This window comes from Eulemur rufifrons, unplaced genomic scaffold (genome assembly GCF_041146395.1).
Source record: "Eulemur rufifrons isolate Redbay unplaced genomic scaffold, OSU_ERuf_1 scaffold_84, whole genome shotgun sequence".
Taxonomy (NCBI): Eukaryota; Metazoa; Chordata; class Mammalia; order Primates; family Lemuridae; genus Eulemur; species Eulemur rufifrons.
This window is the reverse complement of record NW_027182866.1, coordinates 259674-387842: the sequence shown is the minus strand read 5'-3', so window position 1 is coordinate 387842 and position 128169 is coordinate 259674. Positions and strand designations below refer to the sequence as shown.

General features: G+C 65.7%; 12 protein-coding genes across 31 annotated transcripts; 8 read left to right on the top strand and 4 right to left on the bottom strand.

Moving 5' to 3' along the window:
• Positions 1 to 12871: 12871 nt before the first annotated feature.
• Positions 12872 to 17645, top strand: MXRA8 (matrix remodeling associated 8). 4 transcript variants are annotated; one of them, XM_069464708.1, is made up of 10 exons: positions 12903 to 12968; positions 14495 to 14518; positions 14642 to 14959; positions 15051 to 15152; positions 15229 to 15699; positions 15916 to 16071; positions 16252 to 16291; positions 16370 to 16446; positions 16547 to 16627; positions 16852 to 17645. In XM_069464708.1, the coding sequence occupies exons 1-10, from the start codon at positions 12920 to 12922 to the stop codon at positions 16875 to 16877; spliced, it is 1344 nt and encodes a 447-aa protein (XP_069320809.1). In that variant the 5' UTR covers positions 12903 to 12919; the 3' UTR covers positions 16878 to 17645. The 4 variants fall into 4 exon arrangements, with proteins under 4 accessions (XP_069320810.1, XP_069320809.1, XP_069320807.1 ...); XM_069464706.1 differs by having other exon boundaries at positions 16547 to 17645; XM_069464707.1 differs by having other exon boundaries at positions 16529 to 17645.
• A 2664-nt stretch (positions 17646 to 20309) lies between these two features.
• DVL1 (dishevelled segment polarity protein 1) lies at positions 20310 to 33632 on the top strand. 2 transcript variants are annotated; one of them, XM_069464694.1, is made up of 15 exons: positions 20310 to 20569; positions 26135 to 26204; positions 26401 to 26522; positions 26636 to 26739; positions 26952 to 27090; positions 28770 to 28863; positions 28933 to 29002; positions 29082 to 29221; positions 29302 to 29378; positions 29465 to 29532; positions 29668 to 29745; positions 30430 to 30561; positions 30668 to 30835; positions 30905 to 31111; positions 32379 to 33632. In XM_069464694.1, exons 1-15 carry the CDS (start codon positions 20400 to 20402, stop codon positions 32750 to 32752), a joined length of 2013 nt encoding a protein of 670 aa, XP_069320795.1. In that variant the 5' UTR covers positions 20310 to 20399; the 3' UTR covers positions 32753 to 33632. The 2 variants fall into 2 exon arrangements, with proteins under 2 accessions (XP_069320795.1, XP_069320793.1); XM_069464692.1 differs by having other exon boundaries at positions 29668 to 29820.
• Positions 33633 to 34217: 585 nt separating this feature from the next.
• Positions 34218 to 37457, bottom strand: TAS1R3 (taste 1 receptor member 3). Its single transcript, XM_069464687.1, has 6 exons — positions 37267 to 37457; positions 36885 to 37185; positions 36023 to 36805; positions 35739 to 35942; positions 35503 to 35623; positions 34218 to 35390 (listed from the first exon to the last, which is right to left on the bottom strand). The coding sequence occupies exons 1-6, from the start codon at positions 37455 to 37457 to the stop codon at positions 34426 to 34428; spliced, it is 2565 nt and encodes an 854-aa protein (XP_069320788.1). The 3' UTR covers positions 34218 to 34425.
• A 1588-nt stretch (positions 37458 to 39045) lies between these two features.
• CPTP (ceramide-1-phosphate transfer protein) lies at positions 39046 to 42293 on the bottom strand. Of its 3 annotated transcripts, none has more exons than XM_069464741.1 (4): positions 42226 to 42293; positions 41780 to 42006; positions 40596 to 40730; positions 39046 to 40408 (listed from the first exon to the last, which is right to left on the bottom strand). In XM_069464741.1, the coding sequence occupies exons 3-4, from the start codon at positions 40715 to 40717 to the stop codon at positions 39886 to 39888; spliced, it is 645 nt and encodes a 214-aa protein (XP_069320842.1). In that variant the 5' UTR covers positions 40718 to 40730; positions 41780 to 42006; positions 42226 to 42293; the 3' UTR covers positions 39046 to 39885. The 3 variants fall into 3 exon arrangements, with proteins under 3 accessions (XP_069320842.1, XP_069320840.1, XP_069320839.1); XM_069464739.1 differs by having other exon boundaries at positions 41780 to 42003; positions 42226 to 42268; XM_069464738.1 differs by lacking the exon at positions 42226 to 42293 and having other exon boundaries at positions 41780 to 42190.
• A 408-nt stretch (positions 42294 to 42701) lies between these two features.
• INTS11 (integrator complex subunit 11) lies at positions 42702 to 54328 on the top strand. 2 transcript variants are annotated; one of them, XM_069464695.1, is made up of 17 exons: positions 42702 to 42867; positions 45441 to 45538; positions 46053 to 46126; positions 46917 to 47145; positions 49859 to 49957; positions 50038 to 50072; positions 50419 to 50557; positions 50990 to 51054; positions 51565 to 51754; positions 51918 to 52001; positions 52543 to 52632; positions 52712 to 52874; positions 52993 to 53100; positions 53195 to 53256; positions 53321 to 53463; positions 53532 to 53661; positions 53782 to 54328. In XM_069464695.1, the coding sequence occupies exons 1-17, from the start codon at positions 42840 to 42842 to the stop codon at positions 53845 to 53847; spliced, it is 1803 nt and encodes a 600-aa protein (XP_069320796.1). In that variant the 5' UTR covers positions 42702 to 42839; the 3' UTR covers positions 53848 to 54328. The 2 variants fall into 2 exon arrangements, with proteins under 2 accessions (XP_069320796.1, XP_069320797.1); XM_069464696.1 differs by lacking the exons at positions 46053 to 46126; positions 46917 to 47145 and having other exon boundaries at positions 53782 to 54327.
• PUSL1 (pseudouridine synthase like 1) lies at positions 54319 to 57033 on the bottom strand. 4 transcript variants are annotated; one of them, XM_069464731.1, is made up of 8 exons: positions 56911 to 57033; positions 56630 to 56687; positions 56284 to 56471; positions 55952 to 56101; positions 55694 to 55864; positions 54883 to 54937; positions 54748 to 54813; positions 54329 to 54383 (listed from the first exon to the last, which is right to left on the bottom strand). In XM_069464731.1, the coding sequence occupies exons 1-8, from the start codon at positions 56985 to 56987 to the stop codon at positions 54336 to 54338; spliced, it is 813 nt and encodes a 270-aa protein (XP_069320832.1). In that variant the 5' UTR covers positions 56988 to 57033; the 3' UTR covers positions 54329 to 54335. The 4 variants fall into 4 exon arrangements, with proteins under 4 accessions (XP_069320830.1, XP_069320832.1, XP_069320831.1 ...); XM_069464729.1 differs by having other exon boundaries at positions 54319 to 54383; positions 54643 to 54937; XM_069464730.1 differs by lacking the exon at positions 54329 to 54383 and having other exon boundaries at positions 54390 to 54813.
• Positions 55821 to 71785, top strand: ACAP3 (ArfGAP with coiled-coil, ankyrin repeat and PH domains 3). Of its 8 annotated transcripts, none has more exons than XM_069464685.1 (24): positions 57468 to 57644; positions 61115 to 61172; positions 61812 to 61931; positions 62123 to 62176; positions 63605 to 63663; positions 64532 to 64715; positions 65001 to 65045; positions 65606 to 65701; positions 65779 to 65853; positions 66149 to 66160; positions 66706 to 66815; positions 66918 to 66969; positions 67196 to 67296; positions 67375 to 67486; positions 67758 to 67966; positions 68044 to 68113; positions 68212 to 68306; positions 68376 to 68578; positions 68731 to 68835; positions 69471 to 69569; positions 69654 to 69880; positions 70079 to 70188; positions 70293 to 70403; positions 70491 to 71785. In XM_069464685.1, the coding sequence occupies exons 1-24, from the start codon at positions 57598 to 57600 to the stop codon at positions 70636 to 70638; spliced, it is 2502 nt and encodes an 833-aa protein (XP_069320786.1). In that variant the 5' UTR covers positions 57468 to 57597; the 3' UTR covers positions 70639 to 71785. The 8 variants fall into 8 exon arrangements, with proteins under 8 accessions (XP_069320782.1, XP_069320784.1, XP_069320781.1 ...); XM_069464684.1 differs by having other exon boundaries at positions 68728 to 68835; XM_069464681.1 differs by lacking the exons at positions 57468 to 57644; positions 66149 to 66160 and adding exons at positions 55821 to 55878; positions 55963 to 56034 and having other exon boundaries at positions 64532 to 65045; positions 68728 to 68835.
• A 4313-nt stretch (positions 71786 to 76098) lies between these two features.
• On the top strand, positions 76099 to 90809 carry UBE2J2 (ubiquitin conjugating enzyme E2 J2). 2 transcript variants are annotated; one of them, XM_069464734.1, is made up of 7 exons: positions 76099 to 76221; positions 80291 to 80421; positions 82753 to 82793; positions 87242 to 87344; positions 87437 to 87575; positions 88465 to 88545; positions 89096 to 90809. In XM_069464734.1, the coding sequence occupies exons 2-7, from the start codon at positions 80291 to 80293 to the stop codon at positions 89378 to 89380; spliced, it is 780 nt and encodes a 259-aa protein (XP_069320835.1). In that variant the 5' UTR covers positions 76099 to 76221; the 3' UTR covers positions 89381 to 90809. The 2 variants fall into 2 exon arrangements, with proteins under 2 accessions (XP_069320835.1, XP_069320837.1); XM_069464736.1 differs by lacking the exon at positions 88465 to 88545.
• A 2141-nt stretch (positions 90810 to 92950) lies between these two features.
• C1QTNF12 (C1q and TNF related 12) lies at positions 92951 to 97736 on the top strand. Its single transcript, XM_069464662.1, has 8 exons — positions 92951 to 93422; positions 95705 to 95821; positions 95935 to 96046; positions 96137 to 96288; positions 96771 to 96879; positions 97126 to 97216; positions 97346 to 97424; positions 97613 to 97736. The coding sequence occupies exons 1-8, from the start codon at positions 93264 to 93266 to the stop codon at positions 97709 to 97711; spliced, it is 918 nt and encodes a 305-aa protein (XP_069320763.1). The 5' UTR covers positions 92951 to 93263; the 3' UTR covers positions 97712 to 97736.
• Positions 97737 to 106372: 8636 nt separating this feature from the next.
• Positions 106373 to 107879, bottom strand: B3GALT6 (beta-1,3-galactosyltransferase 6). The gene has a single exon (XM_069464653.1). It carries the CDS (start codon positions 107877 to 107879, stop codon positions 106926 to 106928), a length of 954 nt encoding a protein of 317 aa, XP_069320754.1. The 3' UTR covers positions 106373 to 106925.
• Positions 107880 to 108194: 315 nt separating this feature from the next.
• SDF4 (stromal cell derived factor 4) lies at positions 108195 to 121673 on the top strand. Its single transcript, XM_069464720.1, has 8 exons — positions 108195 to 108332; positions 108927 to 109037; positions 110114 to 110466; positions 114988 to 115124; positions 115427 to 115540; positions 119172 to 119330; positions 119464 to 119639; positions 120923 to 121673. Exons 2-8 carry the CDS (start codon positions 108963 to 108965, stop codon positions 121097 to 121099), a joined length of 1191 nt encoding a protein of 396 aa, XP_069320821.1. The 5' UTR covers positions 108195 to 108332; positions 108927 to 108962; the 3' UTR covers positions 121100 to 121673.
• A 2142-nt stretch (positions 121674 to 123815) lies between these two features.
• Positions 123816 to 126191, top strand: TNFRSF4 (TNF receptor superfamily member 4). Of its 2 annotated transcripts, none has more exons than XM_069464733.1 (7): positions 123816 to 123963; positions 124162 to 124284; positions 124664 to 124765; positions 125073 to 125139; positions 125589 to 125785; positions 125903 to 126031; positions 126121 to 126191. In XM_069464733.1, the coding sequence occupies exons 1-7, from the start codon at positions 123816 to 123818 to the stop codon at positions 126189 to 126191; spliced, it is 837 nt and encodes a 278-aa protein (XP_069320834.1). The 2 variants fall into 2 exon arrangements, with proteins under 2 accessions (XP_069320834.1, XP_069320833.1); XM_069464732.1 differs by having other exon boundaries at positions 125903 to 126044; positions 126080 to 126191.
• Positions 126192 to 128169: the final 1978 nt, after the last annotated feature.

Below are 128169 nucleotides of genomic sequence, written 5' to 3'. Positions count from 1 at the left end.
CTGCCCCTCACCCCAGCTTGTCCTAGCTGTGGTTGGGGCTTGGGTTCCAGCCAGGGGAGGCCCCAGCCAGGGACAGAGCTGGTGGCGCTGGGTTTGGACGCGTGCTCTGGACCCTGCCTCGGGCCCAGTGGTGAGTTTCGATGGTGTGTGTCAGCGAGCTCATCCCCCCCCCACCTCCTCTCTTGGCAGCTGCACCCCTGCGGTGCCATTGTCTCCTGGGGGGGGGTTCTGCTGAGACTGGGCCTGGGGCCTGGGCCTGACCAGCCCGGTGCTGTGGCTTCAGGGCTCACTCCTAGCTCAGGAGCCCCAGATCCTGCTCCGGGCGCTCCAGCCAGGGCCCTGCTCGCCTCAGACGCACGCGTGTGCCGAGTAACCCAGAGCCTCGCATGCGCTGTGCTCCCACTGCCCGAGGGGCACGGGGAGACCCTTAGTGTGGGGCGAGCCTGGGAGAAAGGAGCCGGCTCCCTGGGCTGGACCGGGGCTCCCGTGCTTCCCAGGAAGGACGCTGCCAGCTCTAGAGCCCCAGGCACCTGTCCACCTTGTTTGGGACCTGCCTTCCACTGGCAGGACGGCGGGGCCCCCAGTGTGGGGCTGGGGGGTACAGACCCAGAGAGCTATTGTAGGGCCCAGAGCGGGGAGAGCCCCCACCACAGGCCCAGCCCTGCAGGCTCCCCCTGGCAGGCGCCACTGGGCCATTTGTGGATGAGGAAACTGAGTCCCGAGGTGTGGGCCACCCCCGTGGGGTCACAGCCGCCAAGCGGCTGGGACCAGAGCCGGCTGCTGAGGCTTTGCTGTCGGGGAGGCCCACGTCGCTGCCACGGCCCCGCGCTGACCCTGGGTGCGCCAGAGGGCGTCCACGGCCTCGCAGCTCAGCAAGACTCTCCTTTCTTGTACGACTGTTTTCCCATTTAGTTTTTTCTTTTGCACAGTTTTCTACCTCACTATCCCCAATTCTGCCCAAACTTGTTGACCAAGCCCGAAAGTCTCGGTCCTGTCCTCCTGCTGCAGCATTTCCGCTCCCCTCTAGGCCGCCCCCCGTCCCCGCAGCCCGGCCCGCACGGCCCTGGCCGGCCCTCGGTTGCCGAAGGGTCTTCCCAGGGGACGCCGTGTTCTTCTCTTGCATGGCTTGCTCCCCGCTTTCCCGGAGAGTGTCCTGCAGTAGCTGACACCCATGGGGTGGATTCCCTCTACCGTAGGGTTAGGGTTACAGGAACCATTTCGTTCCAGCAGGTCTGTAAGTGTCCCTGCTCTATGGCAGGGCCTCGAGTGCAGACAGGAGGTGCTGAGAAGCCGTGACTCAGAATCTGGCGCCCGGCTGCCACGTTTAAGTTGGTGGCTTTCAAACTTTTTTGACCAAGACTCAAAATAAGAAATGCATTTTTACATGACTCCCTGATGCACGCAACTGAAACAAAATTGTACAAGACAATGCCTCTCCTAATGCAGGAATGTTCTATCGTAGTCTATTTCATTTTTAAATGTTAGCCAGGTGCGGTGGCTCACGGCTATAATCCCAGCATTCTGGGAGGCTCAGGTGGGAGGATCACTTCAGGGCAGGAGTTCGAGACCAGCCTGAGCAAGAGCGGGACCCCCATCTCTACTAAAAATAGAAAAATTAGCCAGGCATGGTGGCACCTCCTGTAGTCCCAGCTACTCAGGTGGCTGAGGCAGGAGGATCGCTTGAGCCCAGGAGTTTGAGGTTGCTGTGAGCTATGATCATGCCACTGCACTCTAGCCAGGGTGACACAGTGAGACTCTGTCTAAATAAAATACATACATACATAAACGCTATTCATGACTCATACCTGTAATCCTAGCACTTTGGGAGGCCGAGGCAGGAGGATACCCTGAGCCCAGGAGTTTGAGGCTGCAGTGAGCTGTGATGATGCCACTGCACTCCAGCCCAGGCAACAGAGTAAGACCCTGTGTCAAAAAAAAAAAAGTTGCTGTTCATGATCCACTGAATTGAAATCATACTCACTCATGGGGTATAATGTGATGCTGTTTGAAAAACACTGCTCAGAAGTTAATACTCACATTGCTACATGTAGTTTCGTAGGTGTCATGCACTGGTTTCCCGCCGTGCTCTGGTCCCCACCTCACACCTGCGCCCTTATTGCTCCCGTCCTCGCAACACAGCAGCACCGTCAGTTGCGACATAGAAACCGTCTGTGGTTACGTGACTGTAGCCTGTAAGTGCCATGACAGACGGAGCCATGTGATGGGCTGTGATTGCTTTTCCTTCCCTGTGTGAGTTTCTGTTTTCCCTGCAGTCAGTAATCGTCTTGTTTTTCTTTTTTCACATGCTTAATTTTCTACAGCTTCATCACAATTTCGTCACCGAGTTCTCTGCTCAACTCCCGGACGCATCCGAGGTTCCGGGATTTCATCTCATTGCTGGAGTGTCCCCAGAACTTCCGACTTGCTCCGGCTGGGCCGGGCCACTGCGTCTGGGCACAGCTGTCCCCTGGGATCTGGCCTCGTGCCTGCAGGGAGTTCACTCAGCCCCTCTCTCCTGCCTCCCGCATCCCTGGTCTTCCAGGGGTGCGCACACCCCCCACTGCTTCTGGGGCAGAGCACGAGAGGCAGTTTCTGAGACCTCACGGCCCTGAACCATCCCCCGTGGGCTGCTGCTGGCTTGCGTTTGCTGGGGACAGGGCCGGAAACTGTCCCCGCAGCTCTCGCAGACAGTGCTCTCGTGGGCCAGCACCCAGGGTTGATGTTGACAAAATCAAACCCATTTTGAGTCCTGAGTCTTTGTAAATGACAATTTTTTTCCTCTACTGGGGCTTCTTTTTCAGTGACTGTTTTGAAAATCCACACTCATACTGTGGACACCAAACAGAGCGGATCTGTTTTCACCCTACAGTGGCCCTATTCAGCCTGGAGACTCGCAACTTCTGTTCTGGGGCATTTTCTTGGGTTATTTTGTTGTGATTGCCTCCCTTCTATTTCTTCTTCCTTTCTGAAACTCTTGTTAAGGGATTTTTTTTTTTGAGACAGAGTCTTGCTCTGTCACCCTGGGTAGAGTGCAGTGGCGTCAGCCTAGCTCACAGCAACCTCAAACTCCTGGGCTCAAGCATCCTCCTGCCTCAGCCTCCCGAGTAGCTGGGACTACAGGTTTGTGCCACCACACCTGGCTAATTTTTCTGTTTTTAGTAGAGACAGGTCTCGCTTTTGCTCAGCCTGATCTTGAACTCCGGACCTCAAGCGATCCTCCTGCCTCGGCCTCCCAGAGTGCTGGGATTATAGGCGTGAGCCACCACTCCCGGCCTATAAAGATAATTTTCTGGCCGGGCGTGGTGGCTCACGCCTGTAATCCTAGCACTCTGGGAGGCCGAGGCAGGAGGATCGCTTGAGGTCCGGAGTTCAAGATCAGGCTGAGCAAGAGCGAGACCCCATCTCTACTAAAAATAGAAAGAAATTATATGGACAACTAAAAATATATATAGAAAAAATGAGCCGGGCATGGTGGCACATGCCTGTAGTCCCAGCTACTCAGGAGGCTGAGGCAGAAGGATTGCTTGAGCCCAGGAGTTTGAGGTTGCTGTGAGCTAGGCTGACGCCATGGTACTCACTCTAGCCCGGGCAACAGAGCAAGACTCTGTCTCAAAAAAAAAAAAAAAAAAAAGAAAAATAATTTTCTATTTTCTATCTCACTGGTATCTTGAACATTTTCTCCAATCCATTTAGTGATCTTTTTCATTTCTGATATTTCATTTTTAATTTCTGACACTTTTTTTGAAATTTAAAAAAATAGCATCCTGCTTTTGTTCAATGCATGTAGCGTCATCTCTGCACCGAGGACATTAACGATACACGTTTGCTCTAATCCGCCCCCCGACCACCCTCTAGTTTCTGCTGCTTCCAAGTTGCGTTTTGGTTTGTTGACTCTGGCCTCAGTTTCCATGTTTGTGGGTTTCCTCTGGTGGTACTTGGTTGTCTGCTTATATTTAAGAGTGTGGTCTTCAAACCAGCAGCAAGCAATGTCCGAGACACCCAGAAGTGGTCTCGAAATACCCTTTCCCACTTTTAGTGGGACCCAGGACTCTTTGGAGACACAGCGGATTCCAGGAAGGCTGCTAACTTAAACAAGTGAAAAGACAAGACTCCTAGTTAAACTTGAATCTCAGATAAACAACAAGTGACTGTTCCGTGTAAGTTTGTCTCGTGCAGCTCCCACCTGGCAGCCCTGCTCCGGTCTGTGGGGGACGCGTGCGGGAAGGGCCCGGAGCGTCTCAGGACCAGAGGCGAAAGCGCTGTCAAGGGCCACTGTGGGCGCTTCAGGACTCAGGAGCCAACCTCAAGTGCTCGCACTGGCAAAGGGGGCATTAGGAGCCTCGGGCAGGAGAGTAACCACACTGGGTCGAAACGCAAAGTGCGCTGGAATCCACTGGGCAGCTTCGGGGGTTCTGGGGATCCAAGTCCCGAGACCCGCAGCTTTGGGAGAGTCTTTTTTTTTTTTTTGGAGACACAGTCTGACTCTGCTGCCCAGGCTAGAGTACCGTGGCGTCAGCCTGGCTCACAGCAACCTCAAGCTCAAGCAATCCTCCTGCCTCAGCCTCCCGAGTAGCTGGGACTATGGGCATGTGCCACCACCACACCCGGCTAATTTTTTTCTATATATATTTTTAGTTATCCACATAGTTTCTTTCTATTTTTTTTTTTTTTAGTAGAGACGGGGTCTTGCTTTTGCTCAGGCTGGTCTCGAACTCCTGAGCTCAAATGATCCACCCGCCTTGGCCCCCCAGAGTGCTAGGATTATGGGCGTGAGCCACCATGTCCGGCCTTTTTTTTTTTTTTTTTTCTTGAGACAAGAGTCTCATTCTGTCACCCTGGGTAGAGTGTGGTGGCATCTTCATAGCTCACTGCAGCCTCAATCCTGGGCTCAAGTGATCCTCCTACCTCAGCCTCCTGAATAGCTGGGACTACAGGCGCCACCACGCCCCGCTGATTTTTCTAATTTTTGTAGAGGCAGGGTCTTGATCTTGCTTAGGCTGGTCTCGAACTCCTGGCCTCAAGCGATCCTCCCGCATTAGCCTCCCAGAGTGCTGGGATTACAGGTGTGAGCCACCGTGCCTGGCCAACATATATGTTTAATTATGTTGAAATAACTGATGTCTCATAGAAGACCCGCTAAATGGATTACTGCATTGCATTTGCCGTTTAGGCTGCCCGTGCTGGGTACAGGCCGCGTCTCTCGCCGACCGGTGTGTTATCTGCAAAGCTGGCGGCTGCGGTGCCCGCGTTCCCTGCACACACACCAATTAAGACGTTCCGCCTGCCGAGGCCGGTTACCCGCGGAGTAACACGACGATGCTGCCTGAGCAGCCCTGCGTTGACGAAAGCGCGCCACGTTCGCACACCGATGGCACACGGCGACTGCCAACATGCTGGTTTTGTGCCCGTGTCTAAACCTGCCTGCCAGTCAGTGACGTCCTACCGACGACAGACACTGCGACACCTGCCAGCCCGGGGGGTCCCTCAGCGTCCTCCCCGCTCCTCACATGTTCTTCTCCCACAGCGACCGCTGAGCAAATGCTTGGAAGTTATGTCACGCCTGAAAGGTTCTGCTCTCTTCCCTTCAGATGTGGGTGGCTGTGACAGTTAGCTGAGCTGTCGCTTGTCAGCAGTGGCTGACACTCACCCAGGGCCCCTGCTACAAGCTGCAGGTCAGAGACAGACTCTCTGGAGGAAGCAGAGAGAGGCCCGTTAGCAAGGGCTGCGTCAGGCGTTCTCGACTGTTCCTCCCACAGGGAGCAGCCCCCTGGACAAGCCAGGGTGACCGCACCCCAACAGCTGCCCGACTGTCCCAAGAGAGCCATCAGGGCCCTGGGGCACCGTCGTGCCAGAAGCAGATGGCCTGTGATGCCTTCAGCAAAGTGGCCCAGGACCGTATGAGCTGTTCTGGCTGAGAACTGGTCAGCATGTTACAAAAAACAAACGGTTTTCCTTTATTTTATTTTATTTTTTAATTTTTAGTAGAGACGGGGTCTCGCTCTTGCTCAGGCTGGTCTCGAACTCCTGACCTTGAGCGATCCACCCACCTCGGCCTCCCAGAGTGCTAGGATGACAGGCATGAGCCACCATGCCCGGCCTGGTTTTCCTTTAGCCCTCACCTTAGCGCGATTCCTTGCGTGGGCTGGAAGGAAGCACTCTCTGGACAGTATCTCCTTCCTACTGGCCCTCAGGATGCAGAAGAAAATGTCATATGAAAATCTTAACACGGGGCCAGGTGCAGTGGCTCATGCCTATAATTTCAGCATTCTGGGAGGCTGAGGCAGGAGGATCGCTTGAGCCCCGGAATTTGAGGCTGCTGTGAGCTATCATGACACCACTGCATTCTAGGTGGGGGGACAGAGTGAGACCCTGTCTCAAAAAAAAAAAAAAAATCTTAATGTAGAGGCAAAGCCAGTGAACCCTCAGGAAAATCCAGATTCCGTGGGAAGTGACGAGAGGCACTCCCCGGACGTGGGCACGAAACCACTCGGGACCGTGGGGTCAGAGGTGAACTGTTACACCCAGGGCTTTACGGGTCCCTGTGCATTTGTTTGATCTGTGGCCGACTGGACCACCGGGAAGACGGAAGCCGCAGGGGCAGTGTGTGGTCCGGTTCCGGCCTCCACCCCCAGAGGGCAGATACGTCCGCGGGTTTGCCCGGGCTGGAGCTGTCTACAGGCGCCTGGCAGGCGCTGGTCGACCTGTCGAGCAGTCCAGTCGACCTGTCCAGCAGGGCTGCAGCGGCCAGCGGCAGGGGCCAGGCGTGCACAGGAGGCAGACACCCTCCAGGCTACAGGGGGCCGAGGGGCACGTGGAGGCAGCTGGGCTGCAGGTTTCCGTGTTGGGAGCTGTAGGGGTCACTGCAGCCAGACCAAGGCTTCAAGGTGGCCAAGCCTTGTCTGTTTTTTTTGTTTGTTTGTTTGGGTTTTTTTTTTTTTTTTTTTTTTTTGAGACAGAGTCTCGCTTTGTTGCCCGGGCTAGAGTGAGTGCCGTGGCGTCAGCCTAGCTCACAGCAACCTCAGACTCCTGGGCTTAAGCGATCCTCCTGTCTCAGCCTCCCGAGTAGCTGGGACTACATGCACGCGCCACCATGCCCGGCTAATTTTTTCTATATATATTTTAGTTGGCCAGATAATTTCTTTCTATTTTTAGTAGAGACGGGGTCTCACTCTTGCTCAGGCTGGTCTCGAACTCCTGACCTTGAGCGATCCACCCGCCTCGGCCTCCCAGAGTGCTAGGATTACAGGCGTGAGCCACCGCGCCCGGCTGTTTGGGTTTTTTTTGAGACAGGTCTTGCTCTCTGTCACCCCAGCTAGCATGCAGTGGTGTCATCATAGCTCACTGCAGCCTCAAACTCCTGGGTCCAAGCGATCCTCCTGCCTCAGCCTCCCAAGGGCTAGGATCACAGACGTGAGCCACCGCGCCCGGCCCTGAGCCTTGCTGTGTCATGGCTCGTGGCTGGGCTGAGCCCCCTGAAGTCTTTGCTGCTACTTTCTGACCCACACCACCGCCACAAACAGAAGCCCCACCTCCTGCGCCCGCGGCAGAGGTACTTCAGGGGTCTGGCCGACCACCAGCATGTGACGAAGGGTGACTGGAGCCGAAAGGCAGTAACTCCGTGACAGGGGACTGGGCCGAGAGAAACCAGGATCAATACAGCCGTGTCTGTGTTTCTCCCGGAATGTGGTTGTGTAAATCAAATGTGCAGCCGTGACCATAGTGGAGATGTCACACGAGAAGCCGCCGTGAAGGGCCCAGGGCGTGCACCGCAGGGGAAGCAGCATCCTGGGGGTGGCAGCTGCTCTGCCTCGTGTCCGGCCCACGGCCCCTCCCAGCTGGCCGGGAGCGTGGCAGGCGCCACCGCACGTGAGCTTGGCGGTGCGTCAGGGGTTCTGGGCTCCTGGTTTCAAAACCGACGCGTGGACAAGGACAACAGGACACACGTCTGTCCTGGCAGACAGGGGCAGACACACAGGGCAGCCCTCGAGCCTGAGCTCAGGTCAGGCAGAGTCTGTGTTGTCGGTTGACCCTGCAGCCCCCTCAGGACGGCACAGCCACACGGGGAGAGCACCACGTTCGTGACACCACGGCAGGGCCCACTGACCACGGACTGGCCACAGCTGGTAACGTCTCTGGTCTTGATTCCTTAACATTTTCTCAGGACAAAAGGGTTGGCTGGTCCGTGAAAGAACGTTTCTGTATTTTGGAATCACAATGTCCCAAACGTCGGTGACCTCTCAGTCCCTGTCTTGATGGCCATCTCACGTGTGGTTCCTCACTGGCCGGGTGACAGCCCTCAGGGTGACAGGCCCGGGGCACACCCAGGTCCTCGGGGCACGTCCAGGTCCCTCGGGTGACGAATGGCAACATACCATCGGGACCATCAGAAGGACCAACACGCGTTCGAGGACCGCGCCCAGGGCCTGGTCGGAGTGAGGACGGGAGGGCGGGTGCCGCGGTCTGTGGGGCACCCCCGAGTCTGGCCTCAGCCTCGGGTGCGATGGGCCAACACGGCCTGATGAAACCCGAGCAGACCCCGGGGCCCCGCAGTGCCGGCAGCCGACCCTGAGCCCCAGCCCCAGCCGCTTTTCCTTGTGGAACTTGCGATTTCGCCTTTTCAAATCTCTGACCTGCTTTTGCTCTGGGAGACAGTGGTCAGTTTTCTCCTGCTGCGTAACAAATCTCCACGCGTTGGGCAGCGCGTCACCATCTCGGCTTGCTGGGTCTCGGCTCAGGGGCTGCCAGGCGGAAATCGCGCGTCCGGGCTGTGCTCGCCGAGCCTGCGGTCTCTGCGCAGCTCCTTGCAGCTGTGTGGCTGCGGCCAGTGTCTCCTTGGCTGTCCCAGGGCTGCCTTCAGGTTCTTGCCCCGTGGCCCACCCGGGAGGCCGTGTCACGGCTGGGCAGGGCTCTTGGTGGCCGCCCCCGGAGGCCAGGGGGAGCGGCTCACTGCAGCGGGCTGTGGCCGAGGCTCTGCAGCTGGGGGGGGACCTAATCGCGGGTGGGAGGGAACTGCAGGGGTCTTGGGCCCCATCCTAGAATTCTGCTACCACATGGGCTTTATACGGGCCGCTTTCCTGGAATGTGCGTGTAAATCTCACGCATGTAAACCAGCCATCTCAGCATCTTCCGGCATCAGCAGACCAGGGCCCCAGGCCCCCTCCCCAGCCCTGAGCTCTTGCTCCGTCTGCCCAGGAGGCGGCTCCCTGGGTCCCTGGCGGGAGCCCCTTCCGAGTAAGCCCCCGGCCCGCGTGATCCTCCGGCTGTACTTATGGCTGTCTGTGAGCGCCAGGCCTGTGCTCTGTCTCCGAGGGAGGGACTGCAGGGCTGGCCTGGCACCGAAGTCCCACTGCCGGGACCTGCCTGCATACAGCAGGTGCTCAGTAACTGCGTGCTGAATGATGAACCAAGGAGCATCTTCATGGATGAGTAACTGTGTGTGTGTCCCTGTGTGTGTGTCTGTGCCGTGTGTGTGTGTGTGTGTGTGTGTCCGTGCCGTGTGGGCGTGTGGCTGGGGCTGGCCGTATCTCTGAGTGTCTGTGGTTTTTCTTCCTTATGAGCCGGGCTGCCTGGAATGTCCAAGTCACCGGGAGCCGGAGCCAACATCCGACCCTCAGGCTCCGAGCCCAGCAGGCTGGCTCAGCTCCACCCCACCCATCCCCCTCCCGCCCCACTGCCCTCCTCCCCCCTCGGCCACACCCCAGGGAGGAGGCCAGGAGGGTCCCGGGCCCTGGTCTGGTTGGGGTCTTGGCCAGAGCATGGTGATGTCAGTGGCTTTGTTTTGTCCTGCTCTGTCCTCTTTCTGGAGGGACAAAAATGCCAGCAGGGCTGGGACACAAGGTCACATGGTCACGGCACAGTGAGCAGGCCTCGGGCTCGTGGGGACTCCACAGTCCCAGCCCAGGCAGGGCAGCAGGGGCTCAGGCCTGGCCACGGGAGGGGCAGGTGGCCTGGTCGGCAGCCCAGCTCTTGTCCTGTGGCTGTTACCCGCTGGGGACCGGGCGGCAGGCGCTTTGCTGCTCATCTGGACCCGACCAGCCTCAGGCCCACAGAGCAGGTCGAGCGGGGAGGGAGGGTGTGGCCTGCACGGCCTCTGTGCGTCCTCAGCCCGGCCCGAGAGAGTCAGCTGCCCGCCAAGTGGCCCTCGCAGAGGTCAGGTCCACTCAGACTCGAGCACCGGGCCCTGTGGCCTGCCCCAGGGCTGGCTGGGTTTGCCGCCTGAGGGTCCCCCTGGACTCCCGCAAGCGTGGCCTGAGGCCAGGGAACCAGCCCAAGGGGAGGGCCCTGCAGGGGCTTCAGGTGCCTCGGTCTCCTTCCGGCTCAGGAAAGGAGCGGCCCACTGCCCCGCCCTGCACCAGGAGCGGGCTCTGTCCCTGACTGCCCCCAGCACTGCCTGGACACCCTCCCTCCTCAGGAAGAGCAGAGCGAGGACAGAGGGAGGCAGAGGTGGAGACAGACAGACATGGCTGGCGGGAGGGCGGCCGCCAGCGCTAATAGAAACCAGTTGGAAAAACAGGAGGCGAGGCCAGCAGAGGCCAGGCCTTGAGGCCGGCCAGGTGGGGCTTGTTTTTCCAGAATGAAAGGCCCAGGGAGGAGCTGGGGGGGTGAAGTTTGAGCCCTGATTCCAGCTTGGAAAGGGGCTGCCCCGGGCCTGGGCCCTGCCGAGGACATGGGTCCGCAGGGTGGGGCCGTGTCCTTCCCAGAGAGGCCTCCTCCCCTGTCTGGAGACCCCGAGTCTGTGCTGGGCTGGCCCCCAGGAGGACTTGGGGACAGGGCAGGGCTCAGGGTGAGACCCCCGCCCACCAGGGACTGGGCCTGTGAGCACGGCTCCGGCCAAATGGGCGGTCCAAACTATGCTCCGACGTTTTTTTGTGGTTGTTTGAATTTTTTTTTTTGAGGTTTGCTTAACTAGAAGGAGTGGGTTTGGTACACAGTGCGTGCTCTGTTATTTTACATTGTTTATGTGACTTTGTAAGTTTTCCCAGAGCTTCAAATTTGTGCCTCCTTTGGGGGGGGGAGGGGCCCACTCACTGTTTCCTCCTGGGTGAGGGTCTCCCAGGAGCACTGTGACCTGGGTCTGGGTAGGTGGGTTCTGGGCAGGTGGGGGCCTGGGTAGGTGAGGTCTGGACAGGTGGGGCCTGAGTAGGTGGGGTCTGGGTAGGTGGGGGCCTGGGCAGGTGGGGCCTGGACAGGTGGGGTCTGGGTAGGGGGAGCCTGGACAGGTGGGGTCTGGGCAGGTGGGGGCCTGGGCAGGAGGGGGCCTGGGTAGGTGAGGTCTGGACAGGTGGGGCCTGGGTAGGTGGGGGTCTGGGCAGGTGGGGGCCTGGGTAGGTGAGGTCTGGACAGGTGGGGCCTGGGTAGGTGGGGGTCTGGGCAGGGGGAGCCTGGGCAGGTGGGGGCCTGGGCAGGAGGCGGCCTAGGCAGGTGGGGTCTGGGTAGGTGGGGTCTAGGTAGGTGGGGGCCTGGGCAGGAGGGGGCCTGGGCAGGTGGGGGCCTGGGTAGGTGAGGTCTGGGAAGGTGGGGTCTGGGTAGGAGGGGGCCTGGGCAGGAGGGGTCTGGGCAGGTGGGGGTCTGGGCAGGTGGGGGCCTGGGCAGGTGGGGCCTGGACAGGTGGGGTCTGGGTAGGGGGAGCCTGGACAGGTGGGGTCTGGGCAGGTGGGGGCCTGGGTAGGTGAGGTCTGGACAGGTGGGGCCTGGGTAGGTGGGGGTCTGGGCAGGGGGAGCCTGAGCAGGTGGGGGCCTGGGCAGGAGGGGGCCTGGGCAGGTGGGGTCTGGGTAGGTGGGGGTCTGGGCAGGGGGAGCCTGGGCAGGTGGGGGCCTGGGCAGGAGGGGGCCTGGGCAGGTGGGGTCTGGGTAGGTGGGGTCTAGGTAGGTGGGGGCCTGGGCAGGAGGGGGCCTGGGCAGGTGGGGGCCTGGGCAGGAGGGGGCCTGGGCAGGTGGGGGCCTGGGTAGGTGAGGTCTGGGAAGGTGGGGTCTGGGTAGGAGGGGGCCTGGGCAGGAGGGGTCTGGGCAGGTGGGGGCCTGGGCAGGTGGGGGCCTGGGCAGGAGGGGTCTGGGCAGGTGGGGGCCTGGGCAGGTGGGGGCCTGGGCAGGAGGGGTCTGGGCAGGTGGGGGCCTGGGCAGGCAGGAGTCTGGATAGGCGGGGGTCTGGGCAGGTGCGAGCCTGGGTAGGCGAGGTCTGGGCAGGTGTGGGTCTCCCAGGAGCACTGTGACGGGGTCTAGTTTCAGGGATACCCTGTAGGCAGCCCCCGGGTGGCTGGGACAGGAGCGGGGAGGTCTGCTCACCCCAGGCTCCCTGAGTCAGGGTCCCCCATCCCCCTGGCCGACTCCTTTGGTGACTGAGCAGCAGTGCCCACCACAGATGCCCCCCCAGAGGAAGGCACGCCAGGTGGTCCCCAGCCGAGGGTCAGAGCCGGCAGAGCCTCCCGGCCTGCAGAGGTGGGACGGGTGCCGTGGGGAAGGCGGCTGCTTTTCTGCTGGCCTGGAGCAGGCAGAGGGGACAGGACCCTGCCCTCGGGGCGGCCAGGCTGCTCACGTGGGAAATGCCAGATGTGGGGGCCAGGAAGTCCCTCTCCCTAGAACCCCAGCCCCGAAGCACCCAGGAAGGGTCTCAGATGTCACAGACACGCCCACAGGCCATCAGGGGTCTGCACCCTCAGGCCCTCTTGCCTCTCCCCAGGACCTGCCTCGAGGGGCTGGGCCTCTCCTCCCACCCTTCTGGGGCAGTGCCGCCCTCCCGCCAGGACAGCCAAAGCTGGGGAGGCCCAGGGCCCTGTGGAGCCAGAGGGGGCGGGCCACAGCGTGTCGACAGTCCAGGGCTCCGTGATGTCATAGCGGGTGCTCAGGAGGGGGAGGGGGTCCGGCTGTTTTTCTGGAGAGTTAGAGCCGAGTGAGACAAAGCCGCCGCGGCTGGGCCGGGGCCATGGAGCTGCCGTCCCGCGTCCTGCTGTGGAAACTTGTGCTTCTGCAGAGTGAGTGCCCGGGCGCAGGACGGCCGGGGGTCTGGGCGAATTTGTGTCTGGTCCAGCTCGGGCCAGGTGCTGTGGGACAGCCCCAGCAGGGAGGGAGAAGGGGGTGGGGGACTTGGAGGGAGCTGCTCGCCCTGGAGGGTGTGAAGTCCTCAGACCTCAGCCAGACTTCCCCTCCCAGGGTGCCCGAGCCCAGAGGCCAAGAAGGGTCTGGGTGGGGGGCTGAAGCAGTGGGGCACCTCCTGGGGTCCCCACCCCCACTGGGGCTCGAGGGAAGCCCCTCAGTTCTGTGCATCTCCCAGTCACAGGGAGGGGAGTGGGCTTGGGGCTTGAGGGGGCCTTAGAACTCTGGAGCTTGCAGGGTCTGTTACAGCCCCCTCCCAGGCCCCCGGAGCCTGCCCGGCTGGCCTGCTGACCCGGCACATTCCTCCGGGAAGCTCCCAGGCACTCAGCCACATCTCTGGAGCAGCCTTTCCATGTAGGACCTTTAAGACAGCAGCGCCCTGCAATGGCTAGGAGAGCGCACAGCGGCAATAAGGACTTTAGGACAGGCCCTGGGGGACAGGCCCTGGGGGTGCACGGCACACCTGGAGGAGCCGTGGAGAGAGAGGGGGACCCGTGGGCCAACCCCCGCATTGGCCCAGGGTGTTACCCAAACAGGCTTCCTGAGGGAGCTCCAATTGGTGGGTCTAAAGCATCAGGCTCAGTGGAGCCCCACTGTGACCAAGGGGCCACTGCAGCAGGTCTGTCCAGCCCATGTGGCTGCAGCCAGCTGTCCCCGAGGGAGGTGTCCCCAGGGCGTGGCTGCAGAAGGCAGGTGTCTGGAGCGGCCCCAGTTGTGGAGCTGGGTGTGGGGCCTGTAGAACTGGAAACTGTCCGGGTGACAGCCCTGTTTCCACGTGAGAAAGTCCAACTTATGGTCAAAACAGACGCCGAGGCAACCTAGAATTATAAGAATTCAGCAGCAACAAGGGCCGCTGGGGTGGGCAGGGGTCACTCCCCACGTCCAGCCTTGCTGTGCTTCAGGCCCCTGCCTGGGGAGGCTCCGGGGGCCCCGCCCTGAGCCCTGGGTGTGGGGCGAGGCTCCCAGTGCTCGGAGCACAGGGGCACGTGCTGCCTCTGGGTGTGTGGAGCCCCCAGAGCCAGCCCGGGGTGCCACTGTCGGTGCTCTGGGTGGACTACTGCAGTGATGGCCACCATTCCTGAGCATTGGCCCTGGGGACACCTACACACTTCTGTATGGGGTCCAGTCCTGGCCCACCTCTCACCCCTGCTTCCCCACTCCCAGAGGGCAGGTGCGGTGCCCACAGCCCAGGCAGGGTGGCAGTGAGGGCTGAGCGGGCCTGTTTGACAGGCCCCCCACCTTGTGTCCTCTGCGGCAGCCTCACTCCCTACCTGCTGGTGGGCCTCACAGCAGCCACATGGTCGAGGACCACGGGAGGGACCCAGGGAGCCAAGTGGGGGTTCCCAGCAGAGGGGTGAAAGGGGTGCAGAGGCTGAGGCTGCCCTTCTCCTTCCCCCTCTTCCAGGCTCTGCTGTTCTTCTGTACGCAGGTGAGTGACCACCCTGCCCCCGGGCTCCCTCCCACACCAGTGCCCTCCCATCTTGCCAGGTCCACCCTGGGCCTGTCCCCTTGGGTCCCACCCCTTCCCCTCTGACTCCCCCTGTCCCACCAGGGCCCTCGGGGCCCCCGAGCGCGGGCAGCTCCGTGGTGTCCGAGTCCAAGGTGAGCTGGGCAGCAGGCTCCGTGGCGGTGCTGCGCTGCCAGAGCCCGCGCATGGTGTGGACCCAAGACCGGCTGCACGACCGCCAGCGCGTGGTCCACTGGGACCTCAGCGGCGGCCCGGGCGGCCCCGCGCGCCGCCTGGTGGACATGTACTCGGCGGGCGAGCAGCGCATGGGCGAGCAGCGCGTGTACGAGCCGCGCGACCGCGGCCGCCTCCTGCTGTCGCCCTCCGCCTTCCACGACGGCAACTTCTCGCTGCTCATCCGCGGTACGGGGGCTCGGGCCGGGGCCGGGGACTGGGGCTCCGGGGGCGCGGGCGGGACCGCGACGCTCACGCGCGGTTTGCTCCCGGCGCGCAGCGGTGGAGGAGACAGACGAGGGGCTGTACACGTGCAACCTGCACCACCACTACTGCCACCTCTACGAGAGCCTGGCCCTCCGCCTCGAGGTCACCGATAGCCGTGAGTGTGCGCCCCCGCGGCCCGCCCCCGCCGCCCTACCCGGCCCGCGGGCCGCTGACCGGCGCCCCCTCCGCAGCCCGGGCCGCCGGCGCGTACTGGGACGGCGAGAAGGAGGTGCTGCGGGTGCAGCGCGGCGCGCCCGCGCTGCTGACCTGCGTGAACCGCGCGCACGTGTGGACCGACCGGCACCTGGAGGAGGCGCAGCAGGTGGTGCACTGGGACCGGCAGCCGCCGGGGGTGCCGCACGACCGCGCGGACCGCCTGCTCGACCTGTACGCGTCGGGCGAGCGCCGCGCCTATGGGCCACCCTTCCTGCGTGACCGCGTGGCGGTGGAGACGGACGCCTTTGCGCGCGGCGACTTCTCGCTCCGAATCGACCCGCTGGAGCCCGCCGATGAGGGCACCTACTCCTGCCACCTGCACCACCACTACTGCGGCCTGCACGAGCGCCGCGTCTTCCACCTGCGAGTCACCGAGCCCGCCGCGCAGCCGCCTCCCAGGGACTCGCCGGGCAATGGCTCCAGCCACGGCGGCGCCCCGCGCCCAGGTGCAGGAGGCCGCCCCGGGACCTGGGGATGCGCCTTTCCTGGGAGGCGTGTTCAGCGGGAGCCAGCCTGGCCCTCACCTGCGGGACTGGCGCCCGGGAGGGGGCTGCTCCGACCCGCTCGTCCCTTGTCCCAGGCCCACGCGGCGCAGCAGCGGCGGCCTGGGTCGGGGCGCCCCGCGGAGGGTCCCTGACTGCGCCCTCGCTTCGTCCCCGCAGACCCCACGCTGGCGCGCGGCCGCAGCGTCATCAACGTCATCGTGCCCGAGGGCCACGCCCACTTCTTCCAGCACCTGGGCTACGTGCTGGCGGTCCTGCTGCTGTTCATCCTGCTGCTGACCACCGCGCTGCTGGCCGCGCGCCGGCGCCGCCGAGGTGCGTGAGGGCCGGGCTCCGCGGACAGGGCAGGGGCCCGCTTGGAACCAGGAAGCACTCCCAGGCCAGACTCCAGCCCTGACCCTGCGCAGAGAGCAGCGGGGGTGCAAGATGGGGTCCTGGGGCTGGGAGAGCTGGGGAGGGGGCAACACTGCCCTCAATCTGAATCTCCTTGCCCAGGTTACGAATACTCGGACAAGAAGCCAGGGAAGCCACAGGGGTGAGTGGCCCTCCCCACCCTCCTGGGAACCAGTCGGCGCCCGCCCACTGCGGTAACCACCCACCACCCCCTCTCCAGGAAGGACCTGAACATGGTGGAGTTTGCTGTGGCCACAGGGGACCAGGCTCCTTACAGGAGTGAGGACATCCAGCTCGGTGAGGGGCTGGGACATCGAGGCACAGACTGGCTCCCAGGCCTGGTCTGGGGAGGTACATCTCTGGTGGGGGAGACCTGACCCTGCTCTCCCTGCACCAGATTTCAAAAACAACATCCTGAAGGAGAGGGCTGGGCTGGCACACAGCCCCCCGCCCGCCAAGAACATCGACTTAGACAAAGGTGAGTGGCTGGGGGCACGTTCCCAGCCCACCCCAGAGCCCTGCCATATCCCATTCTGCCCACTCCCGGGACCCCCAGAGGCAGGCACCAGCCCGCCCCATGGGCAGGAGCCCCCCACACACCGTGGCTCCCAAGCTGCTGGAAGTCCTGTGGAGCATCTGCCCTGAGCTTCCCACTGGGGAGAAGTCAGAGGACAGATGCCAGCCTGTCCCCTTGGCTTCCAGAGTTCAGGAAGGAGTACTGCAAATAAAGTGACCCCGGGCTTCTGGCTGGGCCAGCAGCTCTGTCAACTCCTGTCTGTCCACCTCGGGGGACATTTCCTGACCCTCATGCAGCTCACCTGGCCCCCTTCCAGCGGCTGGTCCCGCTTTTCTGGAACTTGGCCAGGCGCGGAGGCCACCTCCACATCCCTCTCCCAGGGACTCTGTGGCAGTGCAGCCACTGCCCCGCCCAGATCACTAGTGGCTCTGCCGCACAGCCTCCGTGACGGCCCCAGGGGCTGGGGCAGGAAGACACTCTTGAAGGGGGCTCTGTCAGAACAGGCAGCCCATGGGGAGCTGGGGTCAGCCTCAGGGCTGGCACTCCCACTGCCACTCCTCCGGGGAGCTGCCTGCTGCCACTGAGTTCCCAAGCCCTCCCCACTGCACTGTGCGTTACTCAGAGCCCCCAGGCCATGCTCTGCTCTGCACGGGGACCTGAGGATCAGTGAACTCCAGGACCCAGGCTAAGGCTCCTCTGTGTTGCTTTGGGCCCCCGGGGGCTGCCCCATGGCCCTCTCTGCTCTCCACTCCTGCTCCAGCTGTGCTCTCCACGAGCTGTCCTGACAGTCACTGGGCTCCATGTGACTTTTGACCCTGACACCCTTCCCTTGGCTCCTCCCTGGGCTGGAGTTGGGGGCTGGGGCCTCATTTGGCTTCTGTATCCGCTGAGGACCCGGGAAGGGGTGAAGACAGTTCCGGGGTAGCCTGTGCTGCCACTCCTGACACCCCACATTTGCTCCTGCTGGTGGAATTGCTACCTTCACAATAAAGGCCACATCGGTTTTTAGACTTAGCCCCAGGTGTGCCTCTGAGTCTCCCCCTGCCTCGCAGGGAGGGGGCCAAGTCTGGGCTCTGGGAACCCGCAAACGCTTTCCTCACCTTCCTCACCTTCGTCTGAAGTTCCACTGTCCCCACCCCTTCCCTTGAGTGGGAAGTCTGGGTCTGTGTCCTCTCAGGGCCAGTGTTCTGGGGAGGGAACATTGAGCCAATTCTGTGTTGCGTACTCCTGGTTGTGAAGAAGTTTCACATCCTCTTCTTTTTTAAAATTTTATTTGTTTATTTAGAGATGGGTCTCACTCCATCGCTCACACCGGAGAGCAGTGGTGCCATCACAGCTCACTGCAGCCTTGAACTCCTGGGCTCAAGCAATCCTCCTGCCTCAGCCTCCCAAGTAGTTAGGACTACAGGTGTGAACCACCACACCCAGATGATTTTTCTTATTGTTTTTTTTAAGAGGTGGTGTTTTGCTACGTTGTCCAGACTGGTCTCGAACTCCTGGGCTCAAGCAATCCTCCCACCTTGGCCTTCCAAAGTGCTGGGCAGATCTGAGGGTTTACTTGGACAAGGGGGAGGGGAACATGCCGGTGGCTGAGGACAGAGAGGGGAAGCTGTGTTAGTTCAGGCCTCTAGGATGCAGGCACCAGGTGGGAGGAAGGGAAAACCCGACTGGGCAAAAGCTTCAGATTGGGGTGCAGGCCTGACGCTGGGAAGGCAGAGAAGGAGGGAGGCTCGGGCAGAAAGTGGCCCAGACTGCAGGGCAGCTCCAAGTCAGTCGTGGCCAGGCCACCACGGGGTCCAGCACTGGAATCCTTTCCTGCTCAGTTGTTGGCTGGTCAGGCTGCATGGTCTCGGCACAGAGGAGGGGTTGGATTTGGAGGTGGGGAACAATGGAGGACAGGAAGGCTCTTGGCTGCACAGACCAGTGACTCAGGTCTGCTTAGTGGAACATTTCCTCACCCCTGACCCCATGCTCCAGACCCTCCCGGGATAGGAGGGGCAAGAGAGGGTAGAGGTCACCCGCAAGGACCCCATGGCAGCAAAGGTGGGGCAGGAGGCTGGTCTGGGGAGGCGTGGCTTGCTGAGGGATGCACCGCCCTCCCAGTCCAACGACCTCTGGCCCTTCCTGTAAGGGCTCAAGCTCTGACCACAAACCCACCCCTCCTGGCAGGGCTCCAGCCTAACCTCACCAGGGGATTGGCCTCAGGACTCTGGCTGCCAGCCTCTCTCAGGCTAGGGCTGAGCATCAGGTGGGAGCCTGAGGGCAGCTGTACCAGTTTCTCCTCTGGTTTGTGCCTGGCCTGGGGGATGCAGGTCTGCCTGGTGAGCTCTCAGGGCAGGGGCTGTCATCCTCCTTCCCTGGGCCCCAGCAGAAAGCCCTCTAAGGTCTCCCTGCCTGGCTTTCTCAGGTGACCTCTGGGGAAACCAAGGCCCGAGAGGAGAAAGTGGGTAGACGAACTGTCAGAGGGGCTGCTGAGTGAGTGGTGCAGACTCCTGCTGGCCGTCCCCAACAGAGCTGAGAGGGATGAGGTCAGGACCCTCGGCCGGGGATGACTTCCGTCTCACCTCTGGGTCCTCCACTCAGGGCTGGGGCCGACTCACAGGGGCGTCACCCACCCCATCTCCCCATCCTGCAGCCTCGCCTCCTCACTTTCGCAGCCTGGGACTTGCTCTAGTGGCCCCAGCTCTTCCTCCAGGAGTGGGGGCAGGAGCAGCGAGTGGCCGGCCCTTCGCAGCCTGAAGGCTGCTGCTGGGGTCTCCTTGCCCTGCGGAGGGCCCCAGGCCCGTTGGGTTTACTGCTGGGACAGAACACCTTGAGCCGCTGCCGTGCTTGGACACCTCTGTACACACCTGCATGTACCCGTATTCACGTGGTCCGTGGGACTCAGCAGAGAGGGCACGAGTTGGGCGCTGCCGCGGGGCACAAAGTGACCCAGTGTCCCCGAGTACAAATGTCCCCAACTTCCCACGGTGCCCCCGCGGCCCGCCGATGTGACCCCCAAGCCCGGAGTCCCAGGGAAGCGCGGCGGACGCGAACCCCGCCCAGCGACACCGGTCGGGGGCCGCCAGCCCCAAGGCTCCAGGGCGCGGCGTGGTCCAAGCGACCTTCCTTCCGGAGGGCGCCACGCACAGGGGGCGGGGCTTCCTGGGTCCCTCCACCGACCAGGTCCGTCCATGGCCCGAGGGCCCAGGCCCGCGCGGGACCGCAGTCTCTACGTGGGTGGTGGGAGCCCCGCACGCCCGGCCAGGTGGCTCCGCGCCGGGGCGAGGGAGGGGACGCCGGGAGCCAGCGGAGCGGACGTCACAGGGCCGCCCCGCCCCGCGCGCGTGCGCAGCTCCGCCGGACAGCGACATCGGCCCCCGCGCGCGTGCGCAGCTCCGCCCCCGCGCCTGCACCGCCCCCCGCGCGCCCCCGTGACGTCAGCCCCGCCCCGTCCGCTCTCGGGCGCCCCCCGGCGGGCCGCGCGCTCAGGTCCGGCCGGCGTCCCTTTAACTGCGCGGCCCGAGGGGGCGCGGGCGGCGGCGGGGCGGGCGGCCACGGGCGGCCACGGGCGGCCACGAGCGCCCTCCGTGCTGCGTCCCTCGCGCCCCCCGCGCCGGGGGCGGAGGGCCGGCCGCGGGCCGGGGCGGCAGCCGGGGGCGAGCGGGGCCGGGGCCGGGGCGGCCGGGCGGGCGGGGCGGCCCCGCGTCGAGCCCCGGGCCGGGCCTGAGCGCGCGGGCTGGGCGCCGCCGCCATGGCGGAGACCAAGATCATCTACCACATGGACGAGGAGGAGACTCCGTACCTGGTCAAGCTGCCCGTGGCCCCCGAGCGCGTCACGCTGGCCGACTTCAAGAACGTGCTCAGCAACCGGCCTGTGCACGCCTACAAATTCTTCTTCAAGTCCATGGACCAGGACTTCGGGTCAGTCGGCCTGAGGGCGGCCGCGGGCCGGCACCTGCGTGCGGCGGGCTCGGCGGGGAACCCGCGGGCCGAGCGCCCGCCCGAGCCCGGAGCCCGAGGGGCCGGCGCCGGGGCCTGGCCCAAGGCCACCCCTCGCCGGAGTCCCCCCGGCCCTGTCAGGCTCGGGTCTGCTGCATCCCTTGTGCAGGGTGGGGCTCGGGGGCGGGCCGGAGGTCAGGGGGTGTCGGGGAAGGAAGGGGGGAGTCTCCTAGTTGGCACGGCGGAAAGTGGGATGGGAGGGACAGAGACACCCATAGATCTGTCAGCTGGGGTCTGCAGACCGGCTTCCCTCGGCGCACCCCTCCGGGGTCTCTGTGACAGGGCAGAGGTCAAGGTTCACTGGGGACCATGGAACTTCATTCCGTCCGTCCCTGCCCTGAGGTTCCTGGCTGTTGGGCTTCTGGCCCTACTGAGCTACACAGCACCTGTGTTCTGGGGAGCAGCCCAGGTCATCTGCCGTTTGGGGGCGGCTGGGTCAGCCCCTCCTTGCCAGGCCTCGATGGTGGCCACCCCAGGTGAGGGGACCTGCTACTTATGCTATGCTGGGCCCTCTGGGACAGTGAGGCTGGCAGTCCGCTCGAGGTCTGCCCTGGCACAGCCCGGGGTAACCTGAGCCCCCAGCGCAGCAGTGCTTGGCGGGGTTGCTCAGGGCCTCGTGGGCCCAGCAGGTGAGCCTGGCCACCCTCAGGCCAGCCGGCGCCCTTGTGTGTGGCTGAGTCCCGGGACTTTGACATTGAGGCCATTTCCTGGATTCTGTGGTCGCATGGCTCCTGGGCAGCCCCAGGCCAGGTCAGGTTTGGGCTACTCTGTGGCCCTCGGGGGCTCAAGGGACGGTTGGACAACTAGACTGTCTGGCCCCCCCACCCCACCAGGTAGAGGCGCAGAGGGGAGGGTGCATCCTTGGCAGCCCTGCCATGGCCTTCCCGCTCGCCCAGGCTGCGTCGGGGCGGGAGGGGGTGTTTCCTGTACGAGTCGGGCCCGGCCCTCCCCTTGGTGGGCATCTCACAGCCTCCTTGCTGCTCTGGGCCTGGGCTTCTCTGACTGTGAGTGGGGTTATGTGCAAGGGCACTTTTGTGTTTAGTTTACTGTGCCAACAAAAATCACCCAAGTCGGTGACGCTTTGTCACAAACTCAGGCCCTGGGAAACATGGAGCAGGGAACGTGCCCAGCCCTCCGGTTGCGGCCCTCAGGCCATGTCCTGGGGTGCATCCCAAAGGGACCCTGCCTTCTGCTCCTGACACCCAGTGGGGGCTGTGCAGGAGCAGAGCCAGCCTGGCCCCCAGACCTCGTGCACTCCAGCAGAGGCTGTGCTACCGGGCAGGGCGGCAGGACCCGAGGGTGCCCTGACCTCGAGGTGGGTGGGCACATCTGGGTCCTGAAGTAGGACTGAGTGTTGTGGTGGTGTTTGGTGGGCTCGGGTAGCTGGGTGTGGGGCAGGGGACTAGGGCTGCGTAGACGCAGGACTTCAGGAAGCACAGACTTACAGAGAGCTGGGAGGCAGGGGCCGAGCTGGGCTGTAGGGATTGGGACGCTGTGGGGACTGGGGGTGACACCAGTGCAGGGTGAGCAGGCAGGCAGGGAGCCTCCCTCACTTCCTCCCTGGGCCCCGACTGGTGGCCTCAGGAGCCCGGAGAGGAACCGGCTTCCTTCCTCCCGTGCCCTTGCTCCACCTGTGGAGCGCGAGCGCTGTCCGTTCTGTAGAACGACTTGCTCGGTGGAGCCAGTGCGCTGGGAGAGCAGCGGCTCAGTTGCTCACTTGACTGTGAACTAGAGCTAGCTGGAAGCCCACCCTGGGTGCCAAGTGACTGCAGCCGGGGGCTGGGGGAAGGGAAGGCTGGTCCCAGCTGGGTGGGCGCTGGCCCCCGTGGGATGGGTGGCCTCAGACTGGGGCCTGAGGAGCACCTTGTGAGTCTGGGCCTCCCGCCCCAGCCCCGGGCTGCCCACATCTCTGCTCCTGACCACAGCTGGCCACTTAGCAAGGAAGGGAGCCTGAGGAGTGGCCAGCCCCACTCCCCACGTACGTCTTGCCAGGAGGGTGAAGTCCCTCACCTGTCTCCACTTCCAGCGCAGGTCACAGCTGTTCTGACCCGGGACCCCCAGGGCTGGGAGAGTCCCTAGGCCTGCGGTGGCTGGCCTGGTGGCTGGCCCGGAGTTGCCCGGTGCTGGGTTGGTGGGTGGCAGTGCAGGGTGGGGTCTGGCCCAGCCTCGGGGCCGAGGCAGACGGGAGAGGGTATTTGGCTTGGTCTCTGCTACTGGGGTTGCCCCACCAGTGCCAGGCCTGCTGGACTGGCGCTTTGCTCATCTGCCTGCCTCGCGGTGGCTCCAGCTTCTCCATCTCCAAGGCAGGGTGACCCAGGCCCAGGGGCTGGGGGCTGGGTTGAGGGAAGGTATGGGCCCAGAGCCCTGGTCTCTGGGGGCACCTGGCTGTGGGCACAGGTGTCATGACAGCTCTTTGTGCTCTGAACACTGTGTGTGGGGGCTGCAGGGCAGGGTGAGGCTCAGCCTAGCTCAGGCTGCCTGGGAGAACTCCTCCTCTTCCCTCCCTGGCTGTGCCACCTGGGGTCTGTGGCTGAGCCTGTCTGTGCCTCCCCTGTGTTGGGAGAGTCCAGACAGGTCACCCACGAAGCTCACAGCCAGGGCCCAGCGCAGCCCTTCAAGCCTGGATAGCCTGGGGAGGAGGCACAGAGAGACCCCAGGACCCTGCAGTACCCGCCAGAACGGGCTGGCGGAGGAGCAGCTAGACCTGGGGTCAGGAGCGGGGTTGGGGCCTCTGAGGCTGAGGGCCCTGCAGCACTAAGGCACAGCAGGAGCAAGGACCCCCGACTTAGAGGGGCGCACAGGGCATGGCTCTGCGCCCCCCCATCCCATGCCAGCTCCTGCTGCCGGCCTGCTGCCCCGCCTGCTGTGGGCAGAATGGGGCTGTCGGGCATGCGGGAGGCCGCTGTGGTGTGCTGTGGCCTCTGGGAGCCCAAGGGGCCTCCGTGGGCCCTGCCTCAGGTCAGATTCCTCCCTGGGGCGCGTCTGTGGGGGCGGCAGCCACACGTTCGAGGTCATCCTGCTAGGGATTCTGAGGTGGGGGCAAAATTCCGCAGGGGGTGCCCCTGGGCAGTTTTCCCTGAGGTTGCTCTCCTCCCCGACCCCGTGGCTTCTAGCCACCCCGGAACTTGTCCCTCCTCTGGAGCTCCAGGGGGCTGTGCCGGCCAGTCTGGCCGCACTGGGCTCTCTGACAGGTGCCCAAGCCGGTCCTGGTGCTGTGGCACCTGCTCCGCCGTCTGGCCGGGTGGAGAGAGATCTGGGCCCTCTCTGGGTTCCCTCGGTGCTGTCCTGGCCCTGCCCACCTTCCTCCTGGCCTAGCTGGGTGGGGGCCTGGGGTGCCCCAGTGCCTGACTCTCAGGGCAGGGTAGGACGTGGTCACACCAGTGGGAGGACTTGGGTTCCTCAGTCCGGAGAGGGCCAGGGGCGCATCTGTAGGGGGCTGGGGGGCACAGAGACCTCAGGCAGCCTTGGATCATCCTGAGGCCTGGCTCAGGGACAGGGGGGGCACTCAAGCCACTCTGGATGGTGGGAGAGGGGTGGGGCCTTCTGGGGGAGCAGGCAGGCCCTGCCGTGTGGGTGCTGGGGCGGCTCCCCGGTTTCCCTGCAGTGAGTCAGAGAAGGCTGGGGCTTGGGTGCGGCAGGGAGAGGCCACCAGGCCCACTGGGGCCTCGGTCGCAGTCAGGTTGCTCAGAGACGGGGGCTTGCCGTGGACACCCATCCATTGGCTGCAGCTAGCTGTGCCCTGGGAGCACCCCCCTACCCTGGACAGCTGAGGCCTGGTGTGGGGGTCCCAGCCTTCCCAGGGAAGCTGGCCCAGCTCTGCCGGGTGGGACTTGGGGGGTAGCAGCCATACTGGGGGGTCCGAGAAATGATCCTCTCTGCCCGTTAGGAGGTGTCTACCTCACTATTACAGCCTGGCCCTGGGTGGCAGCCGCAGGACCCCAGAGGGCTGGGCCGGGGTGCCCCCCCTTCCTGGGCCGGCCACTCTGCCCCGTGGCCTGGGGCTGCCTCCTTTGCTCACGGTGGCAGTGTGGGGTGCCAGCTCGTCCAGGGGCTTCCTGCCACCTGCTGCTGCGCAGGACTGGCTGAGTCAAGGTGCCCTGCGGCCATGGGCCCAGGGCAGCAGGCAGGGGTGGCCTGGGCTGGCAGCAGGCCCAGCGGGCCATGAGGCTGCTTCCTGCCAGGTGTGCGTCCAGGCCCGGCCTCCCGGCTCCCGTTTCTTCACTGGGCCCGAGTCCCGGCTGTGGAAAATCCTGCTGTGCTGGGCAGGGCTGGGTGCCAGGGGGCGGGGCACTGGCCCGCCTGGGCCCTGGGAGGCCACAGCCCCTGCCCGCCTTGCCCTCTGCCCGGGCCCAGGGACGGCCCCTGCCCTGCAGCTCCCTTGGAGCCCTGCTGGCTGCTGCCCTCACCCCTTTGAACCCTGACCGTGGGTCACCTGGCCTCCTTGCCTGTTCGCGTTCCCTGACCCTCTACATCCTGCCTGGGTGCCTACCCCCCGCCCGAGTCCACCTACTGGGGGTGGGGTCCGATGTTGGCCAGCGGGGGCAGCGGATGCGGCTTGTTATCCCACAGGGTCCGGCTGCTTTGTGTCCCCGGGTGCCCTTGCAGGTCCTGGGGGGGTCACGGCCCTGAGTCAGTGCTGGTCTAGTGCGTGGGGGTCCGCTTTGTCTCCCTGGCTCGGTGGATGGGCCAGGAGAGTGGTGGGCTGCCCACCTGTGCCCACCCATGGGGTCCGAGCATCTGAGTGTCTGTGTTGAGGGCGGCCGTGAACCAGGCTGGGCAGATGCAGGGAAGAAGCCAGAGGGAGCCCCGTATTGTGGAGTAGGGTGGACATGTGCGTCCTTCGGGCCAGGGACCCTGTGCTGCCGGGGGAGACATGGACAGGGCTGGGAAGGGCAGGTGGGGTGGTGGACAGGAGGCCAGAGGCAGCCGTTGGAGGGCTTGGTGAGTGGGAGCTGGGGTCTGAGTGCAGGGGCAGAGTAGGGAGGGGGCCGACCTGGCAGTGGCCGGGAGGTAGAACCTCATGTGACCTGCATGACCTGGTGAATTTGGGGTGTGGGACAGAGAAGAGCCCACCGGGGTCTTGGGCACCTGCAGGTGGGGATCTGCCACCCCTACGACATCAGACAGGACAGGGGCTGGTGGCCTAGGCAGGGTGGGGGTCAGAGCGGGGAGGACACTGGGGGCTGGGGACTTTCCCAGGGAGCCCCTCACCCATCTGTCTCCCCCATGGAGGCTGGGTCTGGCCCTGGTGGGGAGCAGGCGCTTTTGGCTGACCTTGTGGGCTAGAGGGCCAGGGGTGGGGGGGTCTGGTGTGTGACAGAGGGTGAGGAGGGTCCCCCAAGGGGAGAACGTGCCTGGTGGGGGCATCCACATACTGACGCGTGAGCGTGTGTCAGTCACGCTGTAGTCCAGGCCCCAGGGTGGGGCCCTGTCCTTGCCAAGGCAGGGTCACCCCGGTCGGGGGTCTCAGGCCGCGTCTGCCCTCAGGGTGGTGAAGGAGGAGATCTTCGACGACAACGCCAAGCTGCCCTGCTTCAACGGCCGTGTGGTTTCCTGGGTGAGTCCAGTGGCCTGGCCGAGGCTGCTCCACTGGGGTCTCCGCGTCACCGGGGTTGGGCCTTTTCCTGGGGGGAGGTGGGGGCTGGGTGCTGACAGGCTGGGCACGGTAGGGTTGGGGGCAGGTCGCCTGTGCCCGGGCGCCCACTGGGGCGGCCCGACAGCGGACGGGTGCCCTGAGCGCTCTCCCTCCACAGCTGGTCTTGGCCGAGGGTGCTCACTCGGACGCGGGCTCCCAGGGCACTGACAGCCACGCGGACCTGCCCCCGCCTCTCGAGCGCACGGGTGGCATCGGAGACTCCCGGCCCCCCTCCTTCCAGTAAGGACTCTGGGGGCTGAGCCTGGCTGCTGCTGGGGGAGGGGCTGGCAGAGAGGACCCCCTGCAGGCAGGCAGGTGGCCTGGCCACCCACCCACCGGCTCTCATCCCGCAGCCCCAATGTGGCCAGCAGCCGCGACGGGATGGACAATGAGACTGGCACGGAGTCCATCGTCAGCCACCGGCGGGAGCGAGCCCGGCGCCGGAACCGCGAGGAAGGTACCAGTGTTGTGCCTGCCCAGCCCTGGACCCCAAACCTCCCTGAGACCCCCGTGGTACACCCCAAGTCCCTGCCAACACCCAGTTACCGTCCCCCAACCAGAAGAGGTCCCTGGATAGAGGCCACAGGCATGGCAACCTTATCACGCTGCTGCTCCAGCCCTGCGACCTCCGGGCCCCCCCAGTCAGCTCTCTCCCTACTGTCCCCACAGCCGCCCGGACCAATGGGCACCCGAGGGGGGACCGGCGGCGGGACCTGGGGCTGCCCCCAGACAGCGCGTCCACCCTGCTGAGCAGCGAGCTCGAGTCCAGCAGCTTCGTCGACTCTGATGAGGACGACGATACCAGCAGGTGCAGGGATGTGTCTGCACGAGGCCAGCGTGTGTGTGCATGCAGGTGGCCGTGCTGGCTGCGTGTGTCCATGTCCCCGTCTTTGCTTGTCTGTGGCGGTCTGCGTGTGTGCCTGTCACGCGTGTGGGGCCAGGGGTGCGGGCACCAGAAGAGCGTGGGGTCTGCGTGTGTGCCTGTCACGCGTGCGGGGCCAGGGGTGTGGGCACCAGGAGCGCGTGGGGTCTGCGTGTGTGCCTGTCACGCGTGCGGGGCCAGGGGTGCGGGCACCAGGAGCGCGTGGGGTCTGCGTGTGTGCCTGTCACGCGTGCGGGGCCAGGGGTGCGGGCACCAGGAGCGCGTGGGGTCTGCGTGTGTGCCTGTCACGCGTGCGGGGCCAGGGGTGTGGGCACCAGGAGCGCGTGGGGTCTGCGTGTGTGCCTGTCACGCGTGCGGGGCCAGGGGTGCGGGCACCAGGAGCGCGTGGGGTCTGCGTGTGTGCCTGTCACGCGTGCGGGGCCAGGGGTGCGGGCACCAGGAGCGCGTGGGGTCTGCGTGTGTGCCTGTCACGCGTGCGGGGCCAGGGGTGCGGGCACCAGGAGCGCGTGGGGTCTGCGTGTGTGCCTGTCACGCGTGTGGGGCCAGGGGTGTGGGCACCAGGAGCGCGTGGGGTCTGCGTGTGTGCCTGTCACGCGTGCGGGGCCAGGGGTGCGGGCACCAGGAGCGCGTGGGGTCTGCGTGTGTGCCTGTCACGCGTGCGGGGCCAGGGGTGCGGGCACCAGGAGCGCGTGGGGTCTGCGTGTGTGCCTGTCACGCGTGCGGGGCCAGGGGTGCGGGCACCAGGAGCGCATGGGGTCTGCGTGTGTGCCTGTCACGCGTGTGGGGCCAGGGGTGTGGGCACCAGGAGCGCGTGGGGTCTGCGTGTGTGCCTGTCACACGTGCGGGGCCAGGGGTGTGGGCACCAGGAGCGCGTGGGGTCTGCGTGTGTGCCTGTCACGCGTGTGGGGCCAGGGGTGTGGGCACCAGGAGCGCGTGGGGTCTGCGTGTGTGCCTGTCACGCGTGCGGGGCCAGGGGTGTGGGCACCAGGAGCGCGTGGGGTCTGCGTGTGTGCCTGTCACGCGTGTGGGGCCAGGGGTGCGGGCACCAGAAGAGCGTGGGGTCTGCGTGTGTGCCTGTCACGCGTGCGGGGCCAGGGGTGCGGGCACCAGGAGCGCGTGGGGTCTGTGTGTGTGGGGTCTGTGTGTGTGCCTGTCACGCGTGCGGGGCCAGGGGTGTGGGCACCAGGAGCGCGTGGGGTCTGCGTGTGTGCCTGTCACGCGTGTGGGGCCAGGGGTGCGGGCACCAGGAGCGCGTGGGGTCTGCGTGTGTGCCTGTCACGCGTGCGGGGCCAGGGGTGTGGGCACCAGGAGCGCGTGGGGTCTGCGTGTGTGCCTGTCACGCGTGCGGGGCCAGGGGTGCGGGCACCAGGAACGCGTGGGGTCTGCGTGTGTGCCTGTCACGCGTGCGGGGCCAGGGGTGTGGGCACCAGGAGTGCGTGGGGTCTGCGTGTGTGCCTGTCACGCGTGTGGGGCCAGGGGTGTGGGCACCAGGAGCTGCCTGACCTGGGCCCTACGGTTCCCAGGTTCAGCCTGGTCAGAGTCGGGGGCAGGGTTCACCCCCCCATGTCCCTCTCTCTGACCTCTGACCTCTGACCTGCCGCCAGGCTGAGCAGCTCCACGGAGCAGAGCACCTCTTCCCGGCTCATCCGGAAGCACAAGCGCCGCCGGCGGAAGCAGCGCCTGCGGCAGACGGACAGGGTAGGCAGCCGGCCGGTGGGGGACTGATCCGCTGCAGCCCCCGCCGTGCTCACCCACCTGTCCCCACAGGCCTCCTCCTTCAGCAGCATCACTGACTCTACCATGTCCCTGAACATCGTCACCGTCACGCTCAACATGGGTGAGGCCTTGGCGGGCGGGGGTGGGGGTGGCGGGTGGGCGGGGGCGGGGCCGGTGCCTGCTCACCGCTCCCCCCGCAGAGCGGCACCACTTCCTGGGCATCAGCATCGTGGGCCAGAGCAACGACCGGGGTGATGGTGGCATCTACATCGGCTCCATCATGAAGGGCGGGGCCGTGGCCGCGGACGGCCGCATCGAGCCGGGCGACATGCTGCTGCAGGTGTGCGGGGGCTGCGGGCTGAGGTCGCGCCCGGCCACCGCTGCCGACCCCTGACCACTGTCCCTGTCCCCAACCCCCAGGTGAACGACGTCAACTTTGAGAACATGAGCAACGACGACGCGGTGCGGGTGCTGCGGGAGATCGTGTCCCAGACGGGGTGAGGGCCGGGCGCTGGCGAGGGAGGGCGCCGTGCAGGGCCGTGGGGGCCGCGGGGGCTTTGGCCGTGACACGCCTGTCCCTCAGGCCCATCAGCCTCACGGTGGCCAAGTGCTGGGACCCGACTCCCCGGAGCTACTTCACCATTCCGAGGGGTGAGTGACCCCTGGGGTGGGGGGCGGGGTGGAGGAGCCCGGCCTGGCCTGACGGGCCTCTCTCCTCTCCTGTCCGCTCTGACCCCGTCCGCCCGCCCCCCCTCCGTCACCTGTTGCCACGCGGCGGCTGCCCAGCCGACCCAGTGCGGCCCATCGACCCGGCCGCCTGGCTGTCCCACACGGCGGCGCTGACGGGAGCCCTGCCGCGCTACGGTACGAGCCCTTGCTCCAGCGCCGTGACGCGCACCAGCTCCTCCTCACTAACCAGCTCCGTGCCTGGCGCTCCACGTAAGTGGCAGCTCACGGGAGCCCCCGCAGCTGGCCGAGCCGCGAGGGCCAGGGTCCCCCGCCGTGGGCACTGGTGCCCGTGCGGCTGTTGCGGGGGCCCTGCACACGTGCCGGCTGTCTCCAGCGGCCGGCGCAGACGTGTGTGCGCAGTGTCCGTGTGCCCTTCACGCAGCCTGCTGCACTCGCTCCGTCGGGAGGCGGGGCACCGGGCCGGGGGAGGGGCGGCTCACGCGGCCTCCGCTCCGCTTTCTTGCCGCTAACACGACTAACAGCCCCAAGCTTGCAGGGGAGGGGAGGCCTGTCCTGTCCCGCTGGGCTCTGGTCAGCTGGGTGGGAGTGTCCTCAACCCTGTTTGGGCCCCAGATCCTGACGAGACGCGTCTGCCGGGGAGGGGAATGAAGGTCCAGTCTTCACACCCCCATCCACGGCCCCGCCGCGGGGGTCCACCCTGCAGCGGGTTTGGGCCACCGTCACACAGCCCCCGGCCTGGGCCCCGGCAGCCGGCTCTGTCTGAGGCGGGCGCAGGCCTGGAGTGCGCCGTGGCCTGAGTGTCCTGAGCACCGCGGCTGTCACCCAGCGCCGGGGCTGAGGAGGGGCTGTGCCTTGCAGAGCTGGAGGACACCCCGCTGACGGTGAAGAGTGACATGGGCGCCGTCGTCCGCGTCATGCAGCTGCCGGATTCGGGACTGGAGATCCGCGACCGCATGTGGCTCAAGATCACCATCGCCAATGCCGTCATCGGTGAGCGGCCGTCCGCTGCCCGCGGGGTCGGGGCGGGGAACCGGGTCCCCTCCCCGTCAGGCGGGAGCAGCCGGGGCTCCGCGGGCCTGACCGGCGGTGTGGCCAGGCGCGGACGTGGTGGACTGGCTGTACACGCACGTGGAGGGCTTCCGGGAGCGGCGGGAGGCGCGGAAGTACGCCAGCAGCATGCTGAAGCGCGGCTTCCTGCGGCACACGGTCAACAAGATCACCTTCTCCGAGCAGTGCTACTACGTCTTCGGGGACCTGTGCAGCAGTGAGTGAGGGGCGCGGGGGGCCGGGGAGGGCCCATCCACCCTGCTCTCACCCGCCCTCCCCCCGCCAGATCTCGCGGCCCTGAACCTCAACAGTGGCTCCAGTGGAGCCTCCGACCAGGACACACTGGCCCCGCTGCCCCACCCGGCTGCACCCTGGCCCCTGGGGCAGGGCTACCCCTACCAGTACCCGGGGCCCCCACCCTGCTTCCCACCTGCCTACCAGGACCCCGGCTTTAGCTATGGCAGCGGCAGCACCGGGAGTCAGCAGAGCGAAGGTGAGAGCCCCCCGCGGCCCCTGCCCCCCTCCCCCCCGGCTCCGCCCTGCCCCCGCTGCTGCCGTGTGCTCCCGCTGTGTGCTTGGGCCCTGGGGGGGCTCCTGCGGGAAAGGGCAGGTGCCAGGGAGACCTGGGAGCCAGCGTGCCAGGGGGAAACGGAACCGCGTGACGCGGGGACAGGCTGGACCCCACTTCCCCTGGCGGAGGGGTGGGCGGGGAGGAGGAGTCTCAGGGAACCCGGAGTCTCAGGTGTTGTGTGGGGGAAGGGTGGGGGCTGGTGCTGCAGGTGCAGCAGAGACGAGGGGCGGGAGAGTGCGGTAAAGGGCGTGTGACAAGAGCGGGTGGGGTGGCTGGAGGTGTCAGGCAAGGTGACTGCAGGCCCCAGGTCACGGGAGGATGACCCCCAGCCCCTCCCGTGGTGGCTACAGGCAGCCATGTGCCATAGCTGGGTGTCTGGGGGGTCGGGGACCAGGGGTGTCCGTGAAGAGAGACTTGGAGCAGAGGCCGGAGGCCGAGTGGGGCACAACGAGGCCACGTGCCTGCGGGGTCTGGGGAGAGGCACAGGCCCAGGGGACCCAGAGAAGGATGGGAGAGCGCAGAGGGGCCAGGAGGTGGTGGTGCCCCAGGAGCAGCTGTGTCGGGTTTCTGGACAGGCCCTCGCACCCACTCAAGCCCCCCAGCTGCGGTCAGGCGCAGCCGGCGGCAGGCGCGGTGGCCGGGCAGGGCCTGGTGTGTGACTCGTGCTATCCCTTGCTTTGTGCTGAGCAAGCCTTAGGCTGAAGGACTAGCAGAGTGGACCCTCAGGGCCGGTAAGCCAGGGTCCCGCCCGCGTCCCTCTCAGCATGTCCCTGGTCGGCCCGCAGGCTCCCGCCGCTTCCTGGGAGCCCAGGACGGGCCGAGTGGAGTCGGCCAGGGCCCTGGGGCCGGGTGGACAGTGGGCCTTGGGGCGGGCAGTCCAGGATGGCTGGTGGGAGCTCCGGGCACACGGGGCCCCGCTGGTGCCTCAGTTTCTCAGCTGTAAGACCAGGCCCTCAGTTCAAGCATCGGGGTGAGGTATGGGGGTGCAGAGCTGGCCCCCAGAGTCCCCACCTGCTGCAGCTGCTCCTGCTTCCTGGGAGGTGTGGGCCCTGCCTGTGTCTGCATGGCCACCTGACCCCACCCTGCTCGGGACCACCTGGTCCTGCCCCGGTCGCCTGGCGGTGGCTGGCTGCCTGCAGGTGACCAGGCCTGACCCTGACCACGGCCGCCTCCCCTCCTCCTCCCCCAGGGAGCAAAAGCAGCGGGTCCACCCGGAGCAGCCGGCGCCCGGGCCGTGAGAAGGAGTGCCGGGCAGCTGGAGCCGGGGGCAGCGGCAGCGAATCGGACCACACAGCGCCAAGTGGGGTGGGTGGCAGTGGCTGGCGGGAGCGTCCGGCCAGCCAGCTCAGCCGCGGCAGCAGCCCGCGCAGTCAGGCCTCAGCCACTGCCCCAGGCCTTCCCCCGCTGCACCCCCTGACGAAGGCGTATGCAGTGGTGGGGGGGCCGCCAGGGGGGCCCCCCGTCCGGGAACTGGCCGCTGTGCCCCCAGAGTTGACAGGCAGCCGGCAGTCCTTCCAGAAGGCCATGGGGAACCCTTGTGAGTTCTTTGTGGACATCATGTGACCGACGGTGGGGCTGGAGGCCGAGCTGCGCCGGCGTGCGTGTGGCCGGGCTTAGCGGTCTGGCCGGGACAGGCTGTCGGAGCTGGGCTGAGGGGCCGAGACCACTGCAGTCTACGCCTGGCAGCCCACCTGCTCCTGGGGTCCCCTGGCAGTAGAGCAGGTTGCGTCTGTGCAGACTTGCACGGGGGAGACCCCGTCTCTGTCCCCAGCAGGTCTGATCTGGCCCCTCAGTGTGAGCCTCAGGGCCCCCTGGGCCCCCTGCTGGAGCTGACCCCCCAGGGTGAAGAGGACCCTCGTGGGCTCCACGCCGATGCCCACTCTCCTGCAGAGCTGGGCTCCAGCCCAGTGCCCTCTGCTCACCCAGGCCACGGCCCTGCCCATCTGGCCCAGGCAGGGGGCCGGGCGGGGGGAACTGGGGCCCAGGACCCGCCGGCTGCCTGGAGCAGGGTCTAACTTATTTATTTATTGCCTGGCTGGCGTGCTCTGGGGCAGGCGGCGGCCCCGCCCCGCCCACTGGGAGGTCCGCGTGTCCTGGGCCAAGCGTGAGGGCGGTCGGGCGCAGCAGGGCAGCTGTGCAGTCCACCACTGTGTCTCAGCCAGGGCAGGAGGGGACAGGACCCCCAGGGTCAGGGCACCGCTGTGCACAGCTGCTGCTGGGCTGGGGTCTCGGGGAGATGGGAGGTCAGCCGGCCCACCCTCAGTGCCCTGTCACCGTCTGCCCGCACGCGCCACGCCTTCCTGGCGTCTCCGGCCCCACGCCTGCGCTGTAGATATTGTATCAAAGCCCCAGCGTCTGCGTAGTTAACCTAGCTGCTTCTGTGTAAATGCTGCTTCTGTGTAAATGCTATTTTAAACACTAAAAAGCGTTTAATTTTATGGGACTGGCGTGTGGCCTGTGTCTCCTCTTTGACGGCCGCCTTAGGAGACAGGGCGTGGGGGTCCGTGCAGCCTCCCCACAAGGCCCTGCCCAGAGCTGCCCCCAGGGTCAGCCCAAGCCCTGCCCAGGGCCCGGCTGGGTGCTGTCTCTGCTCCTGCTCGTTCAACGCTCTGTCCCTGGTGCTGGCTGGCAGCGGGGTCCTGGCGGGCAGTTTTCTGTCCTTGGTGCTGGCTCCTGGCTCCAGGGGTCCTGGCGGCTGGCGCTGGCCGTGGTGCTGACCCCCACCTCTGCCTGGCTCTGTCCGCGGTGCTGGTGGCAGGCACGGGACCCCCCTCCTGCCCATGCGTGCTGGGTCAGGGAGAGGAGGACACTGGGTACTGCCCCTCCCCCCGGGTACACGCCTGTGCCCCTCCATTCCTATGATGCCTGGGTGGGGTGCTGGTGGGGGCCCCAGGTGGGCGTGGCCAGGTCAGTGGGGCCCGCTTGGGGGCTCTCCTGCCTCCCTTGCTGACTCCACGGTGCGGGCTCCTTCCGGAACAGTGGGGCTGAGCCCCTGGGCAGGCCTTGGCTGGGCCCAGCAGGTCGGGGCCAGAGCTGGGCTCTCTGGGCCCCAGGTGGTGGGGTCACACAGGCCCCTCCTGTGTGCTGCAGGCCTGGGGGTCACGATGGGGTCAAGGTCAGCAGACAACTTGGGGTCAGAACCTAGAGTAGAGGGTGTTAATGGAGAGCACTGTCTGGGGGGTGCTGGGTTGGGGGATTTCGAGGAGGCCACCGGGGTGAGGCCACTGGGTTGGGACTCACTCGCTCTTGCCCCGAGTTCCTTCCTCAGCCCGGCTGCCGTCCCCGCCTGTGGCATCCCCAGGACCCCCTCCCAGGAAGAACTCAGGGGTGTTGAGCTCAGGCTGCCACAGCAGCAGGTAGCACTTGGGCAGGTGGAAGGCGGCCAGGATGCCCAGGGCACTGAGGAGGAGGGCGCCCATCTGCACGGCCGGCTGGTAGGCCACCTGCACGTTGGCCAGGAGGGGCACGAAGGAGACCCAGGTGATGAGGTAGGCCAGCGTGGCGAAGGTGATGCCGCGGGCGTGGCTGTAGCGGTTGGGTCGGCTCTGCACCAGGAAGGTGCCCAGGAAGCAGAGGGACGCCAGCGTGGCGTTGGTGGCGTGCACCAGGCCGAGGCTGACCCAGGAGTGCACGCGGCAGTGCACCAGCACCTCCGTGGGCAGCACCTGCCAGTCCATCACCACCTCTGGTGGGAAGGCTGCCAGGTACCAGGTGCACAGCACCGCCTCCACCAGGATGGGCAGCAGCACCACCGGCCAGGCCCAGGGCCCCTGCAGGCGGCCCCGCAGCCAGTCTGCCCAGCTCTGTGGCAGCTCCGACTCCACAAAGATCTCGGCGGCCTGCAGGAGCAGTGTGCTCAGGCAGCCGGTGAGCGGGAGGTGTGCCAGTGGCTGCTGGGCCAGGCAGCTGGTGGGGCTCGGCCGGCCGGGGAACAGGAGGCTGCTGAGGCAGACCAGGCCCAGGCAGGCCAGGCCGAAGCAAGCCAGGAGCCCACCCGAGGCCTGCACCAGTGGGCTGTCCTGGTGGTGGACAAAGAGCCCCAGCGCGGCCAGCACCAGGCCCAGCACCAGGCCCAGCAGCAGGAGCAGCAGCAGCACAGCCGGGTCCCCCCACGCCAGGAACCTGGTCGTCCGGGGGAAGCAGCGTGTGCTCCGCTCCGGGGACCACTCATCCCGGTTGCACAAGGTGCAGGTGAGGTCATCTGCGGGAGGAGAGGGGAGAGGGGGTGCTGGGGGCATCCTTGCCCCACCACGGGCTCCGGCCTTGGAGCCGGGACGCGGTGGGAGCCTCCCCTGCACTGGGCAGGCGCTCACCTGTGCTGCGCTGGTAGCTGCCTGTCCTGCAGTCCACGCAGTCGTAGCAGCAGGAGTGGAAGCCCTTCACGCGGCGCACCTGGCCCTCTCGGCACTGCCGCGAGCACTGGGACACTGGCGTCTGGGCAGGGGCCTCGGGGTCCGGCTCTGCCCAGAGCTGGGTGCACCCACCCAAGACCAGACGGCCCCCCACCCCCAGGTGCAGAAGGGACCCGCGTGCCCCTCCCCCCACGCACCTGGTTGTGGGCCGTGTGCCAGGAGATCTTGCTGTGCTGCACCTGCAGGCGCCTGTGGAAGGTGCCCACGGTGAGGAGCTTGGGTGTCTGCTGCTCCCACACCCACAGCTTCAGGTCGAACTCCATGTCCACGTTCCCGTTGACATCGAACTGCAGCGCCAGGCTGCGAGCGCGGAAGCTCATGTTGTACATGTTCTCCAGGAGCTGCGGGGGAGGCAGGGCTGAGCCGCGAGACGGGTGGGCCCTGCATGGCCGTGGGGACAGACCCGCTCCCGCGTCCTCACCTGCCAGGGCTGCACGGGCTCCCGCGCGGGGCAGCCCGAGCTGTTGCACTGCAGGGTGTTGTGCAGGGCTTGGGCCACGCTGTACACAGCCGCGTAGGCGGGGAAGGTGCGCTGGTACATCAGCTCGGCTGACACGTTCTGCAGCGTGATGTGGTCACACTGCGGGCAGCGCGGCCCCACTACGTGCTCCTCCAGGCCTGGCTGCTCCACGCTCAGCGAGGCACAGAAGGCCGGGTCGGCAGCCAGGGCCAGGCGGGTCTTCACGTAGTCGGAGAACTCGGGCAGCAAGAGGCCCCGGTGCATGAAGCCAAGCACAGTGCCCACCTGGGCCATGCCGGCCAGCGCCATGACCCGCTCTGAGGTCAGCCAGGGCTCGCTGGCCACCCACACCTTGGGCGACAGGTTGCAGCGGATGCTGTAGGTGAAGAGGGCGTAGGCCGCGTGGGCCGAGGCGAACAGCACCACCACCTCCACGTTGCTCTGGTTGACCTGGTGCAGCACGTCCTGCACCTTGCCCAGCTGCAGCCCGTCGGCCTGGGACAGCGGCACCAGGCCCTCGTGCGCGATGCAGATGCCCTGCGCGTTGGCCAGCCCCGAGAAGATGCTCAGGCCCTGCCGGCCATACTCGTCGTCGCTGCCCAGTGCGGCCACCCAGTTCCAGCCGAACTCCTGCAGCAGCTCCACCATGGCCGTCAGCTGCACGCGGTCGCTGGGCACCGTGCGGAAGAAGGAGGGGAAGGTCTCCCGGGTGCTGAGCCGGTCCATGCTGGCGCCGTAGCTGACCTGCAGGGGCCGAGGGGCATCTCCTGACGCAGGGGGCTCCTACGGCGGGGCCGGGGGGCGTGCGGGTGAGGGGGCCCACCTGGGGCATGAGGAAGAAGCTGAAGAACTTGCCCGTGACCAGGGCGAGCTCCGAGGAGTAGGGCCCGATGACGGCCAGCACGCGAGGCCGGTAGCGCGTGTAGTCGCAGTAGGCGGCGATGTCGCAGCTGCCCACTTTGGCCAGGAACATCAGGCTGGGCTTCATGGCCACCACGGGCTCCGAGCACGTGTCGAAGAGGTCGTAGCCCAGGTGCAGCCCCGGCAGCAGGGCGGACCCGTTGTTGATCTCCTCCACGGCCATCTTCACGGTCAGCGCCCAGAGCAGGCCGAGGGCCGAGAACCTGCAGCCACAGGGAGCTGTGACGGCCTGAGGACCCCGCCCGCCACCCCGCACCCCCACCCAGCCTGCTCCCGCCACCCACCTGGTGCACACGGGGCTGCTGGGCTGCGTCCTGCCACGGAGGCTGGTCTCCTCGGCTGTGCCCAGGGGGAAGAGCCCGCCCAGCACATAGTCCCCTGACATCTTGAGCTGCCGTGACAGGCACAGCGGGGCCCCCGTCCCAGGGCTCAAGAAGGCAGCGAGGCTGAGGCCCAGGACAGCAAGGCTTGGCATGGTGGGTGGCGGCTCCCAGCAGGGACGGCGAGTGGAGGTACCAGGCGGGAGCCCCAGATATAGTGAGCCCAGAGGGAGGGCGCAGAGGATTTGTTTAGCAAAATACTTGCCATCCTCACTTGCCAAGCCGCCGGGGGCCCTGGCGATGTCCCGGCCTTCCCGAGCCCGGAAGGTCTGTGCATGTCACACTCCACCTGACACCACCACCTGGCTCTCTGGCCGATGGCACCAGCAGGCAGTCTTAGCAGCCACTGGCTGTGGCCTTGTCCCTTGCCTGTGCCCGAGCCCCTCGGATCACCCCTTCCGAGCCGCCCAGCAGACTGGAGAGGAGGGTTGGGGACACCCAGGGCCCTGGGACTTGCTGTGGTACGAGGGGTGCGGAGGTGCCAGTGCTGGGGTGGGGGGGGCTCTCACGGACACACAGACACCTCTCTCCAGCACCGGGAGGTTTCTGGCCTCCAACTCAAGGCCATGCTGTCAGCAGTCGGGGGCCTGCAGGGGTGGCCCCTCCAGTCCTGCGGACCAGCCAGGAGGCCAGTGGCAGCCAGCTGCCCAGCCCCCACCCTGCAGCTAGGTGGGGCCCGTGCCCTCCCACCCTGCCTGGGAACAGTGTTCCTGAGGGTCTCGGCCACTCCTTGGCCTGGAAGCTGTGGGAGCCTATGGCAGGTGCCACGCTGCTGACCCCAGGCTGGGGCACTCCCAACATGGTTGGGTGTGCAGGTGCCTCCCTCGGGGACAGCTCACAGCTGTGCCTGGAGGGGCCCATGCAAAGGAGGGAGGAACTGCTGTAACCAAATGGGCCCGCACAGCTGGCGTGTGCACCAGGCGTGTGCCTGTGGTGCGGGGTGGCCCCGGGCTGGGGCCTGTCTCCCCTTTGCCTGGGTCTTGGGGAGTCCTCGAGGACAACCCAGGCCCCGTGCCGACAGGAGCTGGGGGAGGCTGTTGACTTCTGCTGGCGTTGGGTGGGGGCTCCGGCAGTCCAACCCCATCGGGGCCTGGAAGGCGTCCACCAGGAGGCAGAACCTGGCCTTGGCCCCTTCCCTACTGCCCCGCAAGGCTGGGCCCGTGAGACACGCGCAGGGCACACGCACAGCCCTTGCTCTCTGGCCCGCGTGGACCCCAGGCTGTCCTCCCTGGCCAGTCCCTCAGTCCTTGGCCGTCGCCCTGCCGTGTGTGGACCTGGCAGGCTGAGGCTGGAGTGGGGTGTCGGGGGGACCCCCCCACTTGCATCCTCTCTGTTCAGGCCACTGTGTGGCTCAGAGCAGTGCCCACCCCCACTCCGCCAGCAGCCCTGAGACCCTGCCCAACCCAGCCCCCTGGGGTCTGGTGAGTCTCCGTGTTGTGTCCGTTTTGTCACCTGTGAAATGGGCCATGACGACACGGACCTCACGGTGTGGGGGGCAGCCCTCCACGCAGCACCTCCCCCAACGCTGGCTGACCCTGCCCCTCCAGTGGGTTGGAGCACACCCACCTCAGCTGTGTCCTGGGGGTCAGGCCCCTCCCTGCCCTACTGGGGTACCCCCCAGCGTCCCTGCCCCCGGCAGTCAGGCACCTTGTGTGCCCCAACATCCCCATCCTGGAATGCCGTAAGTGTAATTTATTCATGTTGGAAAACACACCGGAGTACCCCCAACAAGCCTGTGCATCTGCTGCACTGTGGTGGGCTGTACCTGTCACCTAGGCAACGGGGTCCAGCCCCTCCTGTTCCGTACGTGACCCCCTGGGTCTCTGGAGCACGGTGGGGACAGGACAGCAAGGGGTGGGGTGAAGGAACAGAGCGTCCCCCGGGCTCTGGGGGCAGAGTCCCGGCTGCCCCCGGGAGGCAGCCTGTGTCCATGGGAGCGGCCGCCCTGAGGGCTGCGTCCTGAGGGCAGGGTGGGCCTTCCCAGGACTTCTGGGGGCAGCTCAGTTCGGGGCTTCAGCTCCCACTGTCACTGCCCCTGGCCTGCCCAGCACGGTGTGAGGCCAGCCAGGCAGCGAGGGGCAGGGAGAGCTCGAGTCCCAGACCCTGTCCAAGGATTCTCCCCTCCCTGGGGACAGCCACCCACCTGGCCACAGGCACTGTGTCCTGGGCTTGAGCTTGGCACGTGCTGGCTGGCGGGGAGGACGAAGCCACCACACCCCAGGAACCTGCGACTTCACCCCACTTCCTAGAGTCCGCACCAGGCGGGTGGGGCCCCCCATCATGCTCTGCATGCCCTGATCCTGCCGCCTTCTCCACTGCCTGTGCCTCAGCGGGGCTGTGGCGAGGGGCCTCTTCCTGGCCTGGCCACAGCCTGTGACTCCCCACATGCTCAGCTTGCAGGGGCAACGGTGGGTCTCCCGTTTTCAAGGCACCCAGAAGGCGCTGTCCTGGGATTAACGGGCCCTGGCTGCCCCTGCCCAGCTCTGCAGCAGGGGACGCCCACCCGGCCTGGGCCCCCAGCCGCTAGGGCAGGTCCAGCAGGGAGTGCTCAGCATAGAGCTTCTGGGAGACGCTGTAGACGTGCTTGATGAAGGGCAGGGCCTCCCCCAGCATCTCCACAGCCTGCTCAGCGGTCCCCACGTTCATGGCCTCCAGGAAGACCTTGCGTGTGGGCAGAGTGCAGAAGGCCACAGTGACAGCCCGGCGCACAATCCAGGGGTGGTAGGCAGCCAGCGAGGCGTTGTAGGAGTCGGTGCAGAGCGTGGAGGTGCGCGCGTCCTCAGGGCTGGTGCGCAGGCCTTCGAGGAACAGCTGCAGCCAGTGCAGGGCGCGGTGCAGGCGCAGCACGGTCCGGCAGCCTGAGTTGGGGTGGTGGGAGCGGTGCTCCAGGTCCACCAGCTGGTGGCCCACCTCGTAGGCCACCATGGACTGCAGGCTGCTGTAGTGCTCGCCCTGGGGGCCGCTCCTCAGGTGCTCCATGATCTGCAGCTTTGAGACCACGTCCTTGGAGATGAAGGAGAAGATGCTGCCCAGGCTGCTGAGAAACCTGCCCAAGGGAAGCGGGAGCTCGAGTCCCCACCCAGGCCCTGAGCAGCAGGGCCGGGGAGGCCGGGCGGGAACACCTGGGGCGGGTGGGTGTGTGGCGCTCATGGTGCCAGGTGGGATGGGACTCTGGCCGGGACAGCCCCGGTTCAGGCCCCTCCCTCTGCAGAGAAGCGATCCCCGACACACACCTGACCAGCCCCTTCCAGCTGGTGATGTAGTGGTCCAACAGGACCTCCTCCTTCTCGTTGAGACACTGCTTGAAACTGACCAGGACGACCTTCAGGTTGAAACCTGTCTCTGAATCATCCATTTTTTGATACAAACTGCAACACACAGAGCAGGCCTTGTGGGTTGTCTCACTGTCGGGCGGCTCACACTGCAGCTCATTTTTTTGGTGTGGGGGGAACAGTTGGAAAGAAGTAGCCAGGATCCTGTCGAAGCCCACTGAAACCCCCAGGACCTGAGACACACCACCTGCCCTGCCCCTTGACAGGGTCACACACCCAGACCTTGGCACAGCCCCGCCTCGTTGGGGTGACATTCTAGTGGGGACAGAGTGTCGGACAATAACAAAGACAGGAAGTCCTGGGCTAGCAGGTGAGAAGGAGATAAATACCGTGGAAAATGAAGATGGGGATGCTGGCCAGGCAGGCTCCCCACCCCCCCCCCGCCCACGGCTGCACCCCAACCCAGGGCAGAGGTTGTGGGGTTCACTGGGTGGATGGACAGACAGACAGAAGAACACCAATCTTTTCCCTCCTGATGCTGAAATTGTACGTGTCCTGCACAGAAGAGTGGCTGGGCCAAGGTCTTGCCACACGCAGAAGATGGCCACAGGCCCTCCCTGCAACCCTAAGGAATTTTCTGGAAGTGGCCCAGGCCCTGCTCTGGACTCTGCTTTCATTCATACAGTCACTCCACAAACACCCAAGCAGCCCGGCCTGATGTCTGTGGCCGGCACTGTGGCAGCTCTGATGCGTCTCAGGCACACTCAAGCTGCATCTCACCTCGCCTAGGAGGAGCTCTCACCCCGCTGGGCCTGGGGGTTCCCGTGCCCTTGGTGCTGGGAGCTCTGCCCTGGCCTCCTGGGCTGCAGGCCCTCAGCATGAGGCGGGGCGCCCCCCACTTGAGGTGAAAACCCTGGCCAGGAGCAGGACACCTGGGTCCCTGTGTGGGTTCTGCCTCCCGCCCAGTGGGCAGGCTGCTCACTGTCCTGAGTCCTTCCTCTCTGGGGAGAATGGGCTGCACGCCCTGCCCTGCCCACAGCCCAGGCTGACACCCTGGTGGGGCCCAGTGGGTGCTGCAGTCCTGCAGGCCCCACAGGTTGGGCTGCATGCTTGGCACTGGGCTGAGGCCCCAGGGATGAGCTCACCTGTCTTCAGGTGCGGGGGACTGCAGTGCCTGAGCCTCAGGAAGATGGCGCCTGGAGACTTCTGGCAGCCCCTGCCCTCTCTCAGGGCTGTGCTCTGTTCACTGAGCAGACGGCCTTCGAGGCTCCCCGGCTTCCTTCTTGGTCACCAGATATCCTGCAGGCCTTCCTGCTCAGACCCGGAACCAGCAGCCAACAGGGAGCTGCTCGGTGCCTCTCAGAGCTGCCTGCTGGGGACCACAGGAAGGGCAGTGGCTGCAGAGCCCGGGCGGGCAAGCCGCCAGCTGCAGGAAGGTGACGCAGGGGCCCGCAGCCGCGTGCACAGGCAGCCCGCCGTCCCAGGGGCAGGTCAGGGCGGCCGCCGGAGGTCGGCAGGGCAGGGCCGCACCTGGCTCCCCGGACCCAGTGGGCGGGAGCCGGGGCCTGCCGGGGAGCTCTGCCACTCTCACCTGGGAGGGGCTCCGATGGCACCGCCTGGCGGGTCCCTGCCCCGGACGAGGGGCCAGTGTGGGGGCGCTCTGAGCCGCCGCCGGCCGGCGTGGAGTGGGTCCTCGGCCGCCCGCCCGCTCCGGCCCTCTACGAGAACGCCCCTTCCCATGCCCGAGGGCCCATAAGCTGCGTCCCGGGACCCGCGCCCGTGCCTTGGCGACCGCCAAACCCCGCGGGTTCGGTTGGGCCGGCACCGCCTCAGTGCGGGCGGGGCTCCTCTGCGCCGCCGCCGCCCGAGCCCCGGGCCCGCCCCTCGCCCCGCCCCTCGCGCCCCGGGCCCGGCCCTCGCCCCGCCCCTCGCGACCCGGCTCCGCCCCCGCCCCGCGACCCGGCCCCGCGCACCGATTGGTGGACGGTCGCCCAATCAGGAGGCCCGACGAGCCAGGCCGCGTTTCCGGAGAGCGGACCGGAAGCCTGCGCAGTGTGTCACCGCGGCTCAGGCTCTCGCGCAGCTGAGGATCGCGGGGTCGCGGGGGCCCGGTGCTCCGGCGGGTGGTCCTCCGGCTTTCCCTGCGGAGCGCGCGCGAGCACCAGAGCGCGGAGGAGACGCGCTGGGGGCGCCCGCGCCGCGACAATGCCGGAGATCAGAGTCACTCCCCTGGGTGAGTGGGCGGCTCAAGGGCTGCGGGGCTGGGGTCCGGGCGCGCCCTGCCCCTTGCGCGGCCCGGGGCTGGACCTTGCTCGGGGCTGGGGACGCTTCCCAGGCCCCCGGCTGTGGTCGGAGGCCCCGAGCGGGCAGGGAGCTCTCCGCCCGGCTGGGAGCCTCCAGGCGCGCCCTGGTCCCCACGGCGCGGTTCCGCCCCGGCCTCGTTGGAGCCGGGAGCTCCGGCTCCTTTGTGCTTGGGGAGGCCGTGAGGCGCTGAGGCCAGGGCGAGCAGGCCGTCCTGGCTTCGGTCTGCGGCGAGGGACGCGAGCCGTGCGCCTCCTCGCCTCTCCTCTTCCCTGCCAGGCCCTTGTGCAGAGAACCACTGCAGAGTGGTCAGGGTCGAAGGGCTTGGGGGTTGCAATGCTGTGTGATGTCAAGGAGGCGGCTCAGTCTCTGCACCCCAGGGTTCCCAGCGGTGAAATGTGAGTGAGATCCCCGAGGTTCAGGTGATGGTAAGGTGGAGTGCTTGCGGGACGCCTGGTATCACGTGGGTGCTGCCTCTGCACGTTTTTGGCAGTGGTGTGGGAGTCCAGCCGCAGGGCCTCGGTCCCCACTGGGTGCTTTCGGCAGTGTGTTTACCTCCTGCACGTGGACCGCTGCCTTGCCTCTCCCTGCCCATCCACCACCACCATCTGGTGCTTGCGCCTGGGCTACCTGCGATCAGCTCTCAATTGCCCTTGTTTTACCTGACCCCCTTGACGTTAAAAAAGTAGCTTTGCTTTTTGCAAAAAACGTAAACGCACATTTCTAAACATTCTGACAGCATAGAGCAGTGTGAAGGAGGAAAGAATGACTCAAAATCCAGGGTCCCAGGAACAACTGGGCATATCATTTTGGTGGCCAGCCCCCTGGATGTCTCTGGGCTTTCTCTGTGCATGGGCTGCACGTGCTGTCCCGGAGCCTGCTTCCTCCCCTGGGCAGGGTGTCAGGAGCATCTTCTGTGTAGACATGTCTGTCCCCGTGAGCCCACCCAGCTCCTGGCATGGACATGGAGCTGTTAACAGCCACAGTGGACGCCCCTGCCTGCCAGGTGGGACTGCACACCCCACGCTGTCATAGGCACTGGGGTCCCCCATGGCCTTTTGCCGCAGTTGGCACAGCCCTGCCTCCTCACCCCCTGCCACGGTGGCCCTCTACTCTCCTTTGTCCCTGGCTGCTCTCCAGGGGCCTCTGCCGGCTCTTCCTCCTGGTCTGCTCCTTTCCTGTGCGGCCCCTTTTCTGTCTGTCCTGCGCTCTCTCCCTCAATAGTCCTGTCTTTCCTATGGCTTTAGTTACCCCGGATCTGCACCTGAGTGTACCCCCAGGGTCACCTCGGCGACAGCATCATCGAAGCAGAGCTCTGCTTCACCATTTCTCTTTACCAGGCACAGCCTCGGGTGAGGGGCTGAGGTCCCTGGGGTCATTCCCGCCACAGGGCCCGCACACGGCTGTCCTCCCACCTGGCTGCCCCTCACTCCCCTGCTCGGCAGTCGTCTTGTCAGGGAGGACTTTCCTGTCCTGGTTCCAGAGGTTTCCAGGCGCCCTCTCCTCTTCCCTTCCTGACTTTCCTCTGTCACAGTCATCTCCGTTGGCTGCACTTGGTGTGTGTCCTTTTACTTGATGTCTCCCTGCCTTACAACATGGGGAGTTCTGTGGGACAGGGACATCTCCTGCTTCGTTTTCTCCTGAGTTTGTCCCCTCCCCCAGTGCTAGGCTTTGTCCCCACTATCTTTGCTCCGAGGGATTGTTGTGGGTCCTGTGGGAGGCAGGACCACCAGTGCTCAGGAATGGGGCTTGGAATCCGCCCTTAGTGGTGTGTGACTCCAGGTTTCTCTGTGACCTCAAGTCCTCCCCTGGAAAGAGCGGTGGGCCCTTCCTCCCTACGGATGTCTGGAGGGCTTCTGAGCCTGGCGTGGCTTTGGGGCCAGGGGTACAGAGGGAGTGAGACCCTGTCTTTAGGGAGCTCACGTGACAGTGGGGGAGGAACAGGCCCATCAGAGACCCTGAGACCCCAGCCGGTGGCTGGGCTGCGGCCTGGTCACTCTGACGTGTGTGGTGCTAATGTGGGATGCTTCCGGTAGCCGCCAGAGGATTCAGGGTAGAAACCAGGTCATTTGCTGTCATCAGACCCCTGCCCAGGCTTAGGCCATACAGAGCCCCTGTCCCTTTCCTTGTGGGCCCCCAGCTCCCAGAGGAGGTGACAGATGGCCACCTGGGGGGAGCTAGGTGTGCCCCCGTAGCCAAGGTCTCCACGGGAGCAGCTGGGCAGGGCTGCTTGGTTGTCAGGAGTGTGGAAGGGACTAGATTGGGGTCTGAGTTGGGGGATGTGGCAAGATTCACAGTGGTGCAGGGCCTGTGTTGCCCTCGTGCCCAGGGTGGGGTGTCTCGCTTCTCAGCCCACACGGCTGCCACACAGCAGCCTCGGTCCAGCTTCGTCAACGCACCGAGGGCCCTGTGAGAGCCTGGACGGCAGCAGGGCGGGCCCAGGATGGCCTGTAGCAGTGGGGAGGGACCTGGCTGTGCCTCTCACCTGCCCTCCCCCTTGAGCAGGGGCCGGCCAGGACGTGGGCCGAAGCTGCATCCTGGTCTCCATCGCGGGCAAGAACGTCATGCTGGACTGTGGCATGCACATGGGCTTCAGTGACGACGTGAGTCCTGCGGATGGGCGGCCCAGAGGGCAGGGAGGGCCAGCCACCCCACCTGCTCCTTGTAGCCATCTGCAGCTGAACTCTGGCCTTGGAGCTGGACAGACGGGGTGAGTGGGCAGTGGTGGTCTGCCTGGACAGCCGCAGCCCATGTTGGGGGGCATCCCACTCCTGGGTGGCCTCCTGACCATCACTTGACAGGTGGGGCCAGGCTGAGGTGAGCCCTGGCAAGGGGTCCATCTGTACCGGAGTCGGGCCCTGGCACCTACAGGACCCTACAGCCCAGCGCAGCGAGACCCGGGGCTCGGCTTCCGGCTCAGGTCTGCTAGTGAGGTCGGGGGTAATGGAGGCCGTGAGCAGCCAGGGGTCCTGGTGCTGCCTGCCAGGGTCAGGTGCCCAGCCTGGCCTTGAGTCTGGGCCCTGACCCCCTCTCTGGGGCTGCTCCCTGGGCACCCTCCACAGCTGCCTGAGACAGGGGCAGCAGCTGCATTCTGACCCTCCCCCGGCTCCCCCGCAGAGGCGTTTCCCCGACTTTTCCTACATCACCCAGAGTGGCCGGCTGACCGACTTCCTGGACTGCGTGATCATCAGGTGAGCACCGGCAGGCCTTGGCCTCCGTGCCTGTGGAGGCCGCAGGCAGTGGGGTGTCGGCCAGCAGGTCATGTGGTTCTGTCCCTGGGCTGTCTGGGGGGGCTCAGCCCTCGGGGTGGCAGTCAGCCCTGGGGAGCCAGGGTTACTGTGGCGTGCGTGCCATTGGCCGTGTGCCTGAGTGTCGTGGACGAGAGCCTGGCGGGTGCCCAGGAAGATGGGGCTGTGGGGGCCCCTGTGCGGAGATGGTGCGTTTTACCCGCGGAGCCAGGGCTGCTCCTCAGGCCCCTCTCCCTCGGCCTCGACAGCGTTTGGCAGAGGGGCACTGCGCCCTCCCCCCAGTCCCTGGTCCCCACTGGACTTGCAGGCCCTGCAATCTGCCCCTTCCTGGTCACACACGCTGGTCTCTGCCTGTCCCATCTGGCCCTCCAGGCTCCGTCCTCTCCCAGCCTTTGCTGTCTGGGGAGCCGCAGGCCCCGACCACGGCAGAGACAGTGGCTCTCTCCCCCTCACGCTGTTCCCCTTGCTGCTGGGCCTCCTTCATGAACACATCCCGCAATTAACACATTTAGTGACTGGTTTGCTTATTGCGTTGCTACGTGTCGAGACTGTAAATTTCAGGGAGACAGTAGCTTTGTGTTTTGCCCCTTCCTGAGTCTTCAGTGCGCAGGAGGGTGTTGGTGCCACAGTCGGCACCCGCTGAGTGGATAAGTGCGACGACCCTGGAGCCTAGGCTGGCGCGGTGTGGCCGGGGGAAGGGTGGCCCCGGGCTGACCTGTGCCGCATCCCCCAGCCACTTCCACCTGGACCACTGCGGGGCGCTGCCCTACTTCAGCGAGATGGTGGGCTACGACGGGCCCATCTACATGACGCACCCCACCCAGGCCATCTGCCCCATTCTGCTGGAGGACTACCGCAAGATCGCCGTGGACAAGAAGGGCGAGGCCAACTTCTTCACCTCCCAGATGATCAAGGACTGCATGAAGAAGGTGGTGGCCGTCCACCTCCACCAGACGGTCCAGGTCAGGGTCCCCAGGCTCCCCAGCCGGCACCCCCCATCCAGCCTCTGCAGCCCGCGCCGCAGTCTGGAAGGCTGGGGCCCAGCTCAGCCTCCCCCTCTCTCTCCTGTGCCCAGCACTGTGAGGACACCAGGCAGCAGCAGTGGGCAAGGACACAGGTCCCAGCCCGGATCTGGCATTTAGCCCGGGGGGTGTGCATGGTCACGTGGTATGTGTGTGTGCGTGCGTGTGTACGTACATGCGTGTACACCCGGGCCTCTGTGCCCGAGTGGCACTGAGGAGGCCAGGGGGGGACGGCTGGCTCCCCTGGAAGGACGCAGTGCTCTGGGACATTCAGTGCCATCGGAGGGGGAGCAGAGTCCGGCTGGCGAGACAGGCAGGCCCTGAAGGGTGCCCAGTGCCAGGCGTGGTGACTGTTGTGCCTGGGCTGGGGGCAGTGAAGACTATTAAGCAGGCAAGTGACAAATCAGGTTCAGTAAAAGTTTCTCACAGAGATTGTGGACTCCTATTTTCATTGGAGTCCCTGGGTTTTGCATTATCTATTTTGAAACCACGTTATTAGGTACCCATACATTTTGGGTCATTTTATCCTTCTAATTGAACCTTTTATTGGTATGAAGTTTTAGTTTTTTGTGTTTTTGGAGACAGAGTCTTGCTCTGTCGCCTGGGCTGGAGTGCCGTGGCATCCTCATAGCTCACAGCAACCTCCAACTCCTGGGCTCAAGCGATCCTCCTGCCTCAGTCTCCCGAGTAGCTGGGACTACAGGAGCACACCACCACACCCAGCTAATTTTTTCTATTTTTAATTGTTTGGCTAATTTTTTTTCCCCATATTTTTAGTAGAGATGGGGTCTCGCTCTTGCTCAGGCTGATCTCAAACTCCTGGGCTCAAACAATCCTCCTGCCTCGGCCTCCCAGAGTGCTAGGATTATAGGCGTGAGGCACCACACCCAGCCGTGAAGTTTTATATTTAATAATGCTTTTTAGGCCGGGCGCGGTGGCTCACGCCTCTAATCCTAGCACTCTGGGAGGCCGAGGCGGGTGGATCGCTCGGGGTCAGGAGTTCGAGACCAGCCTGAGCAAGAGCGAGACCCCGTCTCTACTAAAAATAGAAAGAAATTATCTGGCCAACTAGAATATATATAGAAAAATTAGCTGGGCATGGTGGCGCATGCCTGTAGTCCCAGCTACTCGGGAGGCTGAGGCAGGAGGATCGCTTGAGCCCAGGAGTTTGAGGTTGCTGTGAGCTAGGCTGAAGCCACGGCACTCACTCTAGCCCGGGCAACAAAGTGAGACTCTGTCTCAAAAAAAAAAAAATAAATAATGCTTTTTATCTTAAAGTCTACTTTTTTTTTTTTTTTTTTTTTTTTTGACAGAGTCTCACTCTGTTGCCCGGGCTAGAGTGAGTGCCGTGGCTTCAGCCTAGCTCACAGCAACCTCAAACTCCTGGGCTCAAGCGATCCTCCTGCCTCAGCCTCCCGAGTAGCTGGGACTACAGGCATGCACCACCATGCCCGGCTAATTTTTTGTATATATATATTTTAGTTGTCCATATAATTTCTTTCTATTTTTAGTAGAGACGGGGTCTCGCTCTTGCTCAGGCTGGTCTCGAACTCCTGACCTTGAGCGATCCACCCGCCTCGGCCTCCCAGAGTGCTAGGATTACAGGCGTGAGCCACCGCGCCCGGCCTTAAAGTCTACTTTTCTGGTAATATAGTTACACCAACTCCCACCCACCTTTTTTCTTAGTGTTTTCCTGGTATTTTTTTTTCTATTTTTTTACCTTTAATGTTCCTTTATCATATTTTAAATGTGGCTCTTTTAAGTAGCACATAGCGTGTGCGAGTTTACTGCAGCATGCTAGCTGTGTTTAGACGGAGGGAACACTGTTTGCTTCCTATTCGCGTTGCCTGTTCTGTTGTTGTTTTTACTCTCCCTTATTGCCTTTTTTGGATTTTTTTTTAAATTTCATTTCTTCCTTTATTAGCTCAGTAATTATATATTCTTTCACAGTGCTTTTAGTGGTAGAGATTATAAAATGCATCCTTGATGACAAAAATCCAAGTTGCTTGGAATTTTTGCTTTTATCCTGGACAATGCAAAAATCTTAGAACACTTTAAATCCGTTTACCGTTCTCCTGGCATACTAGCTCGTTTCCACGTGTTTTAACTCTCTCAGCGTATTTTAATTTTTTTTTTTTTTTTTTTGAGACAGAGTCTCACTCTGTTGCCCGGGCTAGAATGCCGTGACGTCAGCCTAGCTCACAGCAACCTCCAACTCCTGGGCTCAAGCAATCCTCCTGCCTCAGCCTCCCGAGTAGCTGGGACTACAGGCATGTACCACCATGCCTGGCTTATTTTTTCTCTATATATTTTTAGCTGTCCAGATCATTTCTTTCTATTTTTTTTTTTTTTTTAGTAGAGACGGGGTCTCGCTCTTGCTCAAGCTGGTCTTGAACTCCTGAGCTCAAACAATCCACCTGCCTCGGCCTCTCAGGGTGCAGGGATTACAGGCGTGAGCCACCGTGCCCGGCCCACCACAGTTTTTTAAAGTCCATGTCTGGAAACTCCACTTTCAGGAGTCCTTAAATGTTTAGTATGTCGTTTCTCGTCTCTCGTCTGTGTTGGTCTCATCTCACGTCTGGTTTCTTTTGATTGAGAACTGGATGTTCTACGTGAAAACAGGAAAGCTAAGGCGGAGCCCTCTCCTCCACAGGTGGATGACGAGCTGGAAATCAAGGCCTACTACGCAGGTCACGTGCTGGGGGCGGCCATGTTCCAGATCAAAGTGGGCTCAGAGTCGGTGGTGTACACGGTCAGTGGGAGGACTTGGGAGGGGCTGCCCGGGGATGGGGAGGCACCCGGCACCCTCCTCACGGCCACCGTCTTCCCCAGGGTGACTATAACATGACGCCAGACCGACATTTGGGGTAAGCAGGCTGATGTGTTTGTGTCACCCTGTGGGGTCCTGCGGGAGCTTGGTGACCATAGGGTGTGGTGGTGTGGTGTCCCCCACAGTCCTCCTGTGCGGCGTGGAGAGCCCCTTCCTTCTGAGCCCAGACACATGAAGGCACAGGGTCCAGGTTGGGGCCTCTGTTCCTCCTCCTGTCTCCTGAGTGTGCTGCCCGTGGCCTCTGACCGACTGGGTGCAGGGGAGGCGGGCTGCCAGCCGGGCGGCCCAGGAAGGTGGCTGTAAACAGGCTGGGCCTGGCGCGTGGTGCCCAGCCCTGCGGCCGTGGGACAGTCTGCCACGGGCCACGCCCTCCTGTGTTCCAGAGCTGCCTGGATCGATAAGTGCCGCCCCAATCTGCTCATCACGGAGTCCACATATGCCACGACCATCCGAGACTCCAAGCGCTGCCGGGAGCGAGACTTTCTAAAGAAAGTCCACGAGACTGTGGAACGTGGCGGCAAGGTGGCCGCCATAGGCAGGGCTCTGGGATGTGGGCCCACCCTGGGCAGGTCCTGGCAGGCTTGGCTGCCCTTGGCACGTGGTCGGGGTCTCAGGGGAGGGGTGCTGTGTTTTCTGGGCGTGGAGGGAGGAAGGTTTGCTCGGCATTGAGAAGAAAAACTCTGGAAGACCCTGTACTGGGGATCTCGTTTGTCCCTCGTGTCCCAGGTCTTGATGAAGGGCCAGCACAAGCCTCCACTGTGGTCCCTTCTGCCCCAGACTGTGCCTGGGACAGGAGTAGTGGCAGCATGGGAGGGCCGGGGTCCACATGGGGCCCCCATCTCCCAGGGCTGCCTGGCCATGCCCTCTCAGTGGTTGCTCCCTGCTGGCTCAGTGGGGAGCACAGCTGGGGCCCCCACCTGAGCCAGCCACCCTGCCCCCCGCCCCGCCCCGCAGGTGCTGATCCCTGTATTTGCCCTGGGCCGAGCACAGGAACTCTGCATCCTGCTGGAGACCTTCTGGTAGGTGCAGCCAGGGGGCTGCTCTAGGAGCCCTGCCCTGGGGGGCAGCCTGTGCGTAGGATGGTTGGCTGTTCACACACAGCCCAGACAGGGCACCGGCTCAGCCTAGCCAAGGTGGCATCAACAACCACTGGGTGCAGCGGACACCCTGGCCATTGGCATCTCAGCCCCACTCACTGTTGTTTTTGAGGGGGAGCCACCACGTCCCTGTGACCCTGTGCCTGGAGACCCATGATGTCACGTGGGCAGTGCTGTCTTGCTTGCTTTTGTGGGGTCTTTGGTTCCACCCCGAGCCCTCGGTCAGTCCCAGCATTTTAGAGGAGGATGTAGGCAGAGGGCGCTGGCTTCCTGTGGCCAGATGGCTGGGAGACAGCAGGGTGTTCAGGCCTCCGGTGGATTCCAGCGGACTCCAGCCGGCCCACACCGGAGCTGTGTGAGCGAGGGGGTGTGGGGGCAACGGGGCCTGGTCCTCCCGCAGCCGCCGCGTTAACCAGGCCGGCGGGTCCCCAGGGAGCGCATGAACCTGAAGGTCCCCATCTACTTCTCCACGGGGCTGACAGAGAAGGCCAACCACTACTACAAGCTCTTCATCACCTGGACCAACCAGAAGATCCGCAAGACCTTTGTCCAGAGGAACATGTTTGAGTTCAAGCACATCAAGGCCTTTGACCGGGCATTTGCGGACAACCCGGGCCCGATGGTGAGGCCCTGTGGCCAGTGCTGTCCACGTGCACCCTCCTTCCACATCTGGGGGGCACGAGAGGGTGCCTGCTGGGACCAGCGGCAGCTGGGGGGCTCCTGGCTTCAGGGCTCTGGCTGGAAGACGGGGTCTCCTGCCCTGACCCGCCCGTGTCCGCCCGCAGGTCGTGTTTGCCACGCCAGGGATGCTGCACGCAGGCCAGTCCCTGCAGATCTTCCGGAAGTGGGCGGGGAATGAGAAGAACATGGTGAGGGGTCTTGGGTCCCCAGAGAGCCTGAGGTTGGGCAGAGGCGGGGTGGCAAGGTCCAGAGGGACTGTCCTTCCACCTGCCCTGTCCTTGTGCTGCCGATCAGCAGGCTTGGCACGTGGTCAGGGTCTCGGGGGAGGGTGCTGTGTTCTGGGCACGGAGGCAGGTTTGCTCAGCATTGAGAAGACTGGAAGACCCTGCACTGGGGATCTCGTTTGTCCCTCATGTCCCAGATCCTGACGAAGCCCCATGCTGGCCTGGGGACGCTGCTGCAGCGGGGTGTGGGGCAGTGTCTGCCGTCCGACCCAGCAGCTAAGACTCTCCCCGAGACTGTCTGTGTCAGGCGGGAAGGCCCCCGGCCACTGACGGTCAGCTCCCAGCCTGGCCTGCAGTCTTGTGCTGGAAACCCTGAGCCCTCGGGGGTCTCTGCGGGGCTCTGGAGGAGCTTCCACCAGGGGCAGCCTCCAAGGGTTCAGGTGGGGGAGGTCCAGGGGAGCCCCCCCCACTGTGGGACCGCTGCAAGCTCCACCCTGCCCCGCAGGTCATCATGCCCGGCTACTGCGTGCAGGGCACCGTGGGCCACAAGATCCTGAGCGGGCAGCGCAAGCTGGAGATGGAGGGTCGGCAAGTGGTGAGTCTGGGCCCCCACCGGGCCGGCAGGGTGGCCGGCAAGCCCTGGTGGTGACGGTGTCCGTGCCCTGTGCCCGCAGCTGGAGGTGAAGATGCAGGTGGAGTACATGTCATTCAGCGCCCACGCCGACGCCAAGGGCATCATGCAGCTGGTGGGCCAAGCGGAGCCGGAGAGCGTGCTGCTGGTGCACGGCGAGGCCAAGAAGATGGAGTTCCTGAAGCAGAAGATCGAGCAGGAATTCCGTAGGCAGCGCGCCGGGCACGGGGTCGCCTGTGGGGGCACCGGGTGGGGCCCACCCTCGGGGGCAGTGCAGCCAGGGCTGGCCGGCCTGGACTGAGGCGCCTCTTCCCTCGCGCTCAGGAGTCAACTGCTACATGCCGGCCAACGGCGAGACCGTGGTGCTGCCCACGAGCCCCAGCATCCCCGGGGGCATCTCGCTGGGGCTGCTGAAGCGGGAGATGGCGCAGGGTATGTGGCGGGGCAGCGGGCGCGGTGGGCGCGGTGGGTGGGTGGCTGGCAAGCCTGCAGCCGGTCGAAGGCTCCTGTCTCCCCGCCCCCGCAGGGCTGCTCCCTGAGGCCAAGAGGCCCCGGCTCCTGCACGGCACCCTGATCATGAAGGACAGTGTGAGTACACGGGGGCCGGGGAGGGGGCCACGCCTGCTCTCCCTGACCTGCCCCCGCCCTGCAGAACTTCCGGCTCGTGTCTTCGGAGCAAGCCCTTAAGGAGCTGGGCCTGGCCGAGCACCAGCTGCGCTTCACCTGCCGTGTACACCTCCACGACACACGCAAGGAGCAGGAGACAGCCATGCGTGTCTACAGCCACCTGAAGAGGTAGGCATCCCGCCCTGCCCCCCAGCCCCAGCCCCGGCCCGGCAGGGTCTCACTGCACATCCCCACAGCGTCCTGAAGGACCACTGCGTGCAGCACCTGCCAGACGGCTCCGTGACGGTCGAGTCCATCCTCATCCAGGCTGCCGCCCCCTCTGAGGACCCAGCCACCAAGGTGCTGCTGGTCTCCTGGACCTACCAGGTGAGGGCCGGCGGGGGTTGCAGCGTGGCCGTGGCCCCCGCCCCCACGGCACCACTCCCTCCTCACCGGGCCGTGTGCAGTGGGGATGGGACAGCCGTGGCCCTCTTGTCTCCACTGTAGGACGAGGAGCTGGGGAGCTACCTGACGTCGCTGCTCAAGAAGGGCCTCCCCCAGGCCCCCAGCTGAGGCTGGCCAGCCGCCAGGCCTGCTGGCCGCCGCCTTCTGCCCAGCCAGGGGGTCCCGCGTTTGCGCTCCAGGAATGTGTGCCCTGGGGGAGTGGACCCCCATGCCCAAGATGAGGCCACAGCGTCACACTCCTGCCAGAGCAGCTGTTTCTGGCTGAAGAAATAAGCGGGTCTCTGGGATCGCTTCAGCTTTTATTCCTATTCTTGGGCTCCGAGGAGACACTGGGGGAGGGGCTTTCAGGCAGCAATTGCCAATAAAAGCAGAACCAGAGACCACCTGGTTTTCCCTTCCCAGTGCACATACTGTCTCCTGCACCCCACCCCATGCCAGCCCACCCGGGGCCAAGGGCAACGTCCAGGGTGGCAGGGACCCCCGGTGGGTATGTTGTGGCCCCAGCAGCTGTGGATGTGCTGGCTTGACCAGCAGAGGGCTGGTCCTGCTGGGCCTACGGTGCCGTGGCTGGTGTGACCGTGGCTGAGTGTTCAAGTTCACCCGTGGCTTCCACACTGGACCCTATAGGGCCCAGGAGGCAGGACCTGCGGACAGACCCCCGGTCGGCCTGGGCAGAGTTTGGCCCAGAGCCCTCTGCGTGCTGGCATCCTGCTCACTGGGGCCGAGGGGCTGTGGCCCGTGGGGAAGAGACACCTTCACACCACACCCCAGCCCTCCCCATTCCATCTGCCTGTTCAGCAGTGGGGCTGTGACTGCCACCAGGAGCGCCCTCCCCAGCACAGACCCAGCCTAAGGAGGTGGCCAGAGGCGTGTGCAGACCCCTTCGTGGCCCACTCCCCTTACCAAGGTCCCCAGGCCCCCATACAGCACCGACTTCAGGAATAAGCCGTGGGCCGGGGCCACACGCGACTGGTATTTGCCCAGGGGGTCCTGGCTGTCCAGAATCACCTTCACCTGGGCAGGCGTCAACGCCCCCAGCCCCACGGCCACCAGCACCGCCGTCATCCTCCGGACCTGCAAGTCAGAGACTGCTGCGGGGGCCTGAGTACCCGACCCCCAGGAGGGCCCCAGGACAGAGCCTACCTGTCGGTACAGGAAAGACTGACTCTCAAACTCCAGGCTCCAGAAACGCAGCCTGCTGGGAGATGAGCACCTGTCATGTCCTGGCCCTGGGGCAGCCCCTGCCACCCCCAGCCTGCCACGTGGCCTCAGTAGGGCCAGCTCATCACCAGGGCCTCTCACTGACCGCCTGCCCCTTCTGGCAGCTTGCACGCTGCTTGTGCAAGGCAGAGGCAGCAGGAGCCTGTGGGGACCCACAGAAACAGTGGCCCGGCGGGCCCCCCACGGACATGCCCCAAGTCCGAGGTCCTGGCAGTCTGGGCTGCTGAGGGGAGCACTGCTGGCTCACCCGAGACCCCAGCCCTGGGCCTGGTGCCCTCCCCCCCCGAGTCTGAGGTGGCCACGCAGAAATCCCTCCTCCCCTTGGGCAGGCCAGGACTGGGAGGGTTCTCAGGGTCAGCAGAACCCACCTCCTGCCAAGCTGGGCTGGAACCACTGGCCCAGTGAAGCCTTTTAAGCAGCTGCCAAAATCCACCCACCGGTGGACAGCTCTGGGCAGGGCAGGATCCCCTGAGAAAAGCAGCGATCTCTGTTCTCTCTTCCTCAGCCTGGCAGGGGCCCGGCTGGGGGGAGGGCACAGCGGCAGACTCGGGGTCTGGGCTGTGCCACTCAACTGCCCCGCACTCTCCAGCTGACTAGCATCCCCCTAGGAGGCCCTGCGGTGCCTGCTACCCCCAGTCCAGCCCCTGCCCGCCTTTGCTGGAGAAAGGGCGGGGGCTTAATTCAGCACCGATGGCCTAGGGCAGGGCCACAGTGCGCGGCCACCCTTCCTCACCTGCTCTCCTGGGGGAGGACGAAGGTACTGGCTGGCCCTGGGGACACTGAGACTCGGCGCAGGGTTCGCACAGAGGTGGTGGCCGGGCTGCCGGTCGACTGGAAGGCGCTGAAGTCATGTGTCCCGAGGAGGTGCTGGGCGGCCTCCTGCATGGCGTCCACATCCAGGCAGCTTCAGGGAGCCAGGTCAGCGGTCAGGAGGGTGGGGCCGGCCAGGCGTCCCTGCCCACCCCTGCCTCGTTCTCATAACCACGCTCACTCTGCTCGCAGGGCCCAGCACAGGTTCCGCTCAAACACAGGCAGCTGACTGGGCCGGGGGCAGCCGGTTGCCAAGCGGTACAGGTAGGTCCTGGATGTGGCTGCGTAGCGTGCGTGAAAGTCGCTGGGCACTCGGAAGGCCTGCAGTACCCTGTGGTAGTAGGTCAGGCTGGCTGAAGGAATCACCCACCTGGCCAGGTGACACCTTGGTATCTCCCCATCCTCCCAAGTTCTGTCCAGACACAAAATCTTTCCAGACCTCCAGCCTACCCCAGTAGCAGACAGAGTCAGCTGAGAGCAGAGTCCCAAGCGAGCTCAGGTCGCTGGGCTCACCTGATGGCTGGGTGCTTCAGGTGGGTGTTGAGGGCCTCGACCAGGACCTCAGGGGAGAAGGGTGGCTGGCCTGAGCGGCGCTGGACGTCCAAGTGCGCGGTATTGCTCAGCGCATGGACCCCGGCGTCCGTGCGGCTGGAGATGGTGAACTTGACCGGCACGACGGAATTCAGCCGCGCCGCGGCCTCCTGCGGGGACGGGCGCTGGGGCAGGCGGGCAGCACGGGCAGGAGCCGTAGCCCCGAGGGACAGTTCCCGGCGCCCTGGGGGGCGGCTAGGGGCTCCCATCCGCCCCTCTCCGGGCACCCCGGGGACGCCCTCCTCCCGGGCGGGCTGGCGGAGCTCACCTCCAGGTAGTTCTGGACCCCGACGGCGCGCTGGGCGCCCCGGGCAGCCGCGACTCCGCTGCGGGCGGAGGAGCGGAGGTTACGGGCAGAGCCCGCGCAGGCCGGCCCGCCCGCCGCCGAGGCCCAACAGAGACCGGCCCCCGTCCGGGGACGTCCGCGGCGCGACCCTAGATCTAGCGCCCGCCCGCGCCCTCCCCGGGGCCGAAGCCGGCGGGCCGGCCAGGCCTCTCCGGGTCCAGCTCCCGTCCTTCCCGCTCCCGCCCAGCGGGCGAACAACGTACTTGAAGTCCGTGCCCAGGTACTGGAAGTACACGAGGTAGCGCGCCCGCACCGAGCCCGCCGCGGAACCGGGAACCATGGCGGGGCGGGGCGCGCCGCACGTGGGGTCCTGCGCGCGCGGCCGGCCCCGCCCCCCGCGCCTGCGCCCGCGCCCGCCCCGCCCCGGCAGCGCCGCCGCGCGCCCCTCGGCCGCCGGGGGTGGGGCGGGGGCGGGGCCGGGCTTAGGGAGCCGGTGCAAAGTACCGGCCCGGCTCGGGCGCGTGGACCCGCTCGCACCGGCGCGGCTCCCAGGCCCTGCAGGCGCGCTCCCGCTCGCTCGCTCGTGCACTCGCTGGGCCGCCGCCGCCCCTGCTCCCGGAGCGTCCAGCTGCCGCGTTCCGGCCAAACCCTCCCGGACGTGGGTTTTGCAAACGGCCGACCTGCGCAGCGGCCGGTCGGCTGGAGCAGGCGGGGCCCGCGCGTGTCCCGGGGCCCCGCCGACGGCCCCTGAGGGCGACTGTGAGGACCAGCCCCGCCTCCCCGCCCGGGCGGCCCGTGCACGCGCGGAGGGCGTTGGGCGACGCTCCCCGGCGGCGGCGACGGCGGACTTGGGCGACGCTCCCCGGCGGTGACAGCGGGCGGGGCGCGCGGGACGGGCCGGCCGGGCTGCCCTGGGCGCTCCGTGCCAGCGAGCGCCGCGCGCCGCAGCCATGACGGTGGAGTTCGAGGAGTGCGTCAAGGACTCGCCGCGCTTCAGGTGCGCCGGGCGGGGCGGGCGGGCGGCCGCCTTTGTGCCCGCGGGCGGCGGCGGGCGGGCGGGGGTGGAGGGCCGCCGGACAAAGCCGCCCGCTCCGGGGGAACAAAAGACGCCCCTGCGCGGCCGTGTCCGGCCGGGCCGCCCTGGGTACCGCCGCCGCCGCACCGTCCGCCCAGCTTTGTGTCCGCGCCCTCGTTCGCGGCTCCCCCAGGGGCCACCCACTCCCCGGCCCCGCAGTCGGGCTCTGGCCAGGGTTGTCTGGGTCTGTTGGGGAGGTTCTGTTCCTGGTCCCTGCCGTGGTCCATGTGTCCGGAGCAGTGCACGGGGACAGGCAGCTGAAGCCGTTTGGAGCCCTGGGATGGGCTTCGTGGCAGGGGTGGAGGGTGCCCCGGGGGCTTGAGGGGTGGGGGCTGTCAGAGTGGTGCGGAAGGGCAGGTGGGAGGGTAGGGTCTGCATCCACCCTTGCGTTTGTGTGTTTTTCATCATTCCTGGGCATGCAGGCGTGCACATCTGCATGAACCACATGTTCCTGGACCGGTGCACAAGCGTGCATCTGCCTTGCCCGTCTGACGACGTTTTGCAGACAGTAATGGAGGCAAACAAACCTCCTCTGTTCTGTTCTCGCAAGTGTGCCTCTGCGTGAGGCCCCCTTCTGCTGCACATGCTTGTGTGGGGTGCATCTCCTCTGCCCCTCCCTTGGCGGTGCCAGACCCTGCACACAACGTGTGGGTGAGCTGCACCACTGGGCTGGCATGCTAGATGCATGCATGCGTGTGTACGTGACGCCTCTCTGTGTGGATTCATGTGATATGCTTCCCATGTCACTACACAGACACGCTAGCTTGTGCACGTGTGTCCAGCACTGGGAGCACATGTCTGTGCACCTTATCCCCGGATACACACACCTGTGCACAGTGCCACTGCATGCAGGCATGTCGGTGCACGAGCATATATGTCGTGCCTTTGCATGGGTGTGCTTGGTCATGCGTGTGTGTGCATGCTGGGTGTCTGGGGGCCTGCCAGCAAGAGGGCCTTGTGGGGGTGCACCTGTGGGCTTCGGCATCCCTCAAGCCAGCCCCACGCACAGCTGCCTGCAGAGGGTGCCCTTCCCCACCGCGCTGACAGCCAACAGTGAGCACTCTGGCGTCCCAGGATCCTGTGCCCCACCATGGGGTCTGTCCTCCAAGACCAGGCCGGGGCAAGGCGTGGCCGGGGCCTCCTTGCGAGGGGCGGGCGGGCTCGATCCTGGCTGAAGCACCTTCACCGTGGCCCCTCACTCAGAGCCTCATGCTCCTCCTCTGCCCACATGGGGGCATCTGGGCTGACCTCGCTTAGTCGGGTGGGGGTGCTGGAACCCCACCACCTCTGGGCCTTCCCTCCTTCACCGGCCTGCTGGGACCGTGGGGCCGGCAGTAGGTGCTGCAGCTGCCCGGGCTTTGCAGTGCTGCTTCTGGTAGGAAGGGGCTGCCCAGGTGGGGGCACGGGCCTGGGGCCGAGAGCTGAGGACAATTTACGTGGACCCTGGTCTTGGGGCCTTAGAAGCCTGGCTCAGTGGGTTTGGTGTAGGGCTGTGATTTCACTGGGGTTTGAGGGGCTCCCTGAGGCTGTCCTGGGGTTCCCCTGTGAGCACATGCTCAGGTGCCCCTGAGGCTGTAACTTGAGCTCCCTGATGCCCACCTTGCCTGGGCCAGGGTGGGACAGGAGAAGGTGGTCTCTGATGTGGAGCCTGGTGGCCCCAGCCCTGGGAAGGGGGACCCTGCCTGGGCCTTCCCGGGCTGAGGAGGAGCTGCACGTGGGTCGGGGTCCAGGGCAGCCTGCTGGGGGGAGCTGCCCGGCCATCATGCAGCTACCCCGGCCTGGGTGGGGCTCCAGGCGCTGAGTCATGGCTTTGGTGGAGGGGCCGGCTTCACCCTCCCCGCCAGCCTCCACCACCCTCACACTGCTGAGATCCGGCCCAGCGGGGAGGAGGCCTCAGGTCCCCCGGGCTGGGGAGGGAGGTGCTCGGGGGCTCCCAGGACTGGGTGCAGCCCGCAGGGCCTCTGCTGAGCACCCCGGTTGTCCCCAGGAGCATATCTGTCAGCTCCTGGTGCAGCCCCGCACTTGCCGCCCTGCCAGGGACACAGGCGCCCCCAGCCCGGGGGTGGCAGCTCTGGGTGCAGCTGTCTCTGCATCCGGCCCTGCTCAGGGCGGTCGCTGGCCGTGGGCTCTCGGGGCGGGGCTGTCTCCGCAGCACTGTCCTGGGCCGGTCCCTTCACTGCTCTGGAGCCCCCAGGGGAGGGGCGATGCTACAGTAGTGGGGGGGGGGGTCCTCGGTCGGCCACACCTCCGATGGATGTGGGCTGGGCTCTGGTGTCTCTGCAGCTAGATTCCCTCTGTCCCCTCAGTCCCTTAGAGAGGAGCTGGTGTCCTGCCTAGGTGGGAATTAAGGACACGCCAAGCCATGCCTCATGTGACCCCCCCCACCCCGTCCCCTCCCCGGGCCTGGGAAACCCTGGAGCACACCCCTCCCCCTGCTGGTCCACAAGGGGTGAGGGGCTGCTGGACCGGGCGGCCGCCCCGGCTGCACCCCCGCCCAAGGCCTGTTCTGGGGGCAGCCTCCGCCCCTGGCGCCGGCCCAGGCCCTGAAGTCCCGTCCCCGAGAGGCCAGATGGGCCGCGGCTTGCCAGCTGAGCCAATTGTGTGGCGTGAGGGGCTGCTGGGACCCTGGCCCCATTTCCCCATTTCCTGCTCCCGGAGGGGGGTGGTCACGTGCGGATCCATCTGCCTCTTGCCTTCCGGGGGTTCTGGTGGCTTCTCCAGTGATGTCATGCCTTAACTCTTCTCTCCCCAGGCAGCGCCGCGGCCAGGCTGCCCTGGTGGGCGCGGGCTCTGAGCAGGGCCCCTCTCCCTCTGGGGACGGTGCTGTTTGGTGTTTTGAGGTGGGGGAGCTGGGGGCATCTCTGCTCGGCTGCTCTGGAGCCTCCTGGTGCCGCCAGGACAGAGAGCAGCCGGCCCCCAGCCGCCGGCTGCCACCCTGCGGCCCCTGGGTCCGCAGAGGAGCACGGGGCGAGCGCTAAGGGGGTTGAAGCGCAACCAGATGGGATCTGGGGTGGGCTCTGAGCCCAAAGAGGAGGGAGGGAGGCCGGTGAGGCTCGGCCCGGCCCTCGTGGGCAGCACCGCTGTGGGGCTCCGGCTGTGTCCACGGAGCGCGTATGTCAGGACACAGATGGGCCGCTGTCCTCAGGGGCTGCCGCCTCCTGACCTGTCCCCAGGCCTTTCAACCAGCCAGAGCCCAGGTCGGGGGGTCACAGCCACTTCGGCTTCTTCCTGCCCGGGGTGGTGGCGGGTGCTGGCAGCTCCAGAGGCGAGGCCCTGGGCCCCAGTCCTGCCCGCGGGCCTGTGTCCTGGAGCCCTTCCCACGGGGGACCCCCGGGAGGGGCCAGGGGTGGCGAAGCCCCAGGCCGAGCCCCAGCGCCCCGTGCTTGTTGCAGGGCAACCATCGATGAGGTGGAAGCGGATGTGGGGGAAGTCGAGGCCAAGCTGGACAAGGTGAGGGCAGGGCCCGCCCGTCCTGCCCCACGCCCCGCCCGGGCTGGGCCGGCGCCGGCAGGACTCGTCTTCCAGGATTTACTAACGCCTGTGCGTGTGCGTGCGTGTGTTGCCCGTGGGGTGTGCCGCCTGTGTGCGAGCACACGTGGGCACGCACGGGACCCATGTCTGTCCCTTGTTGGCCCCTCTGTCCTACCATGCGTGTTCCAAGCTGCACACGCACATACGCATGGCTGAGCCTGAGTCCGCCCAGCGCGGGACGGGTGGGCCTTGGCGAGTCCCAGCCCTCAGTTTCCCCACCTGCTCGTCCACCCACCGCTGCAGAACCGTGTGACCGGGTGGGCCTCAGAGCACGGGCAGGGGCTGCCACGCTCTGTTCTAACCGACCCTGCCAGAGCCACGCGCTGCAGCGCAGCCTGGGGTCCCCCGCTTGGGGCTCCCTGTCCTGCCCAGCCTCCCACCCTCCCAGACCTTCCGGAAGCACCAGGCAGGCTCCGGCCTGAGGGAGCCTGAGGTGCGGTGTGGCCCCTCCCCAGGCCCAGGTGCCGACGGGGACGGAGGTGGTGAGGGCAGGTGTGAGCGCTGCTGGCTTGGAGAAGCCACTGGCCCCTCACCTCGCCCGCCACGTCCTGTCCACAGCTGGTCAAGCTGTGCAGTGGCATGATCGAGGCTGGCAAGGCCTACGTCAGCACCAACAGGCTCTTCGTGAGTGGCGTCCGCGACCTGTCCCAGCAGTGCCAAGGCGACACTGTCATCTCGGTAAGGGGCCGACTGACCTCTGACCGCCAGGTGTGGGCAGGGGCGGAAGGCAGCCCTCTGAGGGGGCCCGGGCCCAGGGAGCAGGTGGGGCCTGCGCTGGACCTCAGCGGTGGCTGTGTGTCCCGTGGGCTCCGGGGCTCGGCTGGCGTGTCAGCGCCCGTGTGCAGTGTCTCCGCCCTGCCTCTCTCCAGGAATGCCTGCAGAGGTTTGGAGACAGCCTGCAGGAGGTGGTCAACTACCACATGGTGAGCCCGGTCCCTGTCCGGTGTCTCCCCCGAGGCAGCTCCCCCAGTGCCCAAGGGCCCCGTGTTGTCCCCCGAGGCAGCTCCCCCACTGCCCTCGGTCCCCGTGTTGTCCCCCGAGGCAGCTGCCCCACTGCCCTCGGTCCCCGTGTTGTCCCCCGAGGCAGCTCCCCCACTGCCCTCGGTCCCCGTGTTGTCCCCCGAGGCAGCTCCCCCACTGCCCGAGGGCCCCGTGTTGTCCCCCGAGGCAGCTCCCCCACTGCCCTCGGTCCCCGTGTTGTCCCCCGAGGCAGCTCCCCCACTGCCCTCGGTCCCCGTGTTGTCCCCCGAGGCAGCTCCCCCACTGCCCTCGGTCCCCGTGTTGTCCCCCGAGGCAGCTCCCCCACTGCCCACGGGCCCCGTGTTGTCCCCCGAGGCAGCTCCCCCACTGCCCACGGGCCCCGTGTTGTCCCCCGAGGCAGCTCCCCCACTGCCCGCGGGCCCCGCCCAGCCCGGAACAGCGCTTGGCTGGCTCGCCGGAGCTGAGCTGGCGGCCGTGGCCAGCTGGGGGAGGCCACGTTTCTGCTCCTCCAGTCTGCGGGGGCGGTGGACGCCCCACGTCTGTGAGTCAGTGGGGGTTCAGGCAGACGTCACAGGGGTCAGCCGTGTCCCGGGGGTGGGGGCTGTGAGCAGTGAGGCCTTGGGTTGGGGAGGCCCTGGAGGTCCATCCAGGGTCCCCCCAGCTGGGCAGGGCTCTCTGACCAGGCTGACCTCACCACCATTCGGGCTGGGCCTGGGTGACCCCCGGGGCCGCAGCAGTGACGTGGACAAAGAATAGGGCCCAAGGCACATGTGGGTGGTCGGCCACGGCCTGGGAACCAGAGCCCCAGACTAAACAGGGGCCCCACCCCGGGCAGGGGAAGTTCAGAAATAAACCAGCTCAGGCTTGCGCGTCCTGCGTGTCCCCGTGTGTCCCTGGGGAGGCCCAGCCCCCTCCACATGGGGGGTCTGAGTCTGGGCCCCGTGCCGTGGGGAGGACCCGGAGCCCCTCCACCCCCCAGGCCAGGCCCCTGGGAGCTCTCGGCTCTGACGTGCTGCCATGCCTGTCATCCTCCAGCGGCTTCTGGGGCCAGGGGACGAGTGTCACACCGTGCCCTGTGCCTGTCCCTGTTGGGCGCTGTGGGTGGGGCTGGAGGAAGGGCCCATCCGAGAAAGCGCTGCCCTCAGTCTGGCCACGAGCCAGCGGGGGCCGACGGGCAGGTGGTCACCGCTGTCTCTCTGGGTGCTGCTCCCCAGCCCCGCCCCATGTCCGGGTGGTGGGCAGTGCCCCTGCGGCGAGCTGGGCAGGCCAACCGGTGGGGCTCTGCTGGTTGTCCCCGGGAGGATGGGGCCTGGCCTCCGGGGTCATGTGTGGACGGACCCTGGACAACCCAGCTCTCCCTCTGCCCCCAGATCCTGTTCGACCAGGCCCAGAGGTCCGTGCGGCAGCAGCTCCACAACTTTGTCAAAGAGTGAGTGTCTCCGAGGTCCCCAGCCCCTGTGGGCACCAGTGCCAGGGAAGAGCCCAGGCTGCCCCCCACCTGGGGGGAGGGGTCTGGGGCCTGCCAGGCCTTCGGGCGGTGCAGAAGCTGGAGGCTGGGCCGGGCTGGGCCGAGGAAGCAGGGCCCGAGCTCCATGCCGGCACGTGTGGCTGGGGTCTCCCACCCCAGGGGAGAGGTCGGGCTGACGTCAGGGTACATGGCCTGGGCCGGATGGATCCTGAGGGCAAGGTGGAGAGGGCTGGGGGGCGGAGAGGGCCGGGGGGCCTGGGGTGGAGAGGGAGGAGAGGTGGAGAGGGCTGGGGGCCTGGGGCAGAGAGGGACGGGAGTCGGAGGGGGGGGGGCCTGGGGCAGAGAGGGACGGGAGTCGGAGGGGGGGGGGCCTGGGGCAGAGAGGGAGGGAAGGCGGAGAGGGCTGGGGGGAGGCAGAGAGGGCTGGGGGGTCTGGAGCAGAGAGGGAGGGGAGGCGGAGAGGGCTGGGGGCCTGGGGCAGAGAGGGACGGGAGTCGGAGGGGGGGGGGGCCTCGGGCAGAGAGGGAGGGGAGGCGGAGAGGGCTGGGGGGCCTGGGGCAGAGAGGGATGGGAGTCGGAGGGGGGGGGGCCTGGGGCAGAGAGGGAGGGGAGGCGGAGAGGGCTGGGGGGAGGCAGAGAGGGCTGGGGGGCCTGGGGCAGAGAGGGAGGGGAGGCGGAGAGGGCTGGGTGGGGGGCCTGGGACGGGCAAGCCCTGCCCAGGAGCAGAGAAAGAGGGGTTCACGAAGGTTGAAGACCCCTGGGCGTCTGGGGCCCAGTGGGCAGCCCTCCTTGACCTCTGACCTCTGACCCAACACCTGCCGGCCCCCAGGGATGTGCGGAAGTTCAAGGAGACAAAGAAGCAGTTCGACAAGGTGCGGGAGGACATGGAGCTGTCCCTGGTGCGGAACGCGCAGGCCCCGAGGCACCGGCCCCACGAGGTGGAGGAGGCCGCGGGCGCCCTCAGCCTCACCCGGAAGTGCTTCCGCCACCTGGCCCTGGACTACGTGCTCCAGGTGGGCTCCCAGGCAAGGCGGGGGTGGGGAGCCGTAGGGGCCAAGGCCTGGGCTCTCGCAGTGAGGGCCGGGGGTCTCCAGCAGGGTGAAAACTGCAGCCTTGCCCACTGTGGGGCCCGATGTCCGCAGGCGGGGGAGGACTGGGTTCCCCCGGAGGGCGAGGCTGGCGTGGTGCGGGCAGCTGAAGACCCCCGGGCAAGGTCTTGGGCCACAGGCAGTCCAAGTGGAGCCTGGGGGTGCAGCCTCGGGCTGCCTTGGCCACACCCGCTGGCTCCTCTTCTGCAGATCAACGTTCTTCAAGCCAAGAAGAAGTTTGAGATCCTGGACTCTGTGAGTTGGGGGACTGCGGGCCCCTGGGCGTGGAGGGGCTGGGAGCCCGGGCGTTGGGGGGGCTGTGGGCCCCTGGCCGTCGGGGGGCTGGGAGCCTGGGTGTTGGGGGGGCTGTAGGAACCTGGGCGTGGGGGGGCTGGGAGCCCGGGTGTTGGGGGGGCTGTGGGGTCCCTGGGTGTGGGGGGGCTGGGACCCCGGGTGTTGGGGGGGCTGTGGGCCCCTGGCCGTCGGGGGGCTGGGAGCCTGGGTGTTGGGGGGGCTGTAGGAACTGGGTGTGGGGGGGCTGGGAGCCCAGGTGTTGGGGGGGCTGCGGGCCCCTGGGCGTGGTGGGGCTGGGAGCCCGGGTGTTGGGGGGGCTGTGGGGCCCCTGGGTGTGGGGGGGCTGGGAGCCTTGGTGTTGGGGGGGCTGGGAGCCCAGGTGTTGGGGGTGCTGCGGGCCCCTGGGCGTGGTGGGGCTGGGAGCCCAGACATTGGGGCACTGGCAGCCCAGGTGTGGGGGCTACAGGCGCCCCTGTGGGGGTGCCGGGCCGGCCGGGGGCCTCACCTGTCCGCCCCCACAGATGCTGTCCTTCATGCACGCCCAGTACAGCTTCTTCCAGCAGGGCTACAGCCTCCTGCACCAGCTGGACCCCTACATGAAGAAGCTGGCGGCTGAGGTGAGCCTTCGGGAGGGGTGGGGCGGGGCGGGGGTCTCTGTGGGGGTCCTCTGCCCTGCTGACGGCCTGCACCACAGCTGGACCAGCTGGTGGTCGACTCGGCGGTGGAGAAGCGCGAGATGGAACGCAAGCATGCCGCCATCCAGCAGCGGGTGAGTTCCCGCGGCAGCCCTGCCCTCCCTGACCTCGCGCGCCTGGCCTGGGGGCGGCCGAGCTCTGGCACGCGACCCTGCCTCCAGCCCCCCGCCCCTCATACCCGCGCCCCTGGGAGCCTCTCTGGGGCAAGGGAGGTGGGGGGCGGCCCCTCAGCCTCTGTCCGCCAGAGGCCTTGGCCCCCACCCAGGGCAGGGGTGAGTTTCTGGGTAGGAGCGAGCCCGCGGGAGTTGGGGCAGTCCTCACTCACTGGCTCTCTCTCCCCTCACCCCTCCTCTTGCTCCGGCCCCTCAGACGCTGCTGCAGGTGAGCCAGTGCCCACCCGGGGCATGGGGCGTGGGGGGCATGGGGAGGGGCCGGGGCCTCTGCCTCCCCATCCGGCTGGCGCTTCAGCACCAAGGACACCTCCCGCCAGCCTCAGAGCTGGTGCGGAGCCCGGGCGGCCTCCACCACGTCCCCCGCGTCCCCTGCGGGAGGCCAGCAGCTGTCCCTTCCCGCCCCCGCTCAGCACAGAGAGCAGGTGGCCCGGCCTCCCCTCCGCCGCCCTGGCCGGCCAGACGGGGGGACACAGGACCCCCAGTGGCTCCCGGGCCTCCTGAATGGGGCTCTGTCAGGCCGGCCGGGCCGGCGCAGCTGGCGCGTGAATGGGGCCCTCAGACACCGCGGGGCAGCTTCCTTCCTGATCTCGGCCTGCGCGTCCCCAAGCGCTGGGGCTGGGGGGTGCTGGCTGCCGGGCCCCCAGCGCTGAACGTGAGGGGCCGGCCCACAGGGACTCAGGCCAGGGCCCGGCTGGGCGGAGCAGGGGCCTCGCTCAGGGCTGGGCGCTCACGGGGCGGCTCTGTCCTCGCCAGGACTTCTACGATGAGGCCAAGGTGGAGTTTGACGTGGACGCGCCCAGCGGCGTGGTGATGGAGGGCTACCTCTTCAAGAGGGCCAGCAACGCCTTCAAGACGTGGAATCGGTGAGGGGCCTTCCTCAGAGGGCCGAGGCGGTGGGGTCAGCATGGACGTGGGGGCTGGCTCTGCCTGAGTCTCCACCTGTCCCCCACTGCCCACCTGCCCAGGCGCTGGTTCTCCATTCAGAACAGCCAGCTGGTCTACCAGAAGAAGCTCAAGGTGCGCCGTGGGGCTGGGGCGGGGTCCGCCATGGCTGGGCCCCTCCCCAACCCAACTGGGGTGGGCTGGTCAGTGCGTGGGCAAGGGCTGGGGCACTCGTGGAGACCACCGAGGGGTCAGGGGAACAGAGAGTTGCCAACAGCCGTGTCTCTGGGGTCGAGCAGTCACGGGGGGCCGGGGCCGGGGTGGGGGCCGAGGGCACAGGCTGCAGGGGCGCTGCCCGCAGGACGCGCTGACCGTGGTGGTGGACGACCTCCGCCTGTGCTCTGTCAAGCCGTGCGAGGACATCGAGAGGAGGTTCTGCTTCGAGGTCGTGTCTCCAACCAAGTAAGGAGGCCCAGCCCAGGGCGGGGGGCGGGGGGCGGGGGGGCCCTGCCCACCTGGCCTGACATCCCCTCCCCCCAGGAGCTGCATGCTGCAGGCCGACTCGGAGAAGCTGCGGCAGGCCTGGGTGCAGGCCGTGCAGGCCAGCATCGCCTCTGCCTACCGCGAGAGCCCGGACAGCTGCTACAGCGAGGTGCGGCCCGCCCCTTGCACAGGCGTGTGCGCGCCCTGCGCCGCACGGGGCGGCTCCTGCAGGCCCCCGCATGCACGTGTGTCTGGTGTGTGTGCGAGGCGTGGCAGGTGGCCCCTGCACGCGTCAGCGTAGGTACACACGTGCCCCAGCAGGCCTGGGCTCGAAGGGCCCTAGTCTGTGCTGGCACTTGTGGCTGGGGAGGAGGGGACCTGCTGGGGAAACTGAGGCTGGAGCTCCTGCAGGACTGAGCGGCCCCCGCCCCGCCCCCCAGAGGCTGGACCGCACAGCTTCCCCGTCCACAAGCAGCATCGACTCGGCCACGGACTCTCGGGAGCGCGGCGGCAAGGGTGAGAGCGTGCTGCAGCGCGTGCAGAGCGTGGCCGGCAACAGCCAGTGTGGCGACTGCGGCCAGCCGGACCCCCGCTGGGCCAGCATCAACCTGGGCGTGCTGCTGTGCATCGAGTGCTCAGGCATCCACAGGTGGGCTCTCGGGGGCCGGGCGGGGGCCGGGCGGGGGCCGGGCCACACGCCGACTCATCCCACCCCGTGCCGTCCAGGAGCCTGGGCGTCCACTGCTCCAAGGTGCGGTCCCTGACGCTGGACTCCTGGGAGCCAGAGCTGCTGAAGGTGCGCGTGGGGCCGTGAGGGCTGCTGGGCCCCGGGGGTTGGGGCGGGAGCTGGAGTCCGCGGATTGGACTGACGCCCGCACACCCTGTCCCCGCCAGCTGATGTGTGAGCTTGGAAACAGCACCGTGAACCAGATCTACGAGGCCCGGTGTGAGGGTGTGGGCAGCAGGAAGCCCACGGCCAGCAGCCCCAGGTGAGCTGGGTGCAGCCCGGACCCGCCCGGAGCCGCCGGGGCTGCGGCCTCACGTGTGCCCCCGTCCAGGCAGGACAAGGAGGCCTGGATCAAGGACAAATACGTGGAGAGGAAGTTCCTGCAGAAGCCGCCCACCGCACCAGCCCGAGAGGCCCCGAGGCGCTGGCGGGCGCAGAAGTGCCAACGCCCCCACAGCTCCCCCCGCGCCCCCACTGCCCTCCGCAAGGCCCGTCTGGAGCCCGTCCTGCCCTGCCTCGCGGCCCTGTCCTCAGGTAGGAGGCGGCTGCCCCCCGATTCTTCCGCCCACAGACTGGGCAGGGGCTTGCAGGGCGCCTGGAGGTCTGCCCCACTTGCAGCACGACCTGGGGGCCTCCCCCGCCCCGAGCCTGAGCCCCCCCTGAACCTGCGGCCTGCCCCGCAGCAGGCACCCTGGACCGCAGGTTCCGCCGGGACTCCCTCTTCTGCCCAGACGAGCTGGACTCCCTCTTCTCCTACTTCGATGCCGGGGCTGCCGGGGCTGGTCCGCGAAGTAAGAGTTGGAAGGGGTCCTCCCCCACTGCCCACGCCCAGCTGGACCAGGGTGCGGAGCGGGTGCCAGGCGAGGGGCTGGGCTGTCTTGGCCCCGATCTGGAGACAGGCCTGACTGTTATGAGTGATGTGTGCAAAGGCGTGGGTGCATGTGCGTGGGCTGTGTGCATACGTGTGCACGTGTGTGCTGGGGTGGCTGTGGGCAGCAGAGGGCACTGCCGCGCTGGCTCTCCTCTGGCAGCTGCTGTCCCGGGTGAGCTGGGCAGAGACCTCGTCCCTTGCCGCCTGGGCTGGCGTCTCCAGGGCCTGGCAAGAGCCCAGTGCAAGGACCATCTGGCCTGCGCTGGCCACAGACAGGGCCGAAGGCACACTGGACGTGCTCGGCCATGCCGGGCTCACCCATCCTGCCGCCTGGCCACAGGGTGGCCTGCCACGGGTGGCTGGGCTAGTGGGCAGCTGCCCTTGGCTCTTCTGAGCGGTTACTGGTTTCTCTCCTTTCCATGTAGCCCGGGCGGGGGCTCCCTTCTGTCCCCCAGCAGGGGCTGATCCTGTCCCTAGGGGTGTCTCCTGCAGGGTGGTGGGGTCCTGGGAGGAGTCAGAGACCCCCATGCTCAGGACCCCCTTCGCTGGGCGCAGGTCTGAGCAGCGACAGTGGTCTGGGCGGCAGCTCAGACGGCAGCTCGGACGTCCTGGCCTTCGGCGCGGGCTCCGTGGTGGACAGCGTCAGGGAGGAGGGTAGGTGGTACCTCCCCAGCCCCAGACCGTCCGCCCCACCCGCGGGGCCACTGACCCTGACCTTCCCGCTCCCCGGTCCCGCAGAGGGCGCGGAGTCTGAGGAGTCCAGCGGCGAGGTGGATGCGGAGACTGAGGCTGAGGCCTGGGGCCTGGCGGACGTGCGCGAGCTGCACCCGGGGCTACTGGCGCACCGTGCGGCGCGGACCGGAGACCTCCCCGCGCTGGTCGCGGCGCTGGCCCATGGGGCCGAGGTCAACTGGGTCGACTCGGAGGAGGAGGGCAGGACGCCGCTGGTGCAGGCCGTGCTGGGGGTGAGCGTGGCGGGGGCTGCGCGGGACACGGTGCGCACTGGACGCTGTGTCCTCTGCACATGCTCTTTTGCGCCCCGCCCCAGGGCCCCTTGTTCTCTGTGGGGATCAGGCGCGGTCCCAGCCGGGGCACTGCGGGGTGGCAGTTGGGGTGCAGGGGTCCTGCCAGGGGCCGTTTCCTCTGAGCCGCCGGCTCCCCAGGGCTCCTTGATCGCCTGTGAGTTTCTCCTGCAAAACGGAGCGGACGTGAACCAAAGAGACAGCCGGGGCCGGGCGCCCCTGCACCACGCCACGCTGCTGGGCCGCACCGGGTGAGGCCCGCGCCCCGCCCCGCCCACGCAGCCCCCCCCCCACGTGCCCCAGCGCCGCCCCCCACCCGCCCCCTCCCGCCCCGACGGCCGCCTCCGCGTCTCAGCCAGGTCTGCCTGCTGCTGAAGCGGGGGGCCGACCAGCACGCCCTGGACCGGGAGCGGCAGGACCCGCTGGCCATCGCCGTGCAGGCGGCCAACGCCGACATCGTCACGCTGTGAGTGCGGCCGCCCCTTGTCGCAGCTGGGAGGGTGGCGGGAGGCGTGGTGGGGGCGGGGCCACCTCACTCTGCACCTCCCCCAAGGCTCCGCCTGGCGCGCATGGCGGAGGAGATGCGGGAGGCCGAGGCGCCGCCGGGTCAGCCGGGCCCCCTGGCAGGTAGCAGCCCCACGGAGCTCCAGTACCGCAGGTGCATCCAGGAGTTCATCAGCCTCCACCTGGAGGAGAGCTAGGGTCGGTCGGGCTGCGGCCCCGCAGGCGCCTGAAGACCCCGGCCCTCGGCAGCCACACCCCACCCCTGACAACACGGCCATTTCCGACAGCTCCAGTGCCTGGCGCTGCGGGGGCCCCGTCCCCTCTCCCCTCCTTCCAGGCCTGGACCCTCGGGCCAGGAGGGGGACGCTGGGGATGGGAGCAGACCCCAGCACCGAGTCTGCCAGAGCCCCACGATTCCCTGGAGGTGCTGCGTCATTTGGTGCCCTCACCCCCCACCCGGGGACCCTCTGTCTCCAGGTCCCCCTGTCCCTGGGGGCCTGGGTCGCTCACTTATGTCACAAACCACTCTCAAGGCCCATGCCACCTCACGTCCCCACTTGACTGCCCCAGAACACGGACCTGCCAGCTGGGTCCCTCCCGCACACCCCCAGGGCCCCGCGGTAGGCCCTGGGCGGCGGCTGCCAGCACCTTCCAGGGAACCAACCTGAGTACCTCACGGGGGACCCCAGCGTCCAGGCAGGCGCAGGGTAGGTGGGCTCTGGCCTGGGCCCTCACCCCTGGCTGGGCGTGGGCGTCCAAGGCCACGTGGCTGGCCACACGGGCCCGGTGCCAGAGGGCCCCAGGCCTGTCCCTGCCTCCTCCAGAGGCCCTTCTCCTGGTACTCAGCCGGGTCTTGTGCACAAGCCACTTTCCACCGGCACCCGATGTCCTGTCGCCGCCCGTGTGGATTCTCTACAGCGACCTCGTTCTGACTCTTTCCTCTGGACTCCGAGGACCACCCTGACTCCAGCTCTGCCCGCCTGGGGGAAGCTCCTGCCCCTCCCAGCCTTGCCCCTTGGGCTGGGCCCTCCGACGAGTCCAAGGGCCCCTCAGCTTGTTCTGTGGGGCCCACCGATGCCTTCATGCTCCCCTTTTCTGCAGGAGCCAGGACAGAGGCTGGGCCTCCCAGCTGTGGGCCCTAAGTCTGGCCAAGGCCAGTCAGCTGGCCACTATGCAAATGCTGCCCGGGAGGCCCCCAGTCCCCTGCCTGCTGGCTGTGACCCCTAAAGAGCAGAATTAACCCTTTCCTCCCCCTGCTTGAGCTCGGCCCCTCCTTCCGGCCCTGCACAGGCCGGGGTCGGCCCTCCTGCTCCGATCAGTCACTCTCTGTTAATAAACCGCTTGCGCCCACTGCCTGCCCCCGCTCCCCGCCTCGCTCTGCTGTCTCAGCTGGGGTATCTGGGTCCCTGCCTTCCCTGGGGGCAGCCCTCAGCAGGGCAGCACCGGTGTCCCCCAGAAGGACACAGCTCAGACTCAGACAAGGTGGGGGGCTTGGGGCTTTGACAGACTCTGACTCCTGACACCCCTGGCCCCGCTCCTAGCTCCTAGCCAGAGACTGCACCCCAGCGGGCTGGATGCCAGCTGTCAAGGGCAGCCGGGGCTGGCCTTGTCCTGGCCTGGAGCCCAGTGTCCCCTGGCCCTGGCCTGGCGGTGTGGCTGCTGGGGTCTGCTCCAAGGAGGTGTCGGGTGGAGAAAGGTTTGTAGTGTCCCCAGGCGGGGTGACTGGGAAGGCAGGCACACGAAGCAACCCCCAGGTGGAAGCACCGATTTTATTACAAAGCAGCCCACAGTCACGAGGTGCTGACTGGACCCCTCCTGCTGCCTTCCAGGGCCGCCTGCACCCCAGGCAGCTCTGCCTAGCATGTGCACACACACCTTGACAGAGGTGTGCCAGGTATGGGGCCTTGCAGACACACACACACACACACACACACACGGCCATGTGGAAGCACCTCTGCCCATGTGCACAAGCACGTGGGAGTCCAGAGTGGTGGGGACATGCCCCCAGCCTGGACCTCCTGGAGACCTAGGAGGCCACGACCTGGCAGGGTGGTGGCCGGGCAGAGCACTGGGCATGCTGGGTGCCTGCCCAGGCCGCGGGGTACTGCTTCCTGGGCCCGTGGGTGGCCAGAGGAGCCGCTCCCGCCATAGGTCTGAGAGTCAGGCTGAGCCACTGAGACCCCAGCAGTGCCGGTTCAGGTGTCAGGATCCCAAGGGGCCGGAACTTGGCCTAACTCCTGCCAGAGGCCCCCAAGGTGTCCCAGGGAGATGAGGCCAGCTGGCCCCCAGGACGCTGGACATCTTGCCTGCAGTCAGTGGCTGTCTGGCTGGCGTCCGGCTTGATATGAGGCATCCCTAAGGCAGGGCTGGCCCTGGGCTAAGGCAGCCATGTCCTGGCAGTAGCCCGGCAGCAGAGCTGGGCTGTGGTCTGAGTGACAGCTCCAGAAACTCCAGCACAGAAAGGAGGGAAGAGCCGGACCGCAGCTCCAGAGGCAGCTGGGGGGGGGGCGCGGGGGGGGGGGGGCCCGTCGTGCACCCTCTGTGTGCTGCGCCAGGGTGTGGCCCAGGCCAGTCCCGCCAGCAGCAGGACCCAGGAGGGGAGTTCTGGGGGTGGAGATGTGGGGCCTCCCTACCAGGTGCACCCTCCAGTGAGGCAGTGAGGCCTGGCCCTGGTCCTGGCTGGCAGTTTCTGCAGGGAGAGGAGAGGCGGGTGTTGGCCTGAGACTGCTCTGGATGCCCCTCTGTCCTCCCCTGCTCCTGGAACTCAGAGCCTGCTGTGCCCTGGTCTCTCACTTCCCTGCCCACTCTCGTCCTGCCAGGCCTGGGAGGGGTCCTGCCCGGCTCACACCACAGGTACGACCACAGGTGTCTGTGGCTCAGGGATGCTGGGTGGGGCATATGCTCCCAGCACCCAGGTGTCCCTCAGAACCAGCTGCCCAGCCACTGAGATGGGCACTAATTGTGAGAACCACTTAGGGCCTGGCTGTGGAGGTGGCACCCGGTGCCCCAAGTGGGCACACGGCTCACCTTCCCCCCTGGGTACTAAGACCATCACCTACCACAGCATGCACTAAGGGAACACATCACATGCTGAGACCACATGCCACATGCTAGACGCACAGCACATGTCCAATCCACCGCCACACTTGGGCCAAATCCGCTGTCTCCCAGCCGAAACCCTCAGCTAGATGGTATGCGGATGGCAGGGCTGTCCCCATCCCTGTCCCACTGGGGACTCTACCATCCTGAATGACCAGACCCTCAGCCCGGTCCCAGGTTTGAGGGTGGGCTCGGCCCCTATCTCACCTCCGGCCAGCTCTGGGCTCCTGACCACCCAGCCCACTGGTGCTAAGGATCTGGGTGGGATAAGGGAGCCCCTGGGTCCAGCCGGCACAGCCTCGGCTCTGAGGAGGGGTGAGGTCACCGGCCTGGCAGCTCTGGAGGGAGGCAGCGGCCACTGGTGATGTCCCGAGAAAGGGAAGTGACACTAAGGAAGAGCTGGCCCTGGTCCCTCCCAGGCACGAGTCACAGCTCTGTCACTGGCTGCATGATCTTCTGAATTATCCAACCTCTGAGTCTGCTTCCTCAAGTGCAGGATGGGGCAAAGCACCTCTCCAAGGTCGAGGCAGGGGCCCCAGATTCGGCCCAGGCCTGGCGTCTGGCCTCCTGCTCTGAGCAGCTTCCTCGTGAGTGGAGATCGGGGACGAGCTGCCCGAGGGGCTGCATAGCAGCAGGAGAGGAAGGCGCCGGGCTCACTGCGCAACCTAAACCGGAGCAACCTGTGCCTGCCCGCATCATGGAGTGAGCTAGCGGGCGAGCCCAGCCTTGGGGAGCCCAGGTCTGGACAGAGGGGTCTGGTCTAGCCAAGGGGCAGCTTGTAGGGAGCAGTAAGCCCCTCGGCCTTCGCGGAGGAGGGAGCCCTGGCCAGGGTAGGGGCACAGCCTCCATGACCCACGCTCTACAGTGCTGGCAGGAAGTCCCCCCCGAAGGCTAACCCCAGGCTTTCCTGCTGCAGAAGGGTGGCTCCTGCCCTAGGAGGCATGGTCTTGGGGTTTGAGAAGGTTCCAGTCACCACCTGCTGCCAGCCTAGCTGCCTGCTCCCCGTCCCAGCTGCTAAGGTTATCAGCCTGTGGCCAGAGCGCTTGAGCCCGTGTCCCACTGACCAGGAGGTTGCAGACGTGGGCAGGTGGGGCCGGGGTGTCTTGGCAGGACCTGCTGGCCACACCTGTCTCAGGTGCCTTCTCCCCTGGGGTGTGACTCAGGTGTGCTCGGTGAGCAGGGCCTCGGGGGCTCTGAGCCAAGCCCTCCGCAGCCTTCCTACCAAGGTGCTGTCCGCACCTGCACTGTCTCCGTGGGACATTTACTCAAGGACAAAGTGAGACAGGGGAGGGCCTTGACCAGTCCAGGCCACGGCTCCTGGTGGTGGCTGAGAGTGTGCACAGGTGTGCTCGTACCTTCGGCCTGGATGGCCTTCCTGACGTAACTTTCCATGCTCTAAAAGCAGCTCTCCCCACCCTGCTTGGGGACAGCAGGGCCGGGCTAACATGTTTCCTGAGGGCAGCAGCAGCAGCTGGGGCCTGGTGACAGAGTGGAGGCCGCATCCCCCCGGCGGACCCCCTGACAGACTGAGAGACACATGGGCACTCCCGGGTTTTGCCCCAGGGCCAGGGGCCAGCCCTGCAGCAGTTTCTCAGACCTGCCTCAGGTGCCCGGAGCACGGCCCTCACCTGCCCTCTCGCGGCCATCAGCTGTCACGTGGCCAGCCAGCTCGTCCCCCTGCGCTCTGTCCAGGCCGCCGTCTGCCACCTGCCTCGCAGTCCAACTCTGCCTCCCGGGCGGCCCCGGCGCATCCCCACCGCTCTCCAGCCTCGCGCGCCCCAGCGTCGCCCAGTCAGGGCGAGGGGCGGAGAGGCCCGCGCCCACCTGCGCATCCCGCGCCGTCAGGGCCGGCTCCAGCGGGGCACCCGGCGGTGCCGGGGCGACCGCGCGCATGTCGCCCACGCGCCCGGACACGGGGCCCCGGGCCGGCTCCGGGACCCTCAGGCGGCCGAGGGCGCGTCCCCGCCAGGCCGGGTGGGCCGTGGGAGCGGGAGGGACGCTCGGGCGTCCTCTCGTCGGACGCCGCCGGGTCGGGTCTCTCCCCCGCGGCGGTCGCCCTTCGGCTGGGACTGTCTCCCCGACGGCGCCCGCCCCCTGCGGCTGCTACCGCGCCCAGAGCCGCCTGCCGGACAGCGCCTTGGCCGAGGGGCGGCCCGAGGGCGGGGACCGCACGACGAGACCGACCCAAGAGCTCGGGGACTTCCCCATGGAGCCACCCGCCAGTGCGCACGCGCAGACCGTCTCCACCTGGAGCCCCGCCCCTCGGAGCAGCCCGCCAGTGCGCACGCGCAGACCGTCTCCACCTGGAGCCCCGCCCCGCGGGGCTGCCCGCCAGTGCGCACGCACCGACAGTCCTCGCAGGTGCTGGGGCCGCGCGGCTCCAAGGGGCAGGAGGTGACAGAGACGTAGGCGTCGTCCGCCAGGCTGCCTAGAGCGGCCGACCCACCGAACCGCGCACCGGAAGCGGAACCGGGGCCCCGCCCCGCCCCGCGGGCGGCCATCTTGGAAAGTGAGGCTGAGGCGGAGGCGGCGGCGGCGGCGGCGCTGCGGCGGGTGCGGCGGTCAGGTCCCGGCGTGGTGCGGCTCTCTTCGGAGCGGGCCCCTCTCTTCCGCACCCTGCTCCGGCCTCGACCACGGCGAGCCTGAGCGCGGCGGCGGCCCACGCGCGGCGACGGGGAGAGGTGAGCGCGCGCGCCTGCCTGCGCCGGGGCCTCGGACTGCTCGTCCGCCCCGCGGAGCCGGCCGCAGCGGAGGGCCGGGGGCGCGGGGCCGCGGGGGACTCCGCACCGCCCGTGTCCGTTCGCTCCCGCCGCCCGCGGGGCCCCGGCCCAGAGCGTCCCTGCGCAGAACCAGAGGTCGGTTACGGCGGGGCGCCCGGGGCTCGGGGCCGGGTGGTCCACCCGCCAGGTTGGGGGCTTGGTCGGCCGCACGGCTGGGCCTCCCGCGAGAAGGCCAGCTGTTAGTTGGGACGCTTGCGGGTACCTCCAGGACGAGCCAGCATTGACCTTGGTTCGTAAACGTATCCCGGGGAGTCTGTGTTGGCGGGAGGGCGCTGCCGTTGAGCCCGCCGCCGCTTCAGCCCCGAGCAGTTAGAACCCCATGTTGCCTCATAAATCCCAGCAGAAACGAGCGTGCCCAGGAGTGTGTCTCTGGGCGTAAACAGAAAGCCCAGGCGGTAGGAGTGGGAAGCCGGAGTCTGGCTTCACTGTGGGCCGGCCGGAGTGGGACCTGGACCCTGAACCAAGACCCTAATCCGTGCCAGGCCTCGCTAGTTACGGGCATCAGCTCAGCCTCTGACCAGGTGTGATCTAGTCGCCTCAGTGCACACCACTTAGCAGGTGTCTGTAATTCAAATACAGTTGCCAGCTTTTTGCCAGACCCAGGTGTGAAGCAGCCGAAGGGAGGTAAGCCCACAGCTTAGCAGGAAGTCAGCTCATACGTGCATAATAGCACACAGGTTTGTGTGTGGACACAGCAGTGGTTCAGGACTCTGTTTGATCCAGGCCAGTGAAACTTGGTGTAATCTGGCTTCAAAAGAAGGGAATTTGAGGATCTCTTTTAATTGAAAACCCCAGCATACAGATTCAGGCATGGTTGGATCCAGGTGCCTAGCACTTGCTATCAGTAATCTGTGCACAGCTTGGCACTGCTGACTTGTGGCAGCTCCATCCTCAGGCAGGTGTGAGTGGTGGTGGGGCTGCTTCCATCAGCCCTGGGCCTCCAGCCAGCCTGGGAGGCAGTCCTGGTGAAGGAAGATCCTTCCCCGAGAGTCCTGGGCCCGGGTGTGTCACGGGCCTGTCTGGTCGCCAGGCCCAGGTCTCGTGGTACAGCGTCACCTCACCTGAGTTGCCCATACTCAGAGCAGAAAGGAGATGTCCCGAGAAAAAGGAGCAGGGTGGACAGGTGCTGGGTGGCCACCGCTTCACACAGTGCTGTGGGACCGAAGGGCCCCGTGCCCTAGATGGTGACTGGGGTTGTTTCCTGCAGTGTCCACGTGTCAACAGGCTTTATGCTTTTTTTTAACTGTCCACCCCCTTCAGTGTGATGCACCTTATGTCCTGTGTCTTTCGGGACTTACTTGAAGGAAACCTGAGGCACGTGCACTTCATACTCTGTTTTCACAGTTTGATTCTTTTGTGGTTTTTTTATTTTCCTTGTCTTTCCTGCTGTCATATTTGGATGGGGAGAATTTGGAGAAACAGTCCCCTGAAACCTCCAGGAGGGGCCATGAGAGCATCGTTCTGAGTGGGGCAAAGGAGGCAGAGTTGAGGAAACTAAGTGGCTGGATCAAAAATGTGATTTTAAAGATCATGCGTCTCGGCGCACGGGTGGGACAGAAGTTTGCTCGTGACGGGCCAGGCAGGACCTGTTTCACTTTTCTGTGCCTGTCCACTGACTGTTTTTTAAATGTCCGCTGACTGATGAAGCATCTGATCTGGCCGCTGACTGAGTCCACATACAGTTGTATTTGAGTTAGCCAGAGGGTTACTTTGCATATGGTGACTGTTAACTGGAGGGTGAACGTTTAAAAGAAAGAACAGGTTCTGCCTAGTGGTTCTGCTTGTGGGTCGTTGCTGTGTTGCTAGGTGTTGGCCTCAGGTGAGCTCTGTGGCCCATGTGGCTTTTCGAGCCAGGAGCTTAGTGACAAGGCTGTGTGGAAGCACAGCCTTTCCAGGCAGGACCCTGCTCTCGGCGGGGGCACTTGGGGCGGGGCCGCCAGAGGGGCCCACCCTTACTCTGCGAGGCCCTGCTTGGTGTGTTGGGTCCCGTGAAGGGGGAGTGGGAGGCGCTGGGCTGGGGAAGTCAGGGAGGCTTCTGAAGGAGGTGGCCCCAAGCCAGGCTGGGAAGGGCCTCGGTGAGTCTCCCGCCTGTAGACTGGGCCCAGAGCAGGGGTGGGTGAGTCAGGGGTTGGGGCTCAGGCTGTGTCAGAGGTCCTGGGAGTCGGGAGCGATGGGAGCCGCCTTGTCGAGAGGTGGGCTGACGGAAGGAGGTGTCGATGGGGATCCTGAAGGGCTGTTGGAGGATGGTCAGAATTTTGTGTGACTTACGTGCACGAGGACCTGAGACGGGAAAGGACTAGAAGCAGAGGTGCCTGGACGAACCGGGAGACACGGGAGGCTGCTGTGGTGCGTGGTAGGAAAAGTAACAGGTCCTGCCTTAGGGTGAGTGGGACAGGAATGGGGAGGAGGGGAGCAAGCGTTGCAAGGCTCGGGGACCCCAGAACAAGGAGCAGGGTCGGCACACCACGTGGGGGGCCGCTGCGGGTGCCCTGGCTGAGCCCCTGGGGTACGAGTGAGCTCACCAAGCCCTGGTCCACCAGGAGCTGACGCGGGGGGCAGGGGGCAGACGCTAGACCATCTGGTGATGGCGCCCTGAGGAGTCAGCCAGGCACAGGGGCTGTGGAGACCTCTCCCGCAAGCCTGCAGCTGCCACAGGGAACGCCAGGGCTGGGCGGGGTTGAGTTCAGGTTTCTGAGGACTGGGAGGTCGGGTGGAGGTCAGTGGCCATTGCTGGTGGCCACTGTTGTCCAGGACCGCCAGTAAAGCTTTTGGCCAGAGAGCGCTGCGTGGGACGGTCGGGAAGCCTAAGTGTCCGAGTGTTGTTGGGAGGAGGAGTCTGCGGTGGCCTGGGGATGATGCTGCCCCGCTGCCCACGTCCAGCCTGCCCGTCCTGGCCCAGGGCGCATCTTCTGCTCCGTCCTCTGCTCCATCCTGCACATCCCCACGTCCCCATTTCCGTATTGCGGACCAGCGGTTTCACTCTGTATTTTTAGCTGCAGAACTTTTTGCCTTTCCACCTTAAGTTATGAGAAACTCCAGTATACAAGAGATCAAGTTGGAGCTATTTTAATGTTCAGCAGTGGGGGGCCCAGTGTCCCCATCACCACTTCTCCTCAGCTTCTAGAGCATAGCTGAGAGGTCCCAGGTCCCTGACCCCGTCTTTTTTCTGGATTGGTGGCACCTCCTCATTCCCTGTGGCAGCCTTCAGTGAGGCACCAGAGTGACTTTTCTAACAGAAGATGTGATCTGCCTCAAGGCTTGGGCCTGAAGCCCTTCTGGGCACTGCCCTGGGCTGGCCTCCCTGGCCAGTCACCTCCCCAGCCCTCACTGTGCTCGGGCTCCTGACACCGTGAGCAGTGCTGTCCCCAGGCACCCTGCACTCTGAGGCTCTGCCTGGAAAGCGTGGCTTCTCCTCTGCCCAGCCAGTGCCTCCCCCACTCCGCGTCCAGCCCTTTGCTGGTGACCAGTGGTAAGTGGCGGCCAGCAGACTGGGATGGGGCGGGGGGAGCTGGTCTGTGGTGTGAACACTCCATCCACGAGGCCCCACTGCGCGCAGATTCAGAAGGTGTGCACGGCTGCTTTCGGGGACTGGGCCAGGCTGGCTTCAGCACGCCTGCCCATGGCCCTCTAAGTTTTTGTTCTTGACCCCATTCAGATTCTTTGAGGAAGGGAGTGGGGCTTTCGGCTTCTCTTTGTCTTGCATCTGTGCCGTACTTGGCCTGAATGACGGTGGTGGCAGGATAGATGGGAAAGGATCCTGAGGGCCTGTGGGCGTCCGGGTGGGTGGCAGGTCAGGGTGACCTGTGGGCTGTGACTCTGGGTGCCTGACACATTGGGGCTGGGGCCTGGATGAATTGTGGGCTGCAGAGATGAGAGCAGAGGAGTGTGGCTGCTGCAGTTGTCTTGGGGTGAGAAGAGCTGTGGTCTCATGATTCTTGTTTTCTATAAATGTAAACGTTTGTTTTAACAGATGAGCAACAACAGCAATAAGAGAGCTCCAACAACAGCAACGCAGAGACTGAAGCAGGACTACCTTCGAATTAAGAAAGACCCAGTGCCTTACATCTGTGCTGAGCCGCTCCCTTCGAACATTCTTGAATGGTAAGCTCTGCAGTGCTGTTCACCCCTGCCTGCCGGCCCGGCTGGGCGAGCCTGCTGCTCCTGGTCATGGCATTGGGGGCCGTCCCGGCGCCCTCCCCGGGTGCGAGTAGACACTGAGAAGCTCGCGGACACTCTCTGGTCTTCCCAGTGGACGGCATGCCCGGGACTCCACAGAGTCCTGTTGGACTCAGCTGGGGCCAGAAAGAGAAGGAGGATTTGGGGTGTGCAGGGCTCACAGCTGTTGATCGTGTACACCCTGCGGGTTGGGTACTTAGGGAAGAAACTGCATTTCTGGACTTTCCCCCGCTACTCTTGGTCTGGACGCTGACGGGTAGCCTGCCTTGCCTCAGAGCATTGGTGACGGGACCAGGGTCCTGACACCCCGGCCCCTGGCGCTGGCCCAGGCCAGGTGCCCCTGAGCCTTGGGCTGACAGCGAGAGGCCCTGTGTCTGGTAAGCGTTCGTTTCTGGTGGCTCTTTTGCCAAAGCGCAGTTAGGAGACCACACACATCTCTATGGAAATGCTACCGTTACCAGGTTTACTAGTGATTTTGTAAGAAATAAAGTGTAAGCCTGAGGTATTAAAAAAGCATTTTCTGTTTGTTTGAAGGGTGCTTTATGTTTTGATCTTTAAAAAATACTTAAAATTTTTTTTAAGTCCAGGGAGTAGAGATTTAACTGAGTTAAGGTATTCTCCAGATTGGACGGGGTCCCCTTCTGCAGCTTGCAGGGGAAGCCCGGGCCTGGCGGGTTCCCCGGGCAGGTTCCCTCTTTCTTCCCTGGATTGTGGGAATATCTCACTGTGTAGGGAGCCCCTCCGCACGTGTGACTCTGTGGGTTGGGGGTCCCTAAGACCACCCCCAGGTTCAGTGATTCGCAGGGAGTACTCGCTGTTAACGTTTATCACGGTGAAATGACAGCACAGTCAGGAAAGGGAAGAGACACGTGGGACGAAGCTGCGGGAAACCACACACAGGCTTCTGGAACTCTCTCAGGATGCACTTGGTTCCCCAGCAGCAGCGAGCTCGGACTGCCCGCTTGACGCGCTGTCACCAAGGAGGCTCAGCAGACTCAGGGCTGGGGATTTTAGGGGGTGCCGGTTGGCTCCCTCTGCCTGGCACCTGCCAAGGTTCCAGATTCCAGAAGGAGAGTGGGTTTCCGCAGTGGGAGCACTTAGTGAGCCCCTCTTACCAGCGGGGGTGCTGGGAGCCAGCTCAGGACTGGGTCGGGCCTGCCTGGAGCACTCAGCTGAGAGAGGAAAAGGGCGTTTCCAGAAAAGGACTTGGATGACCTGGGGGCCGCCGTGCAGGTCCTGTCCTCGGAGCCCTGCAGGTCCCCTCTTCTCTCTGCTGTCCCAGGGCTGCTGGGCTCTACCTCAGGAAGAAGGTTTCTCCATTGTCTTTTCCCAGTTGTCCCAGATTGGGCACAGAATTTGAGAGCAGTGGCAAATGAAGGCCCCGTTCTGGGTGTGTGGTGTACTTAACTCTAAGCCACTCAGTTGGGGTCCATTGACATAGGATCACAGTGCTTTACGAGTAAAACGTCAGCCAGTAGACAGCGTGTGTCATGTGATCCCATTAATATTAAAATGAGGTGCATACGTGTCCTGCTGGCGAGGGGCATCTGCATTTGGGACGATCTTATGTGCTTGCAGTTGTGTCTGGGTTCTGGCATTTCTGATCAGTTTTTCTTTCTTCCCTGTGCTCTGCTGTTCTGAGAGCCTGGAAAGCTCACGAGCTGACCCTCCTTTGTCTGCGTGGGGGAGTGTGGCATCTATCGCTGCTGCTAGTCTGAGGTCGGGTTCTGAGGGGACGGTCAGCGTTGTCCCTCTTCCTCCTGCAGCACAGCTGCGCAGAGGTCGTTCCTGGGGGTGGGGGACAGAGAGCCGGCTCGCGTCACTAGCTGTGCCCTGCTTTGCCTATGTGTGTGATGTCAGAAATATAAAGGGTACGTTTTTGTAGAATAAACTTCCAAATACAGCTTAATAATGTGTTATGAAATTGAAATGTGTTTAAAACTTCAGCTTAGTGCTTAGGAGAATTGTTGCACGTTGTATTGTGGAAACGAGAGTTCCTTGGGAAGCTTTAGGAAGGACAGCGGCAAGACCAAGGCCAGCGGGCGGGCCGTCCACACCTGCAGCACGAGGCGGCCGTGGAGCCGCGCTGCCGTCCACACCTGCAGCACGAGGCGGCCGTGGAGCCGCGCTGCCGTCCACACCGGCCCTCCCTTGTCTGCCGACAGTTTGTGAGCGTGGTGTGGGCGGGGCCTGTACACGTAGATTCTGGAGAATCTGCCATGGTCAAACCCCAGGTGATTGTTCTCTCTCCTTTAGGCACTATGTCGTGCGAGGCCCTGAGATGACCCCTTACGAAGGTAAGTGTTCTGCTCTGAGGTAGAACGAGAGGCAGTTTTCATATTCTGGATAGACCTTGCCTGTTAACCGTCTTTTATTTGCAAATAATCTTTTCATTTTGGGTGTGCATTTGTTAAATTGGACTTCCTTGGGACTTACCCTGGTACGTCTCCCAAGCGCTAGAAGTGTCTGCTCCGGTTTGGCTTTGCCGGCATGTCCGACTCTCCAGGTGCTGCCTGTGAGCGTCCGCGGTACCAGTCCCCTCGCCGTGGGGGTGGAGCTGAGAAAAACAGACCGGGGTGCACAGCGTGGAACGTGGTCTTATTCTTCTTCTGTTTCTTAAGACCAAGGTGAAGGTTACTGAGGGAAAGGCAGGCGTCTTTATCGAGTGCGTCGTCTGTGCTGGGCACTGCGAGTGTCCTTGATCCTCTGAACGGTCTCTGCGCTGAGCACGTCCCCCGCGTGGGGACGGGCACCCGAGGCTCAGGGTCTGGGCCAGGCTGGGGAGACCCTGCCCCCGGGGACACCAGCCCAGGGCAGAGCGGGGCCCAGGGTGCCAGGGCAGCAGGCTGCTCGTCTGCCTTCCTGTGGGGGTTTGTGAAGATTTCGCTGGCGAGGAGGGCGGCTGCCGGAGCAGAGTGTGCCGTCCACTGTTTTCAACCATCGGGGGGGGGCGGGGAGCTGTGGGCAGTTACGAGTAGAAATGGCCGAGCTCTCGCAGGCAGTGTGGCCGAGGTGTCACTAGCTGTGCCTGCAGCCTCTCCCTCAGCCCCGAATCCCAGTTCCGGGATCATCTGGCCTGGGGGAAGCACGACCGCAGGGTGGGCATGTCATCGTGGTGCTGATGTCGGACACTGGGATGCTGGGCTGTGGCCACGAGTCCCTGGAGAGGGGGAGGGCCTGGCTGTGGAGCCTCCTTCCACGTGTGTGTGCGGCTAAAGGCCTGGAGAACATGCGCCACAGTGAGCGGTGGTCCTGTCTGGCAGATGGGATTGTGCTGGGTTTTTAATTTTTTGTTTTGTGGTTTTAGTATTTCCCAAATAGTGAACATTTATTAATTTTGTAACCAGACCCCACCCCCTTCAACAAGACCAGCCGGGGCTGCTGCTGGCGGAGCTGAGCTGCCCCCGACAGGGCTGGACACAGCAGGGAGGGGCAGCTCCTCGGGGCCTGGGGGCTGGCCGGTCACTTGTGCTTTCGTCTTGTGCCCCCAGTGTGGACGCCTCCCCAGCGTGGCTCTCTGCTGGTCCCGGCCCCGGCTGCGAAGGTGCCCACGTGCCCGGTCGTCCTTGTGCGGGTTCCTTCAGGGGCGGAGCCCTTTCCTCCTCTCCCTCCCCACACAGCAGCACCCCCCCTCCCTGCGTCTGTCGTCAGGCCTCCAGGGAGCCCCCTGCATGGCCACGTCCGAGGGGCTCTTCTCAGTCTCGGTTTCCTGTTCTCTGGTGATGACCGCTTCCTCCCTGGCACCTGGGTATTCCGGCCTCTCTTCCCCACCTTCTGTGCGGCTCCCCTGCAGGGTCCACGCCTGTCCGGCGCAGGGAGGTTGGCTGCAGGCCTGCCCTCGGGCTGGGTCCCCGGCTGCTCGTGCCTGGCTTCTCCGGGCACACCTGTCCTGACCGTTCCAGAGTGGCTTCCTACAGGCGTTGCCACATAGTTCCCCTGAAACTAATCTTTAGATTTGACACAATCCTATCAAAATCCCAATAAAGTTTTTTGTAGAATATATAAACTTATTCTAAAATTCACACGAAGAGGCAAAGGACGTGCCTGTAATCCCAGTGCTCTGGGAGGCTGAGGCAGAAGGATCACTTGAGGTCAGGAGTTCGAGACCGGCCTGAGCAAGAGCAAAACCTCGTTTCTACTAAAAATAGATAAAGTAGCTGGGCGTGGTGGGTGCACCTGTAGTCCCAGCTACTCAGGAGGCTGAGACAGGAGGATCACTTGAGCCCGAGAGTTTGTGGCTGCTGTGAGCGAGGCTGACACCACGGCACTCACCCAGGTGACAGAGCAAGACTCTGTCTCAAAAAAAAAAAGGTAAAGGACCTAGAGTAGCCGGAACAATTTTTAAAAAGAAGAAAAAAGTGGAGTCAGGGGTTTCGAGATTTAATCTGGCGATGAGGACCCGGGGCGGTCAAGGGAGAAACACAGACCGCAGGCCGGAACAGAGAACCCGGGCGCAGCACCGCAGCTCGGCAGCCCGCCGGGTTGGACAAAGGAGCGAGTGCGGCTTGGCGGGGGCAGCACAGCCTTTTCTGCAAAGGGTCTGGAGCAGCTGTGTGTCCACGGGCCAGTCGGAGTCGAGCCGTTGGTCCAACTCTTGGTTTTTTTTTTTTGGTGACAGAGTCTCACTGTGTTGCCTGGGCTAGAGTGCTGTGGCATCAGCCTAGCTCACAGCAACCTCAAACTCCTGGGCTCAAGCGATCCTCCTGCCTCAGCCTCCCGAGTAGCTGGGACTACAGGCATGTGCCGCCATGCCCGGCTAATTTTTCTATTTTTAGTAGAGACGGGGTCTCGCTCTTGCTCAGGCTGGTCTCGAACTCCTGAGCTCAAACGATCCACCCACCTTGGCCTCCCAGAGTGCTAGGATTACAGGCGTGAGCCACCGCGCCCGGCTCCAGCGGTTCCTTTCAGAGGACAAGTGAACATTCCCAGTTTCTCACCTGTGAGGTCGCTGGGGAGCTGGCGCTCGGTGCCGTTGTCTGGGCCTCTCAGCCAGCAGGCGTTTCCTGGCAGCAGGGCAGGAGGGCGCCCGTCTTCCCGCCTCCCCCCAAGCCAAACTGGCGCTGTTCCTTGCTGTGGAATCCCACTTCCCAGTTCCTGCTGAGCCGAATGTAGTTTGAGGTGCACGTTGCTGTCCATGCTCCCTGTTCCCGGCTGTTGCTCATTTTCCAGTTGGGCCTTTCCTTGTGATCCCGAGTGTCCCGAGTGGCGTTTGTGGCACGCCAGCCTGTCGTGGCAGACTTGTTTGCACGGCCCCCTGGCTTCGCAGGGGACCCTTGCTCGTGCCATCCTTCCACCGTTGACACCACACTGTCCTGCCAGCCTGCGAGTGCCAGCCCTGGGCCGGGGCTCAGGGACATCGCCCTGAACTTCAGACTGTCGAGGTGACAGCCCTGCTTCCGGTGTGAGACAGTCCAGCTTAGGTTTAAAGTGGCTTCCGGGGCAACCTGTCATGAGATTGAAGGACTTCACCGCAAGGAGTGCAGCTCCCAGGAGGGGCTGCACCCTCTCTGGAGCAGGGGGCACCTGTGGTCATTCCGAGACGAGTGTGTCCACGGTCCTTGAGGCAGGACCACACAGGGAGCCCGGCGGTAGGACAGAGGCTCCTCAAACTCGATGGCGTGTGCACACGCATGCACGTGTGGCCAGGGTTGGCCCGAAGCTCTGCGTTGCCAAGCAACTCAGATGTGGCTGAGCAGCCAGGTGTGAGGTCGGGCGGGGAGGGCGGGGGGGGGGGGGGGGGCTGCCCTGATGGTGCCTCCGAAGGCCAGTGGAGCAGGGCGGGGCGCTTGTCCAGAGTGCTGGGCTCGGGATTGATTGGAAGGTGGGGCCGACAGGTTTGCTGATGGAGTGGGTGTGACGTGGGGGGTGGGGCCCCCGGGTTTCAGTCTGAGGGACTGAGCGGATGGAGTTGCCGCTAGGGCAGCCGCAGGGACGCGTCTTGGATGTGGCGTCTGGGGCAGTGCTGTGTGGACAGCACCGCGGTCTGGAGTTTGGCAGGCGGGGTCCGTCGGTCCAGGTTGGGGTTCTGGCTGGGGAGTCACAGGACTCCCGATGGGCAGCCATGAGGCTGGGTGAGCCCCCAGGAGGGTGAGCAGCCCCAGGTGAGCGGCCCACTCTCTGCACCTGGGCTGGGGGGAGGAGGCAGCCGGGGCGCAGCACGCGGGGGAGGGGCCATGCCGGGACGGGCTGCGAGGCAGCGGGCTGGGAGTGGGGCCCAGACACCAGCAGGCACGTCTGGGTGGCCTCGGGGTCAGGTCTGGAGCTCCCGGTGGGAGCAAGAGCCTGGCCAGGGGGACCTGAGCGCTTGGCAGGAGGGAAGTGGAGACACTGCCGGCCAGGCCGGCCAGCGAGCCCACGTGCGGGCGGTGGCAGTTGGCAGGGATTGGAGGGTGTGAGTGGGCAGCGTGGTTGTGTCTCAGGTGGGGCCTGCTGGCCGCTGGCTGCAGCTGGGTGGGGGAGGTGGGTCGTGCAGGAGAGGGGGAGTTGGCTGGGCCAGGGAGGGGTGACCGGCTGGACACTGGGGGTCCCCGCAGGTTCCCTTCTGATCCTGCTCTCGTGAGGGCAGTATGGACGGTCCCGGAACAGAGGTGCAGGAGCCGTAGCGGGCGTAGCCCCCGAGCTCGAGTGGGGTGCACAGGCAGTGAGGATGCGGGGCCAGGTGGGGTGGCGGGTGGGCTGGGGGTCGAGACCGCGAGGACGCTTGCTGTGGACGGTGACAGGCTCTTTCCTTTTCTGTTTGATGCAGGTGGCTATTACCACGGAAAATTAATTTTTCCCAGAGAGTTTCCTTTCAAACCTCCTAGTATTTATATGATAACTCCCAGTGGAAGATTTAAGTGCAATACCAGGTAAGGCTTTGCGGGAGCCGTGTGCTGCGGCTGGGTGTGCTGCGTGGGGTGTGTGGGGGTGCACTCCTGCTGACGGGGCCCCCCTCTCGCAGGCTGTGTCTGTCCATCACGGATTTCCACCCCGACACCTGGAACCCGGCCTGGTCTGTGTCCACCATCCTGACCGGGCTCCTGAGCTTCATGGTGGAGAAGGGCCCCACCCTGGGCAGCATAGAGACGTCGGACTTCACGGTGAGGTGCAGAGGCTCCCCTCGGGGGGCCTGGGGGTGGCGCCTGGCCGTAGCCACCTGTCTGGGCTGGTTTCCATTCCTGAGATGCAGCTGCCTTTCTCCGCAGCAGGCGGGCACTGCACAGGGTTTGCTGTGTCCCCGCTGCCTGGGGACGTTGTAGGGGTCGCTCTGTCCTGGGCTCCTTGGCTTCTCCTTGGTCCCATGTCCTCTCTGCCGCTAGGCCCTGCTTCTACCCACATCAGGCCCTGGCTGTCGGGACCTGCTGTCCACACCTTCCGGGCTCTCGTCTCGGGGGGCTCTGGAGGGGTCGGGCTGTGGCGGTGCCTTTCCACAGATGGCAGGGCCTGTGACATCCATTTTCTTATTAGCTTGTTTTTATTTTTCTATTTTTGAAAATAGGAATCAAGTCTAATGTCATTAATTGATAATGAAAAGATAGGCCAGGTGCGGTGGCTCACACCTGTAATCCGGGCACTCTGGAAGGCCAAGGCAGGAGGATCACTTGAGCCCAGGAGTTCGAGACCAGCCTGAGCAAGAGCATCTCCACTAAAAATACAAAAATTAGCCGGGCGTGGTGGTGGCACCTGTAGTCCCAGCTACTCAGGAGGCTGAGGCAGGAGGATCGCTTGAGCCCCGGGGTTGGAGGCTGCAGTGAGCTGTGATGACACCACTGTGCTCCAGCCTGGGCAACAGAGCATGTCCCTCTTTTGAAAAAAAAAAAAAGAAAAAAGATGAATAAACCTTTTTAGGACTGTAAGTTTGTTGTGAAGCATGAGTTGAAGTGCCTTCTGCAACATCAAGACCGTAGCTCTTGGCTCTGGTCTGTGTTCAGGGTTTGAAGAGAACTGGACCAAGCTTTCTGGTGATAATTCCCTTCTCTTTCTTCCTAGAAAAGACAGCTGGCAGCGCAAAGTTTAGCGTTTAATTTAAAAGATAAGGTCTTTTGTGAATTATTTCCTGAAGTTGTGGAGGTAAGAAAGTGAAAGTTGGACATCAGTTTTGCCTTCCCCTCTGTTAAAAACGCTTTGTTTCAATTGTTTCCAAAGAGAAGATGTGTCCTCGAGGGACGGCAGGCCTCCCGAGGCTGCCGTCCAGAGGGGTCTGCCCAGGGCTTCCAGGTGCACGCTGGCGGGGAAGAGGGCTTGAGGCATTTGTGTGCAGGGCCCCCCCAGGTGGGCGTGGAGGATCCGGGTCATGCAGTGAGGGCTGGGCACGGACTGGGCATGTAGCGTGTTGTTGGGTCTGGCGTGGAGGATGTGGCGGTGGGTGGGGCCTTGGTGGCTCAGATGCTGGGTGCCGTGAGCTGAGTGCTGGGGCCACGAGGCCCAGGCTCGGGATGGCCGCTGGCTCTCTCCCCCCGTGCAGGGGGCCACGGCTGAGCCTGCCCTGGGTGTCGGGGTCTGACACGGGGCGGAGAGCTGCCTCCTCGGTGGCGACTCCTGCGCTCCTGAGATCGGGAGTGTGGTCCTGAGGGAGCTGGCTCATTTAGACCAACCGTCATTTCTTGCGTTTTTCTCTTAGGAAATTAAGCAAAAACAGAAAGCACAAGACGAACTGAGTAGCAGGCCCCAGACGCTCCCCTTGCCAGACGTGGTTCCGGACGGGGAGATGCACCATGGCCAGAACGGGATGCAGCTTCTCAACGGGCACGCGCCGGGGGCCGGCCCGAACCTCGCGGGGCTCCAGCAGGCCAACCGGCACCACGGACTCCTGGGCGGGGCCCTGGCGAACTTGTTTGTTATAGTTGGGTTTGCGGCCTTCGCCTACACAGTCAAGTACGTGCTGAGGAGCATCGCGCAGGAGTGAGGCGCACGGGAGCCAGCCCCACGGTCGCTGCGGAGGGACGCCGGGCGCCAGAGCTCGACGTGGGCGGGCCGGACACGCTGCCGAGTGCAGGCGGACCCGCCAGATGCCTGGGTTTAGCTTTTAAAAACCTTAAAAGGAAAGCAAAGACCAAAATGTGTGATTCAGATTTGGAGGCGGCTTGAGGTTCTCAGCCCCCTCTCGCCGCCGTGCCTGTCGGGCTGGCGTGGAGGAAGGCCGCTCACACTTTGGTTTTTACGGCTTATCTCTTGTGTTGTCTTTAGACCTGTTTTAGTAAACCTGTTTTTCATTTTATTAGATTTGGTCACTTAGAAATTTAAAGCTCAATGCCTGTCAAACACCTAGTGCGTCGGCAGGCGGGAGCCAGGGGCCTGGCCATGGGGCCGGCACGCGTGGTCCCCGGCTTGGCGGGGCCGGGTCGGCTGGCCAGTGACAGCCACGGACGGGGGGCCAGGAGGCGTGGGATTGGTGTCAGCACTTGAAAATGTGTTTATGGTCAGTTAGAATGAAAACATTCTAGAAAGCGCTTGTTCATTGTTCGTTCGTTTTGTTTGTTTTTGCTGAAGTAGAAGTTAGGAACCTGCTTGCTCTGACCGCTAGGTGTCACCCTTTGCTTAGCAGCAGCTGGGCGTGGACGAGGGGGGCTGGCTTGTTGGGGGACGGGCCCTGCGTGCCGCGGCGTCACCCGCAGCCCTGGCCTGCGCCGGCCTCCCCCGAGCTCTGGGTGCTGCGGAGCTGGGTGTCCTCGGGTACCTGCAGAGCCTCCTCTCCGCATTCTTGTGTCCGCGAGGCCCTGTCCTGTGCAGGAGGAGGGTGAAGACCCCAGGGTCTCCTGGCGTCCCCTCAATGGGAGGCCCTGATCCCGTGCACTTGGGGCGCCCCCCCTTTGGTCTGAGCGCCCTGGTTGGCCTTGCAGGCAGGTGAGCAGGTTCCTGCCCCTGCTGGAGCAGGTGTTCGCTCTGCACGGAAGAGCCCGGAAGGGGCGGCCTGCCTGGAAGGGCATGTCCGAGTGCGTGTGCAAGCTGGCGTGGTCTCAGTGTGGGGACCCGTGGCTCCCTGGGTTGCTGAAGTCTTCCCTTTTTTGTGTTTGTGTTTTATGATTTCACCTGCACAGGAGACTTTGAAGAAGCGTCACATTGTTTGAAAAAACTTGCGTCTGTGCGTGGGGCTGTGTCCACTGCTGGACTCGGCCAGTCATCGCCGGCAGGGCCCCACGGAGGCGGAAGCCGTCCCCGTCCCAGGGCAAGCTATAAAACTGAAGTGCAGCTGTATGTGTTCATCTTGGACTTTGCTTTTTAATCAGTTTATTTAAAATTGCTCTAATTTACCATTTGTATGTATTTAATCCACTCTTGTGAAAAAAATCTTTAATTATATTTTTGTTCCTACTTTCATGCTGTGTCTGTGTTGGTGGAGATGGCTGTCCATCTTGGGTGGCTCGGAGCCGGGGTGGCCTGTGAGTGGGGTCACACCTGCCTGGCCTGGGGATGGCGTGTCGGCCCCCGGCGTGGACGTGCACGGTGGCAGTGGGAGTTGCCCTGCCTGTCCGCAGGGGGCTTCTGTGGCTGGAGTCGGTTCCAAACCCTCGGTGTTTCCTGAGGCTCTCGGGAGACAGGGTGTTAGCAAACCCGTGTGCCTCCAGGGGTGACATCTCAGCGTCGACAGCCCGGGGTCCGCAGAGGAGGGGCCTGTGCTGCCCGCACAGGATGCTGCCGGACCCAAAGTAAAAGATGACCTTTGCCCTGTTGGACGGAGCACATCTGACTCTTTGTCCCCCCTGTCCTTCCCTGGAGGAGTCGTGGGCCCCTCCGTCCCTGTGTGGCATCACCGGTGGGGGGGCAGTGGGTGTTCGGCGTGTCCCCCGGCCAGCACAGCGGACCCCTCAGCAGCCAGTCTGTGCTGCGACGTCTCGCAGAAGTTCATGTTTGTGGACAGCGGCCGTGGGGGAAGTGTCCCCCGCACACTCCAGCGGCCCGTGCCTCTCCCGGGAAGGCTCCCGGGTGGCCTTTGAGGACTTGGCTGCCGCCAGCACGGAGGGTCTGGGCCCAAGTCCCCCTCGGGCCGAGGAAACTGCCTCCCCTGGGCCGGATGCCCTGCTGGGGGCTGTGTCCCAGGGCCCCATGGCCCTTTGCCATTTCCCCAGGGTGTGGGGTGTCGGGCGTGTGGGTTGGGGGCTGCGGGGGTAGGGAGAGCCAGCAGCCGGACCTGAGCTCTCCTTCTGGGGGCGGCTCGTGGCCGCGGCCCTGGTGCATGACTCCGGAGGGTGGGACCGCTTTGTCAGTTTTCTAGGTCACTCTGGCACCCACTAGAGGGAGCATGGGGAAGGGGACTCCGAAGGCCGTGTCCCCCTGCAGAGCGCTAGCTGAGTGTCTGGTTCTCTGGAGGGGACAGGAAGCCACATGCCTCCCAGGTCTTGGGGGCAGTGAGGCCCCTGTGGCTCCTGCCCCCTGTGGCTGGGCCCTGGGTCCAGCCTCCCAGGCTGTCCTGAGTCGCAGGGAAGCACGTTGCCCACAGGTGGCACAGCAAAGTAGGGCGCCACACCGGTGGGGGGTCTGGTGGCCCTGGGTGGTGGTCTCCTAGGCAAAGGCGCTGGCCCACCCCCACCTGCTGCCCTGAGACCGGGTTGAGGGGTATGGGGGCCGCTTTTTCTGACCCTTGCGGGGGGCCCAGGCGGGAGTCTTGTGCCGTGTGGGCTGAGGGCTCCTCCCCGGAGAGTAGAGACTTCAGCAGTGCACTCTGGGGGTGCCAGAGTCGGCCTCTCGGTCTTGTCCCCAGAGGTGACATATCTACCTGAGGACCAGGAGGGTGAGGGGTGGATGGGGTCCTTGGTGGGCTCTTCCCACACGTCTTCCCCACCCCAGTTTTGTCCCGGGTGGCTCTGCCTGGGGCTGGGGTCTCTGCTTGGCCACATTAACCCTTGCCTGCTGATGTCTGGAAACTGGGGAGGGTCTGGAGCACTCTGTGCTGTCTGCCAGGGCCGGTGTGCCCACCCTCCTCGCGGCTGGGCTTGGGGCAGCTGCTTCTCTCTTGCCGCCTGTTCTTAGCGGTGGCCCATACCTGTAGAGGGGCAGCTGGCAGCTGGGGGTCCTGGCTCAGGCTTCTCGCCCCACCCGGACCCCCACCTCTTGGCCACTGACCTCAAAGGGCTTGGCCTGGCCCAGGTGGGCGCCTGGTGAGTAGGGGCTGCCCTGCTGCCCAGGGCCCCGCCTTTCCCAGGGGCAGGACCCCAGCCAGGCCTGCGGCACCCCCAGAACCCTGCAGTACCCCCAGAACCCTGCATCTGGGCCCGGGACCTGCAGCAGGGCAGGGGCAGACGCAAGGGGGCTTTGATCGGGTGGGCTGTGGGAAGGGGCCGGGGACTCTGCACACAGCTGGTGGGCAGCGGGTGGGGGAGTGCTCCCACCGTGCTCGGGCTCGGGCTCCACCCCCGACGGCTTGATTGGGAGGTGACCGGCTCAGCCAGGCTGTGCTGGAAGGGGAGGGCGGCCGGAGGGATCTGCCTGGACGGCTCCCTGGGCCAGTAGGACCCTCCGGCCAGGGGTGGGAGCGCAGCCCCTCCCACAGCCCAGCCCTGTGCTCCTGGGCAGAGCCAGGTGGTGGTCAGGGGAGGGGTCCCCGCCCCCTTCTCCCTGGAGCCCTGGGAGTGTGGGGAGGAGGCAGGGCTTCCTGGGCTGCTGCTCAAAGAGAGGCTCAGGGGACGACGGGACGGAGTGGGACGGAGCAGTGGCCTAGCGGGACCGGAGCACTGTGCCCTAGTGCGGCCACTCCGGGCTCGTCATGCACCGGCAGCAGGGCGCACCCTGGGGCCTCGCCCCCGCGCGGCTCTGAGCTCTGCCGCTGTGCGGAGCCGCTGTGGGCCGGATCCATGCAGCGCTGGGCCTGGGCCTGGGCCTGGGCCGCGGCCCTCCTCTGGCCGCAGCTCACACTGCTCCGGGGCGTCGGGGCGCGGCGGCAGCCCAGCCAGCACGTGGAGCCCCCCAACACCACCACAGCCCACAGCGAGCGGCTGCCGGGCGCCCCCAAGGTACGCGGGCCGGGTGCACGTGGGCACACACTCGCCAGCGGCTGGTGTGGGGCTCACCTGTGTCCCGCAGTCCCTGTCCCTCCCGGCTCTGCCCCCAGGTCCCCCTTCCGGAGCCCTTGACCACAGGCCGGGTCTCGCTGGGGGTCTGCTGCGGCCGGACTGGGCTGGCCTCTGGGAGACCCTCCCCCAGCCAGCCCTTTGCCCCTAGAGCAGGCTGGGGAGGGGCTGGGGGAGGGAGGGGTTCCCCCCACCCCCGGGGCTGCACCTAACCCTTTGGAGACCTGGGCCTGTCCCCCCTGAGCTACCTGCTGCTCTCAGGTGTAATTGCTAGTTCAGGGGGGTGGGAGGGGAGGGGCCCCAGGCAGCCTGCTTGGGGCTTTGCCAGACCCCGTGCTGGGAACCCTGGTGCCCTGCAGCTTGTGGGCCGGGCATGCCAGGGCCAGCGCCCTGCGCTTCCTGGGGGTGCGGTGAGGCCGGCACCCCCGTGCACGGGAAGTGCTCTGCCCGTGGAGTCCTCAGGCCCCAGCCTGTCCAGGGTCTTCTTGAGACTGGAGACCCCCGCGCCTGTCTCACACCTGGGCTTCTGTCTTGGGCTGAGGGTCTCTTGAGGGGTCTTGGAGCATGGCCGGGGGCCTTTGCTGCTGCCATCCCGTGTCGGGGGCACCCCAGGACTGGGAGGGGAGCAACCCTGTAGCCCCCGGCCCTTGCGCCTTTGACCCCTGCCTGCCTGCTCCCAAGGGCGTCTCTGTGGTGCCCGCTAGCTGCTGCCTGGCCGAGCGGCTCCACTGGAGCCTCAGGCCCGTTTTCCAGGTTGGGGACAGCCAGGCTGCAGCCCTGACTGCGAGAGAGGGCGGTCCTGCTGGCGGGAGGGCATGGTTGGTGGGGTGGGGCGGGGGTGCGTGGCAGGGCTGGGACCCCAGCCAGCCACCAGGGGTTGGAGGAGGCACCCATCTGCACCCTTGGTGGCAGTTCCCTCAGCACCCAGGGCTGCCCCTTAGGGAGGGGGCCGGGGCAGCCTGGGGACTGATGGGGGGACAGGGCTGTCCACCAGACGGGGCCCAGCTGTGGTGTGCGGGACGCCTGCTCTTCCTGCTGGGGTGGGCCCAGTCCCCATCTGCTCCCGGATCGCAGCTGCCGTTGGCCCTCCAGGGCCACCAGCCCCTCCAGCACGTCCAGCAGAGGTGGCGGCTGGGGCACTGGCAGACCCCCATGTACGAGGAACTGGGTGTCTTCAAAAGCCTCTTCGTTCCCTAGTGGGGCGCAGGTCAGGGGTGGGCCCCCCTGGGATAGAGGCCTGTCTGGCCCCCTGGGGTGGAGCCCCCCACCCTCCCCCCAAACCCGGCTCTCCTGGTTTAGGGCCGGAGCTGACCTCAGACAGGACCGTGCCCTGGGCCAGGACCCCTTGGCACACCCTGGTCGGGGGGGCCCGGACAGCCCTGTTGGTTTCCTGCCTGAGTCCGGCGCACAGACTTCCATGCTCGGCCTCCAGGCCACACTCCCCCCAGCCCAGCCTGTCGGCAGGTCTCCTCCTCTGACCCCAGGCAGGCCTAGGAGGAGCCCTGGGGGGCTGGGGCAGAACCAGGCCTAGGAGGAGCCCTGGGGGGCTGGGGCAGAACCAGGCCTAGGAGGAGCCCTGGGGGGCTGGGGCAGAACCAGGCCTAGGGGGAGCCCTGGGGGGCTGGGGCAGAACCAGGCCTAGGAGGAGCCCTGGGGGGCTGGGGCAGAACCAGGCCTAGGGGGAGCCCTGGGGGCTGGGGCAGAACCAGGCCTAGGAGGATCACGGCTGGGGGGGGGGGTGCAGGGCGCTGGGGGCAGCAGGGCCCGGGCGCCTCTGCCTGGCTCCACCCCTACCCTTGCTTGAGCAGTGGCCAGCTAGGCCACAGCCCGAGGAGTGGGGCCGGCCGGAGCGCAGAGGTCGCCAGCTTTCACTGCCCGAGCTCGGGGCAAGGGCTTGTGCCCCCAGCCTTGCATTGGCTCTTGGCCTGGCGCTATCTCTGGGACGCTCAGAAAGGCTCCTGTCCTGCCTCCACTGCCCCTGCCCCCACTCCGCCAGGCCCAACCCCACATCAGGCTCCAGCAGAGGCCCGGTCCTCCGCCTGCCTGTGCCCCTGACATGGGGACATCTGGGTGCTGAGTCCCTCAGGGGTGGGGTGGCCCCCCAGCCCTCATGGCCTGCGTCCCGCCCACTGCCCTGACGTTCCCAGGTCTCTGCCCAGCACAGTGGGGACAGGGTCCAAGAGGGCCTGGTGGTGACCATGCTGGCCCTGTCCTCTGCCCTGCAGCCTTCCAGGGCCTCGAGACCTGAGTTCTCAGATGCCCACAGGACGTGGCTGAACTTCGTTCGGCGGCCTGACGACGGGGCCTTGAAGAAACGGTGCCGAGGCCGGGACAAGAAGTCGGTGAGCCCCAGCCCTGCTGGCCTCACTAGGGTCTGAGCCCTGGGCAAGGGGTGGCCGTGGCTCCCACCGGGGACCCACTGGGACCCTCGCTTTCTTCTCCTGCCTCTTTCCAGCAAGGTCTCTCTGGTCCCCCAGGGCCCCCGGGGCCCCCTGGGCCCCCAGGTGCCCCTGGTGCAGAAGTCACCCTGGAGGTCCTGCTGCAGGAATTTCAGGCGATGCTGAAAGGTACGGCTGCCCCCCCTGGGCCCGGGAGGCCCCCCCAGGGCCAGAGGTGCTGCCCGAGCTGACCCTCTGCTGCCCCCGTTCTCCCCACAGAAGCCGCCAAGCGCCGGTTCTCAGGGCTGCCGAGCCCGCTGCTGCCCCCGGGGCTGGGCCTGCGGCCGGTGGACGAGGCCTTTCGCTGCCGGCTGCGCGGCCCCCAGCTGGTGGACAGGAGGACCCTGGTGGAGCTGCACGGCTTCCAGGCCGTGAGTGGGGGCTTGGGGGCCTCTGGAGACATCGGCTGCAGGGGTGGGCAGGGTGCAAGGTGCTGGGTGTGCCCCCCACAGGCGGGATGAGTCCGTGGCCACCACTGACAGTCACCAGGCACATACGTGGGTCGGGGTCCGGGGGGCGCTGGGTGCAGAGGTGAGGGGTGGCCTCGGTCAGGTTGGAAGGGCCTGTGTGCCCAGACCCCACCTTATGCCAAAATTGGGGCTGGGGTCCTGGGCAGCCAGGGGCAGGGAGACCCTCCCTGGGCAGGCCTGTGGGCCTTGTCTGCCCCTGGGGGCCCAGAGCCTGTGCCCTGAGCCCAGGTGGGTGTGGACGCGGGGTCAGCCCTGTCCTGCCCACTGGGGAGAGCCGGGCCCCCAGATCAGGGGTCTGTCGCCAGCACCTCCCCCAGGCCGGTTTGAGGGGAGGGTCCCGGCCCTCGGCCCTCGGCCGGCCACTCAGCTGCTGCCCCTCACAGCCCACTGCCCAGGGCGACTTCCTGCGGGGGTCCGGCCTAAGCCTGTCCTCGGGCCGATTCACAGCCCCGGTGTCCGGCATCTTCCAGTTCTCTGCCAGCCTGCACGTGGGTGAGCCCGGGGACCTTCCTGGGTGGGTGCCCAGGTCCCATCAGAGAGCTGCCACCTGCTCTGCTGAGGGCCCTGGACTGGGCCGGGGGCCGCTGGCCCCTGTCCTCTGGGCCGTGGGGTCACTGTGGTGCCCCTGGGCCTCAGGCCCTCCCTTGCCCAACCCGGCAGCCGTCCCGCACCTTTCCCGGGCAGCACGCCCTGAAGCGCCCGCCCCGTGCGCCACCGTCGCGGGGGCTCTCTCCACAGACCACAGTGCGCTGCAGGGCAGGCCGCGGCCGCGGGCCCCGGGCACGGTGCGCGTGCTCGTCTGCATCGAGTCCCTGTGCCATCGCCACGCGTGAGTGAGCCCCTGGGGGCGGGGTCCCAGGGGGCTTCTAGAAGGAACATGAGTCCGCAGGGGTCTCTGGGCACCAAGTGTGGTGTGGGCCCGGACTCCGCCTCACCCTGCCCTGTGGTGCTGCGCCAGGTCGCTGGAGGCCGCCTCGGGCCTGGAGAGCAACAGCAGGGTCTCCACGGCCCAGGTGCAGGGGCTGCTGCAGCTGCAGGTGAGGCCGGGGGGCGGGGGGGTGGTCCTGGGTGCACTCGGGGCCCCACAGCGGGCGGACTCCGCCTGGGAGCCTCGGCCGGGCACCTCCGTGCGAGCAGCAGGGCCGTCAGCCGCGTGGTCGCTCAGGACCCCTGGCTGCCGGGCTGGGGCCACCGCGGTGGTGATGTGCACGGTGGCCGCTTGCAGGCTGGACAGTATGCTTCCGTGTTCGTGGACAACGGCTCTGGGGCGGTTCTCACCGTCCAGGGCGGCTCCAGCTTCTCCGGGCTGCTCCTGGGCACGTGAGCCATCGCCGACTGGTCTCGGAGCACCCACCGACATCTGTGGTCCCCACAATAAACAGCCTCAGCCCTCCCTGTCGCCCTCGGGCACGGCCTGGTCATTGCGTTGCTGGAGGTGGAGGCCCCCCTGGCTGCTGAGGGGGGGGGGCACCGGGGCGCTGTCCACACGTGACCCCAGAGCTCAGAGCGTGACCCCAGAGCTCAGAGCGTGGCTGCAGGTGCCGCACACGCGGTCTCGGGACAGACCTGTCCAGCCAGGTGGGGGTGGGGTCTGCCGAGCTCCCTCCAGGCAGCCCCTGCACCTGCTGGGGGCCGTGTTTATTCTGAGGACGATGTGCGTGCAGGTCCCTGCTCAGCCCTGCCCATGGCCAGGGACCTCCCCCCACCCCAGGGCCTGTCCAGCCTTGGGGGGCAGTGGCTGCCGATGCCCAGGCCCGGTGGCAGCAGGGGGTGGGGGTGTGGTGAGCAGGCAGAGTGTCTGTGTCCTGTGGGGCAGGGGTCCCTGCACTCGGGGTGCCCAGGAGCCAGGTAGGAGGGTGTGTGAGCCACGCACAGGGCTGTGCTCTCGGGGCGGGGGGGGGGCAGGGAACTGGAGGGCTCCACGCGGGCTCAGGTGCGGCGGGCACAGCGCTGCCCAGGCCCAGGGGGACCAGGGTGGGCTCCCGCCTCTCACCATCTTCCCCGGTGATGGCCGCTGCACCCCAAAGACCAGGGCCCCTCTGGGCCTTTGGGGCCAGAACTGCCCCCTCGAGGCTGGAGCCCAGGCTGAAGCCCTGACTGGGGTCCTGTGGATTTGGAACCTCCCACCCCCACCCCATTTTGGCTTCTATCAGACTCAGACCAAAGAACGCAAATTGGCCTCAGGATGTCCCCAGCTCTGCAGAGGTACCGAGATACCGTCTGGTTGGCACCCAGGAGCCCTCAGCAGGTGGCGGTGGGCTCCGAACCTCTGACTCTGCAGGGGTCACGGTGGGGCTGGCTGCGTGGCCGGGCCTCCCCTGCCTGGGGTTGTCTCCCGAGGGAAGGACTTAGGGGCTGCGGGGGGCGGGGTCAGAGGGGTCCTGCACGGGCAGGGTGGGGGGAGGAGCGGGGGGGCAGGAGAGGCTGGAGCCCACGAGCTGTTACCCCTCCCCTGGGACCGTGGCCTGCCTGGGGGGCCCCGGGGGGCCCTGGGCAGTGAGGCAGCCAGCCCAGCAGGCGACAGCCAGGTGGTGTTGCCTGGCGCCGGTCAGTGCAGCCGCCGGCCTGGCTGCTGACCCGTCCCCACCCCTCTCCCTGGGCCCCCCGGGGTGGCGTCGGGGTCTGGGGCTGTCTGGGGGGTCCCTGCCTCATTAACCTGGCTGCAGCCATCAGCCCGGTCGGACCAGGGTTGTCCTAGTGGCCGGCGAGGACCCGTGTCGAGCACCACCCTGGGGTCACCAGGAGGCAGGGGTGACCGGCCCCCACTGCTTCCCAGTTACTGTGGTGCCGACCTGCGGCCACGGAGCCCAGGCCCCGTGCAGAGGTCTGGGCTTGGGGAGCCCCCTCCCCTCCCCGCTCAGCTCCCCCTTGTTGGGCACGGCCCCCTTGTGGTTTGGGGAACTGCCCATTGACACCAGGGAAACTGAGGCTGTGGGCTAGAAGGACCCCCCCGCCCAGGGTCCGTGAGAAGACACAATGGTGCCTGGGGAGGGTGGCAGGGGGGCGGGCACGGACCCCAGGGCCTCAGACACCCCATTTGCTTCCCGCCTTCCTCTCCCTGCCCACTCGTCCTTGTCTCCCCTCTGGCCCCTGGGAGCAGCCCCCGCCCTGTGCAGGGACCGGCTGGGGCCTGGAACTGGCGGGACGGGGGCAGGCACACCACCCGGGGGGGGGGCTTCTGAGGGGCCAACAGCACCATCCCCCACCCACCCAGCCCAGGCTGTGAGGACAGGTGGAGCCCCGAGAACGGGACCCAGGGCAGCGACAGCTGAGAGACAGGGAGCTGTGTGGGCAGGGGGCCCGGTAGGGCTGCCTCGGTGCCCCCTCCTGCCCCCCACCCCGCCCCCCACCCCTCTGGCTCCCCGTCTTCCCTGGTCGGAGGCCGTAGCCACCTACCTCTGATCCCCCGGAACGGCTGTGGCTGGGGGCCTACGAGCAAAGGAGTGGGCAGGCCAGGTGGGGCGGGGGCTGCCACAGAAGGGGCCAGGCCCTCAGCTGCAGGGGACACCGGCTGCCCAGCCACCAGCCTGCACCTCCCAAGCCAGTCCCAGACCGCAGCGTTGGCCGCGGGAAGGGTCTGGGCTCCCGAGGTGGGTGGGAGATGCCCGTCGCTCTCACCCGGGTTCCGGGATGGGTGCAGGCCAGGCCAGAGCTGCTGCCTGGGGCAGGGGCTGGCAGGGGTCCCAGGGGGGAGGGGAGCCCAGGGAAAGGGCGCTTCTCCCCTGGCAGGGCCGCCCTGTGTGGGAGCTGGGCTGCTGAGGGGCCCAAGTGTCCTGTTGCTTCCCTCTGGTGGTGGCCAGCACAGCGCCGACCCTCACTGGCCCTGCCCCGAGCCCCAGGGGGCGCTGGCTGTCCCCACTGACCCCCGGCTGACTTCCTGGAACCTCGGTCTGACCCTGCTGCAGGGGGAGCTGCTGCCGGGGAGACTCGGCTGTCGGGGGTGCCGTGCCGAAACCGGGTGCTTTGCCCAACACCCTTCCCGAGCCCTGGTCTCAGGGCCGCAGCCCAGCCGGCCCTGACCAGCCCCTCCTGGCACCCAGGCCAGGCCGCTGGGGCTGTGCCCCCAGCGCCCTTGGCACCCTGTCCCCGTGTGAGCACAGACAGGAACGTGCACATCAGGTGCAGGGTGGCTGAAGGTCCTCTGGGGGCCAGCAGGAGCGGGGCCTGGGCGGGGGCTCCTGTCCCGACCGAGCGAGCGAGGAGGCTGGATCCACCCTGGCCCTGCTGTCCACTTAAACGCCGTAGCCAGCACCGCCCTATCCCCATCCACCTGGAGGCCCCCCCTGGGGCTGGGGTGTGCAGAACAGGCCTGCCCCCCAGCCTGGGCCCTGGGGTACCCGGGGCGAACCCCTGGGCTACAGAGGCCATGGCCCAGCTCTGGTTTCTGATGTCACCCTGCCCGCCCGGTTGGGCCTGTGGCTGGGAGGGGTCTGCCCCAAGGGCTCCCGGGGAGCTGCGTGCGCCTCCTGCGTACTGTCGCTGGGTCCCATACCCAGGCCACACATCCCCATCACCTGGGCCGAGGACCGAGAGTGGCCCCGGGGCTTGTGGAGCCATTTGGGTATGTCTGGGGGGCTGTGTGTCCGAGTGGGTGGCATGTCTGCTGTCCCTGGGTGTGTCCTGGCCTGTGGGCAGAGTGGAGCAGCATCCCGTGTGGGTGGCGTGTGTGGGCTGGGTCCCTGCGTGTCCACGGATCTCTGCCCTGGGCCCAGGACTCTGCACGGTGCGGGAAGCACCAGGCCCCTTGGGAGCAAACAGGCAGGGCGCGTGTCCAGGTCTGGTGGCCGGAGCCCTTGGCCGGCCGGTCAGTGAACCCAGAGTGGCCGTGTGGGGCCCACGGTGTCAGGGAGCCCATCACGCTGTACTGCCAGCGGGGCCCGGGCCAGCCTCACTGTGGTGGCCGCCCTGGTCTGGGGGTGGGGTGACGGGCAGGGGAGGGGTGTCCTGGGTGGTGGCAGGAGCCTTCTGTGGTCTGGGGCCTCCGTCCTACGCCCGGGAGGCCTTTGTGGCCAGAGCTGGGCAGCGGAGCTTGGGCTGCTGCACCCGGGGCCGCAGCTCGCCAGCTAGGCTTGGCGGTCTGCCCTTGGGACTCCAGTTCAGGTCACTCTGAGCTGCGTGTGACCACGGGGCCCTGTCCCCAGGGTCTCTGCAGCCTGGCCCTGGAGGGGGGGGCATGGGCTGGGAAATGTGTCTGGAACATGCCTCCAACCCTGCCTGAGCCGCCATTGGCGTGTCTGCCCGCCCGCCTGTCTGGCAGTGGCACAGGTGGGCCTGGCGCGGGGGTGCTCGGGCACAAAGGGTCTTTGTTTGGAGGATTGGGGCGCAGCAGCCCCCGGGCAGTGACGCATGGCTCCTCCGCCGTGATTTCAGTTTTGCAACAGCTGGTGTGTCAGACATTCGCACCCACGCCCGCACCCCTCGAGGCTGCCCTGATGGGACCTGGGGTGCACGGGGGTGACGAGTCCTGTATCGGGAGGCAGGGCCCAGCGGCTGAGCCAGCTGCATCTCTGCGGGAAACATCTCCACCCAGCGGCCTTGCACCCAACCCTGGCCCCCCTCTCTGCAGGCCTCGGGGTCCCGTCCCAGGCCTGTCCCTGCCACTGCCCAGGAGTGGGCAGGACGCCCTTGGCAGCAGGAGGCACCAAGGCCAGGCCGGGAGGCACCGTCAGTGCTTTGAGGAGCATTCGATGCTTCTGGGGCTGGAGGGGCCGGGTGGGTCTGTCTGGAGACACGGTGGAGGGTGAGACACAGCCACCCTCTGCCGCCACCGGCAGGGACTTGAGCCTGGCTCCGGCCATCCGTCACTCCCTCTCGGGATCAGAGGGGGCCGCGGGGAGGGGGGAGTGGCTCGGGTTCCTGGGGGAGGCCCGTCCAGCCGAGACCCTCAGACGCCAGCCACCGGAGGGAGGGCTGGGGCTTGGGTTTCCTGCTCGGGTCACCGGCTGGGTCAGGCCGCAGGTCAGTGGGGAGGCGGTGCCAGACTCCAGCCCTACCTGGGCTCCTGCCCTGCCGGGTGGCCTGGGAGGCTCCGCGAGGGTCCACCGCCTGCTGTGGTGTTTGCTTTAGCGGATTAAGCCGACTGCTGTCCGGGCACACGCCCTGCGGCCCCGGCTTCTCCTTGGCTGTGAGCGTCATCCCACACCAAGGCCAGTGGGCTGAGTGGGCTTCACGGTGTCCGTGGAGAGTCTGGGCCCAGCCCCCCCGTGGCCCCACCAGAGCAGGGCGCCAGCGCGGAGAGCAGAGGCTGCCTGGAGGGAGGCAGGAGAGCTGGCTCAGGTGGGCCTGGGGCCTCCCAGACCTGCCCCCACCTGCCCCTCCCAGACCTCGCCTGCCCCTGGTCCCCTAGTCTCAGCCACTGCTCCTCAGGCCATGCTGCCCACGGTGCTGCCCCCAGTGGGACCCCACGGGGTGAGGCTCAAGATCCTTGAGAGGAAGGGCAGGCCCAGGCTGGGATGGGCGCCAGGGTAGCCAGGTCAGTGGGTGGGAGGGTCCTCTGGGCGGGAGCCGGGAGACCTCAAGGGGTGGCTCAGGAGAGCAGGGCTGCTGGGCTCGGGTCCCAGGAGCACAGAGACCCACACGGTGCCGGGCTGCACCCCCAAGGCCCCCTATTCTTCTGAGGACCCCAGAGATGACCAGGCCCTGGGGACAGACAGTTGGGCGGGTGCGGCCCCAGGGCTCAGCTCAGCCAGAGCTCGTTTATTGGAGGAAACCGAGGAGCGACAAAGCCCCTCCCCACGCCCCCGTGACCTGTGACTGGGAAGCAGGGGCCCCTCCCTCCCTTCCTGGGGGCCCCCGCCGTGGGTCCTGGCCAGCTGCTCCCTGGGTGTCCCAGGGCCCCAAACGTCAGCCACCGCAGGGGGGTGCTGGCTGCCACCCGACTTGGGGATTCTGAGTTGGGACAGTCAGCCAGGGAGAGGGTGGGCGGGTCGGGGGACCCAGGCAGCAGGGCCGGGGTCCCAGCTGGTGAGGAAGGCCTGCTGGGGACGGCCGAGTCCACCGACCCTGGGGGTGGAGCAGGTCTGGGCCAGGCCAGCGGCTGGGGCAGCGCCCCCTCCCCACCGTCCCTCCAGCCAGCGCCCACGCGGTGCGGGGTGTTGGCGTGGCGAAGGCCCACAGTGCTGGTGTCCCTCTCACAGTCTGGAGGCCGGAGACCAAAATCAAGGTCCCAGCAGGGCTCCCCTCCCCTGGCCCCCCGGAGCCTCTGGGGGTGGCTGTGGATCCTCGATGCTCCTTGGCCTGTGGAGGTGCCACCCCCAGCTCGGCCTCCGCTGTCACATGCCACCTTCTCCGGTGGCTGTTTCTCTGCTAAGGACCCAGTCCCACTGGAGTGAGGCTGCCCCAGTGACCACATCTTCATCACGTCTGCAGAGACCCTGTTTCCAAATAAGGTCACAGTTGTAGGTGTGGGGTGAGGATTTGGACGTGTCTTTTGGGGGGCAGAGTTCAGCCTGCAACTGGGGCCTCGACAACCACAATCCCAGCCAGGTGCTGGCCCTGCCCAGGCAGGCGGGTAGACAGAGACCTTGAGGGCCAAGGGACGGGGGCGCCCCAGGAAGAGCCGGACTCAAGCAGCGCTTTGTACCTGGGGCGGCCACCCTGGCCACAGGCCTGTCTGCGGGTGCCCTCAGGAGCCTCCACGCCAGCCTGGGGGAACAGGGCCAGGGCCCCCCGGGAGGAGGGGAGCAGAGGAGGGGATGGGCACCTTCCCGCCCCCACACAGGGACCCAGAGGGGCCAGAGCCCTGTGCTCTTGGCCTGACCTTGAGCAGTGTGCTGCCCCGTGCGCCCTCCGGCCTGACGCTGCGCCCGTCCTGTGTGCCCTCCACAGGCAGGGCCCTCAGGACCTCTGGACGGGAGACACCAGTTTGGCCTGGGAGGGATTAGTTGCTGTGGGTCCCAAGTTCCCCCAGGGAAAAGGGTTCGTGGTCAGACCTCCCCGTGTCCCAAGGGCCTGCTACCCCTGGGCTCTGCGCTCGGCCCGGGTCTCCAGGGGGTGACTCTGGACAGCCAGTGCCGTGGCCGGTGTGGGGTGAGTGAGGCAGCGGAAGGGTTCAGGCAGGGGGAGGGGAGGCCACGTGGGCCTGTGTCACGTGCCACGGGGCAGGGATGCCGCCAGGGAGCAGGAAGGGGTGGCCCAGCATCAACTCGGGGCAAGTTTGGGGTGTCAGGAGAGAGAACTGGGGCTGAAGCCCAGGCTGGCTCAGGCAGCTGCTGCCGAGGGCTCCCACCTGCGCGGCGTCAATCAACCACAGCGTGGGTGGTGGGTGGTCAGCCCAGGGCAGGCTTCAGTCTGGTTTAAAATACAGTGTTTTCGGTTGCACAAGATGACATTTCCACTTTTGTAGGTCAGAACTTGTTGCATGTTGGATTCTCAGACTTTCTGCCAGGGGATTCTTAGACCTTTATGCTGCGTTCTCAGCGGGGGTCAAGGCTTTGGAGCAATGCAGAACTGGGAGTGCCAGGCAGGGCCCGAGGAGCCGGTTCCCGGCTCTGCCACTGGCCACATGGTCCTCAGCAAGTCGTCCAGCCTCCCTAAGCACCTTGTCCTCGTAGGAGACATAGAGACACTTGCCAATTCTTCAAACAATTCAGAGGCTCAGACGCGGCATCCCAGGTGAGCATGGGTGGCAGGAATCTGGGATCAGCATCCCTCGGGAGCCGGTGACCCTCCCCATTCTGCTCACCCTGGCGTCCCCAACCTGGGATCCTTATGAATCCTTGTCCATGAACAAAATACAGACGGGGGGGGGGGGGGTTAGTTCTGGCTTCCAGGTGGCCAGTTGGAAAGCTCACACTCAACTTGTAATCAGACCCTTATCTGACCTCAGGAGCCTGTGGTCCCACCCCAACCTCCTAAAGGTGGGATAATCCCAGTTCAGGTCACTGACCGACCCCCCTTCCCCCTGAGACCGCCCAGAGTTCTGGATGTTCTTCTGCCTTTAAACAAAAGTAACCCAAACCTGCTCCTGGGCACACAGCCTGGGAACTCAAGAGCTGGCACCTTCCCCTTCACATTGCCCCGAAGTCAGACACTGACCCAGGCCACCCAGACCGAAAACCCAAGTCAGACCCCAGAAAAACGCATCCTGGAGGCCGAGGAGGCTCGTGGTCTCCACTTGTCCTGGGACCACTTTATTGTACTTTTACAATGACCATGGCCTTCACTTTTCTCATTAAATGGGGGCACGTAAAAAGGAAACCCCCGAGCTTGCAAGATGTGTTAGGGTATGTGCGAGGTGGTCGGGGTGCCAGCCAGCAGACCCTGTTTCCTTAAGGCAATTTGGGAAACCTCGTCAACACTTCCAAGGGTTCAGCTTCCTGGAATTTGGGCCCAGAGTCTGAAATAACAAAGACACTCTGGCCCGGTGTGGACGAGGCACTCCACCAGGAAGCCTGAAAGGAAGGTCTTTCCGGAAAGAGTGGGGCTGAATGACGTGTCAGCCTAGAAGAGAAATGGGCAGTTTTAAAATTCTTCCCTGTTTACACACACGCAGCAGCAGAGTCGCCAACTCGAGTTGTAAGAACAGATTAACCTACAAATTCGAAATTCTGACATGGTCTTAAGTAATTCAAAAAATACTGGTGGGGTGCGGTGGCTCACGCCTGTAATGCCAGCATTCTGGGAGGCCAAGGTGGGACGATCGCTTGAGCTCAGGAGTCCGACACCAGCCTGAGGAAGAGCGAGACCTCATCTCTACTAAAAATAGAAAAATTAGCTGGGCGTGGAGGTGGTGCCCGTAGTCCCAGCTACTCGGGAGGCTGAGGCAGGAGGATCCCTTGAGCCCAGGAGTTGGAGGCTGCAGTGAGCTGTGACCCCACTACACTCTAGCTGGGGCAACAGAGCAAGACTCTGTCTCAAAAAGTTAAAAAAAAAAAAAAAATACTGAGACCTGAACGCTCCCAACTTAAAATCTTATCTACACAAACTTAAAATATTTGTAAATAAATCACAAACAAGCATTGAATTGTATTTACCAAATATTTACCACAAATTCGCTCTAAGGAGACACAGACCAAAATACCATTAAAGCTATTATAATTCATGTGAACCAAGGGAGATCTTAGACACGCATGACAAATGATGTGGACACGAGACACAGAAGAAAGTTAAGCCATCAGAATAAACTGGCAAAAGCCGTTTGATGACAGCTCGCAGCTAAGCTGCGGCTCCGGGCTGGACGGTGGACGCCCGAACTCCAGGACGAGTCTCCAGGGCGACCTCTGGGCGCTGGGGAGCGGCGGGCCAGCGGTGGCCAGGAGGTCTGTTCCGCCCTCACGTCCAAAGCGGCGGCAGGCTGGTCTCCCGCTGGCAGAGATCCGCGGATAGGCCGCTGCTGCCTGGGCCCAGGGGCCTCCGGGCCCACAAGACCCTCCGGAGCGAGGCCACGTGCGCGGCGCCGAAGCGCACAGCCTTGGTCGCGGTACAGGAGCGCGAGCCAGGTGTGGCGAGACGCTGCTCGGCGCCTGTCCCACGGCCCCCCTGGGCGCGGGACAGACCAGGTCCCCTCGAGTCGGCGGCCCCCGGAACCGCGCGGGGGCTCAGGGGATGCCCTCCTTCCGCTGGCAGCACTGCGAGGGCGGCGCGGACCAGTCGTACACGTAGGACAGGCGCAGCTGCACCTCGCGCTTGCACAGGCGGCCCTCGCGCGCCAGCGTCTGGTGCTTCTCCAGCATGTCCTCCAGGCTCTGCTTGTGCGTCACCAGGTACTGGTTGCTGCAGCCGCGGGACCTGTACTCGGTGTCGAAGCGTGGGTCGTGCTCGCGCTGCACGTCCACGGGCGCCAGCCAGGCGCCCAGCGACACGTCCTCGCTGTGCCAGGCGCGCAGGTAGTCGCGGCTGAGGCGCAGGTAGTGCACCAGGTCCGCGGAAAGCACGTAGCCGCCGCCCAGCGCGTAGGGCAGGTAGTAGTCGCACAGCTGCCAGCCGGCCTCGCGCCAGCGGCCCCCGGGCTTGACGCGGCCGCGGCCAGAGAAGAAGCCCCAGTAGAGGCGGCGGCGGCGCGCGGGCTCGCGGGCGCGCAGCTCGGCCAGCAGCGCGTCCAGCCGCGCGAAAGAGTCGTCGTCCGCCTTGAGCACGAACTCGAAGGCCACGTGCTCGTCCAGCCAGGCCAGCATGGCCAGCACCTTGGCCGTGAGGTTCTCGTAGGCGTCGTGCAGCGTGGGCAGCAGCAGCAGGTCCCCGTGGCGCGCCTGCTCGCGCTCCAGCGCGCGCCGCTCGTCGGCGCCCAGGCCGGCCGTGCCCACAGCGAAGCGCGCCCACACGTCGCCCGGGGCCCCGCGCCGCGCCAGCCACGTGCCGCGGACCACGCTGCGGCGCTCGGCGGCGCGGGGCGCGCTGGCCACCAGCACGGCCAGGAAGGCGGTGGCGCGGGGCGCGGGCGCGGGGCCGGCGGGCGCGCAGCGCGTCAGGTACAGCAGCGCCGCGCCGCCCAGCGCCAGCGCGCCCAGGCCCAGCGCCGCCCGCCGCCGACCCGCGCGCCGCAGCAGCTTCATGGCCCCGGCGGGCCGCGGCGGCCGGCGACAGTGCGCAGGCGCCGGCCGCCGCGCGGTGCGCGCGCGCGCGAGAGGCTGCCCCGCGGCACCGTGCGCGCGGGCGGCTGGGGCCGCGGGTCGCACCCCACGCGCGTGGCGGGAGGAGCCTCGAGGCGCCGAGTCTGGGGGCGCTCGGTGGCGGCGGTCCACCGGCGGCCGCAGCGGCGAGGGCCGCGCTGGGGACCGGCCGTCACGTGGCCTCGCGCGCCTTTCTCATTGGGCGCCCTTAGCGGCCGCTTCCGCCCGCAGGAAAGATGGCGGCGATGCCGTCGCCACCGTGAGGTCGTGCCGGTCGCACGGCCCCTTGCCCGCCTGCACGCCGCTTCCCGCAAGAAAGATGGCCGCGGCCTGAGCCGACGGTCGGCGGCGTCGCGGGCGCTGCGCTCTCCGGACCCGGCGCGGGGAGCGAGGCCGGTGAGTGAGGCCCGGGCCGCCGGGGGCGCAGGGCCGAGTGACCCCGCCGCCGCCCCGGGCCGGGCTTCGTCCGCTGGGCGGCCGCTGTGGGCCAGCCTGGGGCTCGGGGCCCTCCGCGGTCGGTCGTCTCTTGGCCGAAACCCAGGACGGCCCCGCGATGACCTTGGACAAGCTGCCCAACTTCTCTGTGCCTCGGTTTCCGCGTCTGCAGTACGCGGGCCGTGATCCCGGCGGCAGGGTTAGAAGATCTGAAGTCGTGTGGAGAGCCCTGGGTGTCGGGCCCGCCATGGCAGCTGTGATCGCTGTTAGGGCTGCTCCTCAACCCCAAGACATAGCCTAGTTTCACCAGAACGGAAACGCAGGGATGGCGAAGAAACATCCCCTCCACTTAAGGTGTCCCCAGCCTCCCCTTAGCAAGGGTTTGCCGAGTCCTTGTCCGCAGCCGAGAAGTCCCATTCTAGCGCCGGGCGGAGGGCTGGGGGCCGCTGGCCAGCGCGGTCACTGCCGCTGGGAGGAATGTTGCGAAGTGGGGGAAGTTTTGCTTGATGGTCTCCTGACATAATTCATAGGATCTGCTGTCTTTTTTCTCTCAAGGAGCAAAGGACAGTCTCCGCACACACGTGTGTTTTTATGACTGCAATTAAGGGAGTCAACAAACACCAGGAGGAAGTTGTCCTGGTTCCTACCCGGTGCTTCCCTGACCAGGTGAGCAGGAGTAGAATTATTCCTCCAGCAGGAAAGGAAGAAGCTTCAGCCATGTTAAGGAAACCAGACGTGAGCACCTGTGTCCGAGGTTCCCTTCCGTGGGGGACCTAGGCCTGAGTGACTGCTGTGTGCAGATAGCACCGCAGGTGCCAGGACAGCGAAGCTGAGTAAGATAGGACCGAAAAACGGGAGATTCAGTCAGCCTGTGTTCAGGGAACAGCTACAGCACACAGAGGTGGGGCCTGAGCTGCACCTGGAGACCAGTGGGTTTGCCAGGTGCACAGCCTGGGAAGGAGCAGGCTTATGGGCCGGAGGGAACCAGAGTTCCCTTTAGGGTAGGTGAGGTTTGAGGCTCTTTGAGCCCCTGCTCCCTGCCAGGACTGGGCACTCCAGCCTTCTTGGATGTGAGCGCGGTGTGTGTGTGTGTGTGTGTAGACACGTGTGCATATGTATGCGTAGCTGTGCACAGGTGTGTGCATATGGGTGTGTTCAGGGACCATCACAGTGGGGGGGAGGGGATGGAGCCCCCCTGGGTGGGTGTGTTTGCTGGCACCGGGCCTCGTGAGCCCTCTCCACTCGGGGTCACCAGAACTCACAAATCTTGGGAAAACTGAGCCCAGGGAGGTCAGATGACTTAGCCAAGGTCATAGCGCTTGAGTCAAGATCTGGAGAGTGAGTGACCTTCGCCCCACGGGTCAGTGCCATGAGGCCAGGAGGGGCGGAGTCCAACTGTGCTGGCCGGCTTCGCTCTGGGCGCTGGGGGGCGGATTAGCCCCCTTGAGGTGATTGATGACAGCTCTGAGTGAGAGAGACGGAGCTGGAAACACAGTGTCTTTAAAAAGGGAACAAAACATCATGGGTGGTGTAGCCTGTAAATCCAGGCTTCCGTTTCACGTTGCAGAACAAGTGTGTCTAGTGCAGTACTTGCTGGTCCCACTAAACAACAGGTATGTGTCTTCTCTGCAGACTGGTAACTGCGTGTCCTCAGCCTGCAGCTCTGCTGGGGACACGGAGCTCTCTGCGGCGCCCGGGCTTGGTTTGGAGCTGTGACTTCGCTTGCTTCCCTGTGCCCCCAGCCGCCAGCCCACACCTTGGAGCCGTCCCACGCTCCAGGCCCCGCAGCAATGGCATCCAAGCAGGCTCCCCTCTGTGGCCTGGCTCCGCGCTGCCTCTGGCTCCTGGGCGTGGTCCTTCTGGTGGACGTGTCTGCACGGCCCGCCAACCACTCTTCTGCTCGGGAGAGAGCCGCCAACAGGGAGCAGAACGAGATCCTGCCCCCAGACCACCTGAACGGGGTGAAGCTGGAGATGGACGGGCACCTCAACAAGGACTTCCACCAGGAGGTCTTCCTGGGCAAGGACGTGGACGGGTTTGAGGAGGACGCAGAGCCGCGCAGGAGCCGCAGGAAGCTGATGGTCATCTTCTCCAAGTAGGTGCCGGGCTGTGCCAGGGTGGCGGGGCTGTGGGGCCTCCCTGCAGGGCAGTTGCCATCAACGCTCTTCCTCAGCCAGGCCTGGAAGGCGTGTGGTGTTGGGTGAGTGTGTGCCGACGCCCCGAGCTGTCTGGGGCAGCTTGGAAGGGTCCCTCGTGGCCAGCTGCCCCTTGCAGGCTGCAAAAGCTGCCGGAAGGCCTCTGGCCAGTGTCTTCTGTGGCGGAGGGCAGGGGACGGGGTGGGGCCGTGGTTACGGCAGGTTGCAACACCAACCAGGCCCCAGGGCCGAGGGAGGGTGTGGGTGTCCTGGCAGGTCGAGGGCTGTGGCGAGTGCTGGGGGCTCCTCGACTCCCCGTACGTGTGTGTTTGCAGACCCTCACTGTGCAAGGTTAGGGCACGCGCATTTGTAGGTCGGCGTGTCCTGCTGCTGTGCTGGCCCAGAGCCCAAGTTGCTTTCCTCTTCCCCAGCCTCCAGGAGCAGAGCCGCCCTGCGAGTCTCAGAGCTCCTGCTGCCCACCCCTAGTAATGCGCTTTCTCCCCCACTCCGGTTCCCGGAGCCTGGCTAAGGCCCCGAGACGGGTGGTCCTGACCATTTGGCCTGGGGAGGGCAGGTCTCGCTACACTCACCCCAGGGCCCAGCTGAGGCAGCCCTGAGCCCACACACGTCAGCGTCTCTGTCGTCCTTGTAGGATGCTGGGCATGGCCCTGGGTCAGGAAGTGCCACTAGTCCTCCAGGGCAGGGGCTGCAGGCACCAGGCGAGAGAGGCTATGGACGCCCCCAGGCACTGCCCCCCCCCCCGCCCCCCACAGAGGCTGGCCCTCCCGGATGCTGTCCAGGGCCACGGAGGGGCAGATGCTGGACCCCATGAGCCAGAGGGTGGGACCGGGCCCTGGGCCAGGGCCGGGCGGCCAGCTGGGATGGAGCCTCTGGTCAGAGCACAGGTGGGCTGGCAGGACAGCCCCCCAGGAGAGGTGGTGCAGCAGCAGGACCTGGGTTCCACACACGGCGCCCCCACACGTCTCCCAGCGGGACGGGCGGGGCTTCTCTCCGGGCACGTCCTCCTCTAATAACGACCTGACCCACCTGCTCAGATGCCCCCGGTGCTCCCTGGGGTCCGTCAGAGCTGTCGCCCCCGAGCCACGCAGGCCTTCCCTGGCGTTGCAGGGAGAACCACGTCCCCGGCTCAGGTGGGCTGCTGGGGTGGGCTGCGCCCCTGGCACGGAGGCCTGCACGGCCTGCTCCGGCCCGTCTGCCGAGGTGGGGGCTTCTGTTTGGTCCCTCCCTATGAAAGGAACCACGGCTGTCTTGTCTGGGGAGACACTCAGAGATGACCGGATGTCGGGGCTGCACGTGCAGGTCAGAGCCTCGCGGCGGCAGCTCCTGTGGACACGCCTGGGCTTCGTCCCCGTCTCTCGGGTCCCCGCGTCCTCTCTCGGCCCCAGGACCTCTCTGGGACCTCACATTGCATTTTGTCTCATCGTCTCAGGCTCCTCTGGGCTGTGTCACCCTGTCAGACTCCCCTGTTTTTTTTTTTTTTTTTTTTTGAGACGAGTCTCACTCTGTTGCCCGGGCTAGAGTGAGTGCCGTGGTGTTAGCCCAGCTCACAGCAACCTCAAACTCCTGGGCTCAAGCCATCCTCCTGTCTCAGCCTCCCGAGTAGCTGGGACTACAGGCATGCACCACCAGGCCCGGCTCATTTTTTCTATATATATATTTTAGTTGGCCAGATAATTTCTTTTTATTTTTAGTAGAGATGGGGTCTCACTCTTGCTCAGGCTGGTCTTGAACTCCTGACCTCGAGCAATCCACCCGCCTCGGCCTCCCAGAGTGCTAGGATTACAGGCGTGAGCCACCGCGCCCAGCCCAGACTCCCGTGTTTTTCCTGAACGTGTCAATTCTGAGGAGGGCTGGTCGGGTGTCTGACAGAATGTGCCTCGATGCGAGTTCGTCTGATGTGTTTTCTGGTGACTGGACCAGGCTGTGGGTTTTTGAAAAGAACACCCAGAGGGGAGGTGCCTTGCCCTGTCAGGGCATCCCCAATGTCCGCAGTCACCCCTGGGATGTCGACCTGGGTCACCTGGTGAAGGTGGCCTGTGCCAGGTGTCTCCCTGTAGAGTTGCCCCTTTTCCCTGTCCCTGCTCTTCTCTGGAAGCAAATCACTGGGTCCAGCCCACCCGCGGGGGCCGGGAAGGAAGCCCCCTGTCCTGCACTGCAGGTGTCTGCAGTATGTTGCTTGGACGTCTTGGTGTGAGGAGGAGCTTTCTCTTTCCCCACGTATTCATGTACCTCGGTGTGGATTCACGGAGCTCGTTGTACACTTGGGCTGTGGTCCAGCGCGATGCCGTTACTGTGCTGCGCACGTTGTTCCAGCTTTGGCCACTGGGGGCTCCTCCACTTGGCGCCTCGGTCCGTTTTGTGAGCACTTCCTCACTTCCTGGCGCTGTCAGATGCTCCAGGCTCACCCACACATTCCCTGCCCCGGCCCTGGGGCAGCCACTTCTCCAGGAGCCTGGTTCCTGGGACTGGAGAACGGTCTTGGAAACCAGGATCTGGGTTCTGGCCGTCGTTGCCTGTAGTCGTCTCAGCCGACAGAGCTTGGTAACACGTGCGTGTGTGCTAACTCAGATATGTGTGTGCGTGCTAATCCTGTGCACGGGAGTGTCTGCTAGCCCTGCATACATGTGTGCATGTGCTGTGTGCACACACGTGCTAGGCTGCACGTACACATGTGCTGTGTGCACGTGTGTTCTGGCCTCATACACACACGTGCATATGCTGACCCGCGTATGCACAAATATCTGCAGCCGTGTCTTCCTCGGCTGTGCTTATATAAGCAAACACAGCTTCTCACAGGCATCTAGACTCAACCCTTTCTTTGCAGACACCTTTGCATCTGCAGCTTTTCTCTGAGTGGCTGCGGCCACCGTAGGAGGACGTTGCGGAGCAGTTGATGCCCCCGAGCGTCACTGGCCCTGACCCCCACCTGCCGCGCAGCCGCCCTGGGCAGCCTCCTCCCCCGGCGGCGTGTTCTGCAGGGCACTGTGCAGGGGCCCGAGGGGTGGCCCTGCCTCCCTCCCGTGAAGATCTCTGTTGGCTCCTCCTTGGGTCTGAGACTGTCTCTGGCTTGTGCTGCGGCAGCAGGGCACCGCACACCGGGCGACTCCTCAACGCTCCCGGAGCCTGCACGTCCGAGGTCGAGGGCCATACCTGCTGCCCCTTCTTGCTGCGTCAGAACTCGGCGGAAGGCATCACACGGCCCTAGCGTGTGCGAGAGAGGGAAGGGGCCGAGAGTCCCACTCCAGCAATGACACCATCGCCCAGTCTTGAGGCAGAGCCCTCTTGACCTCATCACCTCTTAAAGGCCCCCAGCGCTGTTGCTTCAGGGACTGAGTTTCCCACGTGAACCTCGTGGGATGTTCAAGCCGTGGCAGGGCACAGGCCTCTGGGTTTTTATAGGGACGTGGTGTGGGGGCCTCATTCCACGTGTGGCTGAGTGGCAGTGGCCCTTTGTCTGCCCACAGGTGGGGCCTGCTGGCCGCCTGCCACCCTGAGTTCCATCCTTGAACACGTTAGGTCCCCAAAGGGTCTTTTTCTAAAATCCTGTAACTTTATGTTCATCTGACGGTTTTCAGCTGGTCATACCTGAGGCATCTAAAATAAGACGTGCAGAAGGTGACTGTGGGAGCTGTCGTTAGTGAACCCGAGAGGGAGGTTGCCACTGTTGCTCACTGCACAGAAAGCCAGTTGCTGAGGCGTGCACTGTCCCGCCATAAAGAGTCACGCAGAGGACGTCAGCCGGAGACGAGAGGAGTGGACTGTCTCAAACCCCACTCCCCGACCACCAGGGTCGGGGGTTTCTGGAGGGGAAGTGAATGATGCAGGAGGGGAGTGAGCATCCGTACACGTTTGGGGCGAGCGCAGTGAGAAATCACGCCAGCACACGCTGCGTGATCAAAACTCAGTGGCTGAGCCCCTCCCAGGGCGGCGATTTCGGTATTGCAATGAGCTAGGGGCTAACACTGGCCCAGTGAGTCTTTGGGCAGGGTCTGTGGTGGGTGTCCTTGTCCTGTCTTCTACGGACACTGGTGGTGCGAGGCTTTGTAGTTATCTCGTGGCTGCAAGGAGGTTCTGCGGTTTCTGGGGGGAAAAGAACTCAAAAAGGGACTGGATCAATGCAACAGAATGTTACAAAGACCTGGTCAGCAAGCCTCACAGGTCTGGCAGCTTGAAACACGGGAACTAGGAAAAGGCGTTTTTGTTCATGGAGCTGGGTGACCACGACTGAGAGGGTGGGTCGGTGCGGATCCCGCCTCCTGTGTTGCAGGGCTGGAGGGTCCGTGGTGGCGATGAGCTGTGGCCCCCGCGTCCCCAGCAGCTCCTGACGCCTCCAGGGGCCCCGTGAGCTGTGTCCCTGTCGTTTCCCCCGGCGCGGCTGCCCGCGGGTGGAGGGTGGTTATCGTGGCGGGCGCGCCGCCACGTGGCTCCTGGGGCTTGGTCTGACGCCCGCCCGCCCGCAGGGTGGACGTGAACACCGACCGGAGGATCAGCGCCAAGGAGATGCAGCGCTGGATCATGGAGAAGACGGCCGAGCACTTCCAGGAGGCCGTCAAGGAGAACAGGGTGCACTTCCGCGCCGTGGACCCCGACGGCGACGGTGCGGGGGGGGGGGGGGGGGGGAGGGGGAGGAGGCCGGGGGGGGGGGGAGGGGGAGGAGGCCGGGGGGGGGGGGGGCGAGGGGCGGGGCACCGTGCCCGGCCGGTCTCCTTTACAGAAAGGCGCCGAGCAGCCCAGGGCTTGACCTGGGGACGGTGGCTCGGCAGACCTGTGGGCCGTGCGCCTGTGCCGTGCGCGCCGCCCGGTGGCCCGCTGTGCACGCGCGGCGGCCGCGCGCGGGATTTCAGCCCGTCCTGGACGGACCGGGTCCTCCGAGAGGCGCTCACGGCTGGGTCCTCGCAGGCCGCGTGTCGTGGGACGAGTACAAGGTGAAGTTCTTGGCGAGCAAAGGCCACGACGAGCGGGAGGTTGCTGACGCCATCAGAAACAACGCAGAGCTCAAAGTCGACGAGGAGAGTAAGTGCTCAGGCCCGATGGCGGAGCTGGGGGCTCGGTGGCCTGGTTGGTGTGGGGCTTTGGGGAAGGGTGGGGGGCACCGGCGTAGTCTATGTCGGGGGTCCCCGTGGGCGGGGCATGGTCTGTGTCGCGGCTGGGGGGGAGGGGGCGTGGTCTGTTGGGCTTTGGGGGTGTGTGCGGGCGTGGTCTGTGTCGGGGCTCTCCGTGGGGGAGGCATGGGCGTGGCCTGTGTCGGGGCTCTTGGGGGGTGTGGGCGTGGTCTGTGTCGGGGCTCTCCGTGGGGGAGGCATGGGCGTGGTCTGTGTTGGGCTTTGGGTGTGTGGGGGCGTGGCCTATGTCGGGGCTCTTTGGGGGTGTGTGGGGGCGTGGTCGGTGGTGGGAGGGCGCTGGCGGGAGGGCAGAGGAGAGGCCCCACCTGGCCTGGGGGTTCTGCTGGTGGGTCAAGGCCGACCTTCCGGGGCTGGAGTCCAGGGACTGAGCCTGTCCCGCCGTCCAGGAAGGCTGCAGTGCACCCCCTGTGCCTGTGTACTGCGCGTGCCCTGGCGTGTTTGTGTGTGCGAGCATGTGCGTACTACATGGAGTGCCGAGTGTGTTCCTCGTGCCCAGTGTGCGTGGGTGCTAGCGGGAGAAGCGGGCTGCCGCCGCCCATCCCCCACCAACACCACCCGCGTGCGGGTCCTGTGGGGGGCGTGGCCCAGGCTGCTCCGGGTGCACATGCTGTGCTGGCGCTTTGGACAGTAGGACACATGTTAGTCGGGTCCGTGGAGAAGCCTAGAGCAGCCAGGGCACGAGGCGCAGGACGGGTGCCCTACACGCAGGCAGGGAGGGCCCAGCCACCAGGCTCAGCTCCCAGGTGGAGGCTGCAGCTGGACGGGGGCTCCAAGGCCCTAGAAAAGTTGGGGTCCAAGCCCACATCTGAGGAGGCCTGGCCAGGCGTCCTGTGTGGCCACCAGGCTGGGCGTGGGCAGGCCCCCGGGTCCCCCCTTGGGTGGGAGGGTGTGGGCCGGCCAGCGTGCAGGGCCGGGGCATCTGTGTGGGTCCCAGCTTTGTCTTTTCTTGAACAATTCGAAGACTTTTTAAAACCTTTGATCCTAGGCCATGCACGGTGGCCATGCACGGTGGCTCACGCCTGTAATCCTGCACTCTGGGAGGCCGAGGCGGGTGGATCGATAGAGGTCAGGAGTTCGAGACCAGCCTGAGCAAGAGCGAGACCCTGTCTCTACTAAAAATAGAAAGAAATGATTTGGACAGATAAAAAATATATATAGAGAAAAAATTGGCTGGGCATGGTGGCACATGCCTGTAGTCCCAGCTACTCGGGGGGCTGAGGCAGGAGGATTGCTTGAGCCCAGGAGTTTGAGGTTGCTGTGAGCTAGGCTGACGCCACGGCACTCTAGCCTGGGTGACAGAGTGAGATTGTATCTCAAAAGAAAAAAAGAAACTTTGACCCTGCCCACGCCAGTCCCATTTGTGTGATGTCACCAGGACTTTGTTCTGCCCTTTCTAATCCCTATCACCTGGACATTGTTATTTCCTTCCCAAATGGGTTTGCATTTCCCTGTTTCCATTGGGTTTCCCTGTTGGTGCCAAGATTCACACGAAGGTGTCCTGTAGTGTTGGGGGGCCCGGGGGGCCATGCCCTGCCAGTGAGATTCCACTTGGGGTGAGTTCGGCCACCCACGGGTGGCCGCTGAAGGTGGGGCTGGCCCCAGCCTCCCACCCGACTCTGGTGCCATTGCCCTCGGGCGTGTCTGTTCTGTCCGGGACATGTCCTTCCTGGACCCAGAGCTCTGTGGCAGTTCTGAAGGCTCCTCCGCCCCTGTGACTTGGTGGAGCTGTGCTTAGAAGTCACTCTGTGTTCTGGGGACCCTGCGTGTCCTGCAGTCCTAGCGCGTCCGACCCGACTGCAGCCTATGTGTCGACCCCCTTGACCTCCACCCTGCAGCTCGGTCGGTCTGGGGGCCCTGGGAGGGAAGGCGGGGGACACCTCGCGGGCACTGCCCCAACCCCCATCCGTCCCCTGCGAGGCTCCTGGGAGTCCTGTGGCTGCCGTGCACATCACACTCCGTCTGGGGCCGAGCTGCGGGGCTGTGCGGGCTCTTGTGGCCCAGTGGGGAGGGGGCCCTCCCGGCCCCCCCAGCCTCTGCTGCCACGTGAGCAGCTCCTCTCTGGACCTCTGTTGGCCTCTTACAGGAACTCCGGTCGCTGGACTTAGGCCCCACCCTGATCTGGGATGACCTCTTCTCCAGATCTGTCACGAATGACAGCAGCAGAGACCCTCTTTCCAAATAAGGTCCCACTTGTGCCCGAGGACATGGGACTTAGGGCTTCTCAGGTCGGCCTGAGGCTGAGCCCAGGGCTGGGCAGCGCAGTGTGAGGACCCTGTGCCGTCTTCCAGAACTGGCCTTGGGTCAGGCTGTCCTAGGAGCCTGTGCTTGTCCTGCTTGGGTCTCAGGTCACCCCGTCCATCCATCCTGGGAGCTGGGACAGAGAGGGGGACAGCCCATGGCCCCCATTTGCCTTCCAGGGGGGTTGTCACGGGCAAGGAGGTCTCACAGTTGTCCATGGTGATGGGAAGGTTGATGGTTTAAAGAGGGGGTGGCCCAGGCAGGACCTGGCGAGGCTGTGGCAGGGCACAAGGGACACTGGGGCCAGTGAGGCCTGGACACCGGACACGGTCATTGGCTGTGGTGAGTTCCAGGCTGGGTCGGGACCTCCTGTTTCTGCTTGGAGACCGAGACAGGCCCTGGCCCTGCCTCAGGGACACTCGGGGGGCTCAGGACAGGCGGGCAGCCTTGCTCCAGGCCCCCGTGGCGGGAACATGAGGGCCACACTCCCAGAAGCTTCGCTTGGTCCGAGCTGAGAGTCTGTGGGAAGCTCTGAGCAGCCATGACCTCAGTCATTTCTAGAAACTGGGTTTTCCTCCGGCACCGCGTCCTTCGTGTGATGTCGCACGTGAAACAGATGGAAAGGAACAGGGTGACGCCTTTGTTCCTACACACGCTGTTTCACAGGTGAGTCAGCCCCACGGCGTAATTTCCACCTGCTTCCAAGGAATAAACAGCCGTGAGTGGGAGGGGTCTGGGCCACATTGGAGGGGTCTGGCCCTAACTTGGGGTATCTGGTGGTTTTTGAGGGGTCCAGGTTGTCTGGGGGTATCTGGGCCACATCTAGGGGGCTCCAGGAGGGTCTGGGCCATGTCTGGTGGATCTGAGCCATTTCTAGGGGGTCTGGGCCGTGTCTGAGGGGTCAGGGGTGTCTGGGGGCATCTGGGCCATGTCTGGGAGGGCTGGGCCGTGTCTGGGGGGGTCAGGGCTATTTCTAGGGTCTGGGCCATGTCTTGAGGGCCTCTGGGCTGTATCTGGGGAGTCTGGGTCATGTCTTGGGGGGCAGGGCGGTCTGGGCCATTTCCAGGGGTGTGGGTCATGTCTGGGAGGGTCCAGGTTATGTCTGGGGGTCTGTGCGTTGCCTGCCCCAGGCCAAGCTGTCCTTCAGAGAGTGGGGCCCTGGGCCCGGTGCGTAGCCGTGTCCCGTGTGCTGGCCGTCTGAGTTGAGAAAACATCTCTTGGAACCTTCTGGATTTGTGCACAGTCACGCCTGAGAAGGTGCTCACGAGCTGTACCTTTCTCAGCACAGGAAGTCCTTGAGAACCTCAAGGACCGCTGGTACCAGGCGGACAACCCCCCCGCGGACTTGCTGCTGACCGAGGACGAGTTTCTGTCCTTCCTGCACCCGGAGCACAGCCGGGGCATGCTCAAGTTCATGGTCAAGGAGATTGTCCGAGACCTGGGTGAGGCCTGTCCCCGTGGCTGGGGGGCGGCCCTGTGAGGGGCACCTGCTAGGTTTGGGCGAACCCTAAGGTGCGGAACGACCTTCGGGCGTCTCACTCGAGGTCCTGCCCCGTCCAATCCCCCGTCCCACAGACCAGGACGGTGACAAGCAGCTGTCCCTGCCTGAGTTCGTCTCCCTGCCCGTGGGCACCGTGGAGAACCAGCAGGGCCAGGATGTGGACGACAGCTGGGTGCGAGACAGGAGGAAAGAGTTCGAGGAGCTGATCGACTCCAACCACGATGGGATCGTGACCCCCGAGGAGCTGGAGGTGGGCCCTGCGGGGAGCGGGTGTCCCCGGGGTCGGGCCCTGCAGGGAGCGGGTGTCCCCGGGGTCGGGCCCTGCGGGGAGCGGGTGTCCCCGGGGTCGGGCCCTGCGGGGAGCGGTGTCCCTGGGGTCGGGCCCTGCGGGGAGCGGGTGTCCCCGGGGTCGGGCCCTGCGGGGAGCGGGTGTCCCCGGGGTCGGGCCCTGCGGGGAGCGGGTGTCCCTGGGGTCGGGCCCTGCGGGGAGCGGGTGTCCCCGGGGTCGGGCCCTGCGAGGAGAGAGCGGTGTCCCTGGGGTCGGGCCCTGCGGGGAGAGAGCGGTGTCCCCGGGGTCGGGCCCTGGGGCCTCTGGGGGAGCCTGGACTACCTTTAAGGGGACCTGAGCCAGGAAGCCACTCGGGCCGCCGTGAGGCTCGGCAGCTCCGCCGTGGGGTCTGGCTGGTCGCTGAGTCCTTCACTCAGCAGCGCCTGACCTCGGGCTCCCAGACAGGCGGGAAGGCACAGCGTGGCGTCCGACTGCGCCCTGGCTGAGTCCTGGCACTGTCCCTGGGAGGTGTGGGGGACTCTGTGGCCCCTTTTTTATGGGGCCGACGGGAGAGCTCATGGTGGACGGGTTCTGAAGTGACCTCCGGGCGGATGCCACGTGTGGGGCCATGAGCGTGGGCGGGGCCTTCTGTCACGTGGCCTGAAGCGTGGGTTGGAATCCACAACCTTCCTCGGAAGCCTTTTCAATGGTATCGCCTTTGGGGCTTGTTTTTCTCTAGTTGCTGAATGAGTCATTGCGTTTTACGCCAGAATCTTCTGACCCTGCTGACAGCGCGGGGACAGGTGGGGTTTAGGGATCCCGACAGGGTCGGCCGGAGCTGGCCTGGCCCTCCCTGCCCAGTGGCCGATTCAGTCCCTATGACCTCCGCTGGCCCTGGGCAGGCCTTGGCTTCTCCCCGCCCTGTGCCCTTCCCATCCATGGTGTCTCCCTTCTGGAACGTTCCAGAATGTGCCCACATTCCTATCCTGTAGCCAATGGGGTGTTTTCACCAGAAATCAGTTTCTGTGGGTGGGGGTAGCGTTAGAGCCACTGTTCACATAGACTTGGTGTCCCTGTTGGGACGTCCTTTTAGCTCATAGCCACGTCCCCATGTGGGGGACAGGCCGGGTGGGCCGAGTGGGGTCCTCCACGTTCACGAGGTGCAGCGTGGGGGCCTGGCGAGCAACGGGGACGAGATGTCCCGGAGCACCACCTGGCGGCCGAGAGGGTGGGGAGGGCGCTGACCCACCCGGGCGCCGTTGCAGAACTACATGGACCCCATGAACGAGTTCAACGCCCTCAACGAGGCCAAGCAGATGATCGCCATTGCGGACGAGAACCAGAACCACCACCTGGAGCCCGAGGAGGTTCTCAAGTACAGCGAGTTCTTCACGGGCAGCAAGCTGATGGACTACGCCCGCAGCGTGCACGAGGAGTTCTGAGCCGCCCACGGCCCCTGGGCTGCCTCCCGACCCTGCACGCCCCGAGGGCGGCGCTGGGTCAGTGGTGACACGGCCGCAGTGTCCAGAGCCCCCAGAGCCCGGAGCCTGCGCCGCCTCCTGCTGCCCCCTCACGGCAGGGCCAGTCATTAAAGACGAGCTGCTGCAGCCCGCGCCCCGCCCCAATCACACGCCACCGTGCTCAGCGGCGTCTCTGTCCTGAGGTCCCTTGAAATCGCTGCATCTGGCTTCTGAGAACCGCTTAGAGCTGCTCCGCCGAAGGCACTGACCACATCAGGGCCGGGGGTAGCGCACCTCCTGCCGTTTCCTTGAAAACTGAGATTCAACAGAACCAGGTGTGCTGAGCTGGGCCGAGCAGCCAGGAAGTTCAGGGGAGGACGCCTGCTCCTTCCCAGGGCCTGGGTGTGTCGCGGGGTGGGGTCCGCCCTGGCACGTCAGAACCACCCTGAGAAAACACAAATGTTTGTTGTAACAGGAATCACATTACTTACTTTGAAATATAGTCGTCTTTTTCTCTCAGCTTCATTCTTCGGGTGAAAATAAAACACAAAACAAAACTTGGAACATATGTGGCCACGTGGCTTCCACTTGAAGCATTTGAGGTGGGCAGTTTGGTTAACAAGGAGGGCGCGTAGCTTTTGCCGAGCACCTTGCACCTGATCCTCCCTCGGACCTGGGGGCCGGGGAGCTGCGCTGTTTGTGAGAAGGGACGGAGGTGGCAGGCAGGCAGGTCACGGTGGGGGTCTGGGCTGGGCGAGTGAAGTCAGGAGTCGGAGCCTGGGCGGGTGAGCTGGTTGGTCTGGGTGGTCCCAGGGCCCAGCCCGGGGGCCAGAGAATGGGTGTGTGGGCACGGCTCAGGGGGTCCTGCCCTGTGGCTCGGAGGGTCCAGGGTCTGTGTCCAGCTCTCCAGGCAGGAACTTGGGGCTCCCAGGAGCACCCCCTCCTCTGCCTGCCACGTGCCCGCTTGCAGGCAGTGTGGAGATTTCTGCAGAGCCAAGGCCGGGGTACCCGGGGGGGGGGGGAGGAAGGTCCCTGCAGCCCCCTCCTGTGGGCTCCCCTCACAGGCTTGTCACTGGGCCCTGCCAGGACGGTCACTGCATTGTGTGTTGTCCGAGGGGACGCACCCACAGGGGTGTGCCGGGTGAGCTGAGGCCACACGGGGCTGGGCACACGGGGTGCACCCAAGGGGCAGCAGCCACCAGAGACGCCGCTGTACTGAGAGGGGAGCCCAGCCCCGGGGCACGGGCTCGCCAGGAGCCGAGGTCTGCCCGGGACCCCGAGCCCTGGGAGAGTGTCGCCAGCTCAGTGAACACAGCAAGGCTTTCCCCTGCTGACGCCTCTGACCTGTGACCCCCAACCCAGGACAGCTTCCTGCGGGAGAGAGTGCCGCCAGGGACGGGCTGCAGGGTGGGCTGGGTGCAGGTGAGGCTCAGGCCTGTCACCGCTGGTCACCTGTAACCAGGTGCGCCCACTCTGCCGGATGCCTGTGGCTGCGGGTGGCAGAGAGGCCCCCACGTGTGCCCCCAGGGAGGAAGGGGGTGCCCCGGCGCCGAGTGTGGCCCACCACGGCCTCACGCTGATCTGACCCTCAGAGGAACCACCTGCAAATGTGAGCTTTTTCTCACTATCAGTGGGAGACGAGGTTTGAGAGCTGGGTCGAACCTTCCAGAAAATGCCAGAAGTTTCCTTGTTTGCCCACCTGGGCGGGTCACTCAACACGTAGGCGCTGCCTGGGGTGCTCGGAGCCCCTGCTGCCCCCGGGACCCTCTTTGCACTTCGGGGGCTTGGGGAGTGGCTGGGGCCGGGGAGCTGCCTCCTGCCCACCCTCCCCCTGCGGAGCCGGGCCTGGCGTCTGCCCGGGACTTCCCCGCAGGTGGGCCGAGGGGGACGCACCCCTCTTACCTGAGCTCCTGGCGGGAGGGGGTTTCCAGCCGCTCGACCTGCCGGGAGGCGCCTCTCCACTTGCAACTGCTAACGTTAACTTTTGAATAATCGTGTCCTGGCCACGAGGCAGAAGGTGCAAAAGGGACACTCCAGGCCCCCGTGTCCAGGCCCAGGCCCTTGCTCGGGGTGACCGTGGGGTCAGGGCGTGTGCACGGTGTGTGTGTGCGTGTGCTCAGCTGTATCTGCGCGGCCTCATGCCCTCCTCAGTGCCGACCTGTCACCAGCCTCCTGGTGGCCACTGTGGGTCTGAGCTAGTCCTAGACACCTGAGGAGACCCCCCCAAAGGTCCAGACTGGAAAGGGGGGCCTTGCTGACTCAGTTTACCCACGTGCTCTGTGCTCCTCTGTGCTGAGGGGGTGAGGGGTGGCGGGAGAGTGAGCCTCGAGGGGGGCCCCCAAGAGCACCCAGGCCGGGCAGGGCAGGGCAGCCAGCCAGAGGGAGCAGGAGGGGTCCTCGGTGTGGGCTGGGCACAGACCAGAGGGCCGCAGGGCCTGGCCGTGTCCTGGCTGCGGAGTGGCCTGGGGCTGCGCCTGTGGGCTGGCACACAGGGCAGGAGAACCCCATGGCCGGGAGGACCCCAGACAGGCCACCTTCTGCAGCCAGCCTGGGTTGGGGTCGCCAGCCTGGGTCGGGGTCACCTGCCTGCCTGGGGCCACTTCCTCCTCCTCCTGCCCTCCCGCCCCGCCCCTCCCACAGCCCTTATAGCCACATCCTGCAAGGAAAAACCCAGACTCGGTGCTCGGCGGAGACGAGGATGTGTGTGGGGGTTCGGCAGCCGTGGCCCGACCTGCCCGGCTCTGTCCTGCTGCTCCTGGGGCTCCTGCTGGGGGCGGCAGCCGGGCTCGACTGTGCCGGGGACACGTACCCCCACGGTGGCCGGTGCTGTCTCGAGTGCCAGCCAGGTGAGCCAGCCTCGGAGGGGGCGTCTGCGGGGCTGCTCCAGGGGACCCCGATCCAGGCCTGGGCCGTGGTCAGCAGCAAAGCTGGCCCTGGAGGGGGCGGGGGCCTGCCAGGCCCGGCCACGGCCCCAAGAAGCCAGCGACGGGCACAGGCCAGGGCCGGGCCTGACCTCCGACCCGAACCCCCGGCCTCCGCTACAGGCCACGGGATGGTGAGCCGCTGCGACCGCTTCCGGGACACCGTGTGCCGCCCGTGCGATCCCGGCTTCTACAACGAGGCCGTCAACTACGAGCCCTGCAAGCCCTGTACGCTGTGCAACCAGGGTGAGCCGCCTCCCCGCCCCCGCCCCGCCCAGCGCCCCCCACAGCCGCAGGAGCAAACCCCAAACCACACGGGCCAGGGCGCCTCCGGGGCACAGCCCTCCTCCTGGGGGCCACGTGGAGTCGGCGTGGAGAACGTTATTCACGTGGCCTTGCTGGCTGCCCGGGGGTGAGGCCGGAGCCGGGTCCAAGGAGGGCCCTGCCTCAGGCGGGGCTGCGGGCTGGAGGCCGGGGCTGGAGGCCGGGGCTGGAGGCCGGGGCTGGGGCCGCTACGGGCTGCGCGGGGGAGGACCCCAGCGGAGGGAGGGGGCGCTGGGCCTGGGTGCTTGTGCCACGCTCGCCCCTGAGCTGCCCCCACCTGACACCCCGTCCCCCTGCCCAGGAAGTGGGAGTGAGCCGGGGCAGAGGTGCACAGCCACGCAGGACACCGTGTGCCGCTGCCGCGCAGGCACCCAGCCCCTGGGCGGCTACAAGCGTGGAGTCGGTGAGCCCTGGGGCGGCCCTGGCGGGCACGGTGGGTGGCACAGCAAGTGTGCGTGACGTGGTTGGGGGCGCGTGCCCAGGGCCCAGGGAGGAGCTGGGACCTCACCGTGGCACGGACGATCCTCGATCCCGAGCCCACGTCACGACCGGCGCCTCCCCTGCGTCCTGCCAGGTCGGGCTCCCGGCTCCGCTCCTGGGTCAGGGCCGCTGGCAGGACGTGGGCAGGGGGGTCCCAAAGGCCAAGCCCCCCACCCGCAGAGTGCAGGGCCGCCGGCCACAGGCACCTGAGCCTGCCCTGCTCCTTGCAGACTGTGCCCCGTGCCCCTCTGGCCACTTCTCCCCCGGTGACAACCAGGCGTGCAAGCCCTGGACCAAGTGAGTGCAGGGCCCAGGGCAGAGGGCAGAGGGCAGAGGGCAGAGGGCAGGGTGTGGGGGGGAGCTCTGGGGCCCCTGTGGCTGACCCCCACCCGTGCTCGCTGAGGTGCCAGCCCCTCCCTGGGGATGGACGGGGCGTGTGAGACCCCAGCCCAGGCCGGGGAGCATGTGCGAGACCCTCGCTCGTCCATAGTTGGAACCTCTCCCCCCGGGGGCTCCCGTTCCAGGCTGGGAGGGCAGAGGCTGCGGGGCCTCAGGGAGGGCTGGGGCAGGGCTGAGGGCGTGGGGTGCAGGGGCGTGTGGTCTCGGAGACCTCTGCAGGGTGGGGGGCCTGGGAGCCTGCACAGGGGCCTCGGCCACCTTTGGCCTGGAGTCTGAGACGGACGCCGCCTGCGGCCGCCCCTTGTCCCTGGGGTCTCGGCCTGACCAGCACCTCTGCCCTCCTGCAGCTGCACCGCCGCCGGGAAGCGCACTCTGTGGCCAGCCAGCAACAGCTCAGACGCCGTCTGTGAGGACAAGAGCCCCTGGACCACACCGTCCTGGGAGACCCAGGGCCCCCCAGCCAGGCCCATCACGGCTCAGCCCACCGCGGCCAGGCCTGGGACATCACAGGGGCCCTCCACACCCCCCCTGGAGGCCCCCAGGGGTAAGGGGGCCTGGCCTGACCCCAGCAGGGCCCCCAAGCCACACAGGGGAGGGGGGGAGGCTGGGAGGGGGCTGCCGGAGGGCTGCCCTCTGACCACTCGGGGCCTCCTCCCCGCAGGCTCCGTGCTCCCCACCCTCCTGGGCCTGGGCCTGGGCCTGGGGGTGCTGGCCCCCCTGGCCATGCTGCTGGCCCTGCACCTGCACCGAGGGGCCTGGAAGACAGCCCCGGATGCCGCCAAGGGCCCTGGTGAGTGTCCGCGGTGGGCCCAGCCCAGACCACCCCCGGGGGGCTGAGGACCCCCCACCTCCCATCTCTCCCTCTTTCCTCCTCCCCAGGGGGAAGCAGATTCCGGACCCCCATCCAAGAGGAGCAGGCAGACGCGCACTCCTCCCTGGCCAAGATCTGAGCCTCGCCCGCGGGGGAGGACTTGCACCCCTCCCAGCTGGGGCCCCAGAGGGTCCCCGAGGCCCCGTGGGGCAGTGGGGGCGCCCCAGGTACGGGCTGCCACACCCGCCACCGTGCCGGCCACTGCGCCCACCGCCGGACCTGGGCCCGCCCGCGCCGTTGTAGGTGCGCCTGGGCAGGCTCCCGGGCTCTGCTACGTATGTTGTGCATACATCCCGCCCGGGCAGAGCCCCAATAAAACCACTGACAGACGCGGGTCTCTGGCTGGGCGCCCGTGGGCTGGGGGCCGCACGCTCGGAGGGGACAGGGGCTGGGGGGAGCTACTCGGAGACCGGCCCCGGGCGCACCCCGTGGGGCCGGGGAGCTGCTGAAGGGGCCCCGTGAGGGGCGGGTTGGGCGGACACGGCCGCTGCTGCAAGACCCTAAAGCCTGGCCGGGGACCACGTCCCAGTGGGGAGGGCGGCACCCGGCAACCAGGTGGCCACAGGGGCCTCTCGTGTACGCACTTGTCCCTTCTCTCTACGGCCCCCACACCCTGCGACACCTCGTGGGTGGGGCCCCAGGGCCCCCACTGGGTGCCACCCTGCAGGGGACAGCTCCGTCCCTGTGTCCCTGCAGTCGAGGTGTCTGACGGGACAGCCACTTTGGAAAATGAGGTTTCCAATGGAGCGAAGCTTCTGTCTCCCCTGGGACATGAGCAAGGGTGTCCATGTGACCTCATGGCGGAAAACCCAAATACCCACCAAAATGGACGGCAGCATACTCGGATGGGCCCATGTCTGGCACCAACTCAGCATGGAGGGAGGGAGAGGGGATGGGACCCCAGGCTGAGGCCCCAGGCGCCCCGGAGCTGCCCCAGTGGCAGGGGGTCCTCTCAGCCCCGTGTCTGGGAAGAGGCGTCCCCAGGCAGCACAGGTGCACAGGTGCAGGGCTGGACCCTGGGCACGAGGCCCCTCCGGGCGGCAGCTCAGAGACAGAAGCAGAAACTGCACAGGAAGCTCCGATCCAGCGAGGAAATGGCCATGGGCGTGTGACCCTGATGTGTGTGACCCACACGGACAGCCCGGCGGGCGGGGGGTCTGTGAAGCGTTTAGGAGCCATTAGCGTCCAAAATAAACACCCTGACGTGCTAAGAGGTCTCACCCCAACTACGAGCAGGAAAGCAGAGCCCGGCCCGGACTTTCTCCACCAGACCTGGCACTCGAGCTGGGCCGTGGGAGCAGCTGCCCAGCCGGGCCCTGCGCCCGGGGCCACCACACAGCCCAGTCCTGGCAGCACCCTACGCGGGGTCCCTGGGGCCCGCCCTTCCCTCTGCCCAGCCCCCGATAGGGACTTGCCTCTCCCACCACTGCTGGCAGGCAGGGAAGGGTCCCGACCTCTGCACGGGGTGACCTCTGCACGGGGTGACCTCTGCACGGGGCGGGGTCACTTGCAGCCCGGGGCACCGTGACAGCCACGGTGAGCTGAGCCAAGCCGGTCCCTGATTCGGGTGGCCCAGGACTCCGCCCATCCGCCGCCTTCTCCTCCCCACGCACCTGCAAAAGGCAGGCAGAGGCCGTCCTGTCCTGCGGTCCCCTCTGCCCCAAGCAAGACCAGGGCCAAGGGCACAGAGCCAAGGCCACAGACCCGCACCCTTGAGAGCAGCCTCTGGGCAGGGCGGGAGGCCGGCGTGGAGCAGGGCCGGGAGGTGGGTGGGGGCAGGTGGCCCGGGTCCCAGAAGGCTGAAGGTCATGGGAAATAGGAAAGGGGTTCTCTCCCCAAACTTTGCTCCCACACCCACTGCCTCCTCCCCGCCGGGCATGGCCCTCCACCCCTGGGCCACCCGGTGCCTTTTCCCAGCCAGGACACCGCTGCCCCCTGGCCCCAGACAGACGTGGGTCACCTCCTCTCGGCTCCTCCGCTGTCCCTAAACCCACGCCCCCTTCCCCGCACCGACACCCTACACCTGCGTCTGCTGGAAGCTCCTGGACCGGCTCCAC

Excerpts from the sequence above, each read along its gene's own strand:
- MXRA8 (XM_069464707.1), top strand. The coding sequence starts at position 12,920 with ATGGAGCTGCCGTCCCGCGTCCTGCTGTGGAAACTTGTGCTTCTGCAG. Across the intron at positions 14,519-14,641 it reads TGCTGTTCTTCTGTACGCAG|GGCCCTCGGGGCCCCCGAGC; the intron begins GTGAGTGACCAC and ends CTGTCCCACCAG. Across the intron at positions 16,072-16,251 it reads CGCGCGCCGGCGCCGCCGAG|GTTACGAATACTCGGACAAG; the intron begins GTGCGTGAGGGC and ends CTCCTTGCCCAG.
- DVL1 (XM_069464692.1), top strand. The coding sequence starts at position 20,400 with ATGGCGGAGACCAAGATCATCTACCACATGGACGAGGAGGAGACTCCG. Across the intron at positions 27,091-28,769 it reads GAGGACGACGATACCAGCAG|GCTGAGCAGCTCCACGGAGC; the intron begins GTGCAGGGATGT and ends ACCTGCCGCCAG. Across the intron at positions 29,222-29,301 it reads CGGGCGACATGCTGCTGCAG|GTGAACGACGTCAACTTTGA; the intron begins GTGTGCGGGGGC and ends CCCAACCCCCAG.
- TAS1R3 (XM_069464687.1), bottom strand. The coding sequence starts at position 37,457 with ATGCCAAGCCTTGCTGTCCTGGGCCTCAGCCTCGCTGCCTTCTTGAGC. Across the intron at positions 36,806-36,884 it reads GCTTCTTCCTCATGCCCCAG|GTCAGCTACGGCGCCAGCAT; the intron begins GTGGGCCCCCTC and ends CGGCCCCTGCAG. Across the intron at positions 35,624-35,738 it reads GGCACACGGCCCACAACCAG|ACGCCAGTGTCCCAGTGCTC; the intron begins GTGCGTGGGGGG and ends GCCCCTGCCCAG.
- CPTP (XM_069464741.1), bottom strand. The coding sequence starts at position 40,717 with ATGGATGATTCAGAGACAGGTTTCAACCTGAAGGTCGTCCTGGTCAGT. Across the intron at positions 40,409-40,595 it reads AGCTGGAAGGGGCTGGTCAG|GTTTCTCAGCAGCCTGGGCA; the intron begins GTGTGTGTCGGG and ends TCCCTTGGGCAG.
- INTS11 (XM_069464695.1), top strand. The coding sequence starts at position 42,840 with ATGCCGGAGATCAGAGTCACTCCCCTGG. Across the intron at positions 51,755-51,917 it reads CGGACAACCCGGGCCCGATG|GTCGTGTTTGCCACGCCAGG; the intron begins GTGAGGCCCTGT and ends GTCCGCCCGCAG. Across the intron at positions 53,257-53,320 it reads CCCTGATCATGAAGGACAGT|AACTTCCGGCTCGTGTCTTC; the intron begins GTGAGTACACGG and ends CCCGCCCTGCAG.
- PUSL1 (XM_069464728.1), bottom strand. The coding sequence starts at position 56,987 with ATGGTTCCCGGTTCCGCGGCGGGCTCGGTGCGGGCGCGCTACCTCGTG. Across the intron at positions 56,472-56,629 it reads GGGTCCAGAACTACCTGGAG|GAGGCCGCGGCGCGGCTGAA; the intron begins GTGAGCTCCGCC and ends CCGTCCCCGCAG. Across the intron at positions 56,102-56,283 it reads CTGAAGCACCCAGCCATCAG|GGTACTGCAGGCCTTCCGAG; the intron begins GTGAGCCCAGCG and ends CTACTACCACAG.
- ACAP3 (XM_069464679.1), top strand. The coding sequence starts at position 57,598 with ATGACGGTGGAGTTCGAGGAGTGCGTCAAGGACTCGCCGCGCTTCAG. Across the intron at positions 67,487-67,757 it reads CGGACAGCTGCTACAGCGAG|AGGCTGGACCGCACAGCTTC; the intron begins GTGCGGCCCGCC and ends CCCGCCCCCCAG. Across the intron at positions 67,967-68,043 it reads GAGTGCTCAGGCATCCACAG|GAGCCTGGGCGTCCACTGCT; the intron begins GTGGGCTCTCGG and ends CGTGCCGTCCAG.
- UBE2J2 (XM_069464734.1), top strand. The coding sequence starts at position 80,291 with ATGAGCAACAACAGCAATAAGAGAGCTCCAACAACAGCAACGCAGAGA. Across the intron at positions 82,794-87,241 it reads TGAGATGACCCCTTACGAAG|GTGGCTATTACCACGGAAAA; the intron begins GTAAGTGTTCTG and ends TGTTTGATGCAG. Across the intron at positions 88,546-89,095 it reads TATTTCCTGAAGTTGTGGAG|GAAATTAAGCAAAAACAGAA; the intron begins GTAAGAAAGTGA and ends TTTTTCTCTTAG.
- C1QTNF12 (XM_069464662.1), top strand. The coding sequence starts at position 93,264 with ATGCAGCGCTGGGCCTGGGCCTGGGCCTGGGCCGCGGCCCTCCTCTGG. Across the intron at positions 96,289-96,770 it reads AGCTGCACGGCTTCCAGGCC|CCCACTGCCCAGGGCGACTT; the intron begins GTGAGTGGGGGC and ends TGCCCCTCACAG. Across the intron at positions 96,880-97,125 it reads CTCTGCCAGCCTGCACGTGG|ACCACAGTGCGCTGCAGGGC; the intron begins GTGAGCCCGGGG and ends CTCTCTCCACAG.
- B3GALT6 (XM_069464653.1), bottom strand. The coding sequence starts at position 107,879 with ATGAAGCTGCTGCGGCGCGCGGGTCGGCGGCGGGCGGCGCTGGGCCTG.
- SDF4 (XM_069464720.1), top strand. The coding sequence starts at position 108,963 with ATGACTGCAATTAAGGGAGTCAACAAACACCAGGAGGAAGTTGTCCTG. Across the intron at positions 119,331-119,463 it reads GGAGATTGTCCGAGACCTGG|ACCAGGACGGTGACAAGCAG; the intron begins GTGAGGCCTGTC and ends CCCGTCCCACAG. Across the intron at positions 119,640-120,922 it reads TGACCCCCGAGGAGCTGGAG|AACTACATGGACCCCATGAA; the intron begins GTGGGCCCTGCG and ends GCGCCGTTGCAG.
- TNFRSF4 (XM_069464732.1), top strand. The coding sequence starts at position 123,816 with ATGTGTGTGGGGGTTCGGCAGCCGTGGCCCGACCTGCCCGGCTCTGTC. Across the intron at positions 124,285-124,663 it reads CTGTACGCTGTGCAACCAGG|GAAGTGGGAGTGAGCCGGGG; the intron begins GTGAGCCGCCTC and ends CCCCCTGCCCAG. Across the intron at positions 125,786-125,902 it reads CCCCCTGGAGGCCCCCAGGG|GCTCCGTGCTCCCCACCCTC; the intron begins GTAAGGGGGCCT and ends TCCTCCCCGCAG.